Source organism: Conger conger, chromosome 7 (genome assembly GCF_963514075.1).
Source record: "Conger conger chromosome 7, fConCon1.1, whole genome shotgun sequence".
NCBI classification, from domain to species: domain Eukaryota; kingdom Metazoa; phylum Chordata; class Actinopteri; order Anguilliformes; family Congridae; genus Conger; species Conger conger.
The window spans coordinates 18,376,017-18,520,195 of NC_083766.1; the positions used below are offsets into that span (position 1 = coordinate 18,376,017).

General features: G+C 41.9%; 7 protein-coding genes and 2 non-coding genes across 15 annotated transcripts; 5 read left to right on the top strand and 4 right to left on the bottom strand.

Moving 5' to 3' along the window:
• Window positions 1-4,450: 4,450 nt before the first annotated feature.
• On the top strand, window positions 4,451-15,948 carry htatsf1 (HIV-1 Tat specific factor 1). 2 transcript variants are annotated; one of them, XM_061248810.1, is made up of 10 exons: window positions 4,451-4,547; window positions 5,929-6,093; window positions 6,495-6,714; window positions 6,815-6,862; window positions 7,502-7,656; window positions 8,075-8,238; window positions 9,370-9,466; window positions 13,232-13,321; window positions 13,582-13,719; window positions 14,982-15,948. In XM_061248810.1, the coding sequence occupies exons 2-10, from the start codon at window positions 5,929-5,931 to the stop codon at window positions 15,315-15,317; spliced, it is 1,413 nt and encodes a 470-aa protein (XP_061104794.1). In that variant the 5' UTR covers window positions 4,451-4,547; the 3' UTR covers window positions 15,318-15,948. The 2 variants fall into 2 exon arrangements, with proteins under 2 accessions (XP_061104794.1, XP_061104795.1); XM_061248811.1 differs by lacking the exon at window positions 4,451-4,547 and adding an exon at window positions 4,744-4,900.
• A 1,500-nt stretch (window positions 15,949-17,448) lies between these two features.
• On the top strand, window positions 17,449-21,705 carry si:ch73-52f15.5 (uncharacterized protein LOC100150557 homolog). Of its 3 annotated transcripts, none has more exons than XM_061250143.1 (4): window positions 17,449-17,574; window positions 18,298-18,517; window positions 18,891-19,334; window positions 20,312-21,705. In XM_061250143.1, the coding sequence occupies exons 2-4, from the start codon at window positions 18,328-18,330 to the stop codon at window positions 20,353-20,355; spliced, it is 678 nt and encodes a 225-aa protein (XP_061106127.1). In that variant the 5' UTR covers window positions 17,449-17,574; window positions 18,298-18,327; the 3' UTR covers window positions 20,356-21,705. The 3 variants fall into 3 exon arrangements, with proteins under 3 accessions (XP_061106127.1, XP_061106129.1, XP_061106128.1); XM_061250145.1 differs by having other exon boundaries at window positions 18,894-19,334; XM_061250144.1 differs by having other exon boundaries at window positions 17,450-17,574; window positions 18,315-18,517.
• An 11,013-nt stretch (window positions 21,706-32,718) lies between these two features.
• Window positions 32,719-46,346, top strand: LOC133133205 (pinopsin-like). The gene is made up of 4 exons (XM_061249290.1): window positions 32,719-33,097; window positions 36,428-36,756; window positions 43,145-43,378; window positions 45,162-46,346. The coding sequence occupies exons 1-4, from the start codon at window positions 32,719-32,721 to the stop codon at window positions 45,417-45,419; spliced, it is 1,200 nt and encodes a 399-aa protein (XP_061105274.1). The 3' UTR covers window positions 45,420-46,346.
• Window positions 46,347-53,131: 6,785 nt separating this feature from the next.
• LOC133133996 (CD40 ligand-like) lies at window positions 53,132-56,085 on the top strand. Its single transcript, XM_061250344.1, has 5 exons — window positions 53,132-53,375; window positions 54,077-54,208; window positions 54,435-54,456; window positions 54,576-54,671; window positions 54,788-56,085. The coding sequence occupies exons 1-5, from the start codon at window positions 53,193-53,195 to the stop codon at window positions 55,156-55,158; spliced, it is 804 nt and encodes a 267-aa protein (XP_061106328.1). The 5' UTR covers window positions 53,132-53,192; the 3' UTR covers window positions 55,159-56,085.
• A 4,406-nt stretch (window positions 56,086-60,491) lies between these two features.
• On the bottom strand, window positions 60,492-98,745 carry arhgef6 (Rac/Cdc42 guanine nucleotide exchange factor (GEF) 6). 3 transcript variants are annotated; one of them, XM_061247690.1, is made up of 22 exons: window positions 98,469-98,744; window positions 96,706-96,789; window positions 92,288-92,372; window positions 86,688-86,803; window positions 84,903-85,107; window positions 84,489-84,559; window positions 83,824-83,918; window positions 81,909-82,004; window positions 80,797-80,919; window positions 79,276-79,414; window positions 78,904-78,963; window positions 77,614-77,760; window positions 75,283-75,369; window positions 73,253-73,325; window positions 72,809-72,924; window positions 72,189-72,368; window positions 70,854-70,874; window positions 67,291-67,384; window positions 66,921-67,007; window positions 64,210-64,309; window positions 63,751-63,805; window positions 60,492-63,342 (listed from the first exon to the last, which is right to left on the bottom strand). In XM_061247690.1, the coding sequence occupies exons 1-22, from the start codon at window positions 98,631-98,633 to the stop codon at window positions 63,220-63,222; spliced, it is 2,322 nt and encodes a 773-aa protein (XP_061103674.1). In that variant the 5' UTR covers window positions 98,634-98,744; the 3' UTR covers window positions 60,492-63,219. The 3 variants fall into 3 exon arrangements, with proteins under 3 accessions (XP_061103674.1, XP_061103676.1, XP_061103675.1); XM_061247692.1 differs by lacking the exon at window positions 98,469-98,744 and adding an exon at window positions 96,898-96,934; XM_061247691.1 differs by lacking the exon at window positions 70,854-70,874 and having other exon boundaries at window positions 98,469-98,745.
• Window positions 98,746-103,233: 4,488 nt separating this feature from the next.
• LOC133132318 (RNA-binding motif protein, X chromosome-like) lies at window positions 103,234-108,447 on the bottom strand. Of its 2 annotated transcripts, none has more exons than XM_061247658.1 (10): window positions 108,315-108,447; window positions 107,338-107,448; window positions 106,624-106,752; window positions 106,189-106,295; window positions 105,944-106,109; window positions 105,037-105,135; window positions 104,822-104,939; window positions 104,605-104,736; window positions 104,414-104,505; window positions 103,234-103,880 (listed from the first exon to the last, which is right to left on the bottom strand). In XM_061247658.1, the coding sequence occupies exons 3-10, from the start codon at window positions 106,730-106,732 to the stop codon at window positions 103,561-103,563; spliced, it is 1,143 nt and encodes a 380-aa protein (XP_061103642.1). In that variant the 5' UTR covers window positions 106,733-106,752; window positions 107,338-107,448; window positions 108,315-108,447; the 3' UTR covers window positions 103,234-103,560. The 2 variants fall into 2 exon arrangements, with proteins under 2 accessions (XP_061103642.1, XP_061103641.1); XM_061247657.1 differs by having other exon boundaries at window positions 105,037-105,150; window positions 108,315-108,443.
• On the bottom strand, window positions 105,243-105,314 carry LOC133134136 (small nucleolar RNA SNORD61). Its single transcript, XR_009709254.1, has one exon. It is a non-coding gene; the product is annotated as a small nucleolar RNA SNORD61 (small nucleolar RNA).
• Window positions 106,369-106,448, bottom strand: LOC133134137 (small nucleolar RNA SNORD61). Its single transcript, XR_009709255.1, has one exon. It is a non-coding gene; the product is annotated as a small nucleolar RNA SNORD61 (small nucleolar RNA).
• LOC133132317 (transmembrane 9 superfamily member 2-like) lies at window positions 108,120-121,372 on the top strand. The gene is made up of 17 exons (XM_061247656.1): window positions 108,120-108,411; window positions 108,923-108,990; window positions 109,119-109,212; window positions 110,293-110,420; window positions 110,665-110,794; window positions 111,081-111,208; window positions 112,631-112,736; window positions 112,855-112,934; window positions 113,086-113,191; window positions 114,031-114,163; window positions 114,623-114,742; window positions 114,905-114,962; window positions 115,055-115,214; window positions 115,483-115,634; window positions 115,983-116,094; window positions 116,704-116,875; window positions 120,622-121,372. Exons 1-17 carry the CDS (start codon window positions 108,280-108,282, stop codon window positions 120,687-120,689), a joined length of 1,947 nt encoding a protein of 648 aa, XP_061103640.1. The 5' UTR covers window positions 108,120-108,279; the 3' UTR covers window positions 120,690-121,372.
• Window positions 121,373-144,179: the final 22,807 nt, after the last annotated feature.

The following is a 144,179-nucleotide window of genomic DNA, read 5'->3' on the forward strand; positions in this document are numbered from 1 at the left end:
CAAGAGCACTCAGGTAGCACTACCCTTCTTCTATCAGGGGAAAGCATAGGTGCATGCACAATCACCAGCCATTTTAAACCGCCTATTTCCAAAACAATGTACTTCGGAGATAAATATTTACAGGCAGTACAGGCTAAAGGGCTGATGCCAAAAGCTGTTGAAGGTCGTTTTGGAACCGATGCTGAGGAACGGTCGAGCAGGCATGTGTGAACAAGACAGAAATACAGATCTTGTTACTGTCTTCCTGTTTTAAATTCTGTTTGACATTGTTCACCTACATCAATTCTGACTTTCTAGCACATACAGTATTGTTGAGAAGATTGATTTAGCTGCGCAAATGAAGAAACAAATTAAGAAGAAACCTTGTACCATGAAGTATGTTAGAATCCTCTTTGTTCTTGGTTTCCAGACTGGAGCCAGACTGCGACTGTTGGTGTCAAATCCAGGCTGAACCACCTGGTCCATACGCCCTCTGTGAAATCAGCCAGGTCTGACCAATCCAACTCCACCTCCAACTCCTCTGTCTCAGCTCAGAGACTGATCTCCACCAGGAGAGCTGACCAGGGTAATTTCCCACCACTAAAGCCTTGCTTGCCTTGCTCTTCACTCAACAGCACTGCATGATACAGATTACTGTACTGTTTTGTACTTTGATTGTATTATGGATGCACTTTGATGCTGTATGATATCTGTATGATGAAAAGTGCCAAATAAATAAAATGTAGTATTATTGTTATCATTATTTCTGCACTTTACCTACCTACCATTCATATACCCCTTACTGTTCCCATCTCTCTCTGTGGGACAGAGCTGGTGTACGAGAAACCCCTGGCACTTCCTCGTGCTTGCTGCAGCACCCCCCCTGTGCCCCCAGAACCCTGAGCCACCTCTCTCCCTGGAGAGACAGACTGTGCAATTCCATCCTGGACACCCAGAGACAGGTCCCAATGAGAGTTTTATTCTACGTATCTCCGAACTGACCCCTCATCAACCATGCCTTGGAGGTAAAGACAAGATTTCTGTGGAGGCTGGACCTTAGCCACCCAGATTGCTCCTGGCTGCTGCAATAGGGCCAGTGTTTGGAAACTGGACGTTTATTAGATCCACACCTGGCCAGTATTTGCACATAACTCTGGATACTGTCTCCCACCCCAAAGTTAGTGTTCCTGTTGTGGCACAGAGAGGGAGATGTGGGAACCTTTCTCAGAACATGCTCGCTTTTTGGAGAAAACTATAAACTATGGTGTTACACAGTGGGAAGGGTGTTATATTCAAGAATTTGCTGCCAAACCACTTCTCAACACTATAAGATCATCTGAATTTACAAATTACATTTTCAAAAAATGTGTGTATATTTTGTGCACTTGCCTCAGTTTTAGCCTGGAGAATAACATGATGTTTTTACTTGAACAATATGTGAAACTTGTTAGTATCATTAGTAATAAAACATATTCTTAAAAGAATGAAAGAAAAAGAAAGAAAAAATATATAAAATCATAGTACTGTTTTCATTTGAAAATGTAAATACGTGAAAAATCTGGCAGTAAGCTGACTTAATCAACGTTAGTAAAAATGCTAGTTTTTTATTTAAATTACTTTAGGTTATTGTATTCATCATCCAACCATAATCTTGTTAGTGTCATCATACAAAATAAAGAGCACTTACAGTTTACATTATGTGATATGTATTTGTTAGGGAGCTATACATACTGTATGTAACATTCTTCGTGTTTAATCATCTTCTCTTTAGATGAGGGTTTGGGAAGTTGGGCTGTATTTGTGTGTGTATTTCATGCCAACTTCTGCTCTTAAGTATTTAATTAGCAAAATAATTTATTGACAAAATGAATAATTACGGATAACCATGTGAATTAAATAAATGCAGGTGAACACGAGACTGAAAGTGTAGAATTTGTTATATTACTATCACAATGACTTCCATGGAAAACAGTGAATCAATGCTTGAGGAAATTATATACAGACCATTCTAATTTTCTGAGCAGGTACACAATTCCAAAATTATAGTTCTGTAGTTTCACCCAATACAACTACAAACTAATTCCCAGTCCTGTTTTGTTCGAGATAATGAAGATGCTCAAACATAATCAACTCCCTGGGCTTCTGGACTACTCATGTGCTCTCCTTGTATCAGGCTGTGGTGTAGGCATTGGACTTGACACAGTCCAACAGCATGCTGCACACATGTAGTATGTTGGGTCTCATTTGGGCGGTGATCATGATTCCTGCCATCCTCGAGGTAATACTCTGACCTCTACTGCGTTATCCTACCGGGTGTGAACCAGTCTTGATGCCTGTGCACCTCTGCTGCCATCAGCTGGAGCAGGAGATGCACTCTCTGGCATACTTCCATCGTCTTCCATTGGCAGTAGCTCTGGCATGAATGGGGAGGAGCAGTTCCATGCTTGTTTACAGGTAATTCTGCTACTACTACTACTACCAATAAGAACCATAATGGAATGCATTGTTATAGCACCAGTGAGGATGGCTAACAAATTAAATTCGCAATTATGGGTTGGGAGAGTATTTGCTTCAAACATTGGTGGAATACAGTGTGTAAGCTGCTGTTTATAGTTAGTTTGCTCGATACTAGCAAAAAGATACTGGATCTGATTAATGGTTAACAAGCTTGCCAGAGCTTAACAGGTTGGATGACGTGATTAAATAGGACATTCTTTGAATTTTGAGAGTGCCCTCAATAATGGAAATTGAAGCCCTCACTTTAACAAAGTTATTCAGGAGTGGGAGTTTGTGGGAGGGTCTGAGGTGCATAATTGGAGTTGCTGCCTCCTGCAACATTGGAAATATAAGAAGTGAGTTCATATGGGAAGAGTTATGCTGTAACAAGGCACTTATGATTGTTCTATGGAAAATAATAACAAACATTCATGAATGACATCCTTCATAAAACCTGCATAGTATTTGTCAGGCTTATTTTTAATTATTTACAAACTGAAAAGGCATCCATGTCCCTCTAATTGTTTGGTAAAAACTTCACAGCTACAGTGAAACTTATTGATTTTATATTTGATTTCATATTCACATTTAAAGTATTAGTTCCACCACAAAGATTAACAAGATGAACCAGATGGTGAACCAGATGAGTACTGTTTACCTTCCATTAAAGGTGCAGCATTCCAAATTCTATGTCTTGCCATAAACTCCTCGTTAAGGAAAAACAGAAGACAGAATGAATGTGGCAGTTGGCCATCTGGTTACTTTATCATAATAGCTGCTGTACCACCTTATCAGGAAACTGTGACATAGAATGTGAAGAACCTTTGATCATCTTGAGAGTAAAAGAGAACTCTCTTGCAGCAACTTTATGGTTCTGTACAGTATGTCTGTTTGTCTGTGTTCAATGGAACAGAAACTGCCTGTCTGAACACTCATTTTGCTGTGGTTCAAGGTGGTTGCCAGTTTGGCTGCCAAAGGGTGGTAAACTAAAAACAATAGGCTACTTAAATCTATGCAAAGTAGCATTTGTGACTTGAAAAATCCAAAATAACATAGCTCCGAGTAGTGGGGTAGTTCCTCCTTATTCATTGTATATTTTGCAACTACCCATGCTTATTTGCACAAAGCAGTTTCAATTATGAGAGTGGAATGGAAGCCACTCTCAAAATGTAATAATAATTGAAGTCTTACCATTTCCAAATAGAAATCTCGAGGGTAGCACAAAATGTGGATTATTTAAAGTTTATTAAGCACCTTTCAACTCAATTTCTTTTTGTTTATTAAACCATGGTGGAATAATGCATGAAAAGAACAATATGTGAACCTGGAGCTGTTCATGGTTCTTAGCCTGCAAGATCTATATTATATTTAATTAATTAATTTTAATATATGCGGGCGGCACGGATGGAGCAGTGGGTAGCACTGCCGCCTCACAGCAAGGAGGTCCTGGGTTCGAATCCCTGTCGGCCGGGGCCTCTCTGTGCGGAGTTTCCATGTTCTCCCCGTGTTTGCGTGGGTTTCCTCTGGGTACTGATTGGAGAGTCTAAATTGCCCATCGGTATGAGTGTGTGAGTGAATGGTGTGTGTGCCCTGCGATGGACTGGTGACCTGTCCAGGGTGTATTCCTGCCTTTCGCCCAATGTATGCTGGGATAGGCTCCAGCCCCCCTGCGACCCTATTCAGGATAAGTGGGTTAAGATAATGGATGGATGGATGGATTTTAATATACTTTATTTTTAATTTGACAAAGAGATGTAATAAATAAATAAATGGAAAGCATGAGGGCGGTAATTTAATTGTCACATCTGCGGTTAGAACACATTCAGATGAAGATAATACGTCCGTACATTTTCCATATTCATATATTTAAGGACAAGCAATTAGTTGTTGAATGTTTATGGTAAAGTTATATTTATGCATTTATTCACCACAAATGTCAGCTCAAGGCTTTTATTTTGGAAGAAAATTGGCAAGAGTTCACCGGAAGTTTGTACCGGAAGCTCCGAGCTCGACACCGGACGTATATTTTAATTATTGCTCGAGATTTACTACCTTCTCGTGGATATTCAAAGGTATGATCTTAGTGGCTGAAAGAAAACGAAAATAGTTACACCATTTAATGTTTTTCGTCTTAAGCAGTAAGGCGGTCCCCGTTTAATGCAGGCATACAGTTTACGTTTGCCAGCGAACTAGCTTTTTATTAAGCTGTATTCGCATGCATTCACATGTTGCTAACGGTTAGCTTAATTAACGTTACGGTTCAATCCAATAACTGCTCTGGAATTTAAATCTTGAGAGCTAGCTATAGTTTAGTTGATATTTTTCTAATACAGCTAGTTCGTTTGCCACCTAGTCTAGCTATTCCGTGTGGCTAGCTTCTTAACGAGTTTCCATTTTGTGCTAAATTCGCCAGCTGAGCTGAACAGTACGTACTGTGTCGCTGTTACCGTGTAGCTTGTTTAGCTCGTGGTACTTCCCAAACATAGCATGGCATATATTTAGCCAGTATCATGTTAGCCAACAATATTTTTACCCTTAGGAGATTTGCTTTAAAACTCTTTAATAGGTAACGTCATGCTGGCTACTATATGGCTGAACGTTAGCTGTGTGCTTTTGCAAAGATATGAAGATAAACATCGATGTAATATTTCACACGCTGTCGCTTTGAAGTATCACACAGATGTCGTGTTTCTAATTTGTGACTTTACATAAACACTACATACAGTTCTCAAACAGCAACAGTAAAAACAGTTATACTTGGAAACAGTTAGATGAATGGTTGCGTCCTGTCTGCCACAGGAAGAACTCGCACATTCCCATAAGGCATATAAACAAATTTACACAAATGTAAAATGTGGGCATCTATTATAGGAAGGTCTATGAATTATTTTATATTTGTTCTGTCAATACATTTAGCAGATACTATTATCAAAGGCAGCGTACGTAGCTTACAGTCTTTTTTATAGTACAGTCAGTTTTTGCGGCTGGTTAATTACCTTGCCCAAAGGTAGAGCAACAGTGCCTCACCTGGGAATCAGAGCGACAGCCTACCTGAAACAACAAGCCTTGGTCCCAAACCACTGTGCTACATATTATGGATGTGTTTGTACAGTTGTGTATTTACTGAAGCAGTGTAGGTTATATTTAAAAGAAAAATGGTTGAAGTACCGATCCAATCTGCAATATGCAACTTAAGTTTGACATTCATAAATATTGCTAATAACGTAAGTGATGGTTTTTTGTATGCTGACTAATTTGTACGGTTGAAATTATGTAATCATAAGTATGGAGACTATGTTGACTGTGCTGGAACTAAACCTAACGGTGTAAGCAGCGAGCAGTATTGATAGAGAGGATAAGCACTGCAGCAGCGTGATGGCCGTCTTTCTGTAATGCTTGTGCGTTCCCTTTGGGCTCAGATACGACTGCTTTGTGCTTGCTGTGTGTACGCAGATGAGCGGGAACTTGCATGGGAACAGGGAGTTTGACGAGCAGCTGCGCATGCAGCAGCTGTATGGCCAGCCGAGGGAGGACGGAGTGGACCCCTACACGTACACGGACCCCGAGGACGGCACCGTTTATGACTGGGACCAGGACAAAAAGGCCTGGTTTCCCAAGGTGAGCCGGGCTTTGACCGACAGTATGGGGAGGTAGGTCTCACTGTCGCTTCACAGCAAGAAGGTCCTGGGTTCAAGCCCCACCCGCGCCTCTCTGTGTGGAATTTGCATGTTCTCCTCGTGTTCCGCGTGGGTTTCCTCCCACAGTCCAGAAACATGCTGGCTAGGTTCATTGGAGGGTCAAAATTTCTGATTCTGGAGTTGATCCCGCACTGTGGCTGCCCACTGCGCCTAAGGAATTAGGATGTGTTAAATGCAGAGGACATTCAACACATCCCAACACATTTTGTTGCTTTTGAAGACAATGACAACAATGAATAAATAAATAACACAAGCGCGCCATCCACTCATTTACTTTGGTCCGTTTTTGACTCTCTGGGTCTCGTTGTTCCCCGGTTGCAGATAACGGATGATTTCCTGGCAGCCTACCATGCCAACTACGGATTCACCGAGGACGGCGAAGTGGACCCGTCTGCTTCAGGGGCCTCCAAGGGTGACCCGCCGGCAGAGCCTGGCGCCAAGCCCAACCCGCCAACGCCGAGCACAAACACCACACAGGCAGGAGACAGTGCCCAGGCCGCAGAGGCTAAAAAGAAAGGAGAGAAACGGAAAGCAGACCCAGGTACACGGAACAACCCGGCAAACTGGTCTGTGAAGCAAAGTAGAGGAAGGAGGAAAAAATGTAAAATGGACATTGTTTGAAAATATAATCTCTTTTCTAGGCTGGTTCGACGTTGACAAAGACAAGAATACAAACGTATACGTGTCAGGTAGGCTGTCTTCATCCTCAGTGCCACAGTCTTAGGTGAGGTAGCCATTCAAGCTAGCAGTCTTGCTGAATGCCGCTCTGTAATTGAAATACACATCAGACCTGTAATTCAGAAATAATTGCTCTATGGAGGGGAATATTCCGAATGAAGTACAAACTCCGACACTGACGGCTAACCATCCATCTATTCCCCACCCCTGAGCACTGTTAATATTGCTATAATAGTGTAGGCTGTGATTGTATTCACAATTATACGTAGGTGACATACTGTTTAATACTGACATTTCAGTGCCATCTAGTGGTAGAAACAAAGAATCTGGTGAAGTTGTATGTTCAACTTTACACTCAAACTACGGTTGGGTGCATAGCTACAGTAAGCTTCCTGGATCCCACAGTGTCTTCCTCACGCATCTGAAAACTGTATTTCAAATAGTGTCATGCAGTCACTATAGCTCAATAGCATTATTTAGGTCAGGTCAGTGTTACTATGACCGGTAGTGTAGAATTGTATTTAAGAAGTATAAACTGGCAGTTAGGATGTGTCTGTAATGACATTACACAGTTTTGGATTTTTTGTCCAGTGACTGGCCAGTAAGGATGTTTGTGTCTTCTAACATAAGGGTGCATTCTTCCCCTTTAGGCTTGCCTCTGGATATCACTCCAGATGAGTTTGTGCAGGTCATGTCCAAGTGTGGCATTGTCATGCGAGACCCCATCTCAGAGGAGTTTAAGGTGAAGCTCTACAGAGACAACCAGGGGAACCTGAAGGGAGACGGGCTCTGCTGCTACCTGAAGGTGAGTGTGCCAGTGTGTGTGTGTGTGTGTGTGTGTGTGTGTGAGACTACACGTGTGTGTGTGTGTGTGTGTGTGTGTGTGTGTGTGTGTGTGACTGCACGTGTGTGCGCGTGTGTGTGTGTCAGTGTCAGTGTGTGACTGCACCCAGTGTGCCAGTGTGTGACTGCACGTGTGTGTGCGTGTGCTTGCGCGCGCGTGTGTGTATGCGTGTGTGTATGTGTGTGTGCACATTTGTCTGTGCACATCTGTGTGTGTGTGTGTGTTTCTGTACACATTTGTCTGCACATGTGTGTGCATGTGTATATGTGTATGTGCACGCTTGTGTTTGTGTGTTTGTGTTTGTATGTATGTATGTGTGTGTGTGTGTACGTGTGTGCAGCACAGACTGCAGTGCCTCTGTGCGTGTGCTCTTCTGCAGAAGGAGTCGGTGGCCCTGGCGGAGCAGGTCCTGGATGAGATGGAGATCAGAGGCTACCAGCTGCATGTGGAGGCAGCGCGCTTTGAGCTCAAGGGCGAGTATGATGCCAAAAAGAAGAAGAAGAAGAACAAGGAGTATCGGAAGAAGATGCAGCAGCAACAGAAGTATGCCCTCCCTCTTTCTGAGTGTCACTGATTTACACATCAGCCTCACCCTGTCCCTGGAGAGATACACATACAGTGAGCTCAATCAGTCTTCTTGATTTGGCTCTGTACTCCACATTTATAGATTTTTAACCAAATCATTAATGTGGTGAAGTGATGATTTTCAACCTTTATCTTTATCTATACCTTTAGTATTTTTATATATTTTGATTTCACCATTCTTATTCTTATTTCTTATTCTTATTCAGAAATTCTTATTGGAATTATTTGTCAACCAATCTAAAGCTATGTAGTACCGAGTGAAGAAAAAAAAAAAAGTGTCTTTGTCCCATGACTTATGGAGCTCACTGTATTTACATAATACAGCATGGCCCTCTCCCTGTTTTTAAATAGATAGAGTCATCAGATTGTCTCCCCGTTCTCCCACATTGCACTGTACTGAATTCCTCCACCAGCTAGAGGTCAGAATAGCCTCTTTGTCACAACCCTTCTCAAATAATTATCCCATTTGCACCATCTTGATAATCTTAAATTGATAAATGTATCGCCTCTAATTACGCACAAATTATATTTGACGAGCAGCTGCGCAAAAACTAAAACCTGCAGCCACACCAGCCCTTTGCAGATAATTTTGTACACCCCTGCACTATATTACATTACATTAATGGCATTTGGCTGACACTTGTATCCAGAGCGACTTACAGTTGATTAAATTAATTAGATCAATGACCGACTCAGACCCAGGAAAAAAAATATGCAAAATTTGATTTAAGCTGCACCTCTTCACACGTTTAAAGGCTGTACTTTTTATTGGGTTTCTGTGAAACAGAGCAGTGAAAGCAGGAATACAAGCCTCTCATATCTCAAAATGATAATTTCTTTGGGCAAAATGTTACTGCACAGCACAAGCCCCACGCAGGCTAGATGAGCTCAGCTGGAAGCATCATCGCTTTCCACGTCACCCTCTTTTGAATGTGACTTTTCACGCGGGCTCAAGAGCTTCACAATACCAGCTCTTCTGCTAGTTTCCCTGTTCGCGGAAGCGCAGTGTAGAGCTGCTGTAAGGTCTGGTGTTTGAGGGCAGGGTAGGAGGGGTGGCCCTCGAGGCCTGACGCCCGTTCCTCTCCGCAGACAGCTGGACTGGCGGCCGGAGAAGAAGGGCGAGGTGAGGAAGAGGCACGAGCGCGTGCTCATCATCCAGAACATGTTCCACCCCAGCGACTTCGAGGTGAGTGCTCCCTCACAGAGCCACGCACACAGGGAGGGCCAGGAGGACCATTTCCTTCATTCACTTTATTCATCCGTCCATTCACAGTATATAGCTGATAGGGGCAGCATGCAATGATCTAGCATCAACATTAGTGATGCCACATTGAGCCCAGCAGCTTATTTCCACCTGTAATCCCAGTACATTGTAAACCTGGATTTAGTTTTTAAACATATTTACTGGACACTTTTGAGAAAATCGATCCTGTTATTAGATCAAATTAAGTGGTTTGCGATATTCATATGAAATATTCTGTGCCATAATTATGTTTGGTTAGAAACCAATATTCCAACAGAAGCCAGTACCTGCCTAACAACAGAGGGTACTGGCTTCTGATTTGTGTGTGAGGAGCTGCAAACTGAACACACACAGTAACTAACTGTAAATAAGGTCGGTAACATTAGACTTGTGACCTGTGAAAGAGAATACTGGAAGAAGTAGCTGGATCCAATCTGTTTATTGTCGAACGAGGCCTAGGAATTTTACTCGTTTTAAAAGCAATATTACTGTATTATGTACAGTACTAGGTTATAGGTTTTTGTGTGTTTTTTATGGATGAAGAAATATTACACACATTCATCCTTTACTGTAATCCAAAACAATATCAAATGTAAGTCACTTTGGATACAAGCATCAGCTAAATTATAAGGATAATATAATGTAGCTGCTATGCTAACAGTGAATTGGAGACCTGGGTTCAGATCGCTGCCCTGCATGGGCCTGGATGCACAGTGCCATGCCCCAGGGCTGCAGCAGGCTGTGAGTGCCATGCTAGCGTGAGCTGTCAAATGAGATGCTTCAACTTGCTGACTAATTGTTGCCAGCAAGTTGCTGTAGTTGAAACCACACTTTCCTAGCGGTGTGGAAGAAAATAAGTTGTTCATGTGAACTCAAGAACCTTTGAGTAGTGTTCGTTCATGTTTAGTGTATTGAACTTCAAATGTCTACTCGATTCAATTTCAACAGAATTGTTACAAAATTCCCACTGCTTAACCAGTGTACTCTGCCATTTTTAAAACTGCATCTTAAGTTAATGTTGGTAGTTAGCATGACCCAAACAAGCAATCAGATATAGAAACGGTGTTGTATGAGCAGAGAAATGTGTGTTTTTTTCCACCCTAACCGAAACTAAATGAAACTACAACAGCCGAAATGCCTTGCGCCGTGGTGTTTGATTGACACCCACTTAAATGACAACTATACATGTTCAGACCTTCAGTTTAAGTTGCGACCCACTTTGGAGAAAACGATGAGATTCGCTATAGACTTCCAGCTTCCAGACTTACCATACGCATTGCAGCTAAACAATAAAACATATTGAACCCTTACTACCCAATCCACATTCTATCTACATGAAAACTATCTACAAGAACTATCACATAGTTAAAGTTGAAAAATGTCATCCCTTTAAATAGTTTTAGACAACAGGTTGTCAGATATTTTTCTAGTGAAGTCAAGTAATCTAGGAGTACAGTGTTAGTTCTTTTCAGTGTCTGTGAGGTTAGCTTTGGCTTGAATTTGGTCAAAGTTTCACTTGAGGGCATATTGTACAACTTTTAAAATGCATCAAAACCCAGGAAAACCACGCATTTCTGAAATATAGACTAAAATAATGTTAAATACTTTTTAACACGGTTAGATCAGAACACACCTTTAAGGAAAGCCTTCCCCAACCCTCCTTTACAGCCCTCATTGTTCGTATAATCTCATTAAACTCAGGTGCTTTAAATGCATTTAATTAAGCAAAAGACATTGTTGTGATTCCACGTACAAGGTCACCACAAATTCCAGGCGTTCCTGAAAGTGCTGATTTATTGGGCCCATCATAAATTGCCTTGTGCTAAATGCGTGTATAAATTTCAGCATGACTGCCAGCCAACATGTGGCCGATTGCGAGTAATAGACCTGAGAATCCCATCAGGGCTGAAATTCACCTGCGCTACTTCGTCCCTCATTCTACGGAGGTTGCTGCAGGTTCTCCACGCTAAACTCGGGAGCCTAACAGTTAGACTGAGCCGTGTGAGAGAACACGGTTATTATATAAAGTTGAGGATATGTGGTTGAGAACAAGATTTATCCTCGGTTTTCTAAATGCTAGTTTGCGGCTGTGTGCGGTCCTGCTTTTGTTTGGAGCGTGAAGCCAGGTGGGTGTTGAGAAGCCCCTCTTTCTTCACTGCTAGGCCAGGGCTTCTCTGTGTTTGCGTCCTCGCTGTCTTGTCAGGGCAGGGACCAGGTTGGGTCACATTCCGGCTCACGCGGTCGATCGTCTTCAGCGCTGCGGCTGTCAGGAATTTGGGAGCGGCTGAGGAGGCATGCTCCTGTCTGCTGGTCACGCAGACTGCACATCAACATTCACCAACAGTGTTCGTCTTATGAGGCTGTGTGCGACTGCAGTCAGAGGCTCAATTTGGGATACATTGCGAGGCTGCATTTGGGGTTCATAGTGAGGCTGATTTTGTTTGCTCATTGCTGGTGTCTTGTTCCCATGTTCTCTGGCTCCCCTGGGGCTGAATGTCAGCCTGCGGGCTCCTGAGTGCCCTGGCTCTGTGAGGCCAGCTCCCTGCTCCCGGATCACAGAGTCACGCACTGCGCTTTTAGAAAGCATTCCTGAACACCAGCCAAGTGCCAAGGCAGAAACCCAAAATGTATAAAATGACTTGTCTCCCAGCCCCATTCTCATCCTTCCTCTATCATAGTGGAATATGGCATGTGGGAACTGCTGTGTAGACCCCATATATGCTGTCTACAGAATGGCAGAAGTTCATAGAGCTCCCAGCCCTTAACAATGGGAAGGGGCAAAACTGTACATTTTCTGATGAATGTTTATTGTAAGCAGAAAACCTAATTTCCTAGTTTACTTGACAGAAAGCTGGGTATCAAAGACTAAAGAAATACTCCCCTGAAGGATTGCCATAGTACTGAAGAAAAAAAAAAAAAGAATTTTGCTCGAAAGGATCTTTCTGGTCAAATCTAATTTTGTATTGTAGAGGCCAGTGGAGTATCAGCTCCTTTGTCTTTTGTTGCCATGGGAGATCCTTGAAGATGATGTCATGCTGGCTGCTTCCATATTGTGTAATGTTAAATATTTTGAGGTCACTATTTATTTTTATTTTTTATTTTTAGTTTCCATACTTGTCTTGTTGACAGGCTTATGGTGGGTTGCATTGAAAGCACAATGACACTTTTCACAATTGTGTAGGATTACATTTTGTCAAAACCATAGAAGATTAAAAAGCTAGTCCTATACGGCCTGACAAAGGACAACTTGTTCAGTGAACTTGCTTTGACTGGTGGTTCTCGTAATTGTCACGGAAAATTCCCTGACAAAGGCAATCACCTAAAATATAACCTTTTTTAATGATGCACATAAAAGTAACCATCCTTTAGTCACTGGGCCTACTCTCAATGCAGAGCCATGCTTCCCACAGATAAGCTGGCACTGTCTCTCTCTTAAATCCTCTTCACATTAAATCCACCTTTCTGCTCTAAAGCATCAGTATACTGTGGAAACTCACTTTTTACTCACTCCAACGCCCGCTCCTGGGAATTAGAAGCGAATGAGGTTTTTGACTGATTTGATTTAGATGCGGAGCCAGGCTCTTTGTTGTGAATTTGTTCTTTCCATGGTGGAGCCGAGAATCATCCCACAAGCTTATAAAAATAATAACCCCTGTAATGCCACCCTCACGTCTTATTCCTCCGCCTCCTCCTTCCGTCTCTCCTCAGGAGGACCCCCTGGTGCTGAACGAGATCCGCGACGATCTGCGAATCGAATGCGAGAAGTTCGGGCAGGTGAAGAAGGTCATCATCTTCGATGTGAGTGTCAAAGTCTGGGCACGGTGTCCGTCACACACATATATACGTATGTCCCAATACACACAACCTGACCCCTCCCATATGAAACCAGGGTTTAACAACACTGCCTAGTCGGCTGAACAGTATGTCAACATGTTTCTTGGGTGTCTTGATAAGTCAGAGGTCTTAAACCTGATGTCCACATGTCCCCCGCCGTGGGGTCAGACTGACTGCAAGCTGACCGCAGGATGACCGTTCTGTTCCGTGTCCCTGTGCCTCAGAGACACCCGGATGGAGTGGCCTCGGTTGCGTTCAAGGAGCCGGAGGACGCAGACGTGTGTCAGCTGGCCCTGAACGGCCGCTGGTTTGGGGGCAGGAAACTGCAGGCCGAGCTGTGGGACGGCACCACAGACTACCAGGTACAGCCAACACATCAAACACATCCCAATATAAATAATATCAAGGGGGTAATATTGTCAAAAAGTGGAAAATGTTCAGATGCGCAGACACAATATACAGTCCCTTGGACTGGTCGACCTAGGAAAACAACAACAGCAGTTGATGACAGAAACATTGTAAGAGCTGTAAACAAACTCCCCCAAACACAAGTCAGTGACATCACAAACAATCTCCACAGGGCAGGGGTGAAGGTATTTCAGTCAACTGTTTGAAAAAGACTTAGAGAGCAGCAATATAGAGGCTATACCATAAGATGCAAGCCACTCGTCAGTAGTAAGAATCGGAAGTTGAGATTAAAATTGGCATTGATGAGCAACAAAAGTTCAGGAACAATGATTTATGGACTGATAAGACCAAGATGTTCTACCAAAGTGATGGAAAGCCAAAGTGTGGAGAAAGAAGGGATCTGCTCATGATCCAAAACAACATGATCCACAGCTCATCTGTGAAGCACGGTGGAGGGAGTGTCATGGCTTGGGCTTGCATGGCTGCTTCTGGAGTGGGCTCACTAATCTTTATTATGATGTTACTCATGATGATAGCAGCAGGATGAATTCAGAAGTCTACAAAAACATTGCCAGCTTATGGAGAAATACACAAACTATTTTGGAGGAACTCATGCAGCAAGTCAATGACCCAAAACGCAATGCCAACACAGCAAAGGAATTCATTAGGGAGGAAAAGTGGAAGGTTTTAGACTGGCCAAGTCAATCACCAGACCTTAACCCAATTGAGCATGCATTTCACCTTCTAAGGAGGAGATTGAAAGGAAAAACCACCCATTACATTACATTACATTAATGGCATTTGGCAGACGCTCTTATCCAGCGCGACGTACAACGTCGCTCTGGATAAAAAACAAAACAAACTACTGAAAGAGGCTGCCGTAAAAGCCTGGAAAAGCATCACAAAAGAAGATGATGTCACTGGTGATGTCAATGGTTCATGGCTTGAAGCAGTTATTGCAAGCAAGGGATATGCTACCAAATATTAAGTGTCGTTTACTCTCATTTACTTAAATACTCTCTGTTCCAATACATTTGCTCACCTAAAAATTGGTCGTTTTAACACATCTAGGTGTAAATACCAGGAAATAAAAGCTGAAATTCTGTGTACTTGTTCTTGTGCTTTGGTACTGTGGTATTTGACTGAAACGCAAAGTGTATTTGCATAAGTAGTCTTTGTGGCTTGTGAAAGCTAGTTTCTCTGTGCATGTGTGCAGGTGGATGAGACTAACCGCGAGCGGGAGGAGAGGCTGAAAGGGTGGGCTACTTTCCTGGGGGATGGCAAGGAGAAAACAGCGACAGGGGATGACCCCGCTAAAGACGACGGCAAGGAGGTTGCAGACAAGGGCCCGGTCCAGGAGGACCCCAAAGAGTCAGGCTCAGGAGAGTCTCCCAGTGTGCCGGAGGGGCCTGCGGGGGGAGGGACAGAGGGAGCGATGGATGTGGAGAAAGAGGAGGCCGGGGAGTCCCTGGGGAACGGAGCCGGCCCGTCGGAAGAGGTGGAGGCGGACTCCACCGACAGCAGTCTGGCAGGAAGTGACGACGAGTCGTAATTTCCCCGCGGACTGTCCATCTCATCGTTACCAGCTGAGGCAGCCATCACCAAACTGCGCTGCCTGATTTTTTGGTTTGTTTGTTTCTTTAAACCATGATATCAGTAGAAATCTGAAGGTGCTACTGCAGCAGGATGGGACACTCATAAACTGTTCGTGAATAGATAAAACTAGACATGCGTGCTCCTGGAGATTTGAATCTTTGCACTGGTCTAACATGCCTTCCCCGTACATAAAGCCCATCTCCCTTCCTTGTTGTACTAAGACATTTACATGCTGAGAAACACGCATTTTGCCCCTTTTATACTTAAATAAATCCATAACGAATGAGGAATGGAAGATATTTTTGTGTTACACTGGTTTCTTGTTATTTTCTGTTATCTGCATAATGAAGTGGACTGAAAAGCCATGGAAGTTTTAACTAAACAGAACTGTGCACTGTAGCTATAAATACTTCTCAAAAATGATAATTCGGGAAAGACTTTAACAAACATGAATTTTAAGTCCTTAATTCCAAAAATAGAAGTAAATATGACTTGAGACCAGCCTAACCTGATGATTGGTGTGAATGAAAGTTGTTTTAAACTGATGGAATTATTCTGTCTCAATAAAACAGGCCTGCGACCATGAATCTGCTTAATTATTTAATCACATTTTCCCTTCCATATGATCTCATGTGATACATTAAATCAATTACCTACATTACAAAACTTGGCTCCTGAATGCTTGTAATTACATAAACCAGAGGTTTTAACTGTTGCGCCACTGCTATTGTATATGTGCGCTTATTTATGTCCTAATCCTATGATAGGGGCATTTTGCCAGCGCAGTGTTACATAGTTCTCACTGTAATAAATTCTTTTTCCCTTTTTTTTTTTTTTTGTATGGTTCAGTTTTGTAATTTTGAGATGGAGCTTAGTTCAACAAGCAGGTATTGGGCCTGTGTAATGCTTGTAACCCGGCATGTAATCTCTTAAAATAATTCTATTGACATTTTAGTGTCCATTTTACTGATGGAATTAGTGGTTAGAAAAAATTGGTTTAGAAGATAAGATCCTTTCTGGACTGACCATGAGCATTTAATAACCTAATATACATCAAACAACAGGAATTTCTTATTTGGTCTCCCCAGCACTGATTGTAATGTAAACCAAAAAAGCTAAATTCCCCAATTGCATTGGTATCTCGAATCAAAGTTTTAGAACAGTAATAAATAAGGTACAAAGGTAAATTTTGTGTCAAATCTTTGTTGTTTGTAACGGTCTTTGTCACTTCTGAAGGTCAACAACCCTTCTTTGAGAGTTTCCCCCATTGTGATGGAGGCCGTGGGTTTTGTGTGTGCATTAGCTACAGAAAGAAATGGGAGGCCCCAATACTGTTCCCTAGTTTAGATTTTCTTTAAAAAGTGGAATTACATTTTAATTTATTTTTTGTTACATTCTATTTCAACCAAGTATTGCGGGTGTGAATAATTGTGCACATTTCTCTTAGGAAAGAATATTATTTGTTAAATAAGATATTTTCTTCTGAGCAATTGTATTTGTATGAAATAATATAATGTATATAATGTTAATGTTATAATATAATGTGAATAAAATAGTTTTATGTGAATAGCAGAGAGTTTTAACTTTTATACGGCCTTCGTTGTCAAAGAGCAAGCTATCTTTATGAAAAGCCTGAGTACATGTTATTGTAGAGCGGACTGTATGGGAATACGTCCCTGATTTAGACTTTGCAATGCACATGAAGATTTTTAAGCAGGTAAAACTAACTCGTTTCCTAATTAAATGTAGACGCATCAGGTCGGATCATGTAGCCAGGTAGGCTGATTAAATGAAGTAACGCTTTCTTTGAAAGTTGCTGTCATATTGGAGATAGTCATATAGACAGTTCTCGGTATGGAACATGTGACAGGATCATTGGGGATTTTTTTTTAACCGTGTTCAGGTAAAACAGGCTTGAACGCATTTTATTTAAAATACTTTCATCTCTTGGAACTGTTTTGCAATTTGCTTCAGTATCTAGGTTTTTTTGACATCATGAAGGCGTGTTTAGGTCCATACTCCTCCAATCAGCGAATGGACTGGCCTTGGGTTTACTTGCACCTTGAAATACTCGAAATTCAACTTCAGATGCACCCGCGAAGTGCGCCGAGGCTGAGCAATTGTAAAGGAAATTATTGGTTGGCAAGACATGACCGACAGTGAAGATCGATAAATAACTCAGATTATCAAAATCTTATCACTGGGCGCAGCAGGTAAGGTATCTGAATATACTTAACTTTTTTGCGTAAGAAGGAAACCGCTTGAATACATTGGAAATTGTGCACGTGATTAGCTATTAGCGGCGAATAAAATAAAATGTGTGGATGTATGGGGCGAACTACTGAGCGTAACTAAAGATGGGGGAGAATGGAAAGTGCACATAGAAATATGCAATCATGGATTGCGAATGTCAAATTACTGAGCATTATTTTTTGATAGAGCTTAGGTTATATCTTTAAGCACAAATAGCATGGACGTGGTCTGTAGTAAAAAGAAAAAGTTTGAATTGAAATAGAACAATGCCCATCTATTAGGTAGACCAGTGTTCTGTACATAGAAGGCCAGATCAGATGAAATCAGCACAAGAGTAATTCAAACCACCCCTTTTACAGCAGCACATCTCTACCCTCTTCATCCAGCATTGGTATGTTTTGCAATTGCTGTGCATCTGCCGCTGGGATTGTAGCATGTAAACCAAGCACAGAATAACTGCTTAGAAAACTGTCTGCCAACACATATGGTATAAGGGCACTGGTTCACTGGAGTGTTTCACAGTTGTCAAATAATTCCTGCAGGGATTTGTTTAGTGTCCACTGCCATCAGTGGAGGAAAACCGATGGTGGGATTGACTACGATAGAGAAGATGAGTATTGTGTGTGCCTGCAGAAGGAATGAGAAGTTTCTCATGGGATGTATGTATGCTGTTGGGTGAAAAGGCCTGGTGTTCCCTTAGGACCGTCTCAGAGATGGAGGAGAAGCCTGGCAGCCCCATGGCTGTGAGGACAGAGAAGCAGTCGCAGAGCATCCTCTTCACCTACTTCCAGGGCGACATCAACAGCGTGGTGGACGAGCACTTCTCCCGCGCACTCAACAAGGCCAACAAGCCCAAGGACCTGACCACCAAGAACAAGAGCAGCCGACGGATCCCCAAAACTGGTGAAGGGCACGCACACATGCCTGCACACAAGCACGCAGATACAGGAACACGCACGTGTGTGTGCGAATATAAACATAGACACAAGTAAATGCATCCACATGACTTATCCACACTGGCAAACAACAGTCAGCGATACAGTTATTCGACTACTCTGTACAGTGTCTTTCTGACTGTTTCCAGTAAAAGAAGACCAGCCTGCTGAAAAAACAAACCAAGCTAGATTTTGAAACAGCTGGTAGCTGATCATTTCAAGCTAGTCATAGCTGGATTTTACACCAGGGTATGCCAATGAAATAGAAAAGGTGACATTTATTTGTATGCGCTATAGAAATGAAATTGAATTGAATTAAATTGTATTTGTATTTCTTCCAGAAGCACTGGGCCCTCCTCCTGCCTCGGCCCCAGCTCCAGGTTCTGGTCCAGCCCCGGCGCAGTGGGTTTTCCCAGCCTCTGCCTGGCCCGAGGCGGACTTCCCCTCCAGCTCTGCGGGACGGATTCAGCTGTCTGCGGCAGATGACCTGCACTCACCCCAGAGTGTGATCGCCAGCCCCAACGGCCAGCCGCCTGCTCTGTGGCCCTTCTCTCCTCGGCCTGGCTCCGGTTTCGGGATCCCCGGGATGGTGTACTCCCAGCCTGTGTCCGCTGAGGGGCCTGGGGCTTCCGAGAGGCAGTACAGTTCCTTCCTCAACCTGCTACACAGTGACCGGCCAGTGGGAGGTGCCTCAATGGGCTCTGCTTCAAAACCAGAGCTCACTCAAGCCTGGAGCCCGTCTACTGGATTCAGAGAGCCTCTGGGACCTGGAATCAGCCTGGATGGTACCACTCAGTTTTTTGTTCTCTCCTGCTATGATAATGTCTTTACCATAACAACTTTCAACATACACTTTACCATTCAGTACTGACACCTGCCATGACAACACCAACTTTACCATTCAGTACTGACAGCTGCCACGACAACACTGACTTTGCCATTCAGTACTGACAGCTGCCATGACAACACTGACTTTGCCATTCAGTACTGACAGATGCCATGACAACACTGACTTTACCTTTTAGTACTGAGAGCTGCCATGACAACACCGCCTTTACCATTCAGTACTGACCCTTGCCATTACTATACAAAACTACATTTAAAAATAGATGCAAATTTAAACTGAATCCTAGGTACCACTAACATGTATCCAAAAATTAGTATGAAATTATATTTTAATGATGCTTATTTTTGTCTTCCGAGATTACTTAATTGCAATGTTATGGATGTAAATATGAACCTGTTGATAGCAGGCTGGCCTACTGTAGGATACAGTAGATGTGAAGCTCTCTGTAGATTCTGGCTCACAAGGAAAGAAGGACCAGCAACCTTCTGGGCTTTAGTGATATCAGAAGGAAACCTTCTCTTGGGAAAGAGATGGCTTGTGGCATTCTTACCCCTAAAAGTACATTTTGTTTTATGCTTTATTCTAGGCAAAGATGGATCATTATTATATGGCAAGAATTATTAACAGCTTGGGGAGAGCATACTGACACCATCCGATATATGTGAAACGATGAATCTTTTATATTCACTCAATATGTCAGCATGTGCATTTTTCAGAAGCAGACGGTGAAACTGAACAGGAATGTAATTTGGCTCAGCCCAATGTTACTGTTTGCTGTACTCTCCCTTAATCTATTTTAACTTTAATTCTGAGTTTTGATAAGAACAGAGGAATGTTGATTTGAGGGAGGTCTTGTATTTATTGATTTGTGTCGAGTATGTAGGTTTAACAGACTGCTTTCTTTTGCTCTTATAGGAATACAAGGGTCAGAAAAGAAGAAGGATTTGTACTGGTACTGAAAATGACTGACTGTGCTGACAGAACAATGAGACGGTCCGTAATCCAGGGCTTCACAGCAGAGTGCCCATACTATTAACACGGAAATCACATACTCTATCTCTATGGAGCTAACATAAACCAGAGGATTGCTAACCTGGGCAAAAACAACAATCATTACTGTGCAATACTCAGTACTTAAGATGTGTTGCACATACCTGACTGGCAATTCTTTACTGAGGTTAGCTACCAGGAAGAATGGTCACGCCTACTTATCAGGTACTTGCTCTGTTGTTGTGGTGTGGGAGAACCTGTTTGAGAACTGGCTTGTGACACAGAGAGTTACTGTACCAAAAGATGGAGGACAATCAAAATGCCAGCAGTGCTGCGCTGCAGAGAAATCAGGTTTTTCCACCCTTGGGGGCCAGAGAGAGAGAGAGAGAGAGAGAGAGAGAGAGCTACATGTCTTCTTTTGAAAGATATTCCACCCCTAAGGTTTCTGATCCAACAAGGCATGTCTTACATGAAAACATGAAGGTCAAAATTATAGGTGGGAAACCAGAAAATATCAGAATCGTGAAAAGATGGCAAGCATCACAAAAATGGCATTATTTTTACAGTTATTATGGCCGAATTCAGAAGGACATATTGGGACACTGTGACAGTTCATGTTTTGTCTTACTGAGATTTCCTTTCTGTGCTCTATGATTATCTTTTGTATCTTTTGTTCACGTAAAAATTTTTTTGAAGAAAAAGGCATGCCTTGCGAGGTATTCTTCGAGGTGATTAATGCACAGCATAGTCATAAATAATGTTCGTAATGTCGCAATACATTGGAAGTCATGTCAGTGGTTGGCAGCTTACAATTTGTTGCAAAATTATGGCAACATATTGAAGTTTCTATTATATTTCAGACCTTAATGAGTTTTCTATCTTTGTGAACGAGTGCTGCTTGCCCACCCTCTACTCCTTTACCTTTGTGATTGGTCAGTATAAACCTGGGTTTCACATGTACACGAATAAGCAATAACAGACAATTGTGTATGTAAATAGAACATTGTAAATGTAATTTGGTGTAGGGTCTGCTTCATGCTATGTTTGATATTGTATGACCCTGAACCTAAAAGATTCATTTGATTATGGTGTTAATATTAGAGGGCATTATTATATGATATGAAGTGGCAGGTTCACATACATACCGTTTGAAGATATTGGTTTATCAACTGTGTTATATTCTGCTATTCTGTAATACCCAGGCTACTCTAGAGAGAGAGAGCAACCATTTTCTGTATATTGGTTGGGAGGGATAGTTAGCCTAACATTACAGGTTAACTAACAAGTATATTATGGTACATTAAAGCATAATTCACTGACTTCTGCTGAATGCATTCTTTAATGATAATCAACATCCCAGCATAAAGTAATATGCAAATATATTTGAGTTTTCCTTTTGCAGATCATTTCCCCTTTCGATTCCCAATATTCCTTACTTGAACTATTGTTAATGATTTAATAATTTGTAATAACTGCTGTAACAGTAGTTTAGCAGTGTAGCAGCCATAATTTACAGGATGTATATGCATGTTCCTCTGTAAAGCACATAAACAGCATATCTGTGCAAGGGCCTCTTACTCACACTATGGAGCAATGCATATTCACACAGTAACAGTGTTTGAGTCATCTTCTCATGCCTGTGAGCAGTGCACCACCTTGTGTCTAAAGACCAATCTGAAAAAGAAAATATTGCCAAAGAAAAACAAGATTTATATTTTAGAATCCAGTAACTCTTGTTCGGTTGTCCTCATTCCTGGTATTTATAATGTGCATTTATAATGTGCATTTTATCTTAATCTCAATTTTTGTTAGTTGTAGAGGATTTAGGTCAGCATTCCCCACTCATCACTTGAAGGTTCACGCTTCTGAATGCTTTGAAACCAGCCGTTGACTAATTGGAATAACAATTTTATAATTCCCTTCTTAAGTATAAACAACTTAGACTTGGAGTGAAATACAGAAGAGCTGTGTATCTCCAGTGAATGTTGGTGATAATGATACATATTTTAACATAATGTTTAATTATATTCTTTAAATTATAAAGAGAAGAGGCAACAATATTTCAGACTTGGTTGGCAGATTTAGGTTTTGCTGTCACTGAGCGAATAAAAGTCAGTTGGACTGTTGCTGTATTTCAGTTGAATCTCTCTAATGGAAATACTTAGTTACAGTGTTTTATGCAATCACAGCAACAAACTCATGCATTTAAATAATCGCAGGGTCCCAATCATCACCAATTATGTGCTTTGGATACGTTTCAGGATATAGGATTTTAGACTCCCCTTGTCACCATTTGGCTCATCACATTGTTCCTCAACAACTATACTGCAGCACTGAAGCTAACTATTAACAACCTGTGATGGAAAGGAGCATTTCTGCTCTGGCCTTGGCCAAATTCAGCAGTGTTGCACAGAAAATAAGGTTTGTAATTGAGGCTATTAAGCTAACATACGGGATACAAACGAGGCTACCTTGTTTGGATATGACATAATTACCAATAGCGCAGTTTTTCCACAAACAGTCAACATAAAACATGACATATTTAATCTCTGTCCAGGTTAAATGCAGTTCAGCAGAGCTTAGACCCCTGAGGTTTTTGCTGTGCACAGACCTTGGAAGGACTTTGCTTTAGTGCAACACTGTGGAAGCATGCCCCCCCCACCCCAAATTTGCTTGCTCACCAGGGACCAGTGACTGTTTTCTAGATCACTGGACACACAAGATCATAGGAGAGTTAGTGAGGTCAGAGGAAAGGCTCATCTCTTACTGATGGTGGGAAGTTTAGGGCACCATAGAAGTGCACTTTAGTGAACTCTGGCTCACTAAAACCCAGCCCTCAAGCTGTGTTAATCTGCCACGGACTCCTGGTCACACAGGGCCAAGGACGCTGCCTACATAGACATAACATTTTCTGAAAAACAAATAGTACCTCCCTTTCAACAAAGACTTTAGTTATGTATTTCTACTGTAAAGTTGATGAAGTACGTCACGGCCTTTATGTATGAATTGCTGTTGGAAAGATTAATTGCAGCAATTTACGCTTTTATAATTCTGGTTAAACAATGCGAAAAAATGTCCTTCATTGGAGATCGACCTGGCTCCCCTTCTTTCAAGGAGAAGAGGCGCTGGAGGTAATTTCTTGTAATGCTGGATAAGCACAATTCCCACAATGGAGGCTATAGAGTTAATCTGTTTCAGCTGAAGTGTTTCAGCAGTGAAAGTACACCCAAGAATTGAACTTTACCCCGGGTGTGTGCAGTTGCTCGCAGACAAGAAATCTGTGTCAAGACCTTTAGATTTGAAGGTCACCTCAGCACTGGCTGGACAAAATCTACATCAAATCTGAACGGCAGAGCAAAAACAACTGACTGATAAAATACCCACAATAGGGGAGGGTGTTGTGTGGGGAGACTAGAATGTCATGGTGTCCCTGGTTGGAATGGAGCTGTCTGTCAGAAACTGTGTTTTCAGGGAATTTTGGGATTGAGTTTCTCTTCCTCTCTCAAGCTGTCTTGAGAGAGCAAGAGAACTTCATAACCTGCCGACCTGTGAATTAAGTGGGTGGTGGAAGGGATGGAATGGCCGGCCTGGTAAGCATCATGTCGGCGTGGGATGATGGGCCTGATGTCTGCAGCTCATGAGCTGGTGGAAGCTAGCTGGTCGGAGGTTATGTATTTAATGGGTAGAGCGGCTAGATTGTGTCACGTAGGCCCACACAGTGCATCTGGGTGAGATGCGCTCATGTGCAGATCCTTTGTTATGGGAGAGGTCCACCGCAGAGCTCACAGATTCCTCTCCCACGCTGGCTTCACACATCTCTGCCTTCACTGGCTTCTGGCTCCACTACCTGAGCCAACACTATGCTGTGTGTGTCTGCACCTATACTCAGTGAGCACTTTTTATTAGACTTATTTTTTGCTGTAGCTGCAAAACTTAAGCCACTTAAGTGGTTTAATGCATTGTGTGTTCATACCACTGTTGTAATGTGTGGTTTTTTGCATTACTGTCACCTTCCTGTCAGCTCTCACCTGTCTGACCCTTCTCCACTGACCTCTCTCCTGGGAGATCAGCAGTTTCTGAGATATTGATGGTTCCCCCCTTTCTGACATTTGGTCTGAAAAACAGCTGAACCTCTTGACCATGTCTGCATGTATTTATGCATTTAGTTGCTGCCACATGATTGGATGATTAAATATTTCCAATAACAAGGTGGTGTCCAGGTCTACCTAATAAATTGCTGAGTGAGTGCATGTATATGCATCTGTGTAATTGTATATGCATATCTGTGCGTATGGCTGTGTGTGTGGGGCGATCGATGCACTTGAGACTTGCCAGCTGCACCCCCTTCCACCGCCTACACCCACGTCTTTTTGAATGGCAATAAGCTAGAGACAGACATGCCTACTGTGGATTCTGATATGACAAAATGCTTTTATGAGGTGTGTGTGCTAAAATCTATTCCATAATGCCTTCCAGTAACCATTAAAGCATTCAAGGAACACAAGCACCTCCTACACACAGCTTTTGCGCTAAAAACGTGTTGCATCTGTGTGCCGCTCATAAGAAATTCAAACTACCTTTGCATTGTGGGGGTCATTCACCCACAATCTGTCAGGAATGCATAGCAATTTATTTAAAACCCCTCCACTAACTTCCTATACAACTGCATTCCCATGCTGGTGATGTGGGGTGGACTCTGTGTTCTGGTTTAAGGCATAGGTTAATGGGGGTCATAACGTTTTCCCTCGCTTTTGAAAGACAAATAAGGATGTCAAAAGAGCAAGACTGAGTGATTGCTTTTGAATTCCATCAGCAGAAATGATAAAAGAAAGTACATCCCCTCCTGTTTCATATTTGCCTGAAAAGGAAACTTCCTGCAGTCAATATACACTCAGTATATTATATTATATATCAGACCACTTTATTAGGTATACCAGTACACCAGCTTGTTGATGCAAATATTTAATCTGCCAATCATGTGGCAGCAACTAAATGCATAAAAGCAGGTGCCAGGCAGGTTTGAATATCTCAGAAACTGCTGATTTCCTGGGAGAGAGGTCAGTGGAGAAGGGTCAGACAGGTCAAAGCTGACAGGAAGGTGACAGTAATGCAAAAAACCACACAATACAACAGTGGTATGAACACACAATGCATCAAACCTCATTGGTACCACACAGGTTGGTTTGAGTATCTCAGAAATTGCTGATCTCCTCTCTTTCACACACAACAGTCTCTAGAGTTTGCAAAGAATGGTGCAAAAAACAAAAAGCATCCAGTGAGCAGTAATTCTACAAGCTATCAGAAGGCTGTTGACTAGCTAGCTGCTGTTTGCTGCATGCTGCTGGTCATGTTTCAGCATGACCCAGTGACATTGGAGGCCCCTTCTCCATCCCCTCTCCTGTCTGCTTAAGAAGATACAAGGCCACAGATGGAAGAACAGCCACTGCCATAGGCCTGCTTGTGGATTATTGATGCCCTCTCACTAATTTTAGCGCCCTCCATCTGCTGCTGCTTGAGTTGCGCTCCAAATAGGAATGAGGACCAAAAATGAGGCAGAGCCCCCCACAAGTCCTGCTGCGCTCCTCTCTTCAGCACCTCTCCTTTACCGGCTCTCCTGCTGAAGGGAGGCGAGGTAATTAAGTCTGTGTCCTGGGGAGAGGGGTCTGGGTGAGGATTAAATGAAGCTGCATGGAGCTTCCATCTTTCCCGCTGCGTCAGGGGCGGCTCATTGTCCCTGGCAGCGCGGCCCTTTCCACGTCCTTGCCAGGTCGCCTCTATCCAGAGCAGGACACACTTTTGGGACATGACAGAAATGCCTCTCGGAGGTCTTTTATCCTGCGGGGCATGTAAAATATGTCTCTGCCATCCCTCTTTTGGTATCTCAGCATGGTTCCATGCCATCTGCTATTATTTCCGAACGCTGGCCTAATGAACTCTCGAGGCCTGCCCCTCTTCTCACTCACACTTTTGGCACACAATGGCGTGCTAGGTCTGTAACCTTTGTTCATAAGAACTTTCCTGGACAGACACCTTCTCAGTTTTAATAGGGTCTCTCAACACCTGCCTTCATAGTTGTAACTGTGCATAAGAAACCTTGCCTTGTAGTTCTCAGCTGGATGTCTGCAGAGTTTCTGCAGTGCCATTGTAATGCTGGTATAGTACGGCAACAACGTAAGTCCTACCATTGCCCTTAAGCCGCAGTTCATGCCTACGAACCACCATTTTTCATCTCCTGCATAATGAACCCTCCTGCTCCGCTGGGGGGAGGGAACACCCAGGATGTGATTTATTACCATTCTCTGGGACAAGAAGAACACTGTCAGGCCACAGAGGCCTTGACTGACAATGTGTGAAATGAAGGGGCAGATATGAAATGGTGTTGGAAGTTGGTCAGCATGTACTGCTGCAGTTTGGATTGGAAGTCCCCCAGTGATCACGCAATAGAAGGACTCAGGAGGTCAGTGAACTGCACACAGCATGTACCAAACTGTCACTGCAGTATGATGGGGAAACACTGCTAAATATCTGTCACATTGAAATGGAGTCTTTGTAATAAATAGTCATTGTGCAAGTATAATAGGATGTCTAAAATTATCCATACAATAATGACTTCAAAGACAATCTGAAATTTCTCATCAAAACATAAGACCGAAACATTTTAGGACACACCACTTCATCATTCACATTGGATGTATATATTCTTTGGTTAACTTAGTAGTTTTGAGCTTTTCAGCAGTTTACAAACCAGTAGAAGGCACTGGTGATTATCCTGTCAATAAGACAGATTCTTTGTCTGTTTTCCTCTAATTCTAAGGACCTCAATGTGCTGGACCCTGTGACTTGTAATGAGTATGATCTGGCAGTCACAGGGCTAAAAGAGAGCAGAAACCTTTCAGAGTCTTCTTTCATTTCCAACATAGATGTTGATGAGAATGTCAGTTTCTAATTAGCCCTTGCTGGGCTCCAGGGGCTGTTGTGCTCAGGTGCTCACCAACATCTATAAGAACCTGTTCTGGAATGTTCCCCACCGTTCAATGATTCCTTATCTTTCAGCGGAGACATTATTACTGCTGAGCTGCCCATCCATACCTCACTGTCTCACCTACAGCTGATCTGCCCATCCATACCTCACTGTCTCACCTACAGCTGATCTGCCCATCCATACCTCACTGTCATACCTACAGCTGATCTGCCCATCCATACCTCACTGTCATACCTACAGCTGATCCGCCCATCCATACCTCACTGTCATACCTACAGCTGATCTGCCCATCCATACCTCACTGTCATACCTACGGCTGATCTGCCCATCCATACCTCACTGTCATACCTACAGCTGATCTGCCCATCCATACCTCACTGTCATACCTACAGCTGATCTGCCCATCCATACCTCACTGTCATACCTACAGCTGATCTGCCCATCCATACCTCACTGTCATACCTACAGCTGATCTGCCCATCCATACCTCACTGTCTCACCTACAGCTGATCTGCCCATCCATACCTCACTGTCTCACCTACAGCTGATCTGCCCATCCATACCTCACTGTCATACCTACAGCTGATCTGCCCATCCATACCTCACTGTCTCACCTACAGCTGATCTGCCCATCCATACCTCATTGTCTCACCTATGGCTGATCTGCCCATCCATACCTCACTGTCATACCTACGGCTGATCCGCCCATCCATACCTCACTGTCTCACCTACAGCTGATCTGCCCATCCATACCTCACTGTCTCACCTATGGCTGATCTGCCCATCCATACCTCACTGTCTCACCTACAGCTGATCTGCCCATCCATACCTCACTGTCTCACCTATGGCTGATCTGCCCATCCATACCTCACTGTCATACCTACGGCTGATCCGCCCATCCATACCTCACTGTCATACCTACAGCTGATCTGCCCATCCATACCTCACTGTCTCACCTACAGCAGATCTGCCCATCCATACCTCACTGTCTCACCTACAGCTGATCTGCCCATCCATACCTCACTGTCATACCTACAGCTGATCTGCCCATCCATACCTCACTGTCTCACCTACAGCTGATCTGCCCATCCATACCTCACTGTCATACCTACGGCTGATCTGCCCATCCATACCTCACTGTCATACCTACTGCTGATCTGCCCATCCATACCTCACTGTCATACCTACAGCTGATCTGCCCATCCATACCTCACTGTCATACCTACAGCTGATCTGCCCATCCATACCTCACTGTCTCACCTACAGCTGATCTGCCCATCCATACCTCACTGTCTCACCTATGGCTGATCTGCCCATCCATACCTCACTGTCATACCTACGGCTGCTCCGCCCATCCATACCTCACTGTCTCACCTACAGCTGATCTGCCCATCCATACCTCACTGTCTCACCTATGGCTGATCTGCCCATCCATACCTCACTGTCATACCTACAGCTGATCTGCCCATCCATACCTCACTGTCATACCTACGGCTGATCCGCCCATCCATACCTCACTGTCATACCTACAGCTGATCTGCCCATCCATACCTCACTGTCATACCTACAGCTGATCTGCCCTCCATACCTCACTGTCATACCTACAGCTGATCTGCCCATCCATACCTCACTGTCTCACCTACAGCTGATCTGCCCATCCATACCTCACTGTCATACCTACAGCTGATCTGCCCATCCATACCTCACTGTCATACCTACAGCTGATCTGCCCTCCATACCTCACTGTCATACCTACAGCTGATCTGCCCATCCATACCTCACTGTCTCACCTACAGCTGATCTGCCCATCCATACCTCACTGTCATACCTACAGCTGATCTGCCCATCCATACCTCACTGTCATACCTACAGCTGATCTGCCCATCCATACCTCACTGTCTCACCTACAGCTGATCTGCCCATCCATACCTCACTGTCATACCTACAGCTGATCTGCCCATCCATACCTCACTGTCATACCTACAGCTGATCTGCCCATCCATACCTCACTGTCATACCTACAGCTGATCTGCCCATCCATACCTCACTGTCTCACCTACAGCTGAGCTCTCTCTCCAAGCATGTACAGCAGTGGAGGCTGGTGACTTCCAGAATTGAGGAGGCCATTTTTTTCCGCTTGCTCACTTCACTCGCGATGGAATGTTCCCTGTTCTCTTATCTGTCTTTGTGCTGGCCAAAGGCATACTATTTGGAGTGTAAGCTACAGTCAGAAAGTTCTGGCTGATGAAATTCATTGTTCAGAGCTTAGCCTTGTGCCTTCCTGAAGAAATGACATTGCTGTAAATCTATGAGCCTGCCTGATAATTAAGCTGAGAAATGACATTTGGATGTAATATAAATGCCAAGTGAACATGTGTAAAAGGCAGGAATTTTAATTATGTAGTTAAAAACAATTTTGTTTAGCTTACATTTTTCATTCTTCTACAGCTTCAACAGGTAATCACCAATTTAATCAAGTTTAGCATATAAAAAAGATAAGATAACACTTTCTTTATCATATGTAGTTTTATTCAATATATTTAATATAAAATATGTAAAAATATGGTTCCAGTTGGCTTTATCTAACGTTAACGTTATCCACTAGAGGGCAGCACTCTATTCGTATTTAGAGTGAATTTCCTCACAGAGCAACAATTCGGTAATTTGATATGGAAGATTATTAAATTGACTTGTAATAAAACGAAATGGACTACATTAAAAATAAAACTGTTCAATAAATCCCAAATGGTGTCTAACATGACCTATTGAATGTCATTCTCACTCCCTAGTATCTGGAATCTGCATATCTCCAGCCCAAGAGCTCAAATTGCGCTAGAATCTCGCCGACTTCCGAGGTAGTTTTAAGCAAAAGTGTTTGGCCAAATGAGCTATAAACTCCAGGGATGATAGCCAGGGGTGTTCGCTAAATTTTGTAGCCACTATGGCGAGTGTTTGTTTGACTGAAGTGACTAGCGAATTCTCAAAATGGCTTCTGTGTTGAATAGGAAAGGAAAGGATAGTTGATTCCAAATGAACCAGTAGCATGTGATTGGACGAACAAAATGTCAATCTTTCAGCCCTGGACACAATGCATGGTGAGGCCAGGCCTCCGTTGCCCACCCATTTTCAGTGATCTGGCCAATCACATATTGGCATGAAAAAAAATGCATTACATTGACTTCTATGAGAATCTCATTTCCTAGGGGAGGCCTGGCCTGGCCTGGCCTCCCTTAATACAAACTGATAGGGAAATCTGGCCTGTTGCTTTACAATTGCAATATTGGGTTTTAGCCATGGGAAAATTTAGATTTATGAACAAAACTAAAATAATATGAATATAAAAAATAAAAAATATGTTTTTTGTTAAAATAAATAAATAAAATAAATATATTTATTGTTTTTTTTAAATCTCTCTCTTCTCTCAAATTATTGGGGAGGCCAGGCCTCCTCCACCTCTATGGAGGAGCCTCCACTGATGTACAGGTATACCAAGTCTATTGATACTCAAGCATAAATTATAACCTCTGATAAGAATAATAGCTATGAACACAGCACTCAAGTGTAAATAAAGACTGCCAGACCCTGGATCTATAATCCTGTAGGCTTTAATTTCAATCCCAAATTGGCAAATTGATTCTACTAATTATCATTCATTCATTCATTCATTCATTCATTCATTCATTCATTCATTCATTCATTATCCTAACCCGCTTATTCTGAACAGGGTCGCCGGGGGGCTGAAGCCTATCCCAGCATACATTGGGCGAAAGGCAGGAATACACCCTGGACAGGTCACCAGTCCATCGCAAGGGCACACACAGCATTCACTCACACACTCATACCCACGGGCAATTTTGACTCTCCAATCAGCCTAACCTGCATGTCTTTGGACTGTGGGAGGAAACCGGAGTACCCGGAGGAAACCCACGCGAACACGAGGAGAACATGCAAACTCCACACAGAGAGGCCCCGGCCAATTGGGATTCGAACCCAGGACCTCCGTGCTACCCACTGCACCATCCATGCCGCCTACTAATTATCAGCTCAACTAAATGTCTTGTTGAATGAAGTGTGCTTTGTGAGGGTTGGAGTGAAAACATAAAGGAGATTTCCAGGAACATGGTTGGGCAACCCTGATATAGATTTTGTTTTGTGAAGAAATTGTTGTGAACTAGGCAGCAAGACCTATCCAAAATCCTATATTCATTAGCAATGCAGTTTGACCCTATCAGGGCCTTGTCCTATACAATAAGCAGTAAAAGCCTGAGGCAACGTTTTATGTACACTGGGATAATTGCAAACACTAAAAGCCAGAGTAAGGCAAACCAAACCACGAAAGATCACTGTGGCATTTGTGATGTATGGATTGAACAATGCATGAAAATGAATATTATGAATATGTTTGGAGGCACACAGTTTGGAATGAAAACATCGCCTGGGATATTGAAGCAGTCTCTCAGGGGCCGTTCGAGGATTAGTATTGCAATCTGGGCAGGATATCAATAAAAAAGGAGTTACTTCTACAATAAGCCACAAACGGTTTCTGAAGATTTAACGAAAGCCTTCTGCTAATACTGATTCCTCAAAGGCCTTACAAAAAAGACATCAAGTTTTAGACAGCTTAACTCCCTACACACATAGGGTGTTTCAAGTGTAGGGAGTGAGTATTCTTAAGAAAACCTTTTATAGTAGAACGGCAATGCAATTTAACAGTGTTTTTGCGCAAAGAACTGGTTTGGTCGTTTGTAAATCTTAACTTGCATAAAAAGCATCAGCTGTCATGAGAATCAACCACTGCAGTTTCATTTAGTCCTAATGCAGTGTGTCACAGAACACCATTCCATTGCTGCTTTCAGAGAGATATATCACATCCCCTAAGACATTTGTTTATGGCAATCCAAACATGGCTAATTTAAACAAATCTCAAATTTTATAAGCCTATAAAAAGCCCTTTGATGTCTGGTTACACAAACGAATATGTCTCAAAAATAAAACAGCGTGTGTGTGTGTGTGTGTGTGCTTGCCCGTTTGCCTGTATGGATAGGCTATGTGGGTAGGGGCAATGGGGCGGGGTGAATTAAATATCGCGCTTGAAACCGCATGTCGTTTGAAAACGCAGATGCAATAGATGCAGCCAATCCTGCCGTCTTTACCCACCCCTTATTCAAATGTAATTAGAACGTCGATAAATACTGAGCGAGAAATAAAGGGGTGACCGTCACTCGCGTGGGGCGAACTGTTGGGCGGTATTTACTGATAAAACACTGACAGTCTTTTGGGGCGCTCCTAGAATGTGAGAGAACGTTTTTCCCTTGTCTAGTTCCTATTAGCTGCTGTCTCAGAGGCTGACATGGTTGTCCAGCGCTTGAACCTGAATTTCAGCACCAGTGACAGCTCCGTCCTAAACCTCAGTGAGAATGTCAGTTTGCGGGACCCCTTGGTGCCCCAGGACACTTCCAGTCTGAGCAGGACTGGCCACACAGTGGTGGCTGTATTCCTCGGATTTATCCTGATTCTTGGATTCTTAAGCAACTTCGTTGTTCTCATAGTCTTCGCGAGGTTTCGGGCACTCAGGACTCCCATAAATCTCATTCTCTTGAACATCAGTGTGAGCGACATGCTTGTCTGCATATTTGGAACTCCCTTCAGCTTCGCCGCGAGCCTCTACGGGAGCTGGCTTATAGGACACCACGGCTGTAAGTGGTATGGCTTCGCCAATGCACTTTTCGGTGAGATGATTTAATTTTATTTTACTTGCGTTTAATCCTGTGGATGCCGTTATTGCGAATCATACAAGTATTCTATCGTTAACGGTCCGGACCTTTTGTGTTCAGATAGCCTACCAGCCAGACATAGTTCTGTTATATTTACTAATCACTTAAAAAGTATTATTTATTTGATACGAAATAATGTTATTTCCATAAACGAATAACCAAGGTAAGTTTTCAGGTTTAAATTAACAGTTTCTCTTCAGTTGCTGTAGATGCACTATCGATCAACAGGTAGTCTGACATGCGTGAGACATGATCGTATGTTTATTTGGACAAGTTGCGGGTCCTTTTAAGGTACTCGATATAATCTTTTCCAACAAATAGTTTCATGAAGGGGACCACTTATCACATTCACTAAATGGCAATTTAAAAGAATTGTTTTGCATCTCGCCAATGCCATGCTTTTACGCCCGGAAATAAAGAAGGCAAACGTTTTTTACCCATATAATTTTTTATCATTCTTGAAAAGCAATATTATCGATGTCGCCATTTTTATTTTCCAGGCTTACTGACAACATTCACAACACGAATTAATTAAAACGTCATATCTTGGATTAATAACCTTGAAGTAGCTACTCAGTTTAGGGGGCACGTGCCCTAGCCTAAGTTAAACGTTAAAATAAACTTCTATATAGCTATTTAAATACGGGTACGGGAGGCATCTCAATTTAGTATGACTATACCGTTGTGGTTCCGAGATGTGACATGAATTCAGTGGTTACACATATCATTATCATATCTGGGAAATTATATGTATCTGGTTGCTGCTTTTTTGGGTTTTCCAATTTTGCGCCGTTTTTCGACCTTCCTGAGCTCTACTCCACTTCACGTGGACGCGCACAGGGATACATTCCCGCTTAGCCGGCCATCATTCAGGAGTAAAACCCTGACAGATAAAATGCCCATTAGTACAAACATATTCTGGGTTTTAATTAAATGTCTAATGTAGAGAAGGGGGCTGAATAGGTGTAACAGAGGTGCACTATCATTATCAGTTTGCAACCATAAACTTCAGGATAGTCAAACAGGGAACTGCTAAAGTGAGATTGAACTGCCCAGAGGCTGTGTTGTAGGGAGTTAATTTGGCAGCCAGTAGTTCCATTAAATCAGTAGCAGCCTCACTTTTAATCAAAAGTTAGAAAGTTAGACACTTAAATGCAGCACATTAATACATGCTCTGTTTGCAGATTTCCTAATTTGCTGCCTGCAAGCGTAGTGAGAGATCCACACTGCTCCCACTTGTACATTCAATACGATGGGGTTTCAGTATAGCAGTCAGGTTGGTTTATTGCAGTATTTGGTGCACAGTGAAGACTGGTACTGAGGGAAATAAATAAACATACAGCAATGGCATGCATTATGCACTTTTCTGTGAGTTTTGATGTTCCTTATTTCAGTCCCAGAAGACATTCTGGTGTGCTGCCCTGAATAAACCACACATTGCTGCATTATTGCAGGTATATAGGAGTTTACTACCGAAATGTCAGAAATGCAATGAATTAATTGGGAAGCACTCTCATTTGTTCCTACAGGAATGGGAATGTTTTCCTCACAATGCCTCTCTCTCTCTCTCTCTCTCTCTCTCTCTCTCTCTCTCTCTCTCTCTCTCTCTCTCTCTCTCTCTCTCTCTCTCTCTCTCTCTCTCTCTCTCTCTCTCTCTCTCTCTCTCTCTCTCTCTCTCTCTCTCTCTCTCTCTCTCTCTCTCTCTCTCTCTCTCTCTCTCTCTCTCTCTCTCTCTCTCTCTCTCTCTCTCTCTCTCTCTCTCTCTCTCTCTCTCTCTCTCTCTCTCTCTCTGAACAAAAAAACAAACAAAGCAAAAGTGACCAAAGTTCACTATCCAAACACTGCTTACCTAGCTAACTAAAAATACCGATACACAAGGCAAGTCACAGAGACAACAATTAAGGTTCAACGGCGAGTTCGTTCCACCACCGTGGAGCCAGAACAGACAGTAGTCGTGAGCGTGAGGTGGAGGTTCGGAGAGGGGGAGGTGCCAAGCTGCCTGTGGAGGCTATTGATTGATTTGATTTGATTTGATATGATTTGATTGATAAGCTGAGTGGCTCACGTTTCACTGGGGTATAGCCTAGTCAGAACTGCACTTGCCTATCAACTTTTCAGCTGACCTTTCAACACAAAACTGTTCACTCGGTTTCTTCACAAAGATTATTTTTTCTTGAAGGATGGACATTGCAGGTCTTGCAGAAAACTGTACAGCTTTGGGCTTTGGCCAGGACTGGCCGATTAAAAATTCTGAAATGATTTTCAGGTATATATGATACAGAAAGAAGTGCACAGCTCTATTCTATTGGCTCTTGTTTATTTTCTTGACAATTTTGGCTGAGCTTGTTTAGATCACTGTCCAGAGGGGCCATGTGCAGGGCATGGCTGGGTCTAAGACCACCTAATGTCTTTGAAAGGGACCCAGGTGGACATGGGTGCCAGGCCAGGTTGAAAGAGAGGATGATTAATTGCATGAAACACTCTGGATGTGCACAGCCATATTCTTTAGAAATAATGTTGCATAGACTCCCACACCTCATTATTTCTCAGCCCAATTTCCATGAGCCATTTTAGAAATGCCAGAAAATCACCTCTCCTGCAAAAAAAAAGATAAAGCAAACATCAATAGTTAATTTAAAACACTTTTTACACATGATTGGCTGATTAAATATTTGCATGTAGCGGTGTAATGGTGTACAGGTCTATCTAATAAATTGCAGTGTACAGTATGTTTGCATGCTGGTGAGAACAGTGTATACAGTGGTGTCTGTCAGCTGTTTGAAAGAACATTGATGGAGGTTTAACCGAACCATCTGGTCATTAAACAAAGCACTCGATCTCAACTCTGTCCCTGACCCAAGGCAAGGCTATTTAAGTGCTCACTGATTAAATAATGAGGACCATTGCTTAATTAATTTCTAATGAGACGGTATAGTATCAGATAGAAGGTGTGCTATACAATGAGTTGAAATAGAAAGACCAACACATTCCATCATTGTCTAATGCTTTTGTGCTCCATACTAGAGGAAGGTATGGGATCTAGATAATGCGAGCAACACTAAAAAGGCTGGTTTTAACAACAGAATAGCAGGTACTGTAATGAACAGTTTGAAATTATGTTCATTTAATTTTTGATCCTCTCAGGGTGTTTCACAACACTAAGCTTAGAACTACAGTACCTAAAGAAAATTTTGTGGCAAAGATGTCTCCGTAATGCTTTCTCACCAATATCAGCAAACAAATAGAGGACCCTCTTATGTCACTTCCTCTTCCCGTTTACTGTAGGCATTGTATCCCTGGTCTCCCTGGCCATCCTCTCATACGAGCGCTACACGACGGTGCTTTGCCCCACCAAGGCAGATGTGTCTGACTTCCGGAAGGCCTGGCTGTCCATCGGGGGGTCCTGGCTCTACTCCCTGGTCTGGACTGTGCCGCCCCTCCTCGGCTGGAGCGGCTATGGGCCCGAGGGGCCCGGGACCACCTGCTCGGTGCAGTGGCAGCATCCCTCAGCCAACAGCATCTCCTATGTGGTCTGCCTGTTTGTCTTCTGCCTGCTCCTTCCCCTGCTGCTCATGATCTTCTGTTACGGCAAGATCCTCCTGGTAATCCGAGGGGTGAGTGATTACCCAGGGTCAAAGGTCTCCACAGAGCCTGTAGCACCCACCGAATCGACAAAATGCTGCACTACAGTATGTGACATCGGACACTTATATATTGTGACTAGGTCGAAGGGCTCTTTGTAAAGCTGTTCTTCTACCTGAAGATCTTTATCTGGTTCAAATAAGAATGAGCTAATTATCCAATGGGACGCCATGCATGCAAAACATTTCCCAGGTATGCCACCTAACTTATCATTATGTATGCAATTTCAAAGAAACAAGCAAGCAAACAAGACAAGCAAGACATCTAACACCTGTGGAAGCTTCCAAGTGTTTCATGACTGAAGATGTGTAAAATCCAAAAAGTAACAGTGGCCTGCATTTGATTGTATCCAACCCATTCACGCTTAATGCTCTTAGTGGAATTTTAATGAAATTATTTAAAAAGATTACACTCAAGCAACAGTAATTTTGAGAGAGGGAAAGAGGAAAAAACATTTGCAAAATCTTTAGAGTAAAATCTTTGGCAAATTCACAAACAAGAAGAAGAGAGCACTGCATGAATACTCACACCAACATAATCACAAACCAGCACAATACATCACACCAACCAACACTCTGCTGCTACTGCAGAGCTGTTAAAAGACCACTACCATAAAACTGTTTTATAGACCTATCAAACGAACATTCCACTAAAACTACTGTTTCTGTAGACCTGTCAGAATAATTCTACAATAAAACCACCGTTTCTGTTGAGCTATAAAATAACTTGATAGTAAAGCTCTACTGCTGACCTGTTAAACAGTATTTGCCTTCCTCCCTGGCGAGGCTTTGACCCTCCACTCTCATGCATCTGTGTCACAAGCAGCCCAGACAGTGGTAGTCACTGAGACAGGGGTCATGTTGGCATCTTCATTTCTCATGTCCTATCTGATGGCAATGGTCAGTAACTTCTCACATAAGCATTCACATATCAGAACTGGGTCAAATAACCGATTTGCAAATTTTCTATACTTTCTATACTTTACTGAGCTTGTCTGGTGTATAGGAACATATGACATACTCTCAAAAAGTGCAAACACCACATTCTGGTCCTCTTGGTTGGCTCAATTGCACCAGGCAGGATCAGTCAGGACATAAAAGTATTTGAATCCAAAACAATTAGGTATTTGATCCAGGTCTCTCATGTTGACAATGTGATGGCCCTGTGCAAGTAATACATGCCTATGCATGCACTGCACACATACACAATGTGTTATGTACAAGCACAGTGAGGAAGATAAAATGTAAACATGCACACATATATACCTGTATACACAAGCAGACACACTGGCTATATGCACACATACACAGATACATTCATGTACACCAGCTTGTTAATGCAAATATTTAATCAGCCAAGCATATGGCAGCAACTAAATGCATAAAAGCATGCAGACATGCTCAGGAGGTTCAGCTGTTTTTCAAGTGTCAGAATGGGGAAGAAATGTGATCTAAGTGACTTTGACCATGGAATGATTGTTGTTGCCAGACAGGGTGGTTTGAATAACTTAGAGACTGCTAACTTAAAAACACCTTGTTGATAAGAGTCGTCAGTGGAGAAGGGCCAGACTGGTCAAAGCTGACAGGAAGGTGACAGTAATGCAAACAACCACACATTACAACTGTGGTATGCTGAAGAGCATCTCTGAACTCACAACACATCAAACCTCTTAAGTGGATAGGCTACAGCAGCAGAAGACCAATAAGTCTAATAAATACCTAATAAAGTGCTCACTGAGTGGATCGTACACACACATGCATCATTGCCTTCTTCTACATAGTGAAGAAGCATGAATGGCGGCTCCCATGTGTCCCACATTGATTGGGTTCAGGCCATAAATCATGTTCAAATGGGTCAGAAGCTCCTGTGGGTGAGCTGCCAGCATCAATCAGGTAGGATGGAGTTAACTTGCATTTTGCATGCAGGCAGAGGAGGAGGCTAGCCATGACACATTACTCCTAATGCAGGAATACCTCATTTCAGACATGCAGACAATCCTTTGGGCTTGTTTCTGGAGATCTACTGTCTGTGTGTTCTCATTTCCACTCCATTTGGCACACTTAATTAGCAGCTCAGCAAGGTTTCTAGCTATTGAACGAGGTATATTTTATTAGACTCGGAGTGAAAACCTACAGGATGGTAGATATCCAGCAACAAGGTTGGGAACCACTGGCTTAAGGGCTGTCTATTCCAGTCTATCTAGCCTGCTATGGTGCATGGAAATGAAATGGTGGTTAAGTGAAAACAAGCAAAAACATTCATTGAACTGTTTTCTTCAACTAAATATTGTCTCATGCAAAGAGGAATTTAGTAAAATAAGAATGCCACTACAGCTGTCGTTGCTAGGAAACGGCAGACTTCAAGGTCCGATCTCCAGTTTGTTGAAAAATAACCACGGCAGCAAGCTCTTCAGAAAAATCTTTATTGTCACACGTGCACAAATCCGCAGACTCCAAACTTGAATATCAGACTTACACCCATTTTATGCACTGTTCTTATCTCAACTCCTCCTATAACATTCCAAAAAACATCAGCTGACTTGGCTGCGCTACAATGATTTTAGAACTTCTCGGTCCTGAAACCATTGTGGGAAATCGCCCCATTGAATTCCTAAAAAATGAACGCTTTTATTACATATAATCATATAAAACACGGTGCTATTCTGTATTTTCCAAAACATGATGCTTTTCGGTACTTTCTACAGTATATAAATCATTTTTGGTACTTTCCACAACATATGAATCATTTCTGGTACTTTCCACAGCATATTAATCATTTTATTCAACTTCAGATTACACATGGGTCACCAATGCACTTCTAACACAAATTTATCAGTAGTGAACATATAAATCATTTTGTTCAACTTCAGATTACACATGGGTCACTAATACACTTCTAACACAAACTTATCAGCAGTGAATCATTGAAAATATACAGATATACTAAACATTTGATTAATATTATAGTGAGTAAATGCACTTCTTTAGCCTAATGCATTCTTTGCATTCTTTGCTCTCATTTCGACAGTTGACACTGTGGTTTCTTGCGTTTTCATAAGCTCAATTAAATGCTCTAGGTTAATTTGATTTGATAACAAGCAGCATATATGTGATATATTGATTATAGGCTATATATATATATATATATATATTGATACACTTTTAGCATATATCATCGAGAGTTTTGGAGGAACCAGCTTGCTCATTAGGGCAGAGTCTGATTTTGACTTTGCAAGTAATGAATCACAATAAGGAGGGAGATCAAAAACCGGAAACAACACCGGCATGTCTGCTAGGGTAATGTTCAGGGGGTCAGTAACCCTCTTGCTGCTGTGAGTCATTTGCCCTGCCAATGGGTTTCGTAAGCTGAAGGCCAAGTGAAGGAGTAAGTTACTTGGTTATTTTTAGAAACCAGAATCTGGGCCTTGTCTATTTCCGTTGGTGACAGCCCATTGCGTAACCTGTTTATCTCCTCTGGGGTTTATTTGTCCACATGAGAGACTGTTGGTTGTATTGTAAAGCTTTTTAGATTTTTACCTGGGGGACTTGGTTGAATTCTGTAACTTTTTTAAATTGAAGCAAAGCCTTCAGTTGGAATATATGTAGCTTGAAACAAAGAAGCAGATAATTATGATTCTTGTAAGTAGTATTCCTGCACATCATGAGGACAGCCCTTAAGAAAGTAAATAAAGTGCCTTATTAAGGGATGAATACAATCCCAGATGGAGTTTGAGAACTGCCTCTGATCCACTGATAGTTAGCCTACGGCATTGTGTACAATTTAACACCAGCACATTTATAGCAAAGGATTTAAATTCCTTTTTGTACTCATTCATGTGACAGTGCTTCAAGTTTGTATAATACTAACTGCTGCTTTGCTGCCAACACTGTATTTACACTCAGGGAGGACTCTAGTAGGTATTTATTAGACTTATTTTTTTTAGACTTATTGGTTTTCTGCTGTTGTAGCCTATCCACTTAGAGGTTTGACATGTTGCATATTCAGAGATGCTCTTCTGCCTACCACTGTTTTAATGTGTTATTATTTGTGCTACTCTCACCTTCCTGTCGGCTTTGACTAACCTGACTCTTTTTCTCTGACCTCTTGTTAACAATGTGTTTTTTTCCTGCAGAACTGCTGCTCACTAGATGTTTTTTTATTTTTTTGCTCCATTCTCTGCAAACTCTAGAGACTGTGTGTTAAAATCCCAGGAGATCAGCAGTTTCTGAGATATTCAAACCACCTTGTCTGGTACCAACAATTGTTCCACGGCTACATCACATTTCTTCCCCATTTTGACACTTGGTCTGAAAAACAGATGAACCTCTTGATGTCTGAATGCATTTAGTTGCTGCCACATGATTGGCTGATTCAATATTTTCGTTGACAAGCTGGTGTACATGTCTACCTATAAAGTGATCACTGAGTGTATATTTCCTCAAAGCACAATATCCATTCAGATTTACTGTCTTCTAATCAATGGCTGGAACACAAGTGACATGTAATGTAAAAACATGTAATTTGGCTGTGACATTACAACTCAAGGCTCTACATCTTAAAGATTAGACTGGATTCACAGCACCATTGATCTTACTCATACATATTTTACTGTGGGATATAATGTGACTGGAGCCTGCTTTAATTCCAGATAAGATTGTAACATACAGGTACCACAGGTGCCCCTGTCATTAGATATAATGATTGTGGTACACTGTTTTCATCACTCAGTAACACAACACAATATGGACAAACCCCAGAGAGCTCAATAATGCAAAGAACAAATCAATAGTCCCTTCATAGGTTTGACATAGAGCATGAAACTGCAAGTAAGCAATCAATGCTGTTATTAATTATTCAGAAGGTCATTTTGATTCTGGATATGTAAGGTCAGTTGTTTGCCTGATTTTAGACTGGGGTATTGACTCTTCATTGCTCTCTTGGTAGCAATTCACCACTGCTTTTATTTTACAGAAGCAGGTCTCACACTCTTTACTTTATTGGTGCTGGTCCCATCTCAGTGGCCTGTGTCTTTCTATAATTACATCACAATGTTTTGTGCTAACCAGACCAATAATCTTTAGCAATATGTACAATTTTCCCATTTCCTGAATCTAGATTTGTAAAACAGCAATTTAAGAGTGGTTAAAAATAAACTTCACTGGTTGCAGGATTCTGTATTCGCTGAAAAAAGTTTTTGATATAAATATCGACATTACAACAGGCGATGACCCAGACTTGAACCACAACTATATAATAACTCTTGCTTCTTTGAGCATATTGTCTTTAATTATCTGACATTTCTGTTTATAACAGATCATAACTGCTGCCACTCTTAACGTTCAGCACTCTGAATGCTGAACACAAGTGCACTTATCTAACACGTAAAATAAATGTATTTGATTTACTTTGTTGATTATTATCAAAGATATCATTTATCAATTACATTGCCAAATTCATTGATAGGCAGAGCAAACTAACCTAAACTAATGAATGAGTCAACCGTTATCAAAATGTACAGCTCATAACCAGATTCAAATTTATTAAATTTAAGATGTATTAAATTACAACAAATATTCAATGTGTAGTCTAAGGTTCAACTTCATCAAACAATGTATACTACAGACATAGACGGGTTACAGTCACAAAAGAAATGAATGAAAGAAGATAGCAAGAGTAGATGCAAAACTCAGATTCCAACTGATGTCAATTAATGTCAAGCAAAAAGCAGGCCCACATTTTATGCAGTCGAAGGAATGATCAGGGGATCATCCAAGGAAACCTGGTCTATTCCCTTCTATATATTATTATTGCTTCAGGTCAACCTACAATACAAAATATTTGTTATTTGTAAGGAAATGAACCCTCTGCTGGTGAGCATTATAGCAATATTATACTGTATATTAAAGATTTTCAAATTTTATTTGGAGGCTACAGCTTTGTGAGGTTTGTGAGCTACTATGTGGAATGCTAAGAGTATGAGATATGTCATCTGAGGTTTCCAAGGTCACCCCTGTTGGCATACAGAGACATACACACCCATATTTATACCTCTAATGGCTACTGCTCCTGCTGTCTGTGTCTTATCTCTCAGGCCTAGCCTTAGGGTCCAGAACAGTCCAAATTATAATTTAGAGATCCAATAAGTAAATTAGAATAAATTTAATATTTAATGTAATGCATTCCAATGACACAGTGTTCCAGAGGCTAGTGCGGCCACTGAATTTGCAGATACTGTAGAACTGAGTTATGAGGCAGCCGCGGTAGCATTTCGACAAACTGGTGCTTTCGGAGGGGAACAAGGAGTACTGAGAATGGTAAGACTGCAGAGTTACTTACTCCCTTACTTCTCCCTCCTCGCAGGTGGCCAAGATCAATCAGACATCCGCACAGAGGCGAGAGAACCACATCCTGTTGATGGTGGTGTTCATGGTGTCCTGCTACCTGCTGTGCTGGATGCCATACGGGGTTGTGTCAATGATAGCCAGCTTCGGCAAGAAGGGCCTGATCTCCCCCACTGCCAGCATCGTGCCCTCTGTCCTGGCCAAGAGCAGCACTGTGGTCAACCCTATCATCTACATGCTCTTTAATAACCAGGTGAGAAGGTTCAAATGCCACTGTATTCAGCCCCATACTATAACCTTTAAACAAACAGGTGAGCCAGCTGGAGATGCTTACACAGCAATCATTTACACAGACAACAGGTAATTTAATTTGTCCCTTATTTGTCTCCTCCATTAAGATGCTTTTATTAGAGCCTACAAAACATTGGTGAATGAGATTAATCCCATGAAAAAAATGTTTCTTGCTACCGTTTAAGGGTTTTGCTCACCACAGAGTTTTTTTTTTTTTTTACCTCATGTGCTTTTTGAGGTTTCAGGCCTTTTTTTCGGGCCAGAAGTTTGCCCTTCTGTTACTCTGTGAGACATACATTACAAATAAAATGACTTTACTTGACTTGATACAGTTTTGTGTTCAGCCACAGCCATACCTGAACCACACAATTAAAAAAATGTTTTTGGTGCACTATAGGGCCACAACAACATTCCTGTTTAGGTCCACCAAAACTCTGGCTCTGCTCTTTACATTATTGGCATTTGGCAGACGCTCTTATCCAGAGCGACGTACAGTTGATTAGACTAAGCAGGAGACAATCCTCCCCTGGAGCAATGCAGGGTTAAGGGCCTTGCTCAAGGGCCCAACGGCTGTGCGGATTGTGGCTACACTGGGATTAGAACCACCGACCTTGCGGGTCCTTGCAGGTCCCAGTCATTTACCTTAACCACTACACTACAGGCCGCCCCACTCTGTGCTCTGAGCCACACTCACTGAAATCCATCTTGGCTGGAGTAATCACTAATAACAACACCTGCCTGATTCCATTCCATTTTCTTAGTCAGCAATATCACCTGTGTGAGACCATTCCAAGGCTAACAGCCAAAAGACTGTTAGAACACACATATTGCCAAATAAGCACAGACTGCACAGAATATGACATCATTACAGTATACAGCACCATACAGAATTATATACAATGTTGTATATTATCGTATTTTATTTTACTACATCCTTGTTCCATTTAAATGTCACTAAAAGTTTTTTCAAATTAGGCTTTGGATGCTTTGGAGTGTTCATGTTTTAACAAACAACTTCCATAGAGTGATTTGTTTCATAGATTTAACTGTATGCTACGTGCAGGGCCAAAATGAATGCTCCCAGTCTAACTGTCGTAGTAGCTCCACACACTTTAAATGGCTACATTCTTTCCTAGTATTGAAGCAGATGCCCACACACATGCATACATACACACACACACACATACACACAAACCAGACACACACAGACACAGACACAGACACAGACACAGACACAGACACAGACACAGACACAGACACAGACACAGACACAGACACAGACACAGACACACACACACATAATATACAAGCATGTGAAATGCTAAATCCAAAGCCATTCTGATGCTGTGACTTCAGGTGGTTATAAGGATAGTTAAGGGGGTTGGGGTGGATCGATCATTTGCCATGAAAGACTGCCGGACAACAGGGCTAGTACCCAGAACAGGAAACAATAAACAGGAAAAGTGATGACTTTTGAACAGCACAGCATAATTCTGCTAATTTCACTGATTAATTCATTAATCCCCAATATCAATACCCCCAGTGTTTATTTGGTGCTGCATGAGATGTTGTTTAGAGCAACCAGGTGAGGTTCCATACCCCTGAATTGAAGAACAGTAGGGATTAAGAGCAGCAGAACACATGGTCCTCATACATATGTTCTGCATGGTGCACTCATTGTTTACTATGGGAAAGTGATTGTTTACTATGGGACATGATCCCAGTGACTTGCTCCTTTTTGACAGTTTTACAGGTGCTTTGTGGCCCTGGTGAAATGTGGGGCGGACCCTGACCTGAGCCACACTCTAAACACCCAGCCCAGCAGCAGAGGGGAGGAGCACCTGGCCAAGAGCATCCCCCTCTCCTTGCTGCGGGCTGACATGACTCCCAGCCACCCCGGGACACCTTATGGCACTCAGATCGGCGCCATGCAGCGGGAGAATTGCTCCCTGGTCCTGGTGGCGCACTACAGCCCCAGTCGGGTTGGGCAATTGGTCCAGTGACAGAGGGACCCCAAGGCGGTTGGTGCGAGTAATTTCCACTGCAGAAGGATCTATGTAGACTGAAACTCAGAGCATACATGTGCAGAAAATGCCAAGGCTTTCCCGCGTGTCATTTCTGAAAGAGTGGCGGTGGTTGTTACATTCATATGCCAGTGAAAAGTGCTGGAAAACAGGGAAACAGCAAACAGGGAAATACAAGCGGGAGTAGAGCCTAATTAATGACTGATTTCACTTCTCAAGGGGAGCATGGCTTTGAGCGAAGGATAATTGGTTTGGTGGCCTGGTTATGCTTACATAATGGTGACAACGTTTCCATGAGACCCCTGTGGAAGCCTCAGCAAGGGGTGGAAGAACACATGCAACCAGGAGGCTGTGCATGATATAAATATTCCTCTTTAATTGAAGGGTACATTTTTTTTTTCTTTATTTGACTATCTTTAATTATCCATTACATGCAACTGCTTTAATTATTAGCATAATGTTGCGTTCATACACAGCTGTGTGCCATTTGTACTGCCATGCATGAAGGAGATTGACAGGTCAATCAACAGGGGTGCTTTTGCTGCAGTTCTGATTGTGACCAACAGGCGGAGCCTCTGGTCCTATCATGTGCAGGAGGGAGCCAATCCTTGCTATTATTTATACATTTCTTGCACTTTTTTGTAACTGTCAGGATTGTAGGGCTGTAAAGCACTGCTTACAGCCAAGAACATACCACCTGTGGCTTTGCAGAATGTTAGTATTTTACTGTGAATTGTGACCATATTGATTGTAATTTGTTGGTTATACTGTATGTGGGTAGTTGTTTACATTGGTAGCAATTCTTCAAACACTTATTATGCTATGGCTTTTGACCAGCATCAATGACTCATATATTTCATGCTTGTGGTGTGACTATAATATAAATAAATGTGACTAATTGTGCTATTCCGTTTTTACTGGATCTGATCACAGATCAAGCCACATGGAAAGTGTAATTCTAGCTGCAGTCTTAATTGATTGTAGAGACAACCAGGAAACTCTGGAACTCTGGAAATGTATATTCATATATTTAACGACTGATGTGAGACATTAGAATTATGTACTTACATGTATAATTACTAGATTATAGAGATATAATCGTATTTCAATTTAAATCCGGAAATAGTTTGTGTGAAATTTAAATTTTCTTAAGGATGCAGCAGATTCACAGAAGGGCTAAACATGAGGCTGTCATCAACAGCTTAGAAGAATTGAAGAAATGAGTGTTAACAAGTGATTGTAGTTACCAGATCTTTCCTTTTGTCCCTGCGCCAGTATAGCACACCACATATTCTAAATACACGGTGATGCATGTTCCACACCTTCACCCACTCACTTATAGAAAGAGAGATGGGAGAGGGAGACAGTGATAATTAAATCCCTTGCTCTTACTGTAAACATATATATTAAAAAAACAACCTCAAGAAAAGCATAGCAATAGCAAAACAAAAACAAGAACGCAGGACACATTGTCAAGGCACAGGCTTCATTAACCAGTCACACCGATACAGGAACTTTATATTATTTTATTATTCACATGACAAATATTTATTTTTCAGAGTATGTATAATATACCGTGGGAGCGTGTTTGTTCCCAGGATCCCCTGTTCTCCTTACACAATGTCAAATAGTAATATAACAGTCATATGACCTTTCCTCATTACCCAATTCACTAAATCATTCAATTTGAAAAGATGACGGTCTTTTCTACTGTATTCAGTCTGCTGTTCCCTCCCCGAGGCTGGGATTCCCCTCCAGTACTGGCCTACTCACCACAGCAGGACCGATTAAAGCTGTGCTTTCCACGGAAAGTACATTTGAATGCTTCTTTACCTTAACTGAAACTGCACCTGTCCTTGCAACCCTCTGTTCAAACCTTTTAAGTGTGTCAGGTCATAAGACTAGCAATGCCTGCCTTACTACTGCCTTAATACAAAGCAGCCTACTGAGAATCTTCAATCTTGTGTTAAAAGCTGGATTTTCCCATGAGATCTGGAATCAACCAACAACACACCAATAACACCACTAATTACACCAATACACAAAAGTGGAGACAAATTTGACCGCAACAATTTATTTGCTATTTGTGTGAACAGTACCCTGTGGAAGATTTTCTGTATTATTCTAAATGGCAAATTCTTATTGAACACAATGTCACGAGTAAAAATCAATTTGGCTTTCGTCGATTATATTTACACCCTGCACGCCCTAATAAAGAAACAAAAGAAATATTTTACTAACAAAGTAAATATATTTGCAGTTTGGGCAGGGCAACGAAGCGGACGGACTTGGAAAAACAATCTTCAATCGTGAGAATGACAGTGTTACCATCAGAGGTATGAAGTCCAGTAACAAAGTCCAGGGTGATTTGGGACAATGGGCATCAGGGAATAGACAGGGGTTGCAACAAACAGCTGGGTCATAGGTTAGATGAAGATGGAGATGATGTTTCTTGAGGGATGGGGAGAAGACCAGGATATCATCCAGGTAGACAAAAGCACATTGCCCAATGAAGTCACAAAGCACATCGTTCACTATAGCCTGGAAAACGGCTGGTGTGTTAGTGAGGCCGAAGAGGACTGCCCGGTACTTGCAGTCTCTGGTGTGCAGTCATCACCCTCTCGAATCCGGACCAGGTGGTATGCATTGCAAAGATCCAACTTAGTGAAGACTACTCTTTTCTACCGGACTTCAGCCAGGTAGTGTGGCAAATTCTACTTCACCCTAGAATGATCACCTTGACCCAATCGATCTGGGGGTTGTGCTGGAGCAGCCAGAAATACCCAAGAACCACTGGTATCTAAGGAGACTTCATCAGATAAAACATCACACCTGGATGCTTTCTGGATACCAAGACTTCAATGGGACAGGTGACCCTTCTTATCTCAGCTAAGGGGGTGAGGTGGGTTCAGTGGAGCTGCATGGGTTTGGGTGTGGGAATTGCAGTGAAGGCAGGAGCCCTGGGGCAACGAGGCACAGGAGTAGGAGACAGAGGGCGATGTGGAGGTCATCGGTCAGCACAATCTTGTAGGCAAGTGTCAATGCAGATTGCCAGGTCCACTAATCCATCCAAATCCAGAGGTAGATCACACATGCTACATTCGTATAGGGTCTCCTAGTTCCATCCGGAAGAGGTTGCCAGTGTGCAAAACTGGATAGAAAAATCTGACACACTGCATTGGCCCTGTCTGAGCTTCAGAATCTGGCATGCGGCAGTACGTCCCACAGCAGTGTGGTCAAAAACTGTCGGTCTGGGAGGCAGCGATACGAGAGCCAAGTCAATACAGTCATGGATGACATCTGACTGAGAAGATGGACAACCCGCTGTAACAAGCAGATCTCTGTGTTGTGCTGCCCCAGATGAATGCCCTGATGGTGGTGCACCTCCAGGTTTGATTGGGTCTGCTGTTGAATCCACTGGTACCATGTTTGCCAGATTAGGCAAAGAGGTAGAGGGCTGGGGACAGGACAGGACATGAACCAGGAACACAGGAGCAGGTACACAGGAGCAGGTAAGCTGGGCACATGAACAGGAGAAAAACAGTAGCGAGACACAATCGGATTCAGGAGAGTGTGATCATACATTAGAAAACACGTAAGAGATGTGGGAGGTGTGCATATGGAACAGGTTCAGTGCAAACAAAAAAACACAGAAGGAAGGCTCTCACAATTTAAACCCACCCATTAAAATTTTGATTGAACTATTTGAAAGACTAATTCAACCGATTGCTCTTTGTGGTAGTGAAGTGGGGGGGCCCCATTACCAACCAGAATTACACCACATGGAAATAACACCCTACAGAATCCCTGCATGAGGAATTCACAGTCTCCAGATGAAATCCCATCCAAAACCTGAACTGAGGGGAATCCATAAGTGCAAACCAAAGGTTATATATGATTCTGAAAAGTTCTGCATCAAAAATCCCTCTAATCTTATCATAAATTACTAGAAAAGACTCATGGTTGTGATCTTTGACAGGGGTGTTTGCATAATTTATTAAACCAGGGTGCCAATAATTGTGAAACCAGTTTTTTTGCGAAATATATTAAAAAATATATATATAGTAGTTGACCTGCTAATAAAGCAAATTGAAATGAAATTTTAATTGAGTGACATACACAGTGAGACAGAGAGAGTTCACTTTCACTGAATTGCAGACTCCATAAAGAGAGAGAAATGATAAAAAAAATAAAATAAAATAAACTTAGATTGCAAGGAAATGCAAGGAGATTGCAAGGAGATGCTTCACAATTTCCTATGCTTGGTTGGCACAGGAAGCTGCCCAGAACGGGGAACTGACTGAATAATGGCCTCATTGAACCAAAACGGATCACAATTAAATTCAAAGAGAGTGAAACCTGTTTTTTGGGGAAATAATCATGTAAGACTTAGGTTGACTCCCTTGAATCCTTAATAAAGCACACTTTACTACCGTATGTTGGAAAATAACTATTATTTCTTAGTTTTACATTTTTATCAAGGGTGACAATAATTCTGGGGCCCACTGTACATATTTGATAATATTGGATTTAAAGTTAATTTATTTAGAATTGCCATTTTGTTTACCTATTTAAAAAAACCCTCTATTTTTTAACCTATACTACACATATTTGTTGAATAAAGATTATAATTTAATATGATTTTTATGTTCTTCACTCCTTAATATATTTTTCTTTTTTTTACTGTGTCAATGTATTTATTTCAATATGTTTGCTGTGAGTGTTTATACTCGTTATCTGTTTCTACACATTCAGCATAGGATTATACGTGTTGCTTTGGCAATATGACAGTAGTTGTCCTGCTAAAAAATTTGACCTGTCAAAAATGTTAAATTAAATTTAAATTAACAGGCATACAGAGTAAGACAGAGATAGATCACTTTCACTGAATTGCAGACAGACTCCAGAAAGAGAGATTAATGGTAAAAAGAAACCCAGGTTGCAAGGAAACTGTATCTGGAGATACTTCATAATTTCCTATGCTTGGTTGGAGACAGCATGGGAAGCTGCCCAGAATGGGGACACAGTGTCATTTTACTACCTGCTGAATAATAACAATACCCACACATGGGCTCATTGAACCAAAACTGATCACACACAAATATTAGGAAATTCAATGAGGGAAATGTAAAAAGGATTTCTTCTGACAACACCAATTTACCAACGATAAACCATGACATCCATGCGCCATTTTCCAGTCCACTTTTAGTTACTGTTCCTAAGTTTCACATAATCGCAGAGATGCATGTTTGAACCCAATGGCTGTGTCCGAGGCATGATTCACTCATTGGAAAAGTGGTAAACACACCATTACAAACACGGTCAAAAGAGGAAACTTTCCATGCTGCATGTCTGCAGTGTGACCAATACATTTTCGTAGCGTGGAACACACAGCAGGAGAACTAAATAGGTGGATCCTCGCTCAGTCTACTTCCACCACCCTTTTCCGTTAAAACAAACAGAACCAAACCGGAGACCCAGAGCACAGAGCTCAACAGGAAGTGACTCATTTTTCACACATTCATTGAATGTATTACTGTGACTGGCCAGTCATGCTTACAACATCCTTCTTGTGGTAAACAATGCTCATAGTTCAACTGTGAATGGGAAATTAAACTCTCAAGTGAAAATGGAAACTCAACCTTCAGCACATTTTAATCATGATTGAACATGTTTTAATCTGTCACTAGTCATTTTCCATGGCTCCATTTTTACACTTTTGCCTTTCTAGGATTTATTGTGCATCATTTGAACTTGCCTGAACATTATGTTGAGAAATTGTTAGATCCATTATGTCACTGGTCAATTTGACCATCACAGTGTAAAACATTTATTGACAAATAATCCTAAAACAGTTTCAAAAAATGTTTTATCTTATCTTTATATTCACCAGGAACAAACACAAATGTATACAAACAGTTTATTAAACATATTCCCTTTCCAATAAATATTCAAATTTGAAGTAACCAACTTGAGGTAACCATTTTGAGTAATGTATTTTTTGCTTTTCATAAAGGTGGCCATAACACACTATTGACCCAAAATGACCCTCAACATCATTTAATAAGAATGTGCACAGGAATCAATATATGGGCTTCTAAACGCAGCTGGAGCATATTGTGGCTGCCATGTTTTGGTTACAATTCATAGACCAATGTAAACAAAATAAAAAAGTTTAATAAGACATCTACAACGCAATTTCTGCCCATACAGAAGTCCTCCAAAATATTTATCCTAATGTATAGGAACCTACCTGTTGAACTGAAAATTCAAACACTCTCACCAGGGAAGAAATTATCACTGTTGGGGAAGTGACTATTGTGACTAGAGTGTCGTATGTGTCAGTGCCTATGTTGCAGAGTACCATTGCATCCTCCAAAAAATTAATACAACACAAATGGCTTCAGCAAATCTGTTGAATTAATGGGAGGGGTGTGAAAAATGATCTGTCTGAATCATCCTGAGCAATATGGTATGTAAAGACCGCCTGTGGTCTTGTTCTGTGAGTTGTGGTAAACTGGCTGGCAGACCCTCTCTGTCTGTGTGTACAGTAGAGTGTGGGAGAGAATGAGGTCAGATTTGCCACAGAGCGCATGCAGCTGCATTAAGTAGATAAGTAGGTGCATTGCACCCTCAAACTAAAAGTCATGTAAAGTCCATAAATATATGGTCTGTGTAGTTTCTCAAAGAAGAACATGCAAAGGAAAACAAGCATTTGCGAGTTGCCTATAATACTAATGATACATTTTTGAATAAAATAATTCCTGTTGTCACTTTGATTCATTTTTATTTGCAGAAAACCATTTCCATGGCTTTGTATGAGCTTTCAGGTAATGCTTCATCAACAGAAGCAGTGAAGGTCAAAGCAGAGATTGGGCTGGGTAGGGAGGGAGGAATCACACAGGGCCGCAGGGTGACGGTGCTCTGAGCTTATGGGCTCCATTCATTTTCACAACACATATGCAGACCACTGCCGTAGTCTAGTCAGCCTCATATTTAATAAGAACTTTCCATGTTGTCAAGGATAAGCTATGTGGGCTTATCCTTGAAAATGAAAAAAAAAAAACCTTTCTTTTGAGAACCTGTTAAAGATTGTGTTGCAGGTGGCATAATGTTGATTGAGTGTAGAGAGGCTTAAACATACTTTCATAAACTGCAAGATCAAAGTATGACTTCATGAAGCCAAACTAAGTCTTTTCTCCACTATTATACAATCAATGGAGCTTGCTTGCTTTATTCACCTTTCTCAGGACCACTAATTGTTATTGATTGGTATTGAGATCCCGACAGATCTCAGTGGGCATTTAATGTAAAAGCAAGTTCAGTTTCCAAGTTTTTAGGTTACTGAAATGTTGTACACAATCAGAATGTATGAAGTGTACAGGTATACCATTGGACTGTGGTATGATTTTATTGTCACATGAATTAGCTTACTCATTAGCCTGCAACATGCATTGTGATATGCTCTAGCTCATTGTACTGGTCCCTGGGTTCCTTGGAAAAAATGTGCTATCTTTTTGCCTCTAATAGTGCGGAGTGGAAAAGCTGAAGGAAAAGATGTATGCACAGCGAGGAACCCCAAGTGAGGTCACGCAGCAAGGCACACCCCCCAAGCTCATGGGAGCCAGGAAGTCAGTAACTACTAAGACCTGTGCGTACGAGAGAAGCTCCTCAGAACTGCATGGGGTGCTCTAGCAGCCGCATCTCTCTATCTCTCGGTCTCCATCCGTTTGGCATCATCAGTCAGGTATCATGATAAACACCTGCAGCGCTAGCCTTCCTCCACCGCCGGTGCCTCCACGGCCTGGAAGCCAAAGCTCCACGCGGAACCGGACCAAGACATACACCAGGGTCCTCTCAGCAGTGTATGTGGTCCACACAGTGGTCACTGTCGCGCTGTTTCTCTACCTGTTCCAGAGGATAGGTCCAGCAAGCGTAAGTAAATGCATACCATTGCATGAAGGACTCATCGTCTTTCTTGCCCTGCAGTAGAACAGCGTTGTGTACCTGGCATCACAGTAAAAATAGTAGGCTGGAGAGTGGTAGATTGCTAAGATGATTGCCTCTTATTGTGGTAAGACATTGGCTTCTTTCTTGACCTGACCTGAGCGATTCTTCATAAAGATTTAGATGGAAAAGTAACCGTTGGATAATTCATGCTAAATGTTTTGTAGTTATGGACTATACTCAAGGGACACAAATAGATAGTATTTGGAGTAAGGGCTTGCTGTAAACAGAAGAATTTGGCACAATCAAAAAGGTGATAACACCTACTTGGTTGGAGTTTAAAAAACTCTTTAAATTTTTTACATTCATTTTGACAATGCAGTAGCTTTGCAGTATTGCAGATCATTTTGACAAAGGCACAATAAACCTCAAACTCAATGATGGAGGGCTGGCAGAAAAAAAACAAGCAAAGTAAAAGTGTTGTGTGACATGAAACCCACAATAATCTGATTGAGTTGTGTTTGCTTTCTGAGAAAACGTTAGTTGAGGTAATAGTACGCATAAATCTTTCGCAATGAAAATGCTTTTATGCTGCAGTGCCACATGGTTTGGAGTTGTTTTCAAAAACGGTATTCATTGTATTTTAGTAAGTCATTGTGTGATCACATATTACTTCTTTGCATCCCCAGAGTGAAGACACCACACTCCGTAATGACCTCATAGTGTTGAAAAGGCTAGTGGAGTGTAACAATAATATGGACAGTGGATCCATGCTGGACTGCAAGAAGGTCCAAGAGGAATTCAAAAGGGTAGTATCAGAGGTGAGATCTTCTTCGTTTTTTATTTTTGCTCAAACTATAATATTTACCTTTTGAAGCACCCCCAGTAGTTACTATGGCACTGAATCCTACTGAGACTATTCTTGAAATAGTTTTTGAAAACGAAACAAAAATGTAATGGGAAACTTGGACTGTGTTTTTGTTAGATGTATAAAAGAAAGTCAGGACATGCAAATTAATGAATTGTTTATTTTCCTTGTCTTTCAAGGCATCACACCCTGAAGGAAAAGGTAGGTTTTCATTAGTTTTCTTATCCCAATAATATATCCATACTGCTGCCCATTGGATATACGTATAACCTCATGGTTGCAACCAAGTGCCAATTAGACCGTTTGCTTTTCTGTTTCAGTGGAGGGACTCTCAGCATCTGGCACTCCCAGTGACGCAGAAGCTCTGGCACAGATGTCAGTTAAGCAGCCAGACCTGCCACTATCATGCACAGATTGTAAGTCTTAAATGACTGGCCAGGCCTTATACTTATACTTATACTTGACTGATAAAAGATGGCATACATTTTTGTTTGAATGAATGAATGAATGAAAAAATGCCATTCCCTTACAGGTAAAACCTTGCAGTGGAACCGGGATCGCTCCATAATGAAGAATGTGGACTACTTCACCAAGCAAGCGACACTGAGAATACGCATCCCTGGATATTACTTTGTCTACTCCCGGGTCACCTTCTCCAAACACAATTCCCGAATCCCCCTTGCCCATACTGTCAACCGCTTGCAGGAGGAGGCAGATAAAGGCCTCCTGTTAAAATCATTCTGTAGCATGAGGACTGGGGAGTTCTGCACCTCCTTCCAAGGAGGAATCGTCAGACTGGAGGAAGGACAGCAGCTCTATGTCAATGTGACAGACTTGAGTCTGGTGAACTTTGACGTGACTGCGACCACTTTTGGATTATTCCTGCTGCGGCACACCCCTTAAATGGCTGCGCTCTTGCTCGCTTGAGGTCAATACACTGACTCCACAGAGGCATGGAGAAGAAGCAATAAAAATTAAATTACCGTTGATGCTTTCTACCAATAAATTGTCTCTGGGAGAACAGGGTCCCTTAGAACATGCACAGAAGTCCACTGGAACCAGACAAGTTCAGAATAAGTGAACCAGAGCAGTGGCGATAAAGATTATCTCTATACAAAGTGGGAGAATGCACTCTCCATGAAGAGCACAGTAACAATGGAACATCACCGCCTCTTTGTTTTCATTTGAATGTATTATTTGTAACTGCACTACATTTCATGTTTATGCTGCACTGATCAAATGGGGGAAGCATAAGGGCATAAGTTAAGGGCATTTATGTGCATTTCATTTATTTTCTCTTTGCATTTATACCAGCAGTGGTTTCACTGACATCCCACTCTATCAGTCTAGGCAGATATTTCTTTGCTAGACTAGGTATGCTGACTTAGGTGTGGAAAATACTCACTGTACTGCAGGTGGGTGTTCTAGACAAGCATGCACGGCTGTGTGGGAAGTTAGGGTTGGAAGATTCATTTCTGCTGCTTCTGACCTGGGATTGCAAAAACAGGGACAAAGTACCCATCATCAGTGCTCATTGGTTCATACATTTGTTAACTGAACACAAGCAAGGCCCTACAAACAGTGAGTCATTTGTTAAGATGCTATAGCTGATGAGTCCTCGATAATGGAATATTCACATTTTATTTGCCTTTTCGATCCGCCAACCCATTTCCTTACTGGTGGTTGTTTTCCAGTAAAATCAGTTTTAACTATTTAAAAATGTATTTATGGTCCTGTTTTTTTTTCCCAAAATATTGCTTTTTATAATTTATTATAAACATGAATTGCTTGTCATAAGAATGAATGTATTTAAACGACACATAGCTATTAAATGACGTACCTTGTATAGTACTGCATCTGTTTTAAATAAATATACATGACCTATTTATAAAAACTTCATTCAGTGTAATTTTGTTTTATAGAAAATAAGACCACCCACTGCCATAAAATCCATCTGTATATGCACATGTTACATGTGTATAAAGTATTATCAACTTTTGTGTAAAATCCACAATGGTGAAACTAAATAAATAAATGTAAAAGCTAGCATTCAGGCTTCAGGCAGACTCAGTGCATGTAGCACAGGTCTCCATCAGGCACTGGATCTAGGGCAGTGGGCTTCGATCCAGGTCCAGGACAGCCACAGTGTGTGCTGGCTTTTGTTGTTACTCAGCAACTCAGGTTTCCTCGGGTCTGAACTGGTAGCTGCTAAGGCAAAAACAAAGACCAGTATACCGGCTCTCCAGGACCAGAAATGAAGATCACTGATCTGGCTGAGACAGGGCTGCCCAACCCTGTTTCTGGAGTTCTGGATAACAAAATATAATTAACTGTCTTCACTATGTATGCGGTAGTCATTTTCAGTTAAGATGGCTATCTTAAAAGGCAATTGCATTGTGGTTTTTTGTTTGGTTCCATTCCATATTTACCAGTGAGTGAAGTATTTAAACCACAGACAGTATGCTATGACTGCAAAACAAAGAACAACAAAGGGTGAATTTTTCTCTCACCCTAATGGTTTTCTGCAATGTTTAATATTTTATGGATTTATTATTTTATCCATGTTCACATACAATAATACACAATGAAAGAAATAGTATTCAGCTCTGCAGAACTATTTGAAGGTGTTGCCTCACTGATGCAAGCCAACAAAATGGCATACACTGAAAATTTGGCATAACTATTTATTTATCATTTTGCACAGAAATTTTGTGTAGTGCAGTATTCAGGAAGAGCCCTCAGCAGTTCCTATGCTGGTAATTGTCAGCAAGTATTGACTGTGCCAGACCATAGGCAATCTGATGGTCTGTACAGCAAACTCACCGAGTCTGCCAAGCCGTTTGGTCATGAATCGATGATTCAGATCAGAATCCCTCAGTCCCACATGCAGAACCTTAAGCTTGAGCAAAGTAAAATCCTTAAGAAAAAGCACACGGACAGTCAACTTAGGCAACCAGACAGCACTGAAAAATGACAGATAGGTCAACCGAGAATGGCCAAACTGGTTCAAGCTGACACAGATAACCACTATTTACAATTGTGGTGAGCAGAAAAACATTTCAGAATGCTTAACATGTTGAACCAACAGAAAACCACATTGGGTTCCACTTCTGCACCGTTGAAGACTGGAAGAACATAGCCTGGTCTGATAAATCTGGATTTCTGCTGAGGCATACAGATGGTACGGTCAGAATTTGGCGCCAACAGCATGAATTCATGGAACCAACCGGCCTTGTCTCAACAGTCCAGCTTGGTGGCGGTGGTGTAATGGAGTTTTCTTGGCAAACTTTGGGCTCATTAATACCAATCAATTATCACTTGAATGCCACAGCCTATTTCAGTATTGTCCATGTGCATTCCTTCATGTGCCACAACGCACCCATTTCCAGCATGATAATGCACTTGCCATCTTAAACTGATTTCATGAACATGACAATGAGTTTAGTGTTTTCAGTGGCCCAATCACCGAATCTGAATCCAATAGAACACCTTTGGGATGTGGGAGAACGGGAGATCCGCAGCATGAATGAGCAGCTGACAAATCTGCAGAAATTGCATGATACAATCAACATGGAACAGAATTTCTTGTGGAATCCATGCCACGAAGAATTGAGGTTTTGAAAGGAAAGGGAGGCTCTACTTAGTATTAGTGTAGTATCCTAATACAGTGCTCAGTGAGTGTACTTTCTTTGAAATTCATAAAAGACCTTACCAAACTGAACTTCTGAGAAACAAGTCAGATTTGTGTGCTCTAAGAAACTGCATTCCACACAAGGAAATAACAGATGACAAGATAGTGTGAAAGTGTGTGAGTGAACAAAAAAAAAGATTTTTGTTCATAGGAATGATTGTTTTAGTATTCACTTTTCAATGCAATACCTTTACTAAATGTACTTTGTTCAGGTGTGAATCATATACCTAAACAAACGAGTAATTACATTTTTCTCAAGCATTCTCAAACATGCTATCTCTATGCTTATCCTTAAATCTCACAGCTATTACATTATTATTGATACCTTCTGCTTGTTTTCAGTAGATCGGAAAAGACATAACATAAGGTGACAAAGACATAAAGAGGTGACTCAACACTAGGGAAATCGCTTTCACAGAATCAGGAGATTCCTGAATGGCTCTGTAGGAAGTTTAAATAATAGAATTATTTAAAACTAATAATGTTGTGAAGATAAATGTATTCACCAACTGCACTGATATTCCCACACAAATACATACACGCAATCCCTCTTGCCCCTGTGTGAAATGCTGAATCACAACAGCAAGTCCCATTGACCCGTGTTTTTGGGAGGGTAGCACATGCTAAATCTCCAAAAATGAGAGCGCTTATTTTCACTATGTGCTTGCATGCCAGCCACAGCTAATGCACTAGACGACTGCAAAATGCAGGCAGACCCTGCTGGGGACACCACCTGAGCGCCCACACACTCAACATAAAATACCTGACAAATGCCCTACATTTCCTTCACTTTCTCTCAAGACAAGGGCTATTCAACATCCACTTTCTTGAATAATACGTATTTTTGTTCAAAATGATTCCATTTATCATTTCCAGCTGAAATAATTACAAAACATGAGATGAGATAAACATAAAATTCTGACTGGAACACTGCTATGTGGAGTTGCAAACATCAACCAATTGTACATCAATGCTTATCATTAAACAGAAATCACTGTGGTCCAGCATAACCATCAATTATTGCTGGGTATGTCTGAATATGATACTTAACCAGAACATTCTTAGGATTTTAAGATACACATCTGAAATTCCGTGCAAGCAACATAACAGTCAAGAGAGGAATCGCAGCAACAAACAACCTCAAACCACAACACTGTTTTGGAAAGCTGACAGTGTCAAATGTGACAGAGCCTGCCGTCTTTTTGTAGTGTTCTAGTCAGAAATTTGGCTATGTAACTAGCTGGCTGTATAACTAAGATAGGATAGTCTACCACAAACAATGCAACTGTATTGCTTATCTAGTTAGAAAACAATACCAGCTCACCATCAGTAACAAGCAAATGAGCTATTACTAGTTAGCAAATTTACAAATATCCACCCGAGGCACAACGCCTCTGCTACTATGTTCGTATTGCCTCAGGTGGATAGTTGTAAATTTGTCAAGCTAATTTGCTTGTTGCTACCGATAGCGAGTATTGTTTTATAACTAGATATGTAGTCTTTGCTATCAGAATAAGCAATAGTATACATAATTTCAGTGATTGCTTGTCTGGAGTGCAAATTGGGCAGCTATATCAGAATAAGCCCCCACGCCATTGGCTGCGGCAGTTAGAACCAATTTTCAACCAACAAGCTTTAAGTATAGTATAGCTGTACAATGTTTTGGGACAGAGCGATGGCCCATCAACTGAATACTTTGAAACCCGAATTTAAGAACTATAAACACAGGCAGGGGGTGAGTCAATATGTCAGTGAGCCTTTTTCAATGATAGGAAGGGATCTACAATGGTCTTGTAACAATGTTTTAACAAAAAAATCTTACCTAATGTACCTTTAAGTGATGCAAAGCTGCATACTGGGTTGCAAATAAAAAGGTGTTAAATGACCTTACAGAGACATGTAGGCCCAGTTTTAATGTTTGCTTGAGTGTTTTTTAGGTGAGGAAAAATGTAACAATCACATTCTGTAGATCCCAGCCAGGGCATGGAACACAACTCCACCCTCCCACACAGGAAACAGTGACTTTACCACATCACCACACTGCTTGCCCATCTCAGAGCCAGGTGCACATAAAGGATATGTTCCTCACTCACATTCGTGGTAGTTGCTGAAGCATAAAGCTTTTGCTAAATGTCACTACCTGCTAATTTACATTTATTTTCCCCATGAATCAGCATGCAAAGAAAAGAAAAAACGTTACTTGGTGATGCGACCACAAAGGCCACATGCCTAAATCACAATTCTCACGACAGTAACTAACATTATTAACAGTGCTTAAGCATCTAGAATGCAGGGTACAGAATACAGAGGGAGAAACCTTTTATTTCGACATAATGCTTGTGGTAAAGTGCCTTAAAATACAGCAGATCCTCATCGGTACTTTTTCTAGAGATTATTTAAGCAAGAATGTTCTTGCATGACTCTCATTGAACGCAAGGAGACCAACTGCGGCCCCTTTTCTCAAAGGAAAACTCTTCAGGCTGATTATTGTTAAATGCTTGTATGCATACCCAGGCTGGTGACTCGCAAATTAAGATCAAACAAATTTCAAAGGTACTTTTTTTATTTTATTAAAAGACATACCTTAATTACATTAGGCAAAACAGTACATGGAGATGTTAGAAAAAAACAAAAACAAAAAACAAAAACACGCAAGAACAATGAAGCTAATTGCATAGAATGATTAGCAAACCACACACGTGGAACGGACCCCAGGCGTAAGCATGTTTCTGATCCGCTGAGTCCATGATTTTAGGGCCTACTGTTCATATCTCCTTTCCCACCACCCACCCGTGCCCCGTTCAGTACTGCTAGGCTAGAAAAGGCATTCCTATGGGCATCCGACATTCAAAGCCATCCAATAAATCCATAAAAAAATGTAACCATGGCCACTGAGATACTAGGACCATTTAAATAATAAATAGAAAATAAAGGCAGATTAATGAAATACATTTATCCATTTGCCACACAGCAAACTATCACAATATATATGATGTTCTAAAGGCTATCTGAAGTATGCTTATACAGATGGCAGCTTGCAGAGCTTAGCTTAAGACTCCAGTGACATCTGAGGACAGAGCAAGGAAATGTGAAGACAGTAATGACACATCCAGAATTGCTTTTCTTATTGGGGCCGAATCACGTTTTAGGTGATCAGTCGACCTCACAGCTCAGCGTCACAGCACGACAACTCGTCGTATAATTCACTGAGTCGATTGCAGCTTTGTTAAGTTAGCTCACAGTGGTACGCCATACTGCCAAGACCTCCATTGTCGACACCAAAGTTTGTTACCCAAAATGATCGCCCATCACGCGACAAAACAAAGGCCCCCTAACTCCTAAATTTTTTTTGAAAAAAAAAAAAAAAATTATTGTAAGTTTTAAAAAGTGACTTATTGCATTGAACTGCTACCATTACAGCTTTTGTTTGTGATGCTCTGCAGCAGGCTGAGACAACATGTTGAAAACGTTTCACAGTGTTGGTAACTTGATTGCCTATGAAAACCACGTAAACCTGTTTTATTTATTTATTTATGTCTGTCCTCTAGTCCATCAGCAGCCAGGCTTTCTGCACCGACATCCACAATCATCCCACCATCACTCCACCCAGTTAAGTTCAACTCCACTTAATAGGCTCTGAAATTCCAATAAAAACCTGTTATCTTAGAACAAAGTGCTTTAATGACACCGCTAGTGTAAGAGCTTGCCGACTGAGCCGTTTCCTATACATGCTGCCACCGTTTCCTGCCTGTTGTCTTGTAGGTCTTGTATGAACTCAAACAAAAGGGAGGCACTTTATCTGACATTCTACTCCATCACACAGGAGGCATGCACCTGGCTGGAAGCCTGACAGCTAGGGGGACAAAATGGCTGACGCGATAACTGAAACATCTGAACAAAGAACGCTCGCTTAAGGCAGAAGCCCGGGAGACTCAGGTGTCCTCTAATAGTGGGCTTCTTATAGTACCAAACATACAGCATTTCAATACTTTAATGAAAAATAAATAAGCCATACCTTGGTATTCTTTTCTATCTCAGAGTATATATAGGGAAGCTATGAAAACTTGTTTGCATAAGAAAGTATGCATTTGCCATATATATTTATATACATACACGCACAACATAAATACATATGCCACATATATGTAATAAATCATTTCTGTTTGAACTACAAATAGCACTGACAGCAACTCATAAAATTGTGACCTACAAGTGGAAGAAAATATTTCATAGAATATGTGGCACAAGCAAGGAATACTGTACGTACACATGCAAATGGTAGGATATACTGTTGAGAGAATAGAGGTTAATATTAAAGCTTTGACAGTACACAATAGCTGAAGGTGCAACTTTAAAAGCCCCTTCAGCGCACTCATCCCCACAAGAAACCTTCACGATGGCCACAGATCCATCAAAGGCAGTTCTTAGGCAGCCAAAACAAGCCATCGTTTCCTTTACGGCATCCTTTATGTGGGGATGCCAACAATAAGAAACCCATCCATGTACTCCCAAAATAACAGACTGTACAGGAAAAAACCACATGGCTTAGGCCGAAAGTATCGGCCTCCTATTAAAATATGTGCATGCAAAAGTGAATTTATCAGTTTATTTTGCCTTTTTTTCCTCTTCAAGTTCACTACAGCAAACCCTTGAAGTCGTCCACAGTTTCCAGGGGTAGAAGCAACTTGAAGATTTTTTTCTCCTCATATTTTTAATAATCAAAGCAGTCTCTTTTTTTCAGTTCACAGTGTTCAGAGTACAAGAACAGCTCTAAAATTCGGGTTATTCAGTTGTCGTTTTTTGCCTAATTTTCACGCGTCTTCAGAAACAGCCCCTCAAAAGCAAACATCAGGACTGTGGACAGGAGAACACATGAGGGCCCAGAGCTGGGGCCCAAACCTGGGTATTCCACAAACATTCACGTCTAATCCCGTCCCACAGCTCCTCAAACAGCAGGTGTCGTTCACCAGTCCTGAAACCTTTTCAATTCTGGTTCAATTCTGCTCTCTGCACGTGTGCAAAAGCATCTGAAAGATCAGTGAAGACCCCATCTTGGATTTTTTTCATGGAAAATGTCCTTACAGGGCTGGGAAGGGGGGGGGGGGGGGTTACTACTTTGTGGAAACTGCCAGCAGCTTTCAGCAATCCAGCAAACGCACCAAAGATAAGCAAGCACGCTCACACATTCATGTGTGTACAACTGTACATCAACACTTACACATACAGACACCTGCCCACACGTACGCACATACATTCATACACGCACACAACGCTTAGAAGTTGCCATCTTCCCATGCGCAATCGTTCTTGTGTTTGGCCAGCTTCCTGACCATTCGCTCCAGCTCCTTGCGTGATTTCTGCTCATCCTCGAGACACTGCTTCATTCTCTTATTCTCCTGAGGGCAGAGAGCAGAGAGCAGACATGCCTCAGGCAGTGAAGTCACCGTCTCCTCCTACCTCCTTCTGCCACAGCGGACCACTCACCAACAAGCATCAAAGACGACACCTGAATTATGACCCAGATTTGCCGTGTGTAGCCATGCTATAGTAACGCAACTCACAAACCTGAAGACGGCAGGTTCGACTCAAGAACACTGCTGTAGTAGCCAGGGCAAAGGGAATTTCAAAGCTTTAGGAAATATCTAGCTGTAATGGATATACAAAATGCTGTACAAACGATGCAAGCTGCTCCAAATAAGGGAATTTCATAAACAAATGAAACACTAACAGCTATCTCTATCGCTACTAATATGGTTTAAATACGATACGCTTTCTCTTGAATATATATCCACATGCGGGCATACCTTTTTTAATTCGTGGACCTCATCCTTTAAAGCGTAAACTGCATCCACCAGGCTCCTGTGGGGGACATTTTGTTTAAAGACATGCTTCCCCACAATTTTACACCAAACCAATTCGCAGTATTGATTTATGAGGATAATAAATCATTTTAATTTACACACAAATACATGTGAGGAAAAAAAAACCCAGAAAGTAGTCATAGTCATGTAGCTACTCAATTAGCGATTTAGTACTGCTAGCTTCTCTAGCAAGCTAACTTGCCTGCCTTGTTAGCAACTGGATTAAGTTGCAATACTTATGAGCGCAAACAAAAAAGCTTCCAAATAAAGAGGCTACTACAGGGGCACACGGCTAAAAAGGTGAACAGGTAAGGAGCTTCGCAAGCAGTTTGCCCATGCTAAGATGCTAATTTGACATGCAAATGGGTGTGTGTCATGACATTAATTTGTTGTCTAGCATACTTCTCCTCGATTATAGTCTGTCCATTGCTCCTCAGTTCCTCCACGATGATCTTCTCCTCCTCGGGCAGGAGCACCTGCGGGACACACTCCTTCCGCACCGCTGAGGACAAACAGGACACACTGAACTGAGTGAGTGCGTGGGCCTCCACTGACACACGCACACTGCCCGTATCACCTGAACTGGCTTTCCCCTTTCACACACTGAACTGAGCGAGAGCGTGGGCCTCCCCACACACACACACACACACACACACACACACACACACACACACACACACACACACACACACACACACACACACACACACACACACACACACACACACACACACACACACACACACACACACACACACCGTATCACCTCAACTGGCTTTCCCCTTTCAGAACCACAAAAAGTCTTCTGCTCTTCCTCCAACATTAACTCATTCTTCCCCCTACATGTTCTACCACAACAAAAGCATATTTCTTCATCATTAAATATGCACTCAATATGAATACGATTCCAACTGCTGAGTTGCAGTATTTCAGACCCTTATTAGACTTTCATTAGCATTTAAATTTAACTTTTAACTTATATTAGAATATATTTACAGCAGACATGCTTTTAGATGAGATGAACATTACGTGTATGTATGCGTGATGCTTTGGTTTTGTTGTGCAACATGCTGAAGAGGTACTGGGGACAATAAAGGAGTATTTTTTTTCTCTACAACGAGGCTTCCGGTTGACATTCTCGCCACTATCGTGCTGACACGTTAGTTTCAGAGTGCGAACGGAGTGTGGGCTGCATTTCATGAGCGCATCAACTCAGCCTTAGAGATGCGATCTGCTCAACTCAAACATACATACATGCGCAAACCCCAAAGGAAAATGGTCATATATACAGTACTGTGCACTTTATTATATATATATATATATATATATATGTTTCTTTTTTTTGTGTGTGTTAGTATAAAAGAACACATTTGAGATTTCCAAGTATTCATTTTCCAAAAGATTTAATTTTAGAGATATTTTTGTATTTCATTTTAAAAAGTAACATAGCACTGTAAGCAACTGACTACTTTTTACATAAAGAACTTGATCAAGGCTGTCTGAGATCAGAAGCAAGGAGCCAGCCAAAGTCTGCAGAAGAACTGTGGCAAGTTCTCCAACATGCTTGGAACAACCTCCCTGCTGATTGTCTTATAGAACTGCAGGACAGCATTGGCTATCTTAGAGAAGTGATGCAGTTTTAACACCGAAGGGCGGTCACAAAAAAATATTGATTTGATTCAGTTTTTAACTATTCTGCCAAATTACTAAAATGTAATGTAAAATGTATAGTACGTTCATTTAGGATCTTTCATTGAATTATTTTGAATCTTATCTGTACAGAATGTTATACAGGTGCCTAAGACTTTTGCACAGTACTGTATATTCAAACAGAACCCCCACAACATATTTGTAGATATTCTTTAAAAGCAACGCGTGTGTTATGCTCACACGTCAGTATTTTGCGATATACAGTAACTTCAGAAAGTTCAGACCACTTTTTGCACACTTCATTTAATTTTAAATGGATGAAATTGCCATTTTTGCCCATCAATCTACACTCAATAACCCATAATGGCAAAGTGAAAACTTTGTAGAAGCCCCTTCGGCAGCAATTACAGCTTTGAGTCTTCTTGGGTAAGTCTTTAGTCTTACCTAGTGCTTAGAGGTGAACAGTATGGGGTTGTGTGCACTCTAGAGCAGGTTTTCTTCAAGGACCTCTCTGTATTTATTTGCATTCATCCTTCCCTCAATTCAGACCAGTCCCTGACCTGTTCCTGCTGCTGAGAAGCACCCCCATAGCATGATGGTATTAACCAGGTGATGGGCAGTGCCAGGTGTTCTCCAGGCATAAGAGTTCTGCCCAAAGAGATCAGTTTTTGTCTCATCAGACCAAGAAATGCTCTCAGAGACCTTTAAAACTGCAAGCGGGCTGCCATATGCCTTTTGCTCAAGAGTGGATTCCGTCTAGCCACTCTACCATAAAGCACCGATTGAAAGAGTACTGCTGAGATGGTCATCCTTCCGGCAGGTTCTCCCATCACTGCAGAGGACTTCCAAAGCTCTGTTAGAATGACCATTGGGTTCACCTTCCTGACAATCAACTCTAGAGTCCTGGTGGTTCCAAACTTCTTCCAATTAGTTATTGAGGCTACTATGCACTCCTGAGAACACTCAAAGCTTTACAAATAGTTTTATGCCCTAGCCCTAATCTATGCCTTGCCAGAATTATATAGTGGTGGTCTACAGAGTTCCTTGGACTGCATGGCTTGGTTTTTGTCCTGACATGCAGTGTGAAGTGTGGGACCTTATATACACAGGTGTATGCCTTTCTAAACTATGTCCAATCAATTAAATTTGCCACAGGTGGACTCAAATCAGTGTTCTGGACACCAGGGTCTGAATACTTATGTAAATGAGAGATTTCAGTTTTTAATAAATTAATAAAAGATTTCCAAAAACATGTTTTTACTTTGTCATTATGGATTGAGTGCAGATTAATGGGCAAACATTGACATTTTATCAATTTAAAATTAAAACTACAACACAATAGTGTGTGCAAAAAGTGAAGGGGTCTGAATACTTTCTGAAGTCACTGTATACAGTATTATTTTGTCCACCTCCATAGGCATTAGCTTAAAGCCATAGGAGAGACCATCTACTGAAGAACTCACCGGTGGTGGTCTGGTGGAAGCTGGCCCCCGTGCAGTAGGCCTCAATGACCTTCAAGATCTGGGCGTCCTCCTCCAGAGCAGCTGTGCCTGCACACACACAGTCTGAATTCACTTTCTCACAAAATTGCTCAGTTCAACCAATTTATATTTATTTCCCAAGAGGTGTCATTTCAATGATAATACAAATGGTTTTGTAACCTAAAGGCCATTCCACACCTCTTGATTGAGCGCAACCAGGGTTCTTGGAAACCATAATAGCAAAACAAAAACTGAATGTGTAATAACAAACACCTTCATGGGCATTCCTTTTCTTTTAATGGGCTTGACAGCGTTTTACCCAAAAAAGGGCTGGGGATTACTTTTGACTCACTTTTCCTCTGAAGGAACTCGTCATCTGATGGTTTTCTTTCGGTTTTTCTCTTCTGGAGGAACTTTGTGATTGGACGAGGGCTTTTGCTGCAGTCCTGTAAAAGGCACACATTGCGGTTGGAGGTGTGTGGGGGCAGGGAGAATGGTGGTGACATGCAGTTTCTATAGTACCCTAAAAAACACAACAAGGACTAGTTCAGCTTCAGTACAGGAAACTCAGCATCGGAGGCCTCTTCTGCTAAATTTTCTTCCCACACACTCCCCAGTGATTCTCCAAAAGGCACCGTCACAGGTATTTTTTTACTTATTTCTTTTTGCGTTTACTGAAATGATGCCGAGGAAAAAGTTGAACAATGGAACTAATTCCAAGTCCAACTTCACAAGCGTACTGAGGGAAACAGTCCCCTTTTTGCCACAAAAAAAGGCTAAAGCGGTCAAATTGGTCAGAACGAAACCAGAGCTTTACCCACTATCCACAGACGAGCACAAAACCATAAGCGCCAGGTATTTGGGGGCTTGCAGGTAGGTAAAGCTTTGATTTGCTCCTGGCCAAAGCAAGCATGACTGTAAGCCTGACAGGGAGACTGTATGACGACACTCTTCCTGTCAATACATTTCAACAAGACCTTTTCTAAATGCTGATGCAGTAATTTTACTCGGACATGGAGGGGAAGATCATTTCAATTAAGCTGGAAAGGAACTGCGACTTTAACCAGTGCAGTTAATAGACACGCCTTTTCAAAATGAACAAACTAATATTAGGAATATGCATCTAACGGGCAGCTTCTCATGCAAGACAAGGGCTGGGGTAACTGAAGAGGAATGACAATTACACAGGAAACAGGCAAGCCCTGTGCAAGCCATATGTCTCACACACACGCACAAATATGAACTGCAAAACGCCATCTAATAACTGGATACACCATGACCCTGCCCCCAATGTTGCTTCTGAAAGATCTCATCCTTAATCTGAACTGGAACCCACTGAAGAATAAAATGTCAATACTTGATATGCCCTTGTCCACTCTGCAGTAATTTATAATGAATTGTCAACTTCCTGTAAATGCTATCCTAGTGTCGGTTAGCCCAGATGAAATGGCAGACTGTCAGCATTCTGTATGTGATGCAATTAAGCTGGCTTCCTTTACCCTGTCCGTATGGAAATGGAAGACATTTGAATTTGTTTAAAAAAATATATATATATTTTTTACAGCACTTCACAATATTTAAGATATTGCTGCATTTTACAGTTCTGTAAAGGTCATGAATTTACAATATGTTCCAGTTCTGTATAGTGGATGGCAGGTGGATGCTAACTTAAGAGTATTTTTGTAATCATTTTCGGCGAGTCGAATATTATAAATAAACATTTTCAATTATATGATGACTGTTCATCAACCCCACTATTCATCATGTGGTAATGTTTGGAGTCAAAGGGAAGATACCCAGACTAATTTTAGTGATTTGGCATGCACCCTCAATGGTTGTCTGTACCTGCATATACAAAAATGGCAAGCCACCTTATGATAAGTAACTAAGTTCTTACTAGAAAGGCAATACAATACAAAGTCAGCAAGTATTTTGCACATTTTCACTCAAAATTATATTTTATTAAATGTAACATTAACCACGTTGAAAACGAAAGTGTAACTGGAGGATTCCCCGTTTTTTACGCAAAAAGAAAGCCAAAATTCAGGAAATGCACAGCATTCTATAAATGCAGATGTTCTGAGATTTCTGACCCAGACTTGAACCACAACAAAATAATTACTCCCGTTTCTTTGAGCCAATCGTTTTTAGGAGTATGACATTTGTGTTGTTTATTGATCATAATATTTACACAGCTATTGGTAGCATTGAGAGCAAAAACAAAAAAGCAAAAACCCTTAATTTGAGTAAAAATTCAAAAACACTCTAGCTAGCTTGCTCAACATAAGTAAATACTAGTCTCCTAGTTTTATAAGCCTGTGTAGCCAAATTAGCTTGATGAGAAAAAATAAAAACCATTACTTGTATCTTCATTTTCATTAATATCATCATATGCAAGTGAATTAGTGTAAAATTCAGATTGTCTTTCTGAAGATGCTGCATTTCTTCGGGTAGCACGACCACTGGAGACTGGCTCATTCATGATTTACTCTGCATTTCATTTCACACTGTAGACCCAGATTTTGGCTTCTATTGCAATTTTCCCTCGCAAGGTACAATCAATGGGCACTGCTCATGAAAGACCTGGAGACCCGAGTTTTATACAAACTCAGCCCTGTCTGCCTTTACATATATATTTTGCATTCATGCAGTGTGATTGTTATAGTGGTCTCAAAAATTATTCGCACCCTTGATAAATATACGCAAAAATATTACTAACTACTAAATTATATATTTATATACGCTTTATTTCCTGACATGTATGAAGTAGCGTGCTTTAATAATGATTCAATGGAGTCAACCAAAATCTTACATTTATTTCAAATAAGAAATGTATTTCAACAAAAAACAGGTTTCACAATTATTGGCAACCCCTGGTAATGATGACAGCCACAAATTTTTGATAAGGTTACAAAACACATCTGGAGGGATTATTGAACATGTCTCCATGCAGAGCTCTGATGTTACTTGCAATGATTGTTAGGGGTGCCAATAAGTCTGACACCTATGCAAAACATTCGATTACTAGATGAGGAAACATGAGGAAATTGAAATAAGTACATAGTTTTCCCATGCTTGAACTTAACATATAGATTATTATCTGTGTTTATTATATGCAGCCTTTTTTCTTTATTTTCATCAAATTGTTTATATCTTATTAAATATGATAGTCTGAAACATAACACAGCTGTTCTATTACACTTTAACACAGCGTTTCTCATTACAGAACCGTTTCATGGAATATAGAGTGCAAGGAGTACCTGCACCTTGATAAATCCCTATCCTGCAAGTGCTTTCACCCATAATGTGCTCAACACCCTGATCACCTGCCCAGTCTTATAGTATATACTCATGAACGGTTCACCATTAACATGCTAATGCATGCATGCACACACAGCCACTCACAGGAACACAATTTCATTGTGAGAACTTTCACTAGGTTAGAAACTCTCCCTTCAAAGAAATGTAACCATCATCTAAAATGACAGACGGAATGGCTAAAATGAGTCATATTCTATATATACTCAAACTCCAAAACGGCATCCATTTTGTACACATTGTATAACGCACTTGCGCACTCACAAAAATGAACCCTATCACCCCATCTAATTTCCTGTGTATGCCGCAAATAACAGTCGAATTGGCAGCCTGACAGACTGCAGGAGCGGAGAGGTTGGAGAAATGACAAAAAGGTTAGGTTCCACCCTGTCGTGACGATGGACCAGGTGGTTTACTGCGCATCTGGAGAGCCCTACAACAGTCTTTTGTTTTTGTGTGTGGAGGAAAGGGGACGAGCCCGACACGGAACAAGCAGCAGCACGAGAACAGGGGTGGGGAAAGGAGGGAAGGAGAACGTGGAAAAGCATGCCGCTTCAGCATAGGCAAGCACAGACACACACAGAGGACTAGCCTTACCTTCAGGATATAAGACATCCTCTACAGAGGCCAGTATGGAGAGAAAGAGAAGAGGTGCATGAGAGAAATGGTATAAAAGGATATGGTGATCTTCACATTCAGTCAACATTTCAGTGCTATTCCCCATACCCAGACCCTCTGTACCCCATACAGCAATGGAGACAGACGGCTGAGCCCCTACATTGTTGGGAGGCTACACCCTCTTTCGCAGGAGAGCGTGAAAGCAACAGGAGGGATATATCTGCTTGCTATCCCGAGACGGGGTCACACAGTCTGGAGATACTTAGGGAGTTGCTACTGTGATATGACATCACAATCGCAAGAGCCACCAGCGCACCATTGGCTCATAAATGCAGGAAGTTTGGAATGACCTTCTAATGGTTATGTATGGCTAAACTTGATGTGCGGAGTATGAAACAAAAAATTAAACGCCTCACAAATCCACCAACATGCCTTGGAGGAAACTCTTGGATGAAAATGGATGGCAAACAGCTTTGGAGGATTTGGTCATGAATGCATTTTCGAACATATGCTGAACGAAAATCAGTCAAAGTGTACGAGTTCCCTATAAGCTAAGAGGGCTTCAATAAAAAAAACAAAAAGACAAAAAAAATAAAAATAAAAAATAATAATTAAATACGCTATCCCAAACTGCTTTTCTATGAGGTCTGTGTTGCATTCAGCTTCAGGATCAGAAAAGGGCATGTCCAGTTCATGTGCATGAACCTCAATCCTTTCAGAGAGATGACAGCATTACAACCTCTTATCCTATGGTCTCTCAGAAAACATGAAACAGGGAGGAGGGGGGGGAGGGGTGTTAAAATGTGAATAATAAAATATTTTTTTATCAAAGATACTAAAAGCCAGAGAGTGAGGACAGTCATAGCCACAGGTAAAGAAAGCTTCACACTGTGTCTTTCTGCTGGCCCGTCAAGCCCAGAGCCTGCCAGCTTGGTAGCAGCAGTGTCCATGATTAAATGGGCACCACTGATATACTACTCCTACACACGGGGGTGTATAGTGGTATGAGAGAGTCAGTGTGGAAAACTTCAGTGTACAGTATGTTGCTTGGTGGGGCTTTTGATTGACACTGCTACATGAAGACTACAAATGATAAATGGCCACTGTAGAAACTCAGTTAAAGATTTAACTTATTGGTAAGAATTTGCAGAATTATTCAGCTTTCACTCTATTCAGTGCTAAATGTATCAAATCAGTTGACACAATCAAACCATCATTTCATTCAATTGCATTCTATTCAGCTCAACACTCATTAATCAATTTTGGTGACTTCTGGTTGGCACTAGGATAAGGGCCATTTTGTAGACCGCCTACCTCCTTGTAGCCCAGAGCTGCGGATGGTTTGAGAGGTGGCGCAGGTCTCAGGCAGCTCAGGGACCAGGGCTTGGTGATTTTGGGGGGCTCCAGGGGACCCCGGCTGCTGACGGGAGTGCTGAACCCCTGCGACATGGTCTGGTGGCTAGGGGTGGTGACCGCGCTCTTGCTGTCTGCATTCTGGGGGTGAGGAAACCGCACTTGGTCAAAAGGCATTTACTGGGCTCAGCTGCGAAGGCCTAAGACTGGATATGGGGCAAGAGGTTTAGCAGGGGTTCAAGTCCTGAATGTGTGTGTGGATTCTTTGGCCGATCAATATTACATTAGTTATTTGCCTGACACTTTTATCCAAACCCCCCTGGAGCAATGTGGAGTTAAGGGCCTTGCTCAAGGGCCCACAGCTGCACTGATTTTATAGTGGTTACACTGGGGTTTGAATCATCAACCTTCTGGGTCCCAGTCAAGCAACTTAGCCACTTAATCAACAAATTAAATGAATCGCTTGCACAGAAATGCACCGAGAACCAGCAGGCACTGCAGCCTCAAGGACTTCTGTTCAGTCTTCTGTTCTAATTGCTCTTTTGTGCAGGGCTCGTTTGGTTAGGTCTGGAGAGCTGTACCTTGCTGATGGTGCCCACAGGGCTTCCTCCTTTGGTCATAGTGTGCAGGTGCTCCAACCATTCCTGCAGCTCCTGCTGACTGCTGCAGAACACCATGATCCGCTCCATCACACTTCCTGCAAGCACACACGTACGCACATTCGCACAGGATGAGCACTACTTCATTTTTGCAAAAACATACCACTGTCCGAGTGTAGTCAAACGTTGCTGACTATTTCCCAAGGTCATTTCAACCATTTGAAAAGCTCACCACGTCTTCCTCAGGAAGAAGACACTCATAGGACGTTACACCAGGATAGTAAATTTGCATGTGTAACCATGAATCATAATTTCCTCATCAATGCAGACAGTTACATGAAACAGCTTAGTGGCCAATGACTAATCTACCTTAACACAGCCTAACGGGATCAGGCTTTCAGGTGTCCTAAAGGCCCAGAAACCAACCTGTGATTTCAAAGGCATTTTCCACATCCTCTATCTGCCTGGTTACTGCGGTTCCTGTCAGTGGTAACCTTCCCTGGAGGTAGAGAGGTTGAAGGAGAGAACATAAACAGAGATAACAAGTGAAAGAGATACATGGAGATGGTGAGAGAGAGAGACAGAGGGAGGGAAAGAGAGAAAGCGAGGTGTTACTTAGGGATGAAACGATAATCGATATAACTACATCTCGGTAAAAAACCATTAACGGTTATTTATTAGTAGCAGTCATCACCAAAATCACAATGGCTGTTACCCCTTAGTAGTAGTAGTAGTAGTAGTAGTAGTAGTTATTACTCTTAACCAAGGCTACTATAATGGCTACAGGGGAGCAATTCATATTCTCTAACAGTAGGCACAGCGATATTAAATATTTTTTTTCTGTTACCATTTAACATTTTTATCATACCATAATAGTTCTGCTTAAAAAAAGTGTGACTTTTCACAATGTTCGCTATTTGCCAAAAGTAGTAATTTCTTTGTTTAAGAGGGCCAAAACATTTACATTTATTTCTGAATATTACATTTACATCAATAAACTGCTAAATGTTCAAAAAAAGTATATTTACTTCAGAGTTCTGTTCTTTTGTTAAAACTAGCTATTGGAATAAAACTAGTTAAACACAAAAGCCAGAGACCACCATTTTGATTCAGAGCAAAACACATTTATAAGGGTAATCCTCTTAATTGACAATGTGTGTTAACATGAAGACGATCACATTGTTAAAAAGTGTCAGACAATAATGCAGGACATGTATATTTAACAGAACATTACAGAAAAGCATACATATAATGTCAAATCTTTCTTCTGTGCACCCTACTACCAATAAGTCTTCCATCCTACCAATCAGCAAACAAGTTATAGCTCTGTCAAAAGTGAACCCTTTGCCTTTAAAAGTCACTCCAACATTCAAACAAACTACTAAAAACACCTTAAAAAAAAAAGGAAAAAAAAGAAAGTGAACAGGAGTTCAAAAGATTATTACAAGATATGGTAAACCACAAAATGATCACCATCACAAAAACCGTATTTAGATTTTATCTTTGAGAGATAGGAAGAAAAGAATATGCGTTTCTATCAATCCTTCTACTATGAGAAGACAACTCAAAGCTATGCACCCAAAAGGGCGAGTTGCGGTCAGAATGGTGTTTCGGTCAATCCTTTTACAACGAGAAGACAACTCAATGCTATGGGCCCAAAAGGATGAGTTGCTGTCAAAACGCCACTACTAAGAAAAGGAAATAAACAAAACAGGAGAACATTTGCACTAGCACACTGAAATTGGACACCTTCGATGCGGAGTAAGGTTTAATGGACAGATGAGTCTAGATCTTACCATTTTCCGAAGTAAGAGAAAGCACTACATTGCTGAACCAACGAAAGACTCTTGGAACCATGTCTACCGCCAAGCATGGTGGAGGAACAGTGCAGGTTTAGGGTTATATAACAACATCTGGTGTTGGTGACTTAGTTTTGACTGAAGTTCATCATGAATGCTGATAAATAAACATATCATGCAATATCTTCTGAAGAACATTTGATTGACATTCATTCTATAGCAAGATAATGACCCCAAGCACACTGCTTAGAAGACCAAGCTGCTGGTGTTCTCAGAACAATGAACTGGCCACCCCAGAGCGCAGACGTCAACATCATTGAACGTGTTTGGGATTACACTGATCGAGAGAAGCAGAAAAAGCAACCAACTTCGAAGACTGAACCGTGGAAGAGTCTACAAAAATCCATGCAGATTTCTTCAAAAACTGTAATAAAGACAAAGGGTGGACACACTAAATACTGAAAGCTTAGATATTGTATATAGCCGTGGAGGTTTTTGCATAATTTTCTGTTCATATGATGTATTACAATATAGGATATAGATTTACGGCATTATTTTCTGACACTGAGAAAAATAAATAAATAAATAAATAAATGGGCATATGGCTGGTGTCAGTGACGGGATGTGGTATGTTCAGAGTGCACTGGTGCTGCAGACCTGGTAGATGAAGCCACTCATGCGCGGGCTGGCAGACAGCATGATGAGGACACTGGGAAACAGCATTAGGTAACGCTCCTCTTTGTCCTGCAGAAGACATGCGCACACACACACAAAGACACAGACACAGACAGACTACAGTCAAGGCTTTCATTTCATTTTTGTGTTGTGTATGAATGCAATTTTGATGATGATATCAAATCATGGAATAGAAATGTGCCTTTATAGCTTTTACAAAGAGCCCTAATATAGCTCTATAAATCGCCCAGGTTGGGAATCACCAGAATAGCACAGTACAGCTAATGCACGAACAATGCGACAGCACTGAAAACCTGCACCGCGCATTGAGCACATCAAACAGGAAACGCTTCAGTGGCGTTTGGCAGGTCGGCGGAGAGAGAGATTTGCGCTGGCTGTGGCGGCTCACAGCAGGTTTCCATTCGGAGGCCTTCCTCCCCTCTCCCGTGAGCTCATACTCCAGCCTGCTCCGCTCCTGCTCACCTCCATTTACCCTCACTTGCGGGGAACCCACTGGAACAGCAAAGGGCCTTTTCCACTCTATTTTTAGATTAGCCTGGTTTCATTTTTCAATGCCTGGTTTAATGTGGCTTTATCGGTTATTAATGCCCACGATTCTGACATTTTCCAACCACGGCGTGTTAATGTTTCCGAAAACATTAGGTATCCATTAGGCTTCAGGTTTATGCATACAAGATAGGCCAGAAATAATAAAAATAATAATAATTACAATAGATGAATGGAAACTTTTTCTCTTTCATCCCACAACATTTTCAAAAGCAGTTTATATACTCAGTAACATTTACATATCGAATCAAATCTACTGCCAGCAGCATGAGTAATAGCACAAAGACTCACTGCTTTGGGCCTACTGGGTTGGTAGTTCAAGCACCGGTGTAGCCATGATAAGATCTGCACAACTGTTGGGCCCTTGAGCAAGGCCCTTAACATTGTATTGCTCCAGGGGGGATTGTCTCCTGCTTAGTATAATGAACTGAATTGCGTGGCAGCAGTGCAATGCATACAATCATGTAGATACAGGTCAGGAGCTTCTGTTAATGTTCACATCAACCGTCAGAATGTGATCTAAGTGACTGTGACCGTGGAATGATTGTTGGTGCCAGACAGGGTGGTTTGAATATCTCAGAAACTGCTAATCTCGTGGGAGGTAGGAGGTAGGAGGAAATCAGGAGGTACAGTTTTGTACTAAGGTACAGTTTGAAAAGGTTTTTTTTAGTCTGCGTCGAAATCGGGGGAGGGATTCTGCTGTCCTGACAGTGGGAGGCAAGTCTTTCCACCACTGAGGAACCAGAACGGAAAACAGGTGTGAACGTGCAGCTTGAGCGCCAGGTGCTCGTAGTGGGGGAACCATAAGGCGACCAGAGCTGGCAGACCGGAGTGGTCTAGCTGGGGAGTAGGGAGTGATTAAGGATTGGTTGTAAGGTGGGGCAGTCCCCTTAGCAGGCTGAAATGCCAACAGTATGGCCTTGAATCGGATGCATGCGGCAATAGGAAGCCAGTGGAGGCCAATGAGGAGTGGGGTGACATGAGCCGACATGGGCTGACTGGTGATCAGGCGGGCTGCAGCATTCTGGACCAGCTGGAGGGGCTTGATGGCACAAGCTGGGAGACCGGCTAGGAGGGAGTTGCACAAATCCAGGCGGGAAATGACGAGCGCCTGGACTAGGAGCTGGGTGGCTTTCTCCGTCAGGATCCAGCATTGGCTTGGCTGTATGCTTTGGGTCATTGTTGTGCTGAAGCAGGTTCTTCAAGAACGTCTCTGTACTTGGCTGCATTCATCCTTCCCTCAACTCTAGGAAGAGCGGTGGTTCCAAACTTCTTCCCTTTCACAATTAGAGGCCACTCTGCTCTTGGGAACACTCAAAGCTTTAGAAAGGGTTTCATACCCTTGCCCTGATCTGTTCATCACCTACATTTTATAGCGGAGGTCTACATAGTTCCTTGGACTTATTGGCTTGGTTTTTGTCTTGACATGCAGTGTGAATAGTGGAACCGTATATACGCAGGGGTGCGCCTTTCTAAACAACTCAATTTGCCACAGGGGGACTCCAATTAAGTTCTAGACACGTCTCAAGGATAATTCAAGCAAACAGGATGTAGCTGACCACAATTTGGAGTGCTACAGCAAAGGGTCTGAATACTTTTGTAAATGAGAGATTTCAGTTTCAAAAAATTCTACAAACATGCTTCATTCGGGAGGGTCAACCTGACTACATCATTTTGACACTTTAGTGATGGAGTGATGCCTGCACTCGAACCCAAGCCCCGACCCCAGCACACCCCCGTCCTCACCTCATTGGTCCCGTTCTGCATGTGGACGTGCGACATGTAGATGACCCCGCCCAGAGACTTCATGTTCTCGCCATCCCAGCCTCGTACGGGTTCCGAGAGGATCTGCAGCTCCAGGTTCTTCCGTTTCCGCAGCTCCTGACACTGTGTCTGTCGGGGGGAGAGAGAGCACAGGCTGAACATACGTCCATCAAACTGGAGTATGGTGAGAGCCTCTTGGTTAAGCCACCTGCTGCCAACACACCAGTGCGGACTACACCATATGACTACAGGCAGATATCAACATACTGTAGAGGCATTCCTGAATGTGTATTTAGTGCTCATAAAGATACTATGAAGTGCTTATGAAAGTAGTATACATCTCACAAAGGGCCATTCAGAGAAAGTGTTAACATATGTTGTTCAACCAGCAGCCAGGGATCTTTCAGAAATGAGAAGCGTGATTACACTGTACACATATGCTGTCGTGCTCACATTTCTTGATATTGCATGTGGACTATGCACAACAGGCCTATATGCATGTACGGTACATGTAAAACTGTAATACCAATGAGTAATACCGGTGTATCCCCACATTTTATCCCTGTTCAGGGGGCGGCCCTCAAACGAGCCCCGAAATAGCTCAGAAATGCATCATAATGTCGTCAGACGCGCAAGACCTGGGAACGTGACGGAACGGAATAGGCTGAACCAAGCCACAATTCAAAGGCACATCAGAGAGTCGCTAGATTGCTAACCAACTTCAGTGCGTTCCTAGTTACTGGGGAGTTCCCTTGTTAAGTAAAGGGTTGAGAAAAGATGGGGAGAATCCCCTGCAGGTTCAGAAAATGTGACCTACATAAACTAGCTTTAGGAGGAAAATAAAAGATTCTGGCGAGATCAACGTTCCCTGACATGCAAATCCATGTGACGAAGTGTTAGCCAGGTTAGCACCGCCAGGGTGGGGGGGAAAGGGGGAGGGGGGGGAAAACGCCCACACCCAGCAAGCCAGAGATGGCACACTTTGGATGACTCACCCCCTACCCGTCTAAGGCCTTCTGTGCCCTGTGGAAAGTGTGCCATCATCTCCTCTCTCATCTACGTTTTCCGTATCCCAATGATGTTTTCAGAACCCAACTTGCCCGAGCACATCCGCTGTCATGACAGGCAGAGGGTGTTGGTAAATCCGACTCCCACAGCGAACGTGGATCGGGGACTCGTACCTGCACTGCGCCGAGAGACTGCAACCGCAGAGCAGAGTAACCAAGCTACAAAGACGCACAGAAGCAGGCGGGGGAAGGGCGCGGGACCTACCACAAGGTTCTTAAAAGCCACTATGGCTTTCAGGATGTCATTATGGTCTGGGTGGGCTTCCTGGAAGAAAAAAAAAAAAAGAAGAAGTGTGAAATGTACATTTGGTGATTGTTTTTCTGTGTTATTCACTGAGGTAAGGTTACAACAGTACAGAAGGGAAAGCATACTTCTAAAGAAAGCAACATTAGCCAGAAAACAACAGGAACAACGTCCTGTTCATCCTCTCAATTGGGTTGTCTTTGTCAAGATACACATTTCTCACAGAAATGAGTGATTACGGAGATGAAAGAAAAAGTGGCAGAAAGCGAGGGCAAGTGAGGACTACAGTGCCTGAGCAGAAAGGTTTCTCTGAGAGCGTTTGCTCGGGCCTACCTCCACGTGCCTCCCCAGCTCCTGCAGCAGGGTGGGGTACTTGTCCAGCCGCATGAAGGGCTTGCTCAGGCTGGTGGTCAGAGTCAGGATCCCTGGGCTTGCAGCTCCCTGACTCTCCATGAACTTGTCCAGTTCCTCACTGCAGTACACACACACACGCACACGCACAAACACACAGGTATATATACACACACATACACACACGCACACACATATCCTAGAAGGTCTGGCACTCTAATTCAATTGTATACTTTTTAGTACAGCTACTGGCAAAACAATGTGCCAAGATAGTCCTGTTCTTGTAAGTCCTGTACATTCCTGTGTCCTTATTTACCAGTCAGGAAATCAGGTGATCCACTTATTTTTAAATAAATGCCAAATGTGGCAAACCATCCTAAAAGATGTAAATCTACATGTAAATTATGATTCTGTTCAGATAATCAGAATGCATTTTCCTTCCATCTCTGAGAACAGTTTTGTTCTTCTACCCTTAATACATTTCACTTGTGATTTCATAGAATATAAAATATATTCTGCTTAGAAATGCAATGGCACAACTGGTACACACACTGAAACAGGTCTTTGACAGGTGCAATGCAGTCAGTAAAACCACAACAATAAATATCCTGTCAAGTAAGAAACAACTTCCTGTTTATCCTCTCAGTTGGGTTGCCTTGGTTTCAAGATACACATTTCTCAGAGAAATGTGTGTTTACGGAGATGAAAAGAAAAAGTGCGGCAGCCAAAAAAAAGTACCTTTCTGTACGCTTCCTGTCTGGAGTTCTCATGAAGAGAAATGCACGCATAAGGTAAAACCTTACGAATAAAGGTCAACGTTTCTTCATTTGAAAACGAAAACTCGGTAAGGCTTTCCTAAAGGCCAAACCTGCTGCTGAGAAACATGTTTGGGCATGTTTCTGAACAGCCAAATTGGCCTTTTGGCATGGGTCTGTCATGAATAACAGCTTACGAGTACTGCTTGGGGCAGCTACACGAGTAAGAAGCTGAAAACCTGACACCTAGTGGATGGTATAGGAGGAGTCAAGACCATCCATGCCATCTCCACAGCCTGCCCCAACCGTCTACAGTGTCAACGTGTGAAAAATAAACTATATGCCGTCAGACCAAGGTATAATAATTTGTGACTGGGATTTGGATTCACAGAACATTTTGTGTGTGGAATGAAGTCTTCATGACAGCGACACTGGACTGAGCTTCATGCTCCCTGGTCTGAACCGTGTGGTATGGCTGACGGACTGTCTCCTGGGCCTGAAGCCCTGAGTCTGAGCCGTGTGGCACAGCTGACGGACTGTCTCCCGGGCCTGAAGCCCTGAGTCTGAGCTGTGTGGCACAGCTGACGGACTGTCTCCTGAGTCTGAAGCCCTGAGTCTGAGCACTGCGGCACAGCTGACGGACTGTCTCCTGGGCCTGAAGCCCTGAGTCTGAGCATTGTGGCACAGCTGATGGACTGTCTCCTGGGCCTGAAGCCCGGCTCGACGTGCGTGGGTAGGTGGGACTCACCCGTGGTCTGTCAGCACACACACTGCAGACGGGTGGCTGGAGCAGTAGGACAGGTACAGCATCTTAATCTGGCACATCAGGTTCAGGTAGCACCCGCCCAAACGCTGCTGGGCCTCACTCACTCTGAAAGCACACAGACAGGGACCGGAAAGAGGCATTACAGGGAGCGACTTGATCGTTAGTGTCAAATCAAGTATACAAATTTAGCCTTTCCTTGGACAAGTTAAGACAGAGTACCTATGAGCTGAATGACAAAACTAATCCTGTCATATACAAAATTCTGCCCCAGTATATGCTCTTTATTAAATTAAATTTTATTTATTTTATTTTACAGAGACTGTCACAAAGATGCTTTACAGACTAACAGAAGGGCACAGTCTAGTAGACTAGACCTTTAGTCGACTTAATTTCAAGATTTTCATTTTCTATATTGACTCAGATCTATTATACGGTGTGTAATTATCCCTTTTTATTTAATGAATTACTAGTGCATTTAAAAACCATTAAGGTTTGTTCATTTTAAAGTTGTTTTTTAAGGTTTGCTTTTTTATTTGGAATTGAACTGGACAAGATCCAGATCCAAAACAGCCATCCAGGCACCACTTTACAATATAACTGATGCACTAACATCAATGTGGTTAATTGCACATTATCCCTTTTAAATATATAAACAAACAAATAAATATTGGGATGTTGTCGCAAAAATGTTGGCGCTATATAGACATATATACTACTGTTGACCCACCACTTTACTGTGCTTATTTGTTCCCTGTAATTCTGTATTTAAAACACAAGGGGGCATTCAATGCACACAAAAATGATCAAGACACAGCAACACAGTCTCCCCAGGAAATAGTTATTTTATGCTTAATGAATAAAGACGGAAATAATTATGGAGGTACACAATTTCCTCAACATTAATTTCAGCCTCAAGGACTAATTAATTCAGAATTGTCCACAAATGCCAGAAGGATACAGTCTGTTGCAGCAGAAGAAGACTTCATGGGCTAAAGGTTGGACATGGGTGAGCTTAAAAAATAAACACAAAACCCAGCCATGGCTCACACTGCAGGGGTCTGACAGCGGTTGACTGGGCAGGACTCCGCACTCACTTTGTGCACTCCTCCAGAGCCACGCAAAGACCCTGCTGAAAGGTCAGGATGTCTTCCAGATTACCCATCAGGCTAGCGCTGTCCGCACTGGACAACCTGCAGAGAGGGGATACAAACACAGGAAGCCTTTTAAATCAAGGAGCCGCAGAACCGTGCCCAAATGATTTTAAATGTGCTTGTACCCACTCCAGTCCTGACTGAACCCAATAGAGATGCTGTGACAGGATGTGAGATGAGCAGCAAGCTGAAAAACCTACCATTTTGTCTCAATTAAATCAGTTCTGCAATAAGTGGGCTAAATTTCCTCCACAGCAATGTGCAATTCTCAAATTCCAGGAAGAGTTATTGCTGCTAAAGGTGGTGCAACCAGTGATTAGGTTTAAGGGGGCAATTACTTTTTCAGAGGGGTGATTTTGGTGTTTGAGAACTTGTCAGTAATATAAGAAATTGTATTTTAAAAATGTTTTGTGTTTACTCGGTAAACCCTTCGTCTAATATTACATTTTGTTTAAAGATCTTAAATAATAGAGGCATTTAGGAAGGGGGCAAATAATTTTTCACCACACTGTACATCTGGAGGCTTGCAGGTGGCAGTTCCACATAAAGAACATCCTCATCACAACAACATGGTCTGGCATCAAATCCTGACTGTGGCAAAATAACCGGCCACTGGAGCACTTGGGGAGGGAGAGTTTCAGTAAGCAGGGTTTTTCCCGCCTTATCACTCAACCAGCTGCTCTTCTGGCCAATCCCATACCTGCAGCTCGTCAACACCGCTACGGACTGCAGTGCCAAAAAGCAGCAGGGACCGGTTACACATTCCGGAGGTTTCCTGAACTGAAGGATGTTGCAGTGACAGAATTGACCTATAAATATGATTAAGCATTTCCCATTTGAAGAAAAATTAAAAAAGGCTGTTGACTATTAACACAGCTGACTGCATAGTAAAAACAGCACGTGATCTGCGTGGGGTCAATAGAAAGGTGCAGCAGTACAGGAGCTCCACAGAACTCCTTTCATTCCATAACCTGATTAAGTCCTCAAGGTATTCATCGAGTCACCATTTAAAGCGAGTCCCTTAACTTATTTACAGGATCCCATTTTAAGTCAATTAAATTAAATTCAGATCAACTCAATTTTCTTAGCACGTTGTTTCTTAGCAATTTCATGTAACATTTCTTAGAGACACTGTCAATAATACAGTACAGTACAAAAGTCTTACGCACCTGTATAACATTCTGTACAGATAAGATTCTTTCAAAAATAATTCAATGAAATAAACGTACTATACATTTTACATTACATTTCAGTAATTTGGCAGAATAGTTACTCTTTTTCAATATAAAATCAATATTTTCTGTGACCAGCCTTTGGCGTTAAAACTGCATCACTTCTCTGAGATATAGAACTGCAGGACAGCGTTGGCTAAGACAAACAGCAGGGAGGTTGTTCCAAGCATGTTGGAGAACTTGTCACAGTTCTTCTGCACTTTTTGGACAATTCTTTGGGTGGGTAATTTTGATTAGTTGCATCAGGTGTGCTTGAGACAGGGGGTAGAATAATTTTGAGACAGGGGGTTGAATAATTTTGAGACTGCAGTAGTGATTAAAAGTAGCATTTTGTGTTGAATGTGGATAAAAACCCTTGTAATATTTTGTCATATTATGTTTCACTGAACTACTTAAACAGTTCTTGTGTAATTAGTTTATTGCAAACAGCTGAGAAATTATAATATATTTTGCCAATAAACCTAATGTGCAATGGGGGTTGAATAATTTTGATTGCAACTGTAAGGCTGTTGACACAAGTCAGTTCCTGGTGGAGCATCCTTCAGCTTGTCTCAGATGTAGCTGGCTCACAGCTAAGGTGGGTCAATGACCTCCCCTCTCCTCCACCTCCCCTTCCCTGCCCTCACCGGTCACTGGACTGCAGCGGGCGGAGGTGGCAGTTCAGTAGGGTCTGTAGCTCCTTCACAAACTCCCTCTCGTGCTCCAAGATGTCCTGAACCACCTGTGGGGAGAGCAACACCACCCAACGTCAGGAGACCCCAAAGCTTGTGCCACCAATGCACATCCTGTGCTCCACAGAACCAGGCCTGGAAAGAACAGAGCTTACTTTCACATGCTATATTAAGATGTGCACTACACAGAATGCCGCTTCCTGTTCTAACCATGGCTACCGGTTCACCATACCCCTCATAACACACAAACACACACTAAATAAGGCATGCCCATCAAGCTTGATGCAGTACTCTGCTACAGTGCAACAGATAAGATTAAATCTGCCAGAACTCGTCACTAAAAAGGACCTCCAAAGCTATGTTGTTATAAGATTTCAAGTCCACACTCATTCACTACTACCATTACTACTAGTATGACCCCATTATTTGCTAAAATTTAATTTGTAGCCATTACAATGTCAACATTGTGCTTCTCCTCCTTACAGGGGCAGTAAGGAAGATCAGGACTATTCTGGGGGAAAGTTGTGTGGGCCTGAGGCAGGAGTTAAGAGTTCTTAATTTCTTCATACACAGTGGTCAGAGGTACACTGTACAGGGCCTGTCTTTTCAGAGGCACTCACCACACCATAGTAGTTCTTTGTCAGTTGAGGCACATCAAAGACTTTCACAGCTTTAGGGGACACAGGCTTCTCTAAGGGACACACAAGAGCACAGCTGTGAGACACCGACACGAGGCAAAGACCCACGGTGTTCCAAGAGCACTTCATTTCACAAACAACTCGGCTGTCAGAGTCATTACACGGGCTCACATCAGGAGCAATATTTTTGGCTTTAGGGAGAGCAAGACCGCTCCTGTTATAGAACGCAATTCAGGTGCTGACAGGTACTTTACTCGTGGCCTAATTTGCAGTCCTGTTCCCAACCTTGAAAACTTTCCTCAAAAACATTGACCTCCATGGTGAATGTGAAAACGGGGAAAATGTCCGTAGGGACGGGAACACTAAAAATGTGCCTGACCGTTCCCTCTGACTGACCGGATGGCTTGATTTCTCGGACGTAGTTGCTGGGGAACCAGCCGGTCTTGCCGTTGAGCGACCCCTCCCACCAGCCGCCCTCCTCCTGGCGCGTGACGCAGATGAGCTCGCCCTTGTTGAAGGAGAGCTCGTCCTCGTTGTTCTGCTTGAAGGTGAAGCGCGCCTTGACCATCAGCTGTCCCCCGCCGCCGTTCTCCGACATCTCCTGGGCAGAGAAAGGAGGGGTGAGCACAGCCCTTCCGTATGGACACGCTCAGCAGGGCACCCTGGGATAGCCTCAACGATGCCCGACCACTCGGAAACGTAACGCAAATTCACCATGTCCCGAACACCAAGTTAGCTCGCCATATCCTGAACAGTGCAACTTTCATGTCGCATAACTAAAAAAATTACTTCCAGATCAGCTTTGGTTTTTATGTGTGTAAAGTATAATTCCTTCTGTTTCCATAACTTGCATCACATACACATATCCATTTCCGCAAAAACAGGGACATGGTAGCGGTGCTCTACTGTGACTGTGGGGAAGCTGTTGCTAACGAGGGACTACAAACAGGGCAAGCTTATACAATGGTGTTCGGACCATCGCGAGCTAGAACACGGTCTTCCGAACACAGGGACGCTGTGCATTTTTAACTTTAACTTCTGGCGGAAATGGCCGCGCCCCCGTGTTCGATTGAGAACACGGTGTGTTTGCGTTACTGCCACAATCAATCAAACCCAGACAATCTGCTGCAATGGTTTTCACATGACTTCAATATTAAACCTCCACCGCTCCTGTTTGGAAAGAATATACATACATTTGTGACCCGTTCTATCATAATCAGTCTTAAGTCACAACAACCATTTTCACATAAATCAATGTTTATGTAAAACATTTTTGTCTGTTTTAGGCTTTTATCTTAATTTTGTAGAACAATATCCTGGCTTTCATAATCTGTGGCTTACTGCAAAATTCATAGTAAAATATATAGTTTTTAGGATTTCAAACACAGGATGTCACAGTGAAATTAACACTGGAGTTGTGCTTTGTTTTGAGGATTGCCAGGTTGTCACCGTTCACCAGTCACAAACAACCACATCAGCTGCGTTTGTGGCTACATGTTAATGCATTTGCTTTCATGGTCTTGACTTCATGTCAAGAGTAAATGTTCAGAGTAAAAATATAGTTTGAAAGGGTTTATACATAAGATAGAGCCCAGCAGTTTCATTCCAGCTGTGTCGGTAGACTCTCAGCCTTGTGCTAAAACATGGTTTGATGGCACTCAAAATGAAACGGGACAACTCCCTTAGTATCTGGAGTAGAAGGATAACTTTGATATCGTCAGAAAGTGTATATTCCCCTCTTTCAATTTGTTTCTAAAACTCAAATATGTTCTGGGGTCAATACAACTGATTTTGATAGAGCAGGTCACATTTTATTATTTCCCATTTATTATGCATTCTAAAAAGTAAGTGTACCTCTAGACCATGCGCTGGGCATGCAAGAAAAAAAAAAAAAGCGACCGCACAGGGTCTTTACATTAGATATGAGAAAACATCAAAATACCTCTATGGTGCTGGACATTCCATATAACATTATGCCAGTTTTTATAAGACAGAACACCTTAGGAACAGGCTGTCTATTTCACAGCGTGTAGCTACAAGACACTCACATATTTGCATGCTTCTATTACAAACATACCATTGCACAACGTGGAGCGATTGGATTTCGTAAGTGCCTAAAGGTCTGTTTTTCTCCCTCGCAAATGATGCAAGGGAGACTCTCTCAGGGGCTGGCCTTCTTACCGCAGGCTTGGACTGTCTGCGCAGCGACTTGTTCGACTTGGACAGCGCGTGCGAAGAGGAGGACTGGTTAGGGGAGGAGCTGCTGGACTGCGAACATGACCTCTCAATAACACGATCTGCAGAGAGGAACACAACCGCGACCATTACTGCAGTCTACTCGTACTCGGAGGGAAAAACCGTTTGGTCAATAAGGTTCATGAATTGGCATTAACTCATGTAGCTGCTAATGATGAACTAATTATGTAAAAATACATTAATTAACCATGGAAAATATATGAACTAATGAAAATACTGTATTAGTTACGGGAATAAGTATACATTAGCAAACCATAGGGTAAATGTATAATTAGTTAAGCACTAACAAACACATTAACTGTTTTTTCATTCCAATATGAATTGGCATTAAGTAATGTCATTGTTAACATGTACAAACACATAAACAAAGCTGAACAGATTAAATTCTCGGTACTGTAGTTGGTTAAAAGGTACACTGTTAATGCAAATTCATGTAGCCTTAACATGAAGTGTTACCAGATGTTTTCCATATCACCAGTCTTGTTTTCAGACAGGGGTTTTCACACCATTCTCCAGAGACACACAGTTCAGCTTAGATACAGACTTTCCCTGACAGCAGTGTCACTTCAGAATAATGTCCCAACTTCAACATGCCCCATGTCTTCAGTACTCCAAACTCCCACTCATTGAACAGAACCCCATTCAAATGTCACTGGGTCTCAAGCATGCTATGAAGAGCTAATGTGCTCTGGAAGCCCATTTTCTATAGACAGGCCTTTGGCTTACAGTACAGTACAGTAAGACACGGTGGAATAAGCACCATTGAACATTTCCTCAATTTACATTGTTTAATCTCAATTGGGTGGTTACATGGATGAGTGGTGTGTTTCGTATGCGTGCTCAGTTTTACTCAGGATATTAAAAGACCATGAATGAACACATCGCAGTTCAACTTGGATTTCTCCCACTTGCAAATCTTTTCTCAAGTGAGGAATACCATATGCAAGCGGCCACAAGTCCTCATTTAACATAGGCTGTCACTAGAAAAAAGTATATTACATGAACCTATATTTAGCAGAACTGTAGAGCTAAACTATAAGAATGCAAGTGAATGGGGAAGCAGAGAGCTTCCTCCCTTTGAAAAACAGCATCCGCTCTTAGTGCAAAGTGCTAAGCACCTTTCCACATGTGCAATAATGTCCACATATTATGACAACCCTTCAGCACGGTGCTCCTGTCACTAGGCCTGGTGGGATGGCTGCAAAATGCAAAATTATTTTTTTTTGTTGATAACTATTGACCAAAATGTAACAATATGAATTAAAAAAAACTATCTATGAATGGGTTTTATTGTTCTTGCCCAGCACTACAATACCAAATTCAACTAATTAACTAATCATAGTCTTCGATCAAAAATACGATACTAGGTATATGTGCGTATGAATGCAAATAGCCTGTTCCTCCAAACAGCAAATCACGCATCTGGAACTCAATACATAAAACCTCCAGATATGGTCAAGAGGTTTAGCTGCTGTTCGACCAAACATTGGGCATGACACGCGATCCAAGCGACTTTTACCATGGTGTGATTGTTCGTGCTATAGGCGACATGGTGATTCCAACATCTCAGAAAAGGTTGCCTACCTGGGATTGGCATCACAGTCTAGTAGTAATGCCCTAGAGTTTATTGAATAGTGCAACAAACAAAACATCCAGTATAAGGTTGTTCTGTGGCTTAAAGAGAGGTCAGAGGAGAATGGGCAGACTCCTTCAAGCCAACAGAAAATGCTCAGCTACTGTTTACAACAGTGGTGTGCAGAAGGGCCTCTGAATGAACAACACATTGAACCCTGAAGCAGATGGGCTACAGCAGCAGAGGACCACACCAAGTTCCACTGCTGTCAACTAAGAATAGGAAGATGCAACTACAACAGTGGGCATGCGATCACCAAAAGTGGGCAACTGAAGATTGGGAAAAACATGCAGATGGTAAGGTCAGAACTTGGCATAAACAACATGAACCCACGGATCAATCCTACCTTGTGCCAATGGTTCAGGCTGGTGGGGGAATGTTTTCTTGGCACAAATTCTGCCTTTTAAAAAAATGAGCCTCATTCAAATGCCATCATACCCAAGCAATGTTGCTGATCATGTGCATCCCTTTATGGCCAGTCAAATACTTCAAGCAGGATAACACACCGTGTGACAAAGCTTGCATCACCTCAAGCTGGTTTCATGAACATGACATCAGTGATATCAACATGATATCAGTTCTGGCAGCACAGTCCCTAAATCTCAAAAGGTGGACAATTCCAAGAGAAAATGGCTCTCAAATCTTTCTGATATGACACCCCGAATGTAACCATGGAGTAATGACCACTGGTATACATTTGAGAAGCAGGCACAAATTTTTTTTTAAATTAAATAAAACCCACCACCCAACTATTCTTTAGAAAATTGCAGCCAAAGAGCCCATTTGCTCACAATTCCTGGGCAGCCCACCTCTACTTTCAATAGAAGTTTATAAAAGTTTGTTTTCATTGTCTGAGAAACTGCAATTGGTGCATATAACTTCCAATTTCTATAAAACAGAACACCCGAGCTTCTCCCTCAAGTTGGAAAGGAAAAACATGGGGCAGCTAAGCTAAGAGATGACTTAAGCAAATCTATCATTTTACTCCAATCCATTCAGTATACACAAACTCACAAAACTGAAACAAACCCGAGAACTTGGTTGCAAAGGAATCAGTCTCAATAATTGGGCAGGGGACAGGGAACAGGGAACCCCTGACTACCTTAGGCTGCTTCTAGCACGGTGAATGAACAAATGCATCTGTCAATGTGTCAGGAAATGCACTAAAACACTGGTCCTATAAAACATGAGAAGGTAACTTTAATGTTCTTTTACTGTAGTGAACGTTTAATTTCGCTATGCAGCTCCCTCTGAATCTCGCTGCCAAAGATTTCCTCATTCAGTGAGGTGGCCCTCTCCTCACAATCACAGCCATTCTCACACCGGCTCATCTTGGTGTCTGTCCAGCTCCACAGGCGTGGTGGTTCTGTAGCTGAGCTTTGTGGGCACGCCAGCAACCAGCAATCTGTTGCGCAGCCCTACTCCTGTGGCGAGACTGGCAGTCCAGGTTTGACTTCTCTGCACGCAACAAAAGGCTGAGAAAAACAGACAGGACCACATTCCAACCGACGACTACTGAAAAGAACTATAAACAACCTCTTCAAGGCCTAATTGTCACAATGCCAATCCAATCAATAACGTAATACAACCACTACCCAACTGTCTGTAAAGTGTCACAACATATGGACCAAAGTCAACCTTTGCTTTATGTGTCAAGTGCAGGTATGCAACTTAAACTGGCAAGATTGAAGCACAGAAACATAAAGAAGTCGCATCAAATGGAGAAAAGGTATGTGAAGTGAAGATTCAATTATGTGACTCATTCCTCTCCGACATTGGCTCGCTGCCTGAAAACTGCACGAGGACATCAGGTTCCCCCTCAGGCCTCTGGGAAGGGCTGAGGAAACACCTGCCTTGCAGGTGCTAACCTGCAGATACTGAGCCTCAGAGAGAGCCTAAACCGACCATTCTTGGTAGCCCTAGCGTGTATGCATCCAACCTTTCTGAAACTTCTACAGCGCTGGGTTCCCCTGTCGGTCTTTACCACTGTTTCTGCGGACTGTGGCAACATAGGGGGAGGGGGGACCCCGATACCACCAGAAAGCAGCTGAATTTCCCCTTCATTTCAGGATTTTGTGTCAAATACTGGTATTAATTATTTAATTGACTCAATAATATCTTATTGGACCGTGTAGGAGTACTGGCTACAGCTGCAGACTGCAAGTGTATCCTAAAGATTTCACTGTAGTCAAGTACAGGCTTGAACCAGGGTAATTTTTGCTGTCAGCAAATTAAAAACAAGGCAATTTGTTGGAACAAAAAACCAGTACGCAGACCGGCCCTCGAGGACTGAAGTTGTGCACCCCTGCCCCACACTCATTTAACTGCCCCCACAGGCCCCAAAAATCATCCTTCCCGATCCAAAACAACAGGAGCTAAGAGGCCACCATGGGGAGAATGTGTGGAAGACACCTCCATCTTGGAATCCAACAGATACATAGGAAAGGCCCAATTAGTCTTTTAAGAGTAGGTTTTGGAAATTTTTGCTAGTTTTTTTTTTTTTTTTTTTCTTCAAAATGTGTTTTCAATTACCACCAGAGATCGTTTTTCTTAACTGAACATTTTAATCACATATGTGATCTCACCCCTTCAAGGGTTAAGGCCATTATTATTTATTTCCAAAATATACTGTAAGAATTACAGAAAAGGTGGCCCGAGACCAAACTACAAACCTAAGCTGTAGCTGCAAGCTAATCGGTTTGCACAGAAATGGGATAATGGTGTTACACCTTCCCTTAAACCTTCATGCACGTTTTGATAAGGACCATCTGGATAGCAGGATTAGGCGGGCACCCCATTAATGAGAAAGGGGGAGACGGCAGATTGCAGACGGTTGTGGATTGGACAGGGAGCGCTCATCCCTGCCTTATCGGCCGGGCACAGAGGCCCGGGGGCAGGCATGGGCACACCAGCACCCCGCAGGGGAACAAATATCCTCTCCGGAGGTGAGAGCAGGCCTCTCCTCCATCGCACACTCTCTGCCTGCATTGCGAGGGAGCGACAGCTTGCTCTGCTGGCCCCGCAGTCCGGGCAGAAGGGGCGAGGCCGTGGCGTGGGGGTCTGGGACGGAGGCCCAGAAGCGGTGGCGGAACACGCGGTGGCGGTCGCCGTGACGACACGCCGTGAGACCGCGGGTGGGGCTATCTGCCCCTCGTGCTTCCCGCATTCCTTTCCAAATACGACGAGGGTGCCTCTGGAAGCCCGTCCTGAAAAGCGTCGCCTGGCAGCCTGGCGGCGTAGCGAGGGGTTTTGCGAAGTCCGCCCGCCAGACGCTCGTCTCCGCGGGGAGAGGCCGGGGTGAGGTGCTCGCCGTTTCGCGTCTAAGCATGACCTCCCAGCAGCCTTCCAGGGCCAAGTACATACCCAGCATGCATCAGGCGACAACCAAATCATCGCCTCACACTGACCAGGGCTCAGTAAATCATAAGGTACTTCTGCAGGTCCGTGGTCTAAAAGCAGCTGCTAACCAGCACTGCCGTTTTTGCAGACGGGATGAACACAGACGCAGTAAAACACAGGACCGATAAAGCTATGGGCTGGGGTCGTAAACCAAAGTGGGTGCAACTGTCGCGTCCGTCAAAAAACAGAACAAGCTCTGCCACACGGACGGACATATAAGAACCTCAGGGAAACGCAGCCCTGTTTGAGCCTATATTTACAAAGGAAATCCTATTTATGTCAATTTGCATTTAATGTCTAAAGTAGTTTGCCCTTTACAATGCTATAACAAACAGTATACAGCTTAACTGCATAAAAAAGAATACGAGACAGGTTTACAGTAGGCTTAGTACTGTTAAAACAGCACTTATAGCCCCATTTGTTCATGAACTTTATAAAAGATTAAGATATAACCTCTTGTATAAGAGGAACGTGTACCAAGCCGGTGTCTTACCTTGAGTGGCAAAGTTTACTGAAAGCAGAGTATTCAGGATTTGGCCAAAGTTTTCACCCGTGTACAAATCCTCTGCTTCAAAGCCCTGGAAATGAGATAAAGCTACTTCAAAACCCAAACAGAAATTATACTCAACACACAGCCACAGGGAAAACGGCAAGGCTAACATCATGTGACATCACCCGGGGAACTCACTCGTCACTGATCACACACAAACAAGCAAATAAAGGACTCTTTAGAAATTATCAGGTCATAAACATGGTAACATTTTGGGACATAAGTAAATTAAATATGGCATGGAAATTAACTTATGCATATCCCTTAAATGGCTCCACTTTAAGGGATATTAATATTTTTTCCTTCTTAATGACTCCAACTGTTTATTTTGGTAAGGCTACTGATTGAACTGTGTCTCTGATCATTTTTTCTGATTCCACAGTTTCTTCCTTGACATTCATTGGCTCTGGTCCTCATGTTGACAAATGCCAAAAACAGACTCCAAAAGGAAATCAAAAGCCTAGGCATCAAGATTAGATACTGAAAGCGCTCTAAAACGTGCACTAAGGAAGCAACTGAACATACGGGACAAATGAGAAACACATCAACAATTTGTCCAAATATTATATTAAATATCCGCTCTGAAATGGGGGGACCTTGTATACAAAGTAGACATTTCTACATGTTGAAACCAAACTGTTTAATGAAAGGTGAAATTCGGCACTTTAAACACAGGCAAATAGTTTGATTACAAATCTAAAATTGTGGAGTCTATATTTGTGGATAGTATATTTAAACTGAGAGAGAACCTCTGCTGGACAACATCCAGAGAACAATAAATTATCTCTCTCCGTTTCATGCTCCAAAATGGCTTACTAGTTTGCCAATTTCAGTGTTTGTAAACACAATGGAGCAAAGCAGGATTATAATGGGAGTTTCCCTTTCTGAAGGGGTGTTGACTTCTTTGTATCCAGAGTTGTGTTTTTTTTATGGCCACTGACCTGCATTAATGTGTTTGTACTAAATAGAATGCTTTTATTTTCAAATCAAATGAGTGATTGCTGAAACCACACAACTGGGAAATGAGAAGAATGGAGTGCCCCTTTAAAAGGGAGACTTTGGAGCCAGCAACCACATGTATGAGTAGCTCTAAAGGAAGAAAATAGAGCAGTACCGTAAGCAGGCTAACATACTAATGAAACATTTGCTTCAGTCATTGACATCAAGCCCCTAGCTGGCAGCAACTTTTTTGGATATAAACTTTTTAAGAAAAACTTATACACGATTTTCTTTCATTTGTGTGCTCTACGGTATCTTTACTGCATGAACTTCTTGTTCAATCAATTATTCATTAATAAAGCTTTGGGTTGTCACTGTATCCATAACAGGTGGAACATTTTTAAAATTACTTTAAACCTATCAACCACCCTTCTCCATTTTTATAGTCACGAAGGAATCTTTCAGTCACTCCCTCAAGCTTGTCATATTATGTTAGTGGTTAAGGTACATGACGATCCCCAGTGTAGCCACAATAACATCCATCCCTTAACCCTGCATTGCTTCAGGGGAGGATTGTCTCCTGCTTAGTCTAATCAACTGTACGTCACTCTGGATACAAGCGTCTGCCAAATGCCAATAATGTAATGTAATGTAATCAATGACCAAAGTATGTTTGAATTCATTTCCATTTGCAACATTTTATGTCCATTAATACCATTCCCATTATTAATTATCAACCCCCTGGCCAACTGGCTTTCCAAAAACCACAGAAGGCCGTGAACAAGACCCTAAAAAGCACACTTAATCATCACATCAATTCATTAATAAACTAATACAAAAGGCAACATCCATAGGATAAGATATACACGTTGAAAAGAGAGGCCTGTGGTTGTATATGTTGCTTCCTCTTTCAGTACTTCTCTGCAGAAGTGAAAGCTGAGAGAGTCCATTGTCCAATCATGTGACATCTAAGACCAATGTGAACCTTTTAGCAGTTAAAAATAGGGCCAAATTAAAAAGTGCTAACCGCCTTGTCTGAGCCCTTTCGAAAATTGAATATTGTAATGATCCAAGTACAGCGTTCCTTTTCTCTTTGGTGCAGCGATCAGTAGTGTCTCCACAAAGCCACTTACACTTGAAGCCACAAGACTTACAGGGAACGGCATCCTAAAGATACCATTCAAACTCGTTTTTGTTTAACTTTAAGTCGTTAAGTTGCCCCCGTGTCTAGAAACCTGATTATATGTAAGCCCTGGCAGGGAGGCGCCGAAGAGTGTAAGCAAATTCCTGGTGTTTGTCACTTGCCGTTTCGTGAGACTAACCGACGGCATTTCTTCCTTCATAAATATTCAATATGGAACAGAGCTCTCTGATTAACTCTTGATTACATGCATACATGCAACAAGTACATTTGTACACATGCACATACACACAAACCAAAATGAAAAAAAAAAGCAGTTTGAGTGAAAAAAAAAAAAAAAAAAAAAAAAAAAAAAAAAAGATGTTGAAATCAAAAATGTTTAAACGCTGGCCACAAGACCAGAGATCCCCATTGACATAAAATTTTAGGAAGGTAGATTACAGCCTTGAAAAAAGCTCCTTCCGTCCCTTTCCTAAACTAAAAAATAAGCGCCTCAGGTGATGTCCACTAGTATTAAACTCAGTGTGCACGCGTGTGGGGGCGTACAGACTAGCACGCAGACCCTCAGAAGTGTACTGCCAGCCCACTATTCTTTACACCCTGCAGGCAACCAGCAGAGGCGCAGTCACTGCAGTGGAGAACAGCGCTTCCACGTGCAGCTGGTGCAGACAGACGCAGTCACTGCACTGGAGAGCAGCACTTTCACGTGCAACTGGTGCAGTCACTGCAGTGGAGAACAGCGCTTTCACGTGCAGCTGGTGCAGTCACTGCAGTGGAGAACAGCGCTTTCACATGCAACTGGTGCAGTCACTGCCGTGGAGAACAGCGCTTTCACGTGCAACTGGTGCAGTCATTGCAGTGGAGAACAGCGCTTTCACGTGCAACTGGTGCAGTCACTGCAGTGGAGAACAGCGCTTTCACGTGCAACTGGTGCAGTCATTGCAGTGGAGAACAGCGCTTTCACGTGCAACTGGTGCAGTCATTGCAGTGGAGAACATCGCTTTCACATGCAGCTGGTGCAGTCACTGCAGTGGAGAACAGCGCTTTCACACTCCAGCAGCTAGCTTGGAAGAGACCAGTGTCTAACAATATTGTGCCTTAACGTTATCACAAAATGAATGCTCAGACGTGGATACACAAATTAAAAATTGAGAAAGGTTTTTCAAGCATGCATAGGCTATATGCTTGCAGTACCTGAAAAGACAACCAAACACCAAAGCCAGAATAACTGCCCCAAGTTTCCACAGGCTATTGCCACGAGGGGCATCATACAAACAGAGCTTTTGCTATTCTGTTTTAGGAGAAAGATGACATGCAATCTTTTTGCAGTTTATTAATGTAAACAAGGCTACATGAGTGTTTTAATCTATTTTGCATGTAGGACATAGTTTTGTGGATACTAATTGATGATTAATTTAATTTGGAGAAGACTGCTGTCCATAATGCAAATTGGAGATTGGTGGCATGTTGCGTCATCCATATTTTTTATATAGGCTACATCTCCAATTACAACATAAATGTCAAACCAATTACTGAACCTCAATTATGATAAGAGGATGTTTGTTTATAAAACGTATGTCAGAAAAATGATTGGTCAAAGAGTAGGATGGTTAGAACTGCTTAATTTATTAACACACTACTTTTCATGTTAACCCTAAGGTTCAAGGTCATGTGTGATTAGAATTTTAACTAATGTAATGCAGCCGTAACCATAACAACTGAAAGAATGAACACTCCAAAAAACCTACTCTTCAAAAGAAGGGTAAATCTATGGTTTAGAAGCAGCATGTTCTTCTGGGAATTCTGCCATAACCTCGGTGGCTTTAATATGAAGACATTCATATTAAATACTAAACGCACCAGTCTACAGCCCTTTTTATTTGCACGTTGAGAAACCTTCTTCTCCGATTGGCAAGTCATCTTTATTGTAAACTTACCAATCAACTAGCCTAACTAATACTGCGCATAGAAACGTCAAGACAGCTGTCCTAAGTAACTTGGGCAGCTATGCAACTTGTGAAGGGAAAACGTTGCACCAAGTAGTATAGCGCTATAAAATATCATATGAGATTATCCTAGATTTAAATACACAACATACATTTGAGTAAAATAGTGGGTACATTAGTCATTAGGTTATAGGCTTCACACTTCACACACTCGATTAACAACAAAATAACACCATAGAACCAAAGGTGGCGAACTGAAGATGGACAAAGCATAAATAAACATTGTCTAACAAAGTACAGCAAGCTAGCGGTCGTGAACAACATCGGGGTCTCACCTCTATTTTAAGGGATGTGCATCCTTTTAAAAACTCTCGTATGTTGGCAAGACAATCCGCTTCGCCCCTGGGCTCCTGGCAGTACTGAGAACAACAGAAAAGAAATACAGCTAGCTAGCAAGCTCGCAAGGTAAGTTGAGCGTTTTTCTAAATGTGGAAAGTTACTGCTAGCTAGCTAATTTGTCTGTTTACCCCGTCAACCAAGAAGAGAATGGTGAACTGGCAAAGCAATCTGTAACTTGTCAGTTAGAAGTCTATTTTTTGTGGTTTTCTTTTAGTCCAGTTTTGCTAGGTCCATAAGTAGCCAGCTACTTAGCTTGCTACCTGAGTCCACATTCTCCTCCGTCGCCCTCCTTATACATACACAGCACATATGCGCAGACGAACTGCTCCACCAGGAAGCAAGATTGCCGTGGGTAGGAAGTGACGATCACCTTGTGAATGACAGTTTTTGTATTTACATTTAGACATTAGCTATTTAACTTCGACTTAACGTTACATACGTTGACACCATGGGGGGAAAGTCAACACATTTGAATGGTTGTAACATTAGAGCATGGGCTAGGAGATAGCTACCCAACTGAAAAAGCTCTTCTAGTTCTTCGAGGCTCAGTGGTATAAGTGAGGGGTCTTAAACAATTTATTAGTTTTGCGAAGACGATCATCTGGATGGATCACTCATTTTGCAAATGGGGTATTCGTCATAGCGATGTTTATATTTCATTGGGGAGAAAGTGTATTTTTGGCTTAATTTATATGAAATATCTGAAAATTTACGTTTTTTTTTGGAGCTAACGTTGGCGAATTAAGTTAACGTTCCATTATTTTTTCGACGTAATTCGACATACAGTACTAGGCTTTTTTCAAAATAAGTCCTGGCCCTGACCTATATCTGAATTTCATGGTAACTGAATATACTGAGCAAAGAAAACGAGGGAAATCCTAGTTACTGTTTGAGTTTAGCTGTAACTTACAAGAGCAATATGCATTCGGCTACTTTATATCAAAGCGTTTTGAAAACGTAAAAATGAGAATCCTGAATTATGACCGCAAAAATTAAGGCTGATACTGATCGCTATATATTGTAACTAGACGAAGTAACGTGTTTGAATGATTAGACTGGACTTCTGCATCTTGTTAGGCTGCCATATATATAAAAAAAATCGATAGAGCACATATGGTGCATGCAAACAGAAAAATAAAATTCCATTATATTTAATCGTCATAAAATTAAACGTTTTGTGCAGGACAAATCTATAAACGACATTTTACTTTTGTAATGCACATGTGAAGCATAATTAACCATGATAACTGAAATGAAGTGAAACTTGGCGGGTGCTCTTAAAGAATGCGGAACCTGATTGGCAATGGCTATCTAGCTAGCTAGCTAACATTACATCCAGGAAGTTTATAGAGTTCAGTTGTGCAGCCAATTTTCGATATGCAAACCTAGTGCTAACTCTTAACGTTTAAAATGTACAGAGCGTTATAGAAACATAAATTATCCAGCAAAACATAGGATTTTACGTTGACAGATTCCGTATTATTTTCATGAACCCCATGTCTACACTCTAACTAGCTTGCTAGCTGTGTAGCTTCTGGCGCAATTTCAATTTGCATTCCGTAGATTTGCCTAATACACACCTGGAAGACTTATTAACATTAGACAATTGACAGAATTTATACACCACATATTAATCACGTAAGTTAGTTTCATGTTTTTGGAACTTAGCATTTTAAAAGGGGCTGACCGGATACATTACCTTCTGGACTGACCCTGGCAGAAGTCGGTCCATGAGTTTGCAGAGGACAACCCCATCTTTCAGAGACGTTTTCAGAAATTCCTCTGGATCTGCGATGTTCTTTTTCGGTGAATTAAGCACTCCTAAAGATATAAGCCACGTTACCGTCTGCTCCTCTGGGTTCATCGCTGCCGCAGGCCCCACTTCCAGTACAACACAAAGGAGCAAGTCAAAGGAGTTGCGTCAAGATGTTACCCACATCCGTGATATCGACACTTCGTGTTTTTTTTTTTTTTTAAACAGTATATATGTTTTAGTAGACCTAGGTTCCCTCTCAAGAATTTAGCCCACAGGCGTCTCCCAGACTAGGCTACCTCAGGTCCCCAGAGGGGAAAACTTCTTGTTTATCAGAATGTTTTCCTGTAATTACCCACGTCGCTTTTCATTTCCTTTGGAATAGGAATCACTTTGTTTCTTGCTGTACACATTTGGAATGGTATAACTTGAACTCGATTCGATGTCTGACTAAACTTGCAGACTGCTTCAAGCCGTTATGTTTCGGCAGGAATCAATTTTCACTACCCACTTTACAGAAATGATCCATAAGACAACTTCTGGCCTTAGATTTTTCCATAAACATCAATATGCACGTTTCCAACTTCGCAGGCATGCCACGTAATGTGCCTCATTGTGCAACGACTGGCTGAAATACATTGCGTTAATAGACATGGTTATGAATTTTTAATTTATTTATTTTTTGTATTGTAAAAAAAAAAAAAAATGCTTCAAACGGATTGAAACGACCCTTCATTGAGAGGGAACAATGTGTCAATGTTCGGCCCAGAGATAAACGGTCATGTATTAATTTTCATCATGACACATTGTTATTTCCGTAGATATCTACTGTAGATGACATTTGCAATACACCAATCTGCACAACAGCGATTAGAAAGACAAGCCATTATTATATTAATTGTTGGTCTGAAGACAAGGCACATTTTCAACAAACTTTATTGAAACCATAGCAGTGAAATCTTTGAACATATATGGAGGTCCCCCATTTTCCACAAGGTCATTTTAGAACTGTGAAATGCAACCCGATCCTGCAGCGCTTTTCCTTCACAGCCCTACTGCAGCAGGACCTAACAAAACACACAAGAGAGTTTGTTACCCATGGTTACATATGCTTTCAAATTATGTGAAGCATGACACTAATAGCCAAACAAAAACATTTCCAAACCAGTCAGGTGAAGATATTTGCATACAATCGTACCTTTCAGACCCCTTGCTTAGGCCTGGTTTTCCGAGTTTCAACTTGAATTCAGTCTAATCTGGCAGAGTCACAGAACAATTATCCTGCAAAAAGAAAACAAACATTTAAGGCATTTATAGAATTCATGCAATTAATATCTGTAAAACCCAAACCTTTATCCTGTTTCTTGAGGTGAAACAATGTTCAGGATCCAATTCGCCATTTCATCAGTTTGTACTTCCTCAGAATTTCTTCTCCATCTGTACAATCTTCTCAGTAATGTGTGTGCACCAATTCGTTTTTACTTCTCAACATTCGCATAATTGTTTTTTTCACAGTACAGTATGAACAATTCAGAAAAATGCACGGAGGTGGTATATGTATTCACTTGAACAATTCGTGTTTTTGTCTGGTTTGAAAGGGTTGAAATACATGTGAATTGGGGTTGTTCCTTCACGAGAACTGATGGTATTTATTGCTTAAAACAATGTTGAGTTGTAAAACAATTCTGAACTGAAGATGCACAATAAGCTTGACAACACCACTTGGACCTTGTATCCCCTTTATAAAAGAAATATGCAAGTTTACTTTGCTTACCATCCAATGATAGGCAACCTGTTTGTTTCAGTTGTGTTTCAGTGGTCAGGCTTTCCTGATGGGTCAATGCAAGCCATGGTAAATACTTTTGGTTGAGGGATCCACTTCCACAGAGGTGTACTAAAAGTTTTGGGGGCAATGTTGCATCCACCTTTTTTCCTTCAGTGAAATCACAGGACCAATTGAATATGCATGCAACAAAATCTTTCAATTCAAGGTCAAAAGTCCATCAGTGCATTTTGAAGAGCTGGTGCATTTCTGAGACTGAAGACATTTTGAAGGCAAATAAATACAACCATACATAGCAATGGTTACTTATCTTTTTGCTTAACATCCAACTTTGATCAGGATTGTTCATAGACTGAAATCAAATACAATTATTTTCAGGGAACTGCAGTTGTAACAGAGCAAAAATGTACTAAACCCTTTACCGATCATGGTCCAATCTGGCCTTTTCCTCAGTTTTTACTCCAGCAGCTTGAACTCATTTCACGAATCTAAATGTGAGTTTCATTTTCAAATGTATCATTATTGAACAAGTTGATTAGTCGATTCATTTCAAATTATGACTAATTCTGAGGCATCCAGATAGTATAAATATTGACTTGAACATTTATTTCACCCAGGTTTCAAATGCATGTGAAATGTTGATGACTAGACCACATTTTCTTAACATGTTCTGATGATGCAGATTACGTTTGAAAATTCCACTTGAGCATTGACCTTGTATCCCATTTAGCTGAGAAAAAAAAAAAAAATACAACTTCATTTTGCTTACCCATCCCATGAGAGGCAACTTGTTTGCAATTCACTGAGTGTTGGGAGATTCGCCTTTCTTTTGGTTGTCAGCCATAATTAAGGCTTTCAGGTGAGGAATCCATTTCTACTACTGAGAGGTTAGGAGGAAGTGAACTGCCTTTAGTTCTTCAGTGAAAACAGATTCAGTTGAATGGAATTAAACCTTTTAATTGTTACATTACTGCGATTGGAAGAGTTGTACAATTTCTTTGAGACTGGAGAAATACAACCATGCATTGCATTTGTTACTTCTGATCTTGTTGAACGCCCACTAACTTTGGTCTGTATTGCCAATAAACAATTAAAATAATATGCATGTGTAACAGAACAAAAATAAGCCAATCACTTAAAATTGCTTCAGTAATTGACTTTTTCCATAAACAGGCCATGATCCAATCTGGCTTTTCCTCAGTTTGTGCTCCATCACTATAGCTTTTCCTCTCCATCAGTTTGATCTCCAATGTGACCTTTAAGTTTCAAATTGCATAATTAAGGAATCTTCCACATTGCAGCATGACCTATTCTAGGTGACATACAGTCACTTGGACATATTCACTTTATTTTTGCCTGGAAGGCAAATTAGGGTTGACAAACTGACAAGATAATATTATTGCTGAAAAATGGCTTTTCCTGAAGTGAAGATACACATAAAGTTTGGGAAGTTTGACATTGACCTTGTATCCCATTTAGAAGAGAAATGTGCACGTTTTCTTTGCTTACCATCCAATGGTACGCTACTGGTTTATAATTAGCGGAGTGTTGGAGATTCAATTGTATTCTGGTTATAATACTTTCGATAGGTCAATGCAAGCCATGTAGGCATTTGGTAAATTAAAAGGAATTGTATTTCCAGGAACATGCAGGTGTGAACTTGAGAACAAAATAAACCCATCACTTAAAATTGCTTCAGTAATGTACTTTTTCCATGTTAAACAGGCCATGATCCAATCTGGCTTTTCCTCAGTTTGTGCTCCATCTCCATCAGTTTGATCACCAAATCTGAGCATGTGACTTAAGTTTCAAATTGCATAATTAAGCCATCTTTTACATTACAGCATGACCAATTCTGAAAGAGTGCATCTAGATGGTATACATACTCACTTTATTTTGGCAGGGAAGGCTTCATATACAAGTGAACTGGGGTAGACAAAAAGTTTTGCTTAAAGAAATGTCTTGAGTTGAATTATAATGAAATAAAGATGCAGTAAGTTTGAGAATGCCAGTGATTTAACTTGTATCCTATTTGGACAACATTGAGAAATGTGCTTTTGCTTTCCTTACCATCCGATGGCACATTCCTGGTTTCTAATGATCTGGTATTGGATATTTACGTGCATTTTGGTTATCATGCTCTTTTGGTAGAATTAAAAAAACCCAAAAACCCATCACTTAAAATTGCTTCATTAAAGTACTTTTTCCATGTTAAACAGGCTATGATCCAATCTGGCTTTTCCTCAGTTTGTGTTCCATCACGATGGCTCGTCTCCATCAGCCTGAACTCCGAATCTGAGCATTTCAAAACTGCATAATTAAGCAAATGTTATCCTTCACATTACAGCATGGGCGATTTTGAAAAACTGCCTCAAGATGGCATACATATTCACTTTGTTTTTGCTTGGAAGGCTTTATGTAAAAGTGAACTGGGATAGACAAGAAGTCTACTATATAGTTGAACTATTCTGAACTGAAGATTCAGTGAATTTGAGAATGCCACAGATTAAGCTTGTATCCCATTTAGGCAGGAAATGTGAGTTTGTTTTGCTTACCATCTTATGACAACTTTTTAAAAAAAAATGTATAGTTGAGTGTTGGAGATGCACTTGCATTTGGGCAGTCATGCTCTTGGTAGGTCAATGCAGGCCATTATTGCAGCTCAGGTGAGGGATCCATTTCTTCTACTAATGTTTTGTAATTAATTTTTTGAGGGAAGGGTGGAAGGTAGAGATGTTGCAATTGCATTTTCTTCCTATGAAAACTGAAAAGGCAGGACCAACGGAATACGTATCCAACCAACCTTTTAATTGAAGGTGAAAGGTCCATTTTTACGCTTTCATTTCATTAAGATTTTACATTAAGAAAATAAATACAACCATACATGGAACTGGTTACTTTTTGTTGAACATCCAACTTTGGTCGGGATTGTTGATTACTGAAACTTTATTAGTGAATGAAAAGGCATGTAATTTCCAAGGAACTGCTGCAAGTGAAACACTAGAACAAAATTACACCTATTATTTAAAACTGCTACAGTACTTGATGCAGAGGTGTTTAGGGGGAGATATACAAAACGTTACACTTGACTTCTTAGAAACATTGACGGTTTTAAGGAGAAAGAAGGTGCAACAGTGTTTTTTGTTTTTGTCCATGGATTTCAATCCCCTTTTAGACATTCCATCTTCATTTCCATGTTAAGAAGATTGCTTATGCACGGTTTGTGATCCTCTCATTGGTTAAGCTTCCTCCGTTTCAGTATCTGCTCCGGGCCATTCCCCTATCCACCCGGCTGCCTCCGCGTCCGCCTCCCCGGGGCGCCCCGCGGCTGGAGCTGCTGTACGAATCGCGCGGGGGGTAGCCTCTATCGATCGGGGGCGCGGGCCCCCGCTCCTGTCTGCCCATTCGCTCGCCGCGGCTACTGGAGTAAGGGTCACTGCGACTGCTGGCGTAACTGTCGCGGCTGCCGTACCCATCCCGGGAACTGCTGCCATAGTCGTCATAGCGACTGCTTCCGCCACTTCCACTGTAAGATGGTGGGGGGCCCCTTGAGGGCAGGGTGCTGCGCGAGTTACCTGCAGGGTCAATGGGTCAGGTAATTGGCAAGTTTAACACCATTAACACTATTGCTTCTCAAGATGTTTTTTTAGGGATTATTCAATGTGCTCAATTCCCTAGGAAAAAACACTTGATTTTCCATGTGCCAATTTTAGAAAAAAAAGTTTGTTTTTTTTTACAATTCTTTGAGAATTTGATCAGCTCCAAATGATGAAATTTCACTTGGACAAAATGGAAAAATAGGGACGGAACCCTACATTTGACTGCCTTATTGCTTAAATTTCTTTTCAAAATCAGCTGTTGGAACTTTTCTGTTGGTGCATTTAATCTCAGACTGCACTGAAAGTGGCGTTTTGGATTCCTTGGAGCGCATTTGAGTCAGTGGTTACACTTGTTCTGAATGGACAGGTTTTTCAACTTGGGTCCCACAGGCTTTTGTGCAACCGATGCACTTAAGTTCATTCCAGGCTTAGAGCAGCACGTCGGGTTTGGAAAGGCGGTGTGAGAGAATGAGTGTAATGTGCCGTTGAAAAACAAAGCTTTATCTTACCGTAACCGTCATAGGGATCTCGGTAAGAGCCAGTGCTGGGCCGGTCAATGTAGCCCCTTGGCTCCCGACTTCCACCGTAGCCATCCCGGTCGCTGATAGTGGGGGAAGGAGGGGGAAAAAAAGAAAAAAAGATTAGCTTTCTATCCAATCCATGCAATCCATGTTCTAGAATTAGTTGAAGGCCACTGTACCTGTAGCTGCGTGACATGGCACCATACTCATCACGGGAACTAGAGTGTGGATAGTCGCGGTATGCGTAGTCTCTGGGGGGGGGAGCATAGTCTCTGGTGTCCCTAGAACTCATGTAGTCCCGGCTGGAATAACTAGCGAGAGAAAAAGGCAACTCCATCAGCATACAAGTCTTTTAGAGGTTAAACGCATTGCACACAAACTCGCAGCTCCACACACCTGTCTTTACTGCTATAATGGTCATCTCGTGGAGAAGGGTAGTCATCCCTCCTTGACATCATGCTCTCTCTACGAGGAGGAGGTGGTCCGTACGGATCTCTCTCACGGGACATGGGAGCTACAGAACAAATATCCAAACCATTTAGTTATGCAATAACCAGCCACTGTACTCCAAACTTACTCATGGCATTGCATAATTGTCTTCCACTACTTACGCCTGCCCATCGGTCCTGAAGGTGCTGGTCTCTTGGGCGGGGGCCCTCCATTCCGAATTGGGGGTCCTCTCTTCAAGGGTGGGCCTCTGGGTGACATCCCTTTGAAAAAAGGCTCTACAAATCCATACATCACAGGAATCAATTCCACAGTCAACGATGCCATCTCTCTCCCTACTGTGTTTTCCCTTTTAAAATTAACCACAAGTAAGCTCAGAACTTCTTAGAGGACAAACTGGCATAATCATTTCATTTGATCAATGCCAAGCTTTCATCATTGCCTACTTTTTGTTCATGAGTTGTTAATTCCAACCATATGTCCACAGGCAACTTTTGGGGCAAGTGTTGCTGGCAACGGTTGCGGAAACAGGCAACCGAGTACACACAGTGTACTAGTGTGGGCAAGGGAAACTTCATAACTGAAAAATAATTCAGAACATTTTGGCAGACAGTTATGACGCAGGCTGAAACCTCCAGTGCTATATTTGATAGCGTTGTTCTCTGATAAGTGGTGATGGTATGAATAAGTATTGTGAAAACAAATTGATATGCGCATAAAACAGACTAATAGACATGGCTGATGTTATACTTTGTAGTTAAAGGAAAGTAGTTGCCGAGAACTGTTGCACAAATGTAGCCTTGTGCAGAATCACCTTTAGACTTCAATAACTTTTCAATTACATTGAGCACATAAGCCATTTAGAAGACAGTTATACAGGGTGACTCCATTTTTTTAACAAAAAATCCATTCATGTGGTTGGATAATTTTACTGAAGCAATTCAAGTTACCTTGCCAAAGAATACAAGGACAGTGATAGAATCTAATCAAATCCACAAGCCCAGTGTAACCCATTATGCTACACTGCTGCCCAGTTTACTTTGTTCAAGCTGATTAGCAGTGATAGGTTACCTCTGGGTGGTGGACCTCTCATTCCACCAGGTGCTCCTCTGGATCCTCGAAGACCACCTCTGAGTGAGCCCCGTGACCCAGGGTACATGGGAGGGCCTCTTCGCCCCCCCGACTCAAACTGGGGCTTTGTTGCTTGTTCCACTTTGATTGGTTTGCCATCAAGGGACTGGGTGGGGATGAAACTGTGTTTAAAATGGGAGCTATGTATTTACAAGCACTGAACCAAAACAAGGCCAGACATTTACCTTTCCGTGCATTTCTCTCACTGCATCCTTTGCATCAGCAGGGCTCTCAAATGTTATGAACGCAAACCCCCTTGATTTGTTCGTCTCTCGGTCTTTCATCAACAGCACTTGAACGAGAGAGGGGTACATGTTCAAGGAAGTGGCCTGGCTAACAAAATGAGCAGATTTCTGAAACTATGCAAGCTCAGAACTTCTTAGAGGACATGTTACAAGGTACTTTTCACCTCACTGCTGATCAAAATGGTCATTTTCATCATTGCTCGCCTTTTTTATATTATTTACGACAATCCTTTGAACTATAGTGTTATAGTATCTTTAGTAATCGAAACTTAAGAGAAACTTAAATAAAATACCTATAGACAATTCACTGGCACAGGTTACAGTTCCACGCTTTACAAGTAAATGTATTTATACCTAAAATAAATTAGTCGTTACCTTCTACAATTCTGCCATACTTCCCGAAATACTGTTCAAGGGCTTTCTCATTCGTTTCAGTGTTCAGGCCACCAATGAAGAGTTTTCCTGGACGGTCTGCCTCTGCCATGATTTCGTCTGTATAAAATTCTAAATAAAGACAGAGAGCGTAGCGTTCACATAGTGTTGAAAATAATTTGCTGTTGTTAACCAAGTAAGCTGGCGGAAGCTAATAAATAATCGACGCAACCACGCTGCACAAACGCAATTGCAAAAACGTGGCGGCCTCGCAATACCGCCAGTAATCTCGGCAAAATGGTGGACTGAAAACGGTACTGCCGAGAAGATGGGAAACGCAACATGACGACATTTAGGTTTACAAATTACCCAAAAGAAGCTTAAGTATTCACGGTAGTTTGTTAATTCGTGTTGAATAAATAACCACAATTCGATAGCCAGTACTTCTATAGCAACCACGAGAATTAGCTAGCATGTTTGCTAACTTCACTGAACTGCGCTTAAGTAACTATTTGATGGCGCCGCATGCGGCTTCCTAACGTTAGCTAGCTACACAGCATGTTAGCTGAATAAGCTGAATAACTTCACTTTCTTCCCATATTAGCATGTTAGCTATGCATCTCGTCAACAGGGTGTATATTTGAACAATAACTGTTGCGAATAAAATGCGTTGGTAATCCACGGTGTAAATAATGATCTAAATATCACATCACTCACCTTAAAAACCACTCGACAGTGACGACTGTACAGTAGGGTAGTTTGTTCAAAAGGCAAGGAATGAACGATGGTGCCGACGGGAAATGAAGTCCACAGTTCTGAGCACTGAAACTGGAGAGGGTAGGCATTCAGTGGTAGGAGGGGCCAGACACATGCACGCATTTTACGTAGGCTATAGCCTTCGTGTCCCATAATCATCCATGCAGAATTATGGTCAAGATTTAAAGAGTTTAGTACATTGCAATCAAAAAATATTTTATTAAGCAAACTTTTTGAGACTACAATACAATTTTTTTACTGAAAGATATCGACATATATACATATACCTTAAAATGTTTGATATATTGAATATAAAAATATGAATTGATAGCAAAACATATTTGATTTACAAACAAAAATATTGCGTGTTGAAATTTTGATTGAATGTAGAACACAAGCCCATGGGCGGTATCTACGCGGAGTCGTTGGTCTACACAAGTGGTCTTCACAACACGTAGATCCACAAATTAGTCTAACCATTCTCCCTGGAAATCTTAATTCCATTACTTTTGTAAATATTCCTGAAAGGTTTAAGCTTCCGAACATTCCCGAATATGGCAACAATGCACCAAATTGGTGTAACAAAAAGAGGAATGTAAATAGACTCAACATTCGGGTTTCATCGTTCTGTTATAAGTGATTTTGAGCTAATCATTACCATACACGTTAAACAGGAAATTGGAGCTTCAAAGTTGTGAGCTTGGCAGCAAACGGTACTTCCTTCAAATGGGTACGTCACCACGTTTATCTCAGACTAGATTACAGGTAGGCTACGTTACACAGTAGTGTCCTTTCTCACCGTGGAGCGTAGTGGGTAGTTAACATAGTTCGCAAGTGGTGGAAAAACATTTGAAAGGGAGGAATACAAATCATACAAGCTATCTAGTAATATTTTAAACAAAGATGAAAGCACACACCGCTCTTTTTTTTATATTTACCTGGACAGTAGTATTTCACTGTTGCTACTGCTTCTACCTTCCGGGTTTGGCTCCTGTGAGTTTCTGTGAAGAAGGGAAAAGCAGCGATGACTGCCAGGTAAAATATCTAAATTGGTAGTCAAATTAACCTTATCGTTGGTGGTAGCAATAGACCGTTTGACTGTAAGTTGAGCATGGTGTTATGTTGGCAGTTCAGGGGTTTCCAATGACAGGGACAGCTGTCTACTGTTAATTTGTTCTAACGTTCAATCTGAAGTAAACGTATAAGATTTTAGTTATTATAGGCTATGCACGAGCTAATTACATGTATGACGTCAATTACTTGGTTAAGGAGAAACTAGAAGTAAATGTTACGAGATGGGCAAATTCAAATAGGAAAACCAGATGAATGAAAGACGGAAAAGTAAAAATATACGAAAGTCGGCTATTGTAAGTCTTGGCTCGGTTGCTGTAGTTTAAAGCTTCTGTAGTTATTTAGCCTACTCATTAGTAGCCCTGGGTGAACTCCAATTATTTGTGTATGTGTAACTTAAAGAGTGAATGATCTATTTTTGCATGCATTCGACTTCGATGATTAATGTACCACCTTAATCTCTGTTATATTCCAGGCTACCATCCAACTGTTTGTGAATCGCCTGGACTCTGTGGAATCAGTTCTCCCTTATGAATATGATGCGTGAGTATATACATTATGTTAGCATATGCTACTGTATGTATGTTTCTCTCAGCTGAATGAAAGTGTATTCTGAAACTGAATGACATATTAATCCACAACTAAGCTTGATTGTCTGTTTCTCTGCAAAGTTTTGATTTTTGCCAAGATGCTCATGAGCAAAGACCATCGGAAAACCTTGGCCAGGTGTTGTTCGGAGAGAGAATTGAGTCATCCCCGTATAAGGTAATGTAGTAGTGTTCAGACATTCATCATTTTTTGATTGTCCTTTTCCCATGACACTCAAGAGGGGTCATAGGTCATTGTAATGGAAGGTTGCATGAGTCCAGCTTCTTTCCAAGCATGCTCTTTGGCTGAAATAATCACATCTGTTTCCTGAGAGACCGGAATGATGGCTGAAATAATGGTTCAGATCAAATGCAGTTGCTTTCCTCAGAAAATGTTTAGCTAAGGTGAGGCTTTGGAGCTGCTATGCCAGTAATGCTGGTTTGACTGGTTTTCCTATTCTTTGTGGAAGATAGCAATGCAAATCTTTTCCTGTTATGCAGATTGGATTTTTTTTGTTGTTAGGACAATATCTACAATATCACAGAATGCGTGAGTTAATGTGAAATAAAAGGAATGCCACTGTTACAACTTAGCTGGAGATGGATGCAGGAGCAGAAAGTTTGTTTAAATCAGACCCATACTTTTACATTTACACAAATACTTGTGCATAGGCCGAAAGTACATTTTTTTCAATAAAACAAATTTAAAACGGCCTATTTCTAACATCATTTAAAAACAAAATCTATTTTACAAATAAACGTCTTCACCCTTTTCAAAATAATATTTTTTAAATAAAATAAATTATGCTTTTTATTCTTTAAATGTAAAACAGCTTTATTAAAAAAAATCTCTTTCCAAAACAAAATACTGTAATGGTGTGTGTGTCAGAGTTAAGTGTCACAACCATCCCCAACCCGGTCGGCCATTCCATAGATATTTTGGCTTTTTGAACCTAGCATGAATATGAAGCATCACATATGACTAGAAAAACTGCTTATTACTGCCACAGACAGGGTGAGACAAGAGGAGAATTAATTTTGTACAGGTGCCAATAGAATGCCATGGCAACTTACTGTTGTGGCCTGCATGTGAAGTTTGGATTTCTGGATTTATGACTCAAATATTTCTGGAATTTGATCATTTGACAATCAGCATTGCCATGACTTTTTTTTCTTTTCTCTTCTGCCTTATTTTAATGTCTACACAAGTAACCTATGTGGTCTTTCTTGCATAAACCTATTTACTTTTCTTTTCCAGTTTTCTTTTATGAAAGAGGAGACCTGTCAGAAGGTGTGCAGCAGAACCTATGATGCCACCAAGAAAGAAGACAGGAAAAAACTGTATTTCCTTAAGAAAGGGATGAGACTGAACTACCAGCATCACTGGTCAGTAAAAAGCAAAAAAGAGAGACCTTTTTGAAACATCAAGTACTGTCAGCAATGAGCCCAAATCCTTATAGCAAGTGGACCATAACCAGTTTCTAATTGTTTGTAGAGCAGTTTTTCTTGGCTAGTTTTTCCCCCTCCTGCCTTTTTCTTTAGTAGTGTTTTTAGACTAGTTATTTTCTGTTGTGCATTTTAGTCCCTAGTTCATCAACACTGGTTGTCACATACCACCCTTTTATTTCAGGATTGTTGACAACATGCCTGTGACTTGGTGCTATGAAGTGGATGGTGGGCAAAAATTCTGCAATCCAGGGTTTCCTATTGGCTGCTTGGTAACTGAGACTGGTCAGGCGAAAGATGCCTGCGTTATCAACGTAAGTGCTCCGACTGGGTTGCCCGAAGAACTTGGTGCACCCTCATTCTCAATTATTTCATTTTAATACATAATTAAATTCATTCGGTACACCATGTGGAAAAAAGGTGATTAGTAAAATAACCAATTTTCTGCTGTCCTAGCTTTGGCTTGAGAATGTGTAACTTGCAGTGTGTGACAGTGTTTGACATTGGAGAAGCTGGCCAGTGACTAATTGTGTGATATGTGAAGAATGCCGTGTGGCCTATGTATGACAACCTGCATGACCGGCTGGTTTATGAATGCAGGCACACTTTAACAAGAAGAACACATACTACATCTTCAACCACGTGGACATCACTTTGACCTACCACAGTGGAGAGGGCGAGGCCTGGACGGGGGCGCGTCTGGTGGGAGCCACTCTGGAGCCCAGGAGGTACTGTGGAGATGCGGTGGTCCTACGAACTGTTTAGCAGCAGGGGCAGCCTGTAGCCTTATGGCTAAGGTGAATGACTGGGGCCTGGAAGGTTGGTGGTTCAAGCCCTGGTGCAGCTATGATAAGATCAGTGCAGCGGTCGGGCCCTTGAGCAAGGCCCTAAAACCCTGCAGGGGGGATTGTCACACTTCTGAGGCAGAAGTGTGAACAGATAATTGGCCAGGGGCCGCTTTTATTACCCATGCTGGTGTAGTCAGTGCAAGGAGAAAACTGTTTTGGAAGAAAATGAAGGTGCAGCGACAAAGCAAATTTGAACAATTGGAGGCATGTTAGCACCTCCCAGTTAACAAAGGACCAAGAGGTGGGGTGCATGTTAAAGACCTGAGGGGGTATACCTTCTGGTGGCTGGGCCTGGAGCCTCACTGGGACCTGCACGGGCACAGGTGTCAATGGAGATCATTGTGCTTCATGGGTGGCGAGCCAAACCCAATCTGTGATTAGCAAAGCTGCCAGGCTAGTTCCTGAATCCCAAGCCAAGGCAGTGTTATCTGTTTGCCAAAGAAGCCACAACAGTGGTGTAACGTGGCCAGTGTAAAAACCTAGCGACCACAATGATGTTCTGCAACAATGCTTGTTTTGGAAAAGGCCAAGAAAAAACACCGTTGTATGCCAGCTGGCTTCTTTCAAAAATCGAGTCACCAAGGAAACGCATATTTACAAATATGATTACTATTGTAATATATTGTGTATCCATCTCCCCATTTTGTACTCAAAATGAGTTTTTTTGTTAAGTTGGCATGAGTGTAGAGAAGAGACCAACATGCCAGCAGGCTCTTCAGTCCCAGTTTAGTGTGAAATCAGCAACAGTTAAGCCAGTTTGGCTGATAAGCCAGAGCTGTCAGCTCTCAGACTGTCTGCTAAGCCGAGGAGCTACGTCAAGTTCCCAGCAAGGCCACCTCCCCTGGCGCCACGGTTTGATGTTTATGTTGTAATTGCCAATGTTCATACTTTTTTAGGGGTGAGAGAACCATTAAGTGAGTACCGTTTTGGTATTCATACAATTTTTCTATCTCTATCAAACTCTCAAAGTTCATTTAGCATGGCAGTGTAGCATAGTGGTTAGAGAACTGGACTTTTGGTTCCATTGCCAGTCATTGTAATCGTGGGAAAGGTTCTTAACCTGAAGTAGGTGTGTAAATTATTCTAGATTAGCGTGTCAGCCAAATGTTAAAATGCCTATTGTCCATCTTTGCCCCATTGGTTAAGGAAAATGCAGATATCTGTTGGAACAACATACAAAATTGCCTGTTCGCAATCTGGCTAACAATGAAGTAATGTTAGATTCAACCAATTTGTCGAGTTCATTTTCTCAATGGTTGATGTTAAACGAATACTTAACTCAGGTTTTTGTATTTTTTGCAGTTTCAAGCATGGTGATAAAGTGTCATGCGAAGGAGAACCCATGGGCATACCATTAACCTCAAAGGACACTACCACATTAACTTACACCTACTCTGTCAAATTTGAAGTTAGTGTTCCTTTTCCTTCCTAATTGTCTTTTTGTGGTCTATGTATTCTTTGTAGCTGTGGGATTGTTGCCTGGCTACATTGTATTCAGGAAAGCTATTTTCTATTTCTATTTCTAGAAAAACAATAACATCAAATGGGCCTCAAGATGGGATTATATTTTGATATCCATGCCTCACACCAATATCCAGTGGTTTAGGTAAGTCTCCAGCCTCAAGATGGACACAGTCTGCCTTTCTCCGTCTGAACACAGACAGTAATTGTGTTAAGGCCACAACACAGATTTTCTTTTGCTGATAACAATGCTTTGTTTGTCATCAGTTCTTTGGTTTTGTCTCTGCCGTCTGCAGCATTATGAACTCTCTGGTCATCGTGCTCTTCCTGTCTGGGATGGTAGCTATGATACTGCTGAGGACACTGCACAAGGACATCTCCAGATACAACCAGATTGACCAGGTATGCAGGATGCAAAATGTATTACAGCTTGAGAAAATCTATTACATGTATTAGAAATCTAGCACTGATAGGAACACAGTGATTCTGAAAAACGCTGTATGCTGGGGTTGCCCTGAATTGATTTATTTGGGTGGAACGCATGTCATTATTTGCTTGCACTCTAGAAGTGTCTTGTGTTTTCTTTTGTGCATTTATTCTATAATATTTGTAAGCAAATGATTGTTCACGATGAATAACTTAATTTCAATATGAAAACATTTTGCACACAATCTATGATTGGGGAATTGCAGTGTATTGGCCGAGTGGTTTAATTTAAAACTATTTGGTAACATGCTATGACTGTGCATGTTACCACGTGGGGCGACGTGGCTCAGGCAGAAAGAGCAGTCGTCAAATAAAGCAAGCCCCGCCCGGGCTGTGTCGAAGTGTCACTGAGCAAGAAACCCAACCCCCAAATGCTCCAGATGAGCTGGTCGGCGCCTTGCATGGCAGCCAATCGCCGTTGGTGTGTGAGTGTGTGTATGAATGGGTGAATGAGAAGCATCAATTGTACAGCGCTTTGGATAAAGGTGCTATATAAATGCCAACCATTTACCATCTATGAGGCTGGGGGAGTATCTTGGCACTTGAATCTGATATTGTGTCGAATTTTGAATACTTTACACAAGTAGCCCATCACCCAAGTAGCCCACACACAAAACTGATTGATTTACTGGCCCTGTAGCATGACTGTACAGCACTTGTCTGTCAGTCTGTCAGTCTGTCAGTCAATTGCGTTTTTGCTCATGTGACTGTATATATAGTTTCTCATTGGTTGCATTCTTTATTTTGACTCACAGGAAGACTCCCAAGAAGAATCTGGGTGGAAACAGGTGCACGGTGATGTGTTCAGGTCCCCCAGGAAAGGAATGCTTCTGTCTGTGTTCCTGGGGCAAGGAACTCAGATCTTCATCATGACCTTCGTCACTCTCTGTGAGTGTTGCACACGCACACGTATATGCACATGCACGCGTTCATGTATATGAATCACATGTACGTTTGCATACACCTTGTCAAGCTAGCATCATACAAAGTGTGATTAAGTATCCAGTATTCTCACTTACAGAGAAAACGTAAAGCACCTTATAGAAATCATTTGTGCAGCTACAATGACATAAATAATATAAATAAGCTGCTTTATCCTGTATTATCTATTCTAAGCATGTATCTGTAACATATTACAGATATGCAAAGTTATGTCTGTCTTTGACAGAACTGTGATAGAGTTGGAGTCAATTCAAGAAATTTAAGTTGTGAATAATATAATCATTTAATTTCAGGTCCCCTCATGAATTGACCAAACTGAAATGTAACTGGCCCTGGCTGGCGGTATGGGCTTGGCTTTATGTCTGTCTGTCAGCATGCAGTACTGTCTGTCTGTCTGTCCCGTAGTTCTGGCGTGTATGGGCTTCCTGTCTCCCGCGAACCGAGGCGCATTGATGACGTGTGCAGTGGTCTTATGGGTGTTGCTAGGCACCCCGGCGGGCTACGTGTCTTCCCGGATGTACAAGAGTGAGTGCGTCTACGACTGCCCCCTGCATACTGCACTGCTAAAATTTCTTCTGTGTACTAGTGGTACTCATACTCTTTTATAATGAGACTGCTAGGGTATTTTGGTGGAATGTTTTGTTCTGACATTGCTTTGACTGAACATGCCCGTGTTTGTGTCGCCAGCGTTCGGAGGTGAGAAATGGAAGAGCAACGTGCTGCTGACTGCTCTGCTGTGCCCAGGGTAAGTCCCGTGGTGTAGCCTCAGTGCCACCGACGCGCCGTTTCCCGGGCTGCTCCCAGGGTTTGACGGCGTCTCTCTCTCTTTCCCGACAGCATCGTGTTCACCAACGTCTTCCTCATGAACCTGATCCTGTGGGTGGAGGGCTCGTCGGCCGCGGTCCCCTTCGGCACGCTGGTGGCCGTCCTGGCCCTGTGGTTCGGCATCTCTGTGCCACTCACCTTTCTCGGGGCGTACTTTGGCTTTAAGCAGGAGGTGGGTGTCTGACCGGGAACACCGGCACCGCTAGCAGGAGAGAAGACCTACTTTACTGATGTGTGTACACTGTTGCCTTTTCCTTCTAACTTATTACTCCTCTTATTCCTTTGCTTGTGTGTTTTTGTGTATGTGTATGTATGTATGTGTGTGTGTGTGTGTGTGTGTGTGTGTGTGTGTGTGTGTGTGTGCGTGTGTGCGTGTGTGCGTGCGTGCGTGCGTGCGTGCGTGTGTGTGTGTGTGTGCATCTGCATGTTTGTGTGTGTAGGCGATAGAGTACCCTGTGAGGACGAATCAGATCCCCCGTCAGATCCCACCACAGTTGTTCTTCACAAGGCCCTATGCCGGGATCGTCATGGGGGGTGTCCTTCCCTTCGGCTGCATCTTCATCCAGCTCTTCTTCATCCTCAACAGCATCTGGTGGGCAACCCTGTCTGGTCTACCCTCATGAGGAACATTTCTCAAATATAATATAAATATAAAAATATCAGATTCAGATTTATAGCACGATAACAAATATATTACCTCATTTTCATCTTCATAAACAATGAATATGAATCGGGGCATTCAAGAAAATTGAACACTGAACAAAATGTTATGGGAATTATAGGCATGATGGCAATAATGCATTTTTGATTTAACATTTTGACATGGTTTTAGAACATTTCAATATTCTTCCTGCTGGTTGCATTTTGTCAAGTTCAGTACGTATTCGTACGGATGGGTTCGAGGCTGTAAGTGTTACCCAGCCACTTTCTCCACCTGCAGGTCTCATCAGATGTACTACATGTTTGGCTTCCTGTTCCTGGTCTTCATCATCCTCATCATCACCTGCTCTGAAGCCACAGTTTTACTGTGCTACTTCCACCTGTGTGCGGAGGTGAGACAGACCAGCTCCGAACTGCAGCCCAGCCAATTCGAGTAGATACACAAGACTACTGCTAAGTTGGCTTTGTAGACAATAGATAGCCAGAGCAGAAAACATGTAAAGTTCTGCTTGAAAAATCCCATCTGATGACATAGGCTTGTAGAACACCAGCCTTTTTTGTGCCATAGGAACGCCAGCATTCCTAATCTCTGCTAATAATAGCTTTATCACTTTGAAATCTATCACCAGTGTCCTCAGTCTGTCGAGCAATTTGGCCCAAAGTTATCCTTTAGATGTTATCTTGAAAGAGAATGTGTGTAGCCATTTGCATCTTTGCCTCGAGCTGCAATAGTTCATTGGTATGCTGGTATTTTCTGGCTCTGACAATGGGTTCAAGAAAGCCTTTATTTAGCAAAATAAAGAGGCACGACGTCCTTAGTAATCATAGAAGTTCACAAGCTGTGCGATATGCTCTTTCTCTTCCTTTAATCAAGAGATTTGTCAAAAAAAGAGATAAACATAAAAAATAGGAGTCGACCATCCATTAGTCGCTCTGTGGCCTGTACCATACAGTAAGGACGTTGGAGGCATCTGTTCAGTGTTCTTACTCTGTTCCTGCAGGACTATCACTGGTGGTGGCGCTCCTTCCTCACCAGTGGCTTCACAGCGGTCTACCTGTTCATCTACGCCATCCATTACTTCATCTCCAAGATGCAGATCACGGGCCTAGCCAGCACCATCCTCTACTTCGGCTACACCCTCATCATGGTCCTCGTGTTCTTCCTCTTCACCGGTGAGTGGGAACAGGGTCCTTAAAGTCCTAGAGCTGCTTTCACATGATCAGTGTCAAACTCTGTGTTGGCGTTAACTACACGTGAGAAGAATCGAGTTGTTGCTGCCAGTTGTTAAAACTTGTCGTCACTTTTGACACGATTCTTCTCACGTGTAGTTAACGCCAACACAGAGTTTGACGCTGATCATGTGGAAGCAGCTTAGGGCCGGCAACGCAAATACTGCAACACATTTTCTGAATCTGTCCTTTTAATCTCATGAATGTCGTGCTTGGCTGTCCAGTCACGGACAACTACTATAGCTGTAGTTGTAAAATATTAAACAAAGTTTTATTTAAAATAGAATAATATAGGCTCAATAACATTGTTTGCTGTTCTTCACGGATGACTTTCACATGATAATGATTTTGATTGTCTTGAGTTGCTGTGTAAATGTTCATCATGAATCCTCAGTATGTGCCCTGGCAGGTTCTTGGTGTGTAATGTTTTCTCAGCCACTTCTTCACACCACAGGGAGTCTTTCCGTCTCTGTCTCCTCCAGTATCAATTTCCCCTTTTGTCAGCACATATCAAAATAATGGTGTTTCAATAGCAATCGTGCCATAAGTGCGATTGACAACAGTTTTAAAGCCTGTCTGCTTCATGGCAGGGTTTCCAGTTTGCATGTAAAGTATCGAGTGTGTCAGATTCCTCTGTCACATCCATATAAAGACACAAAAACACAGAGAACATGCCTGCTGTCACTGGAAGAGAGCCTTTGACACTTCTGTTTTCACTTTATTCTCCCTTCTGATTATACTGCACTTATTGAGACACAGAGCACGGTCGCGCGCACACACACACGCGCACACACACACACACACGCACACAGGCTAGGCTAGCCCGATAAGCAAAGGGGCCCCAAATGCCCATGACAATTTTGTATATATATTTTTGTAATATTATTTTTAAAGACCTAAAAACAGCCGTGGCACGTCCGGGTACTTTCCTGAACTCTAGCCAGCCGACACACACGCAGGCTGTTTGCTGTTTGCAAGCGCACTTCACCATAGTGTGAAAGATGATTAGCATGGCGGTGTAAGATCCTTACACCCTGCTACTGGTGGGCAGTCTACTGTTACCCTCAGTAGGCGGGATGTTACAGGAACGGGGCATGTGCTGTGCAAGCTGCACTGTGGATTTGCTTGCTCTGTGGATTTGCCCGTGGTTTTGACTTCTGAGCATGCCAGCAACCAGAACATCTGTCTCCTGCTTTGCCCAATTAGACGAAAGATGGTGACCTCAGTGTTGGATTTGGTTAAAGCAAATGGGCCTGCCACATATCCTCCCCCATAGCAATTGGAATGAAAATATACTTGACATTAGACACCCTGGAACTGAAGATGTTCATGTTAATCAACATCAGACATTAATTGAAGTGGCCTTTGTGATGGTGAATTTATTTATGGATGTAAAGATGGAGAGCCTTGCACACAACGCAATATCACAGGGTACTGGTCTGGCAAAATACAAATAATATAAAGGCCAGCGGTATTCTGGTAATCTGTACTGCACACTCAACAAATTTTCAAAACTAGACTTACGACACTTAGACTTAATCGCATTGCATGCAAACAACATGTTTGGCAAGTGCTTCTTGATTGATTGGTTGGAATCTGCACTTCATTCAGTAATTGAAATGAATACGTCTGTGTGTTGAACAAACCCACATTCCTTTCACAAGTCCTGGAGCTGGGGAGCGGTTTCATTGTGGGGACCAAGCAGCAAAGCTGCGTAGGCACACAGTGTGTTTCTACCTTGTCTTATTATTATTCATCACCATCGTTTTCTTCTGGCTAGGGTGTCTATGGCAGCCACTAGAACCGTATTCTAAAAACTTTTGAAATTTGGCACACTGATTGGGGATATTCCCTTGATTCTTTTCTCCAAAATTCATATCTCCATCCCAGTTTTGAGCCATATGCCTGATTTTTAACAATGAGATTGCTTGGCTCAAGCCATATTTTCCACCATATTGGATTTTCTGAAAAAGTTTTTTTACATTTTCACAGGGCAGAAATTTTGTCCAATCTTCACCAAATTTGGCAGACCAGGCCTCATAAAAGTTATCAGATGGATTTTTGATTGTTGTTTGTTCAGTACAGCCAGTCAAAATCAGCCACAAAGCCACCAAACAGGAAATTAGATGTAGAAACCAAAACCAAAACCTTTCGCCTGGCAAGTGTTGATGTGTTTCCCTTAACAAAAATGATTCTTGATCAAAATATTTAAAAAACATTAAAAAACCAACATGTTTTGTCCAACCAACATTGAACTTGGCACAGATCATCTTCAGACCAAACCTCAAAAAACTTTTTTTTATTTTCATAAACATTCATCCATTACAGCCAAATCCAAGGCAAAATACCTAAACTGGACATGAGCTCATATCTCAGTTACACTCAATCTTTGGTCCATTGACATAAAACTTGCTTACCACCACTCTTTTAACATGATCTGATCACGTTGCCATGGCGACCCTGCCCTGCTGGACTGCTTGGCCCCTTCAACCCTGCTTGCAGGTTTTATTAATAAAGTGTTGTTTGCCAAAATACCAGTACAGTTTGCCCGGGGCTAGCGAAAGCTCATTTCAGTCCGGTGAACCTGTTAGGAGGCTAATGACAGTTTGGTCAAAATGTTTGTGGAACTCTATATGTCAGGTTGAAATGGAATTCACATATGTATTATTTTCTAGTATTAAAAAGAGCTTTAATATTGTGATATTGTAAAGGCCATACTGTTGGATTTTTATTGAACACAGTCTGACCCCTATCTTTGCTTTATATTCTTTAAATCAAATATTTGTTTGTGATTTAAAAAAAAAAGACTAACTTGAATGCGGAGACCTTCTCCCTCTTTTTGTTTATGGGAACTGTCCTAGCCCCTACAGTCCTGATTACTTTTCACTGACTTTTCTATTTACCCTCCTTTTGAATGAAACATGGCCTGTTGTATGTAAACTCTGACGTGCTCTCCAGAGACCACAGATTTAAGATCTCATGTATTCATGGAAATGGCTTTGTAAGAGGTGTCTTTGCTTAAAAAAGAGTGTTCAGCAGTGACAAAGACAGAAAATTAGCATGTATAATTGTGTCTGGAAAAGTATCTGTCTTTTCAGCTGCCTCAGCTGTAGAATCTCACCCATCTCACGTGAATTTTCAGTACTACAGATACAGAAAGCACATCTGCTCAACGCTGCCCCCAATGGCTGACAAGCCTTTTCCCAGTTATATTGGGAGCTAACTGTCCTGCATCAGTGCTCATGTCATGTATATTTTTGCTCATTTGTCACACTCTATCCTGCAGGGGAAAAGATGAATTATTGTCTAGCTGAAATGCATATCTATTAGGCATCTCAATCCATCCACAGAAGCAACTCCCTTGTTATTAAATCCCATTCCAAGATTTCTGATGCGCTGTTAGCAAGGACTATCTGTCAGGCTGTTATAATTTAAAGTAGATCTATAACTGGAATGACAAATGCTACAGGAATACCGGAAGGAAATGTGTGACCTAGTTAATATTCTATATCTAAAAATAACAGTAGGGAGGCTAAGTTATGTTGGATGCAACCCCAGATGTAAGAATAAAATGTACTCGTAAATGTTTGTAAATTAACTCCTGTGTCACCGTCTATGTGTATTGGACCTCACAATCCTGGGTTGGGCTGTTCTTTCCCTCACTCCCTCCTCTTGTCCTTTCTCCTCAGGTACCATCGGCTTCTTTTCCTGCTTTTGGTTCGTGCGCAAAATCTACAGCGTGATCAAAGTGGACTAAAGACTGAGGTCTCTTTGCTGAGGCATCTTCTCAGGGATCGCACAGCGATTTAAATGGAGAGCTTTTCTCAGCGGCAGCAGGCCTGCGCCACCAGAGATAACCGAATGTAACGTCAGGTTCTTTCAAACCAATGATGGTTTGGAAGCAATATTTGTAGGGCTAAATGGCCATTGTTTTCATTTTATATTGCTATTACTAATCAGTTTGCTGCTCACCGAAACATCCGAAGATACTGTGCCATCCAGAGGAGATAATTATGTTGCAATAGCTAGGTTCTTTTTTAATTTGGGAGGTGATCATGACCAAAAGGTTGTGATATCGTGATATTGTAAATACCATGATGTGGGGTTTTTATTGAATTGTGCTTTATATTCTTAAGAAAATCCTGTTTGGGACCTTTTAAAAAATAACTTGAATACAGAGACACCGAATGAATGTGGGTTCAGGAATTGTGTGAAGAAAAATTCATGTATATATATGATTTTTATCTATTTTTTTGTTTCTGATTTTTATTTCCTGCTTTTGTCATTTTTAGGGTAGGGGCGACCAGAAGTAAAATAATCTTGCACACATGGCATACTAGTGCCCTAAATCACATGAACTAAGTTGAAATATTCTAATTTTATTGAATTCTATTTAAATTGTATTTGTTAAAAGATAATTAAACAGTTGTTCATGGACAACATCCTCATCCTCTTTTTCTCATTTCCCTTGAAAAATATTTCAGTTCATACACTATTCTAATCACACTTATGTTCAGGGTTAAAATTGTGATGTAACAACAATGGCAAATCCTCAAAATGAATTAATGAAAACATGCATGGCTTTTAAGCAAATCTGAATTAATGTGTCACTTAGTATATCTCTTTATTAGGATCCTGAGCATTTACTTGGGAAGAATTCCAGAAAACATTTCACTGAACTTCATGTACAGTTTATGCATTTACACTCAGTGTGCATTTTATTAGGTTATTATTTGTCTGGCCTTCTCCTTGGACCTCTCTCATTAACAAGGCGTTTCTGTCCGCAGAACTGCTGCTCACTGGATATTTTTAGTTTTTCGCACCATTCTGAGTAAACTCTAGAGACTGTTGTGAAAATCACAGCAGATCAGCAGTTTGAGATACTAAAACCACCCTGTCTGGCACCAACAATCATTCCACAGTCAAAGTCAATTAGATCACATTTTTTTCCCCATTCTGATGGCTGGTTAGATTTTTGCATGAATAAGTAGGTGTTCCTGATAAAGTGCTCAGTGAGTGTATATTCATCTTGCATACAGTGGGGTCCAAGATACTGGTCTATCTGCAAAGCTAAGGAGCAGCTTGAAGCCAGATAGCTTATTAGCACTAATAAACCTCACTTGAATGTAATTAAAAAAGGGGCTGAACTTTTGTTGCCATGAATAGAATGAATGGATTTAAACCATTATGGCCTGGTGCTTGGCCTAAATGTGCATTTAAGAAAAATGAGTGAATGAATATTGAGGGGAATGAAGAAACATAATCCAGCAGTGGTGTTACACAGTCACTGTGGCTTCGCTAGGGTTCATATGTGACTGATGATTATGAGTAGATACTCTGATTGCCCAGAACGATCAACTTATTCGCTCAAGCAGGGAAGGGACCTGCTGCCCCCTGGTGTAAATCTTGAGCAATTGTCTTTACACCTTTTTGAGGAGACCACTGCTTCATCTGCCCCATTCACCTATCGTATGTACTGTGTGTTTATTCGTTTTTCTAGAGTCTCACTCCGTATTGCTACTTGTTACAGGCCGAACACCTTTCTGTTTATTACGAGTCTGGTACAGCTTCAAATTCATCACACCAACAAGTCCTGAATATTATAATTTTTCAATTTCGGAAGAAACAGAAGATAGATATGAAATATTATGATATTATTTGACATAATTGTTCAGATCACTAATACAGTATAGCAATAGGTTTCAATGCACTGCCCACTGCAGAATCCCATAGCACCAGTGTCATGGAACACTTCCCTGTCAATTTTTACATGTAACGTAAACTCACAATGTTCTGTATCGAACAGTGCAACATTCATGACGAATAACTAAAAAAATACTACCAGATCCGCTTTGGCTTTTGTGTGTGTGTGTGTAAATTATAATTCCTCAAGTTTTCATAAAAATTTGATATGAGTCACATACATGATCCATTTCAGCATACAGTGACATGGTAATCATGCTCCACTGTGACTGTGGGGAAGCTATTGCTAACAAGAGAGTACAGGTGGGGTTCGGACCATCGTGAGCTAACACGGTCTTCTGAACAATGGACGTTGTGCAGTTATTTGTATAATTATTTATCTTTTTCACATCAATCAATGTGATTTACTGTCTGACGAAGTCAATAAGCAACCATAATCATAAACCACATTCCTCAAGAGACAATCTACCATTAAACGTGCGGTTAACTTCTGGTGGGAGCGGCCGCCTCCCCGTGTTCTGTTCGGAGTTTATGTTATTGAAAGTTCTCATTCAGCTCTATATACTGAAAGAGTTTTGTAGCTAAACAACTGATAAAGATAAAACCGACTAAACCAGGGGTTGGCAAGGATGTCACAACTCAGTGTCCATGGCAATCAAACTATAATCATCCCGCCCATTAAAAATATTGGAAGCACTGGCTACTGTCACACCCATGTAACCCCATGGGCTGCCATGTCAAACTTGCAATCTTTTCCATCCCTAGCCCTTCAAAAGTAGGCTATATTTAAAAGTCAGGGCATTCTGTCCAATTTTGACAGAGCTATGACAGGATGTGCATTTGTCATCTTTCCATAATTTTACCATCGGTCTCCTTTATCCAAAGCGACTTACAAAGCCTGTGTTTCTTCATTACAATCCAGCCATCTGAAACAATTCAGGTTGCATAATTTGCTCAAAGGTATGACATTACTGCAATTACAACATGACACTGCCTTTGTTGTTGCCAGTGGGTTAGTGTAAATAAATGTGCTTTGGGATGGCATTGTGCAAGTATAATCAGGGAATCTACAGCACTTGCAATGCTTGTAAGGTGGGATTGTTGGTGTTCTGCAGGTACGATAATGACTTGTATAATCACCTATGACAAAGCAAGGTGGTACTGAAATGGCAGCTTTGAAGAAATTATACATTTAAAGTAAACCAAACCTGAAATTCGAGTTTTGCTGATTGCCTGTCTGATGGTGTGGGTGAGTTCTTTTGTCTCGTTTGAAGTATCTTACACTCTCATAAATAAAGTGACATGGAGGTAAATATTTGTTCTTCAAGGATCAAATTTCCCAAATATACCCTGCAAGTACAGTAATGTTCTCTTGGATACAAATGAATATGTTTTCCAAGCAGAGAATGTACATTATATTAATTATACAGGGTACCGCCACTGTGACAAGCGTTTGTACCTTTTTAGGGACTTTCGCACCTTTATTTGTGTAAGTGTACCAAATGACAGTTTTGAAGACGATTGACAGTTCTACGGTGATACAGAGCTGAAATTCTTGAAGTGCCTGTCTGATGGCGTGCACCTTGCTATTTAAGGTCTTTTATTTTTTCTCATTTGAACTGCAGTGAGCTCCAGAATTATTGGCCCCCTTAATAAAAATGGAGAAAAAGGCTCAATATAATAAACAACGTGAATAATGATATACTGTATATTTTATGTTCAAACCTACAGGAAAATGATATACTTTTAGTTCAATACATATACTCTCATGTTTCAATGTTTTTTATTTAGTTGTCTTATTTTTACTGAAAACACAGGTGCCAACATTATTGACACCCCTAACAATTATTGTAGATAAAATCAAAGTGAAGTACAATTACAGTTTTACTTTAATTTAGTTAATCTCAGTCTAAGTAAACTATATTGTGTCATTCCATCTCTTCCTATTTCACTATAGTATTAAAAAGTAGGCAACAGGCATGCAGAATCCCTTTGTCAGCCATTAGTCTCCAGACTTAAATCCCATGAAAAAGCTGTGGTCTGAACTGAAGAAGGGGGTATCCTAAGGATATCAATGATTCTGAAAGGTTCTGCATGGAGGAATGGTAAATATGGTAAATCATGTTCTCTAACCTTCTCAGAAATGATAGGAAAAGACTCATGGCTGTCATCTTTGGCAGGGGTGTTAGCATTAGAAAATATTAAACCAGGGGTACCAATAATTCTTTTGGGGGGAAACGTTTTTTTTGTTTTTTTAAATATAAAACTTTGGATGATTCCATCGAATTATTAATGGTGTACTACTTTTTTATTTACAGGACATGTTGGAAACTAAAGCTATGTCAACAACTGTGTTAGTTTTTAGTTTACAGCAGTTTTTGTGCATATTTATGAAGGGTGCCAATAATTCTGGAGCCCACTGTATGTTACATAGAGCAGGGGAGCATGCAAACAGGAGCACAGAGACTAGTTCTCTTTGCCTCAGGTTTTTCACCCAGGAACGCCTCCATGGGGTGTGGCCAGGGCAATGCGTGTACAGCAGTGGGATAAAGGTCACCTCAGCCTGCAGACCCGACCCAGTTTTGGACACTGTGTTTGTTTAGAATATATAGATGTCAGATGAAAAGAGTCCAAAGTCCCCCCCGCCCCTCATAAAAGAGCTAGGCGGCTAAGCCTTGCGCAATTCCCACCCAAATGACATGGACCCCCCTTGACCTTTGACCCCCTTTTGTCTGTATGAAGACCTCACTCTCGGCTCTTTCCTGCTCAAGCACTGATGCTAGACCCTACCTGGCCAGTGCGTATGATCAGCTTTTCCACTAAGCTTTCGGGCCAGGACAAGGGGAAAGGGAAAATTCTGGATCTTTCCGGAGCGAGCCAGAAGATCGGAGATTGACCAGGAAGCGGGCTCTTACGAAAGGAAGTCCCCGGCCCCACTGTTTGTTTCAGACGGCTGAGCGGTTTATAAGTGATCACTCGTGCTTCTCCCACAGAAGTGATTACATCGCTACACTTGGCAGCCATTGTAATCGCCCGTGCTTAACATTCACACAAGCGGGCAGCTGCCACAAAGGAGAGGAGTGTCCGTTTGATGACAGCCCCTCAGCGGACCAGAGAGAATTTAGAAGTGCTTGTATAGGGCTCTTTCAGGAGATTAACTTGCTGTAAGGGCTACCTGCTATGGACACATTCGCCGCATTCACGAATGGGGCACAAAGAGTTTTTTTTTCTCTCTCTTTTTTTTCGATTGGAGCCACAGCTGCATGAAAGCCCCCTCCTGAATGGGATAATGGACACAGAAGACAACAAACCTCAAGTGTAGAAAAATAAAGTCTCCCCTCAGATGTTTGCGCCCCATTCAGGGGACAATGATTCTCCCCATAGACCATTGAGGATCTGCAGTCACCAAAGCCCGCCGCCCCAATTAATTTTGGACGCGTACTGTTGTGGCTCGGCCCGTAAAAAGGAGAAGGTGGCACAATGAAACAAAGTGGCCTTTAATTAAATCTTTCTAGCTGACAAACTTCCCTGAAAATACACGTCGTAGCGACCGACTCAAACAGCTCCCAGACAGACCACGAGCTTGTGCGTGAATAGAGACTGAGACGGAGAACCCTGTAAACGCCCCCCCCCCCCCCTTTCTAACACATGCACGCGCGCACACATGCACACACACACATGCACACACGCACACGCCCACTGGGTAAAGAGGCTGAACTCCAGTTCCGGCAGGCAGGCTGCAGTCCAGAATGCTTTCCAACATCTCCTGCTTCTGCTGAACTGGGGCGGGAAGTTAAATTCATTTAATTATGGCCGTGATTAGTGGAATCAGGTGGTTAACTGCTTGACTGAAACAAAAACCTGTGAACACAGTGGCTTTCTCGGACTGGGGTCAAGTAAAAAAAAGTTACTTTAGCTGCCATTGTAGCCTGAATTACTGGATGTGCATGTGACTGCACAGAAGAGGCGTGAAAACGTGTGACCTCTTGTTCCTCGACTGAGAATATTGTACACATTGGAACATCACAAAAGAACCCATAGCTAATCCCAGCCACTTTGCAACTTCCTTCCTTGAAAATGGCCCCACCCCCCCTGTAACCATGCATACAATGTTAAACCTTTGCTGTACAGAGCATGGCTGGTGCACCTGAACTAACTGGTAAATGGGTTTGTGTACCTTTATCTAAAGCGCTGTACAATTGATGCTTCTCATTCAAATGGTAAATGGTAAATGGTTGGCATTCACCCTTTCATACACACACACACACACACACACACACCAACGGCAATTGGCTGCCATGAAAGGCACCAACCAGCTTGTCAGGAGCATTTGGTGGTTAGGTGTCTTGCATAGGGACACTTTGACACACCCAGGGCAGGACTGAACCAGCAACCCCCCAACTGCCAGACAACTGCTCTTACCGCCTGAGCCAATGTTGCTGCTCTTAACTGCTACACAAGGCAACAAAGGAGCTTCACAGTGCAATCACCTTCAGCGAACCGATTAGATTTTCCCCCATCATGCTATAGTATGATATTGGGTGATTGAATTGGACTGAAGGGGGGTGACAGGGAGTTAGTGGGTGGTATGTCCAGCTAAAGCAGTGGTTTATGGTGTTATGTTTCCCACTGTGCACCAGGGAAAAAGGTGCCATGGGACTCTTGCTTCCATGCTAGTGCAGAATAAGACAGAATTGGCCAGAGCGTCCCTCAGGGAAGGAGAAGGTCAGGTTTACCCTCATCGTGCAGTGGTGACTCCTCCAGCCAGTCAGGCTGGTGCGTGAATGCTGAATAATATGAAACAACACCAGTGCCAAAAACATACAAAAAAAATAAACACATGAGCTGCTTATTCCAGATGTGTGCTCCCCAACTGATGGTGGATGTTGTAACAGTAGGGCAGCCTTATGATAGTATGTTCACCGTAAATTAAGGAATAAGGTTGGAAGAATGGAAGAATAATATAGTTTGAAAGGTTGTTAAAAAAGAGTGATGGTGCCTTTGGGCTTCCTGGTCACTCCTGGTCTGCACACATACTCTCAGAAATACAGTGTCAGTGGAGGTACATTTTTGTTCTTCAAGGATCAAATTTCCCAAATGTACCCTGGAAAGTATTGTTCTCTTTGGGTACAAATTAATACTTTTTCCAAACAAAAAAGATACAAATAAATGATATATTGCTGGCTAGGGGAACAATTTTATGCACCTATAGGGTACGGAGCCAGTGACAAGCATTTGTTTTAGGCACTCGTACCTTTATTTCTGAGAGTGCATGTCTTTGTACTGACACTCTGCTTAGCAGTACTCTGCATCTGATGTTTATATAACTGGTCAAATGTCTTAATATATGCAATATACTGCTGCAATAAAGCCGGGCATTAAAAGTTACACTAAACGGAATGGCCATTGTCTGTATGAACTGCTGAGACACAATACTCACCTTGAGGTGAGTGAATATACATCTTTTGCAGATTTTCTAAATGGAAACAAACTCAGGGCAATGCTTCTTTAATTTACGTGTGTTTGGTCTTTGTCTGCCTGAGTTAATTCATTGTTAACTGTGGGTCAACCAGTGTCAATACAGCCTTTCATTAAGGTGCTTAACCCTCATTATTAATGGCTCTGTTTTCTCTTTTGCTGATTGCAAGAAAAACGAATGCCTGTCTGGCTTGGTTGCACCTCCGGGTGTCAAACTCATTAGCCAGGTATTGAAGAACAAGATCATCCCCCCTGTTCTTTAATGTCGTTTCATTCCCAGTCTGCCAATAAGGCATTCATTAGTTCCATATGTTAAAGAGGCGAAGGTAATAAGATTTCAGGCTCTCTCTGCTCATCCTACCAGCAATTATCTACAGGCCTTTCTGCTTTAAGGCCTGGGCTGGCAGGATGAAAGGATACCTCCCCACAGCCAACCTCCCTGTATTCCAGCATCTTCTCTGAACCTGCTGCAGACACCTAGAGGCTCTCACTGAGAGGCTGAGAGACACCTGGACACTCTCACTGAGAGGCTGAGAGACACTTAGAGGCTCTCACTGAGAGGCTGAGAGACACTTAGAGGCTCTCACTGAGAGGCTGAGAGACACTTAGAGGCTCTCACTGAGAGGCTGACTGCAGACACCTGGACGTTCTCACTGAGAGGCTGAGAGACACCTGGACGCTCTCACTGAGAGGCTGACACCTAGAGGAAATACTCTGAGCACAAAAACAGACACCACCAGGCAGACAATGCACCAACACTGTACCAAAGCTTAAAATGGCCTTCCATTTGTGTGTGTGTGTGTGTGTGTGTGTGTGTGTGTGTGTGTGTGTGTGTGTGTGTGTATGTGTGTGTGTGTGTTGCTAGACTTAAAGCTCTGCTGGGGCACAGGACCCCAGCACCCACACCCCTGAAAAGTTTATGAACCTATAAATCTACAGTTTTCCTCACTCCCCGTCTAATTGCTTGCTTGACCGTGATAGTGGTCACTATTGGTGAACAGGGGTTCCCAAACATTTTTCTGATGTGACCCCAAATAAATGTTCACCCACGTACATCTTGTGCCGAACAGCACCCTTTAGCCATGACTATACTGGAAATATACCACAACCTCATATACCACAATATAACATTCCTCATTGCTTTAATAGAGTTGGGTAGTTGTAATGTTAAACATGTAGTGGCCTACATTCACATATTTTAAAGAGACAAAAATAGCATTTTATCTTTTTAAAAACTTTCAGGCCACCCCATCCTGAAACTGAGTGACCAACATGAGGCCCCGACCCACAGTTTGGGAACCTGATTTAGGATGAATCTACGCTATACATAAAACAGCCACCAGATTTGCTACATTTATTCTACATGTTTTTAGACACAATGCAAAAATGTATTTTTTTCATGATCATTTAACGGGGGCACAGAAAAATATTATGCACCCCAGTAAATGTGGCCTGGCAACGCCCCTGGTGTGTGTGTCTGTATGTATGTACACAGGCATTAAATGTGTGTGTATTTTCATAATAAGAATGTGCAATGTGTGAGGATATGCCTGTGTGTGGAAGTATCTTTGTGTGTATGTACACATAGTAAGAGTGTATCTGCGTGCATTTGTATGTGCGCATGCATTTGTGTGTGTGTGTGTGTGTAAGAGAGAGAGAGAAAGAGAGAGAGAGAGAGTTTGTGCTTGTGTAAAGCTGAATGGGGAAAGTGAATGAATGGCCTCTCTCTAATATGAATGATGTGTGATACCACATGAGAGGGGAACAGCAAGAGGGCCTGTGTTCATTGCTTGTGCTCACAAAGTGGAAGAGGACTGACAGGTGTGCCATTGTGTGTGTGTGTGTGTGTGTGTGTGTGTGTGTGTGTGTGTGTGTGTGTGTGTGTGTGCGTGTGCGTGTGTATGCGGGTGTGAGCACGTGTTTCTTTTTGCATTGGATGTTAACTGAGTGCAAGTTCAATACCCGTGGTTTTTGGGGAGGGGGGCACCTCTCAACAGTTCTCCTCCAATCATTCCCCCCACCCTGAGAAAAAACCCATCTCATCACACTTGGATGAACTTCCCAGCCCTTCTCTAAATGAGCAGGGCACAGGCTCTGGACCCCATTCACACTCCTGGGCAGGACGGACGCAAAGAGAGAGAACCACTGCCACGGTGCAAAGGACGAAATCGGGGAAGAGAAGTATGAGGCGAAACTACTTGAGACGATTCTGAAAACTTGGCCAAACCGGACAAATCGGCATCTATCTGCTAACCGTTATAAAATAACTGAAGTTGACGAATGATGTCACAAGGACAATGACAATGTGTGTCATGGCATGACTGATCCATGAGGTGCTGGCTATTTCAAAAGAATCTTCTCGCTCCATTCTATTGAATGTTTAAAAAAGTCTTGAAGTTGTACCAAAGTGGAGGACTCTTCATTGGAAACTGTGAGGGACCCAGAGCGCAGGAGTGTGAAGCTAAAATGGTAAGTGTGTCTTACTGTACAGTACAGGTGTCTGACACACAGCTGACTTCCTGAACAAAAGCGAAGGCCTGAATGAGATTGGGTTGTCTGGCTTGACACATCTACAAATGTAGACCATTCCTCTGAGTTAAATTGTAAGCAATAGAATAGAAACACATATTTATTTACACATTATGAAAATCGAACACTTTCTAAAACTTCCTGGCGTAATTATTTTCCAAAACATCGTTCACATCACTTTTATTTTCGGTTGATGAAGTTATACGCCACACCACTAGATGTCAGCGTTCGCTGAGTTTTCATCGGCGGAAGACCGCGGAGTTCCTTTGGGAGCTGCGCTTGCTCGCGCCGTGACAGCTTCGCTAGGAAGCCGGGGTGACATTTGCTTCACATAATGACACGAGCTAATTAATCATTAGCGATCCCAGAGGTATGCCAGTTAGAGAGGCTTTGCAGTGCCTTCTCTCAGCAGGAGGTCTTGGCCCCAACACGGTTATGTATGCATATGTTTAACCACCCTGCACTCTGTTAAAATGTCTTAATGTACTCCGGCATTTTGCATTTAGATTAGAAATCCCCGTTTTCTGTGTCACACGAGATCAATTTTAAAGCTTCGAATTCCCGAGTCAAGCTGAAGTTGCATTTGGTTGTGCCTCTGTGTGAAGGGAAATCACACGCGGTGAAGAGACGCAAGAACCAGAGAGAAGCCTTCTGTGTCCATAGGGGCAGCTGGCAATATGTCTGAGCAGGGTACTAGCGCACGGAGGGGTGCTTAGCAGAAGTAAAGCCCTGCTTGTGTCAGGACCTTGCTTACAGATTACGCGATGATGAGCCAGAGAGAAATGTTGTAGCTGTGCTCATTGACAGAAAAAAACAACATATTTTGTGAAGAAAGTTATTTTGCTATTCGCGATTTTAATTATGTTATTTTAGCCTCTTTCATGGAAAAAATATAGCCATTATTTTAAGATGGGTTTACACTTTTGTCACTGTAAGCCCGATACCACCAAAGTGCTAACAAGTTGCTGCTATGGTACCATTCATACTGCAGCAGACACAGTTACCTTACCCTCTTATGTGCACAAGCAGAGCTGTTCAGAGACCTTTTGAGAGGTAGGTGCTCGAAGTTAGAAAAGGGCACACTAATGAATGAATATTAACGACAGTGACAAAAATAATATATATATATATTTTTTTTAAATCAAATAAAAGACAGACATCAGGCACTAGGGGCAAAAAAGGCAGGTGCTTGAGCAGCACATCTGCATATGGATAATAAAACATATTTTTAACTGATTGCTTTCATTAGACTCTTCCAGTCATATCAAATATTTGATTATGTTCAAAGGGTCTATCACCTCTCCACACAGATTTTCTATTATGCACAAATGAATGCTAATTTCTGCACTCATCAGAGGCTGTTTTGAGGCAACGTAAAGCAAAGTAACAAACTAGATAAAGTAATTAACTTAATTAATCACGCAAGTTAAAAACAAAATTGCCATTTGCACATAGCTTTGATCTAAAGAGGTTAAATGCAACATTTCTTTTCTGATTTCATACTTCAATAAATTGTTCAAGAGATGGTTAACCCGAAATGACATTTTGCCTGTGGTACATTATTATTTTGCCTGCTTAAAAAGCAACAGATGATATTACAAACACAGGGAATGCAGATCCCTGCTGGTAAGACTAAGGAGGAGTGGGAGGCTGTATGTCAATGTAAGTGTGTTTTTATGCCAAACAACTGGGGAAAGTATTTGAAAGAGGATGGAATTATTTTTCAGCACTGCGATTGGCTAAACCAACCGGTACTTCTGATGCATAATTTTATGCACTGGTACACACTTCATACAAATGGTGGCAATTCACCAGCCTCATTTGAGCTGCAGAATTGGTATCTCATGGCTGGTAATGGAAAAAAAAAACGGAAGGTAGTATTAAAAAGGCAGCTCTTACATTGGGGAAAAGCTGGCAGAAGGTAAGTGTGACTCTAGTCCCACACATCCCCCCTCTTCCACAGTGAATGCTTGCATCACTGGTGTAGGCACAACGGTTGACTTTCTTTGGCACCCACTCAGATAATCAAGAAAAATCTGGCCACGTGATAAATCACTGGCATGTGATGAATCTCTGTGGTGATCCTCTGCCGATTTCTGAATCTCTAGTCAATTGACCTCTAGGGCTCAGTCACTGGAACAAATTGACTTCACACTAAATCCGAATAAAACTCTTTTGTGTTAATAATTTATCGAGCAGACATTTGGGGGTAGCACACTTTTTTGTTCATAAAAAATCGTAGGTTGAGACCCTCTTGCTCTTGAGCTCTTATTCCCAGTTTTCTAAATGTCGATATCTTTATCCAGAGCAAAAACACCACAGTGAATTTAACCCCATAAGTCTGTATTCAGGCCAGAGTGGGTTTATTTGCATCTGTTCCCTTTTTCCATGGTGAAATTCTCAAACAATATGGTCACAGGATAAGGATTAAAATTCACGCTTATACCTGTATAAACAATTTTACAATGCCTTTGCTTTAGCGACAACAGTTGCTTATTTTGTAACATGCGATGGCAAAACAAAAATTCACCTCTGCATTCTGGAAATCCATAGTCTACATGAATCAGGGTAAATGCAGTATTCTTTTCACATCAAGTGACCAGCGAACAAACTGATAATAGTTTCTAATTCCAAAAACGTACAAACTAGGAATAACATTAAAAAATGTCCATTGTTGCCTTTTTTCTTTTAAGGAATTATAATTTTTCTCCGTTTCGCCACTGCATACCTGTACAAAATTACTTGTACATAAGAATGTACAAGTAAGTAAAAATTATCTACATTCTGTATATGCTTTCTGGAACATGATCAGCCCAGCTACAAGGTTTTCTGACCAAATATCGGGAAAGCAGTCACATTGTCTAGGCAATGCCCCACTGTGTGTGCAAGCAACTGCAGTATAACTTCTGCTCAGCATACAAATGACTAGGAGTATGGTATTACAGTGATTTTAGCTAATGAAATTACATTTCCAGTTAATAGTTTGTTAGGTTTGCATGGAACAACACACATTTTTTGGCTGCATAATTAAATCACTGAAGAAATTGTGAATTTCATGTAAAATCCCACATGAAACCCATGTAATTATCTGTAAAAAGCACCTCTCATTCTGATTGGCTCCTTTGAATGTCTCTCAGCCAATCACAATTCAAGGTGCTTTTCACATGTTTACATGGGTTTCTCATGGGAGTTTACATTAACTTCACCCATTATGCCATGAAAATGTTCCAAAACCACATGTTTCCCAAGTGCAAAGCACATGTGTGCCCATGTGATTCTAACATGTTAAAACGCATGTGAAACTCATGTGCATTTTCAGTAAAGGGATGCTGACAGGCACAGGGGGATGAGAACGCTTTTTTCAGTGGCATTTGGGAATATTTTTCCATGATAATTTTAGTATACAACATATAGTATTTTACACCTCATTATACCCATAATATAATTTAGTTACAATTACCTTTTTGGAAACCTGCTTAGAAAAAGCAATGCAAAATGCAAATTTTCCGTGATATTGCCATCATTGGACATTGGCATTTGTCCAATGTTGTGGCTGTGGCTCAATGGTAAAAAGTCCACCAGGCTCAGCCACAGGCATCTGTATCCACTCAAATATAAAATCTATTTTTGGTGAGAAAAAAAATAATTTCTTATGCATTCCATTTGCAATTTATAAAGGGGCAATATGACTTTTGTCAGTGATCAGTTAAATAAAAACAGTGATCATTCCAATTAAGGTTTTCAGTCAAAGGATAAAGCGGTTGGTATGAAGTAGTGATGGACCAACACAATATAGTCTTAAATAACATCTTTAAGTCTTGTGAGTACATACATGCACACTTCGATGGTTAAGTCTATTTATATTTACTGTGAGTTACATAAAGGGAGAGATTATACACTTCGGAGAGCCTACTGGGCTTTTCTGAAGAATGGTATTCATAAAAGGTCTAGTGGCCTCCTCACAGCATGTTTCCTTTCCTTTGAGTGTGGAAAAATACCTACAGCCTCTTTGTATCTAATGAAATTTGACAATCACGCTAGAGGTTTGTGCAATATTTCCATGCAGGCCAACTCTCCTGAGCCTCCCTACTCAAGCTGCAAGGCGCCATTTAATGCTACTTGGGCATAGACTGTTTTCTCCATGTTCACTTTAATCATGGAGGATTCCTTGTGCCTCATACTGCCTTGGCAGTTGTCATGGTGCTTTTCAGTATGGGCATAAATAACCAGGAGAACCCTGACCCTCTCTAACCACCCTGTTCCTACCCCGTCTTCTCTCTGGTTACGGTCCACTACGACTGCCTACAGGACCACATTTTCCCAGCAGTAGCTCGGTACAGGCACACTGGATCTTTATTGGACCAATTGAGGATCATTACCGTTCTGAAATGTCCAATAGCAGAGTGCCTCGTTGTGACATCACAGTGGTGGATCGTGTCCTAGCTACTGCCTCACCCTGATGCCCTAGATGCATATTTACGAGGCAAGCATGTCGCTAGCATTATGTTATGGAGCAGATGATTTGAAGGCGCTGGAACGTTTCATCTCAGAACAAGATCCTCCACCAGCGAAAGTGAAAATCCCAGCGGATGGGTTCATCTTTTAGTGACCTGCTGAACCTCTTCTCTTGTCACGTCCATTGGATTGCTGCTCCCGTTATGCGCAAAAATCCAATGCGCAAGACGAACAAGTAAACACGCACATGCAAATCACGTTCCCCTGTACACAAGCGTGCTTGTTTGCCAGGAACATATTTATATATGCAAGGCATGCAACACGATATCTCTGCAGAAGGCACCGCTCCAATCAAGGCAGCTGCTCCAGGCAGTCAGTCAGGTTTATCAGCGCAGTGCAACCTGCATGTCCCACAGTGATGCAAAAAGTTGCACTGGGAGCTAGCGTGACTATCATCAATGGATCGCTGTCCTCTTAAAGCACCGTTTTGAATTGAAAGAGCGCACGGCTTGGTGTCAAAGGCTCTCAGAAGTCTGAAAGAAGAGGTGCCACTTTGGCGTCATTTGAAAACTTGATAGCAATTTCCCTATCATGAATCACGGTGTAGCCAGCCATTCATCTGCCGTCTATCATACCAAGGGCATGAAATTGCCTTTTGGAGTCAGCGAGTGGTGGTTTTGTCCCAGAGCCTTGTGGATCCCGTATTTACCCACTTGTTTACGGGGAATCAAAGTGAGGCAAACTTGGTTGCGGTTCTTTTCATGGTGTCAGGGGTGGGGAGCGATTTCGTATCTCTGGGAACCCTACAATTACATCTGGCACCACTCTGCATGAAGCAATGCTCTGCGGTCCTTTGTGCAGCGCTGGCTTTGAAGAGCCCAGGCCTCTGTTTGTTGCTTTCCCACCCCAACCCCCCCCCCCCCCCACTCCCAAATACCCCCCACCCACTCAAAAATGAGAAAAGACAAAATGTGAAGCGTCATCTCCCACCCAATACAAATGTGAGTGGATTTGACACACCTTGGCGGCACAGAGCATGAAGCCCGCCGCTAGGTTTGTGGATGCTGGGGCGCCACTGCAGGCCCTGATGAAGACGCATCTGAAGTCAGTAGGAGGGCGACGGCCTTCCTCTCCTTCGCCTGACTGCCTTCCTTTCTGTCTGACACGGTCACTCAGCTCCATTCTTTGATACCAAGGATCAGGCAAAATGCAGAGAGTGATGGGGAGATAGAGAGTTGCAAACAACAATTACAATTTTTGTTGTTCTGGATTCGTACTCCAGAGCACTGTATTGATTTGAAATTAAAACAATGAACATGAGGTTAAGTGGCTGGTTGTGTGTCTTTGCATCATTAGTGCATGCACAAGAAAGAGTTGAGGTTGGAGTCTGTTGCTGTTGTTTCACAACAATTTACTATCAATGCCAGTAAAGCAGGCCATCACAAAAATGAAAATTATTAATAAATCGATCATCAGAGACATAAACATTCATTCATTGTTAAGAAACAAGAACAGTCAGGTGAGCTCAACAGAAGCAAATGATCTGGTAGACCATGGAAGACCACTGTAGTGGACTGTAGTAGGTTCACCGCAAGATGCAAACCACTGATAAACCACAAAAACAACCTGTACCAAAGTGATGGAAAGAGGAAAGTGTAAAAGTGTGGAGAAAGACTTCCTCATGATTAAGGCTGATGAAAGTTGCAGGTGTCACAGATTCCCTGATTTCTATTCAATTATGTAATTTACTGTAGTGGGCTCCAGAATTATTGATACCCTTAATAAAAATGGAGAAAAGAATGTAATATTATTGCATATAATAAACAACATGGATAATGATCTATATTTTATGTTCAAACATATTGGAAAACTAGCAACCCAAGGATGGCAGTATAAGAATAGAGATTGGTTGTGTCTTGGGGTCACCAAGTCATACAGTAAAATGGCACCTCCATACCAACAAACTGGAAGGGTACCAGGAAATCTTGTTGCCTTTGCTAGGAAGCTGAGACTTGGTTGTACATAGATTGTCTAGTACCACAATGACTCCAAACATTCATCAAAATTCACACAGAAATGGTTAAGTAAAAACAACAACCATGTTCTGCAATGGCCATCTCAGTCACCTTAAATGCCACATAAAACCTGTGGTCTGAACTGAAGAGGGGGTGTCATTAAGTCAGGGGGCATTCCAAGCATTCTGAAAAGCTCTGCAAAGAGGAAAACCCCCCCAAATGTGTTGTCTAACCTAATCACAAATTATAGGAAGAGACTTATGGCTGTTATCTTTGCGAGGGGTTTTGCACAAAGTATTAAACCGGGGGTGCCAATAATTGTGGAATCTGTTTTTTGGGGAAATCTTTTTTTTTTCCAAGATTGTTGATTCCATTGAATCATCAATAAAGCACACTGCTTTACACATGTTGAAAAATAAAGCTAATGTCAATAACAGTATTATTTTTTAGTTTACAGCATTTTCTTTGCACATTTATCAAGGGTGCCAATAATTCTGGAGCCCACTGTACATAGTACAGACAGAGAGAGAGAGAGAGAGAATTAGTGTCAAAAATGTTCACATCACATTCACTGGATATCACTGGTAATTGAATGGCTCTGATTCAACTGAGTGACACATCACACCAATATTCCCTCTGAACGCACAAAAAAATAGGTGCATGGCAGGCTTTTGCCAGGCTTTGGCTTTTCACACAGTAAAACTTCCACACTCTCCAGAAACACTGGTCATTTACTCTGCTTTAATTTAATTAAATCCTCTACTAATTTCACCACTTTTCTTTTTTCTGGAGTCAGGGCCTTGTGAGCTTAATATCTGAAAAACAGAAGGACAGAACATCTCTACACACACTCTGAAGGCACTGTTGTACCTTGTCTTTTTCACACACAGTGGGGGTGCAGGCATGAGTTTCCAAGTATCCAAACCTTTTATGATTTCATACACAATTTTATATCATTACGCATTCTTATCAACCGAGAGCTTATAAATGCTTTCTCACATAGGTACCACACACACATGTACATGTATCCATGCAAATGCATGTGCGCAAACACACACACACACACACACACACATACATGCATCCATACAAATGCACGTGTGCACACACATACACACACACACACATGCATCCATGCAAATGCACACACACACACACACACACACCTACACACGTACACAGACACACATGCACACACACTTACATGCATCCATGCAAATGCACACATACACACACACACACACATACATGCATCCATGCAAATGCACACACACACACACACACACACATACAACCGCACATACACACACATACACACACACCCGCACACACACACACACACACACACATGCATGCATACACACACCCTCACACACCCGCACACACACACACACACTCACACACACATTCGGAGTGCCTGCCTGCCCCTCTCTCCCCGTTGCCCCCCGGGTGAGCGAGCTGGGTCTCAAAGAGCTGACTTTCCTGGTCACTCTCCCCATTAGCCTCTCAGCTGCGGCCCAGACAGATGGCGTTTTATGCTGAGCACAATCAGGACTATTCAGTGTCAGGCGGGCGAGCCCTCCCCACCTGCGCTGAGCCCAATCAGGGCTTAATGAACACATCGGGAGCCGTCTGCTCCAAATTACTCTCAGTAGGAGCCAGCCCACAGGTACCCCCGCCAACAGCCGCCAGCCAGCATCCAGCCACCACCGCTGAACCTTCCCATCAGCCCTTATTAAATCTAGATTTCCATCTCTACCTGTCAGCATTTCTCTAAGGGAGGGATTACTGGAAGTAACCCACAAGTATTTGCACATCAGCTGCACCCCCCCCCCCCCACACCTTTTTTATGATTGCTCTTGATCGCATTTTTGGTATTTTGAGTAAGTCACTGGCTCAGTGGCTGCTGAGGGTCTTCTCACAGACAGTGTATTTCCTAAAATTGCTCATACTGTGGCCTGGTTATGCACACCTTCACACACTGGGTAAATCTCAGGACTAGAGGCTGTATTAGGATTGTGAATTGTTAAATCAAACGCAGAAGCAAACTCTTTCCTTCTTTATTTCTCATTCATTTCTGAGCGCATGTAATAGGCATTCCGGGGGCTTCCTGCTCCCAGGAGCTGAGCTACCGGGTGGAAAACCTTGTCAGGAGGCTGTCAGCAGCATGTTTTACAAGCGGGGGATTCCCCCTCCAGGACACATGGAAAGAGAAAAGAGAAGGGACAACCGCCGGGGGGAGCAGAGACGTTCCATAAGGTCGTGGCTCAATGCTATGCTACAAGGAACTTCTGCACCATCACTTCAAACCAGTGTGATCAGTGCACTCCTCCCGTCAGTTAGTAAGAATCCTTCCTAACAGGACCCATCACAGTCTGTCATGAGTTCTGGCAGGAACATCTGCCCCTCGATTGGCTAAGCGACCTATGGGCCGGCGGTGGCCAAACTCAGGACCTGGCCGCATGTCAATAAGCCAGGAGCACACAGGAAGTGCAAATATCCTCTAATGGCCTTGATCCAGATGCATGCACCCATAACAAAGGCCGTGTGCCTGCGTTTTTGTCAGTGGCCCGTGGAAAGGAGCCCGCTGAATGGAATGCAAAATTATGCATGCGGACCTGGGCCCTTTTCACATGGTAAAGCGCTCTGTAGCACTCAGATAATGATCAGACTCATTCAGTCCATTTTCTCCTTTTACCTTTTTCTTCTTTCTCTAAGACCTTTAAATGGCACTTTAGGGAAATAAGGCATCTCCGAAACAATGCGCACTGTTATGACACAATGACAGGATTAAGGGGATGAATTTTGGAGCCCATTCACTTTGCCCACTTCAGATTGATGTGAGACCTTGACTCTTGCTTGTGAGGTGTTGCTTGGGGTTGGACATTCCCTGACTATGGCTCTTGGCAGCTATAACAGATAGCAATGAGTAGGGTACCGGGTTTACAGCGAAGGGTTTGAGTCTTGACAAATACTGCTTCACAGACGGAGGATACAGGCCTTTCTAGTGTCTAACATTGGCATAGGTCACCTGGTCATACTGCCTTAGCAGTCTGCATCTGTCTGTACAGGCTCCTGTCCTCTCCAGTACGGTAATGCTGATTCCAGGCAGCTACAACCCAAATGAGAGGTATACGACCACATAAAGTTTTATGTTTCCTCTTATAACAGTGCAGGCAATATTTAGCCAGGGATAGAGCAAGGGGGCGAGAGATTTACAAAGCGCCAATCAAGAACCTGGAGCAGGCCCACCATGTTAACAAGGTTTTTAACAGTGGTGGTCATATAAGCAATTACGCTAATGTGATACTGTCAGTGAAAACCTGAGGATATGTTAAGGAGCAGCCTCTGCTTTGAACTCCTGGAAAATCCAATCTGTCAAGACCTCAATGTGCTGTTTTGACATCATTCCAAGGTTTATGAGTTTTCCTGTGTGTGGCAAGATTAGAAATAAAACCCAGTATGGCACACCTTGTATTTGTTCAGCCAAAAAAGTTATGTGCACAAAACAATTTTCCTTTTGGGAGGTCTGCCCTGATTTAAGGTGACATTTCATATTTGAGCAGCATTCTTCTTCCAAATACAGTATATAGGAAAATGGAATTACATTTCAATGTCAAGTCTTTTTGTTGATTTGATATGAATTCATGGAAAAAAGTCAGTTCTGTAAGTCTTTTGCTAGCATCAATTGAGCTTCCTTTTGTATAAATAAGTTTATTTTATTTGTTTAATTTATTGTTTGCATATATTGCCAATCACACAAATAAACACATTAATTACATTTACTGTAGCTGTTTAAAGAAACCCAGTTGCACAGTTGAGCTGCCAGTTACAAGGTTAATGGACTGTATAGATTTTGATTTGCAAAACAATCCTTTTTGCAAATCCAAATCACCAGATATGGATGTGCATCACATGATGACCCTCTGGCTGGTTTTATGTGGAACATTTGTATGATGGTAAGGGTGGCACAGGATCACTACAGTGAGCGTGTAATGAACCAATCGTGGATGAGTGTTCTTTCAGGGCTTGGCCGCTTGTGCAAGGGAGAAGAGGATAAATTTGGAGAGGGGAGATAGACTGAATTACTCATTCTGTCCATTCACATAATTACTGGTACACACCCTGAATGTTTGTTTCTCCACTGCCTCACATTACTGCTGAAATCACAGCTCAAGCTAGGTTTTGACAACAACCAGCTCAGACGAGCTACTAGCAATAGCTGGTTGACCAGCTCATACACAGCGAGATCAGCTTATGACCAGCTTGACCTGCTTAATTTTCAAACAGGCAAAGCTGGCATAGCTGGATTTACAGCAGGGTGCTTTGGAATTTCTCTTCTGCTGTTTAACAATCACACAGTTTTTGTTTATATGCACTATTATAAACATGTGACAATCATATACTATATAAAAAATGAATCCTTAGAAATGTTTGATATACTGTAATTATTATACAAAAAACCCTGTAATGGATCCTTTACAGACATGTGTGGACCAAAAGTAGGCCAACATCGACATGTCTCGAGGGAAGGCAGGCCTAAGTATGTGCTTTTGACAAGAGTTGCCATATGAAATAGTAATTTTTTCACATACTGAAAGCCATTTTCCCCAGAAAATAACAGGTCATTCTGTCCGCCAGCAAAAGGACAACTAATGCTACTGTTCGATACACAGTAGTGTACAAAAATCTGGGCACCCTTGGTCAAAAAGCCTTTTACAATTTATATCTGAGTGAACAGAAGCAAACCTGACCTCTAAATGGTACAATGTTAAACATGACACATTTCTTCACATTTTAAAGCAAGATAACTTTTTATTTACATTTTTTGCAGTTTCAAAATAATAAGAAAAGGAAAAAAGCCCTGTGCAAAAGTTTGGGAACTCTGTCAGCTCGTACTTCGTAATATACTATAACAGGTTGTTCCTTCCTGTAGCCAGCTAAGAGTTGTTCAATTCTTGCTTTTGGAATTTTTCCCCATTCTTCTTGGCAGAACAACTCAGAAATATTATTCGGCCTCCTTGCGTGTACGGCATGTTTCAGATCTCTCCACAGATTTTCAATAACACACAATATTTCCTGTGCCCCCTTTTTAAACAGTAAAAAATGTTTGGAAAAATAAAATGCCATAAGATTTGCAGACAGGTCTTATGTTTAACTTATGTGTACCAATTAGAGTTCAGGTTTGCTTTCAATCACATACAGATTCATTGTAACAGACATTAAATCCAGGGGTGCCCAAATATTGAATTAATTGAATTAACACAAAAAGCAAGATAATGATTCTGTCTTCCGTTGTCATCTGTTTTTTTCTGTGGTTTTGATGAGTGAAATTCTACAAGATGATGTGAGCCAATACCAAATAATATTGCTTTCCAGATTTACAGAATTTTTTTTACATGAAAACATTACATTTTACATTGCAGCAGAAAACAAATGAATGTCATGAGTGTTTTTGAGTGTCAAACTACATACATGTACAAACACAAAATGACTTGAGCATGCAAGCACACACGCATGCACACATACATAGACACACATACTGTATATGTATATAATTTACATGAATAACATTGTATAACATTTACATTTAAAGAATCATATACTGTATGTATATTATTTAACAAATTTGTAAAGTCAGATTACTTATCTATCTAATCTATCCTTCGTATGTGACACATGGGCCCCTGCACATTTATACTCTCAAAAACTACCACCAACCTTTAAGCATTAAAAGCACAGACATCCCTTCCACCAAAACAGACCAGTGAAAGAACCGTACAGGATTAAATAAGAAGACAATATTTCATGTCAGAACAAGGGGTTGCCAAGTCAGCCAACCTGCTGGGGTGCGAGTCACCATCCCCCACCTCCAGTCTCTTTGTCTCCACTGAGCCCAATGCCACGCCTTGATTATTTCTTATCATGTATTTATTTTTTTAATCCCCCCCTCCCCCATCAGTACTGGTCCTAGAGCCTGTGCACTGAATGCCCCACCCAAGTCACAGAAAGAACATGCGTGTTCCTCCTTTAGCTCCGGGAGTCGAAGGGACCCCCTCGCGCTTGAGCTGAACCCTCAACAGCCTGCATGCTCACTATAAATAATGGATACATTAGCATGCAGGAATATTTGGTCATTACAAATCCTTTGCAAACAAGCGGTCTTGCAAGTCTCGTGTCTGTTCCTGTTTAAACCCTGCTTTAGGGGGTCAGTCTCAGTCTCTGCCTCTAACCCTCCACCCCCTCCCATTCTACACATACTCCCTCCCTTTGTCCATCTCAATCCCTCTCCAACACATCTGGAGTGGATGGATAATCTTCTGGGGGGTCAAGGGGGGCTGTAGGATCCCATCTTATATTTTGATGTTAATGAACAAAGCTGTTATATTAAAGGAACACACATGCAAAATGACTGCCGCATCCATGCACCTATACTAAAACATGCCTCCCTGGATGTGTCCATAGCCCATTTGGAGTATTTCAAAGCTGGTTCAGCTTCAGTAAACCAAATCACATTCCCACAGGTTTAGCACACCCAATCCTATCCCCACAAGTTCCGTGCACCCAATCACATACCCAAAGCTTCAGTACAACCAATCACATCCCCAGGTTTAGTATCTCTAATCACATCCCCACAACTACAGTACACCCAATCCCATCCCCACCACATCAGTACATCCACAAAGCTTCAGTATACCCAATCCCATCCACAGGTTTAGTAAATCCAATCACATCCCCACTTTTAGTACACCCAATCACATCCCCAGTGTTAACACCCAAACACCCAAACACCTCCCCACAGCTTCAGTATACTGAATAACCCAGTCCTGAGCAGAGTGCCATCTGCCTGCCTCCAGAAATGACTAAATAAGCTCAGAGGTCCCCCTGTTTCCTGGAACGGATACAAAGGCATGTGTTGAATCTTTGCCCATATTACTCATGGTCTCACACTGATATGAATGCACATAATCCTGTTTTCATGAAATACACACATTGCACACAATTATAATTGTCCCAGATAATAGATCATTTGCAAACGGATTGAAATATTCAACTATTCCTGTTTT

Excerpts from the sequence above, each read along its gene's own strand:
- LOC133132317 (XM_061247656.1), top strand. The coding sequence starts at position 108,280 with ATGAAAGCACACACCGCTCTTTTTTTTATATTTACCTGGACAGTAGTA. Across the intron at positions 109,213-110,292 it reads TTGAGTCATCCCCGTATAAG|TTTTCTTTTATGAAAGAGGA; the intron begins GTAATGTAGTAG and ends TTTCTTTTCCAG. Across the intron at positions 110,795-111,080 it reads AAGATGCCTGCGTTATCAAC|GCACACTTTAACAAGAAGAA; the intron begins GTAAGTGCTCCG and ends TTATGAATGCAG.
- htatsf1 (XM_061248810.1), top strand. The coding sequence starts at position 5,929 with ATGAGCGGGAACTTGCATGGGAACAGGGAGTTTGACGAGCAGCTGCGC. Across the intron at positions 13,322-13,581 it reads AGAAGGTCATCATCTTCGAT|AGACACCCGGATGGAGTGGC; the intron begins GTGAGTGTCAAA and ends CCTGTGCCTCAG. Across the intron at positions 13,720-14,981 it reads ACGGCACCACAGACTACCAG|GTGGATGAGACTAACCGCGA; the intron begins GTACAGCCAACA and ends GCATGTGTGCAG.
- LOC133133996 (XM_061250344.1), top strand. The coding sequence starts at position 53,193 with ATGATAAACACCTGCAGCGCTAGCCTTCCTCCACCGCCGGTGCCTCCA. Across the intron at positions 54,209-54,434 it reads TCAAAAGGGTAGTATCAGAG|GCATCACACCCTGAAGGAAA; the intron begins GTGAGATCTTCT and ends TTGTCTTTCAAG. Across the intron at positions 54,457-54,575 it reads ATCACACCCTGAAGGAAAAG|TGGAGGGACTCTCAGCATCT; the intron begins GTAGGTTTTCAT and ends TTTCTGTTTCAG.
- LOC133132318 (XM_061247657.1), bottom strand. The coding sequence starts at position 106,732 with ATGGCAGAGGCAGACCGTCCAGGAAAACTCTTCATTGGTGGCCTGAAC. Across the intron at positions 106,110-106,188 it reads TGAGAGAAATGCACGGAAAG|TCCCTTGATGGCAAACCAAT; the intron begins GTAAATGTCTGG and ends ATCCCCACCCAG. Across the intron at positions 104,506-104,604 it reads GCCATGTCACGCAGCTACAG|CGACCGGGATGGCTACGGTG; the intron begins GTACAGTGGCCT and ends CCCCACTATCAG.
- LOC133133205 (XM_061249290.1), top strand. The coding sequence starts at position 32,719 with ATGGTTGTCCAGCGCTTGAACCTGAATTTCAGCACCAGTGACAGCTCC. Across the intron at positions 33,098-36,427 it reads CTTCGCCAATGCACTTTTCG|GCATTGTATCCCTGGTCTCC; the intron begins GTGAGATGATTT and ends CGTTTACTGTAG. Across the intron at positions 43,379-45,161 it reads ACATGCTCTTTAATAACCAG|TTTTACAGGTGCTTTGTGGC; the intron begins GTGAGAAGGTTC and ends CCTTTTTGACAG.
- si:ch73-52f15.5 (XM_061250143.1), top strand. The coding sequence starts at position 18,328 with ATGGAGGAGAAGCCTGGCAGCCCCATGGCTGTGAGGACAGAGAAGCAG. Across the intron at positions 18,518-18,890 it reads CCGACGGATCCCCAAAACTG|AAGCACTGGGCCCTCCTCCT; the intron begins GTGAAGGGCACG and ends TATTTCTTCCAG. Across the intron at positions 19,335-20,311 it reads ACCTGGAATCAGCCTGGATG|GAATACAAGGGTCAGAAAAG; the intron begins GTACCACTCAGT and ends TTGCTCTTATAG.
- arhgef6 (XM_061247690.1), bottom strand. The coding sequence starts at position 98,633 with ATGAACCCAGAGGAGCAGACGGTAACGTGGCTTATATCTTTAGGAGTG. Across the intron at positions 72,925-73,252 it reads AAATGCCTTTGAAATCACAG|GAAGTGTGATGGAGCGGATC; the intron begins GTTGGTTTCTGG and ends GTGTGCTTGCAG. Across the intron at positions 64,310-66,920 it reads CTTCCACCAGACCACCACCG|CGGTGCGGAAGGAGTGTGTC; the intron begins GTGAGTTCTTCA and ends GTTTGTCCTCAG.